General features: G+C 38.1%; 8 protein-coding genes across 15 annotated transcripts in view; 5 read left to right on the top strand and 3 right to left on the bottom strand.

The window, feature by feature from the left end:
• Window positions 1-5,290, top strand: part of LOC135757668 (uncharacterized) — a 5,816-nt gene extending 526 nt beyond the window's left edge. The window contains exons 3-12 of the mRNA XM_065272313.2: window positions 622-750; window positions 898-1,702; window positions 1,784-1,893; window positions 3,197-3,310; window positions 3,386-3,487; window positions 3,573-3,689; window positions 3,802-3,878; window positions 4,298-4,345; window positions 4,444-4,485; window positions 4,897-5,290. Coding sequence (XP_065128385.1) covers window positions 622-750; window positions 898-1,702; window positions 1,784-1,893; window positions 3,197-3,310; window positions 3,386-3,487; window positions 3,573-3,689; window positions 3,802-3,878; window positions 4,298-4,345; window positions 4,444-4,485; window positions 4,897-4,975 — 1,623 coding nt within the window. The 3' untranslated portion in view covers window positions 4,976-5,290. The remainder of the gene's footprint in view (window positions 1-621; window positions 751-897; window positions 1,703-1,783; window positions 1,894-3,196; window positions 3,311-3,385; window positions 3,488-3,572; window positions 3,690-3,801; window positions 3,879-4,297; window positions 4,346-4,443; window positions 4,486-4,896) is intronic.
• Window positions 5,291-6,219: 929 nt separating this feature from the next.
• Window positions 6,220-24,011, bottom strand: LOC135757614 (rho GTPase-activating protein SYDE1). The gene is made up of 8 exons (XM_065272230.1): window positions 23,791-24,011; window positions 15,417-16,145; window positions 12,627-13,457; window positions 12,313-12,542; window positions 12,106-12,232; window positions 11,710-11,873; window positions 9,886-10,162; window positions 6,220-9,525 (listed from the first exon to the last, which is right to left on the bottom strand). The coding sequence occupies exons 1-8, from the start codon at window positions 23,978-23,980 to the stop codon at window positions 9,059-9,061; spliced, it is 3,015 nt and encodes a 1,004-aa protein (XP_065128302.1). The 5' UTR covers window positions 23,981-24,011; the 3' UTR covers window positions 6,220-9,058.
• Window positions 24,012-25,774: 1,763 nt separating this feature from the next.
• Window positions 25,775-34,949, top strand: cyp4f3 (cytochrome P450, family 4, subfamily F, polypeptide 3). Its single transcript, XM_065272802.2, has 13 exons — window positions 25,775-25,956; window positions 26,068-26,228; window positions 29,746-29,890; window positions 30,170-30,223; window positions 30,397-30,524; window positions 32,277-32,398; window positions 32,478-32,760; window positions 32,882-32,948; window positions 33,039-33,168; window positions 33,250-33,383; window positions 33,470-33,534; window positions 33,613-33,695; window positions 34,495-34,949. The coding sequence occupies exons 2-13, from the start codon at window positions 26,082-26,084 to the stop codon at window positions 34,667-34,669; spliced, it is 1,533 nt and encodes a 510-aa protein (XP_065128874.2). The 5' UTR covers window positions 25,775-25,956; window positions 26,068-26,081; the 3' UTR covers window positions 34,670-34,949.
• A 235-nt stretch (window positions 34,950-35,184) lies between these two features.
• On the top strand, window positions 35,185-41,018 carry tex47 (testis expressed 47). The gene is made up of 8 exons (XM_065272169.1): window positions 35,185-35,940; window positions 37,918-37,990; window positions 38,547-38,650; window positions 38,807-38,853; window positions 39,171-39,381; window positions 40,267-40,420; window positions 40,514-40,573; window positions 40,899-41,018. Exons 1-7 carry the CDS (start codon window positions 35,833-35,835, stop codon window positions 40,549-40,551), a joined length of 735 nt encoding a protein of 244 aa, XP_065128241.1. The 5' UTR covers window positions 35,185-35,832; the 3' UTR covers window positions 40,552-40,573; window positions 40,899-41,018.
• Window positions 41,019-44,739: 3,721 nt separating this feature from the next.
• Window positions 44,740-74,258, bottom strand: arhgap44b (Rho GTPase activating protein 44b). 7 transcript variants are annotated; one of them, XM_073814874.1, is made up of 23 exons: window positions 73,984-74,258; window positions 58,844-58,883; window positions 58,636-58,755; window positions 58,184-58,260; window positions 57,520-57,631; window positions 56,776-56,852; window positions 56,238-56,352; window positions 55,919-55,987; window positions 55,738-55,819; window positions 54,631-54,758; window positions 54,075-54,186; window positions 53,911-53,992; window positions 53,749-53,829; window positions 52,691-52,804; window positions 52,428-52,519; window positions 52,164-52,344; window positions 52,027-52,044; window positions 51,223-51,414; window positions 50,438-50,908; window positions 48,215-48,330; window positions 47,492-47,878; window positions 47,130-47,170; window positions 44,767-44,906 (listed from the first exon to the last, which is right to left on the bottom strand). In XM_073814874.1, exons 1-22 carry the CDS (start codon window positions 74,034-74,036, stop codon window positions 47,163-47,165), a joined length of 2,727 nt encoding a protein of 908 aa, XP_073670975.1. In that variant the 5' UTR covers window positions 74,037-74,258; the 3' UTR covers window positions 44,767-44,906; window positions 47,130-47,162. The 7 variants fall into 7 exon arrangements, with proteins under 7 accessions (XP_073670973.1, XP_073670974.1, XP_065128234.1 ...); XM_073814872.1 differs by lacking the exon at window positions 47,130-47,170 and having other exon boundaries at window positions 44,740-44,906; XM_073814873.1 differs by lacking the exons at window positions 47,130-47,170; window positions 52,027-52,044 and having other exon boundaries at window positions 44,740-44,906.
• A 575-nt stretch (window positions 74,259-74,833) lies between these two features.
• On the top strand, window positions 74,834-76,764 carry ndufb8 (NADH:ubiquinone oxidoreductase subunit B8). Its single transcript, XM_065272870.2, has 5 exons — window positions 74,834-74,993; window positions 75,283-75,409; window positions 75,524-75,623; window positions 76,157-76,312; window positions 76,608-76,764. The coding sequence occupies exons 1-5, from the start codon at window positions 74,903-74,905 to the stop codon at window positions 76,698-76,700; spliced, it is 567 nt and encodes a 188-aa protein (XP_065128942.2). The 5' UTR covers window positions 74,834-74,902; the 3' UTR covers window positions 76,701-76,764.
• Window positions 76,765-77,415: 651 nt separating this feature from the next.
• On the top strand, window positions 77,416-92,076 carry sec31b (SEC31 homolog B, COPII coat complex component). 2 transcript variants are annotated; one of them, XM_073814884.1, is made up of 27 exons: window positions 77,416-77,557; window positions 78,072-78,164; window positions 78,250-78,373; window positions 80,826-81,021; window positions 81,100-81,195; window positions 81,503-81,643; window positions 81,793-81,935; window positions 82,011-82,110; window positions 82,335-82,496; window positions 82,615-82,767; window positions 82,853-83,086; window positions 83,601-83,675; window positions 84,208-84,294; window positions 84,382-84,484; window positions 84,567-84,745; window positions 84,857-84,983; window positions 85,145-85,290; window positions 85,376-85,549; window positions 85,864-86,010; window positions 86,440-86,599; window positions 86,699-87,037; window positions 87,189-87,227; window positions 89,273-89,331; window positions 89,680-89,805; window positions 89,904-90,023; window positions 90,836-90,907; window positions 90,987-92,076. In XM_073814884.1, the coding sequence occupies exons 2-27, from the start codon at window positions 78,086-78,088 to the stop codon at window positions 91,164-91,166; spliced, it is 3,561 nt and encodes a 1,186-aa protein (XP_073670985.1). In that variant the 5' UTR covers window positions 77,416-77,557; window positions 78,072-78,085; the 3' UTR covers window positions 91,167-92,076. The 2 variants fall into 2 exon arrangements, with proteins under 2 accessions (XP_073670985.1, XP_065128941.2); XM_065272869.2 differs by lacking the exon at window positions 87,189-87,227.
• A 4,622-nt stretch (window positions 92,077-96,698) lies between these two features.
• scd (stearoyl-CoA desaturase (delta-9-desaturase)) lies at window positions 96,699-105,909 on the bottom strand. Its single transcript, XM_065272364.2, has 6 exons — window positions 105,619-105,909; window positions 103,353-103,562; window positions 102,998-103,128; window positions 100,188-100,393; window positions 99,790-100,022; window positions 96,699-98,205 (listed from the first exon to the last, which is right to left on the bottom strand). Exons 2-6 carry the CDS (start codon window positions 103,558-103,560, stop codon window positions 98,006-98,008), a joined length of 978 nt encoding a protein of 325 aa, XP_065128436.1. The 5' UTR covers window positions 103,561-103,562; window positions 105,619-105,909; the 3' UTR covers window positions 96,699-98,005.
• Between the last annotated feature and the right edge of the window lie 504 nt (window positions 105,910-106,413).

The following is a 106,413-nucleotide window of genomic DNA, read 5'->3' on the forward strand; positions in this document are numbered from 1 at the left end:
TAAACACACTCAGATTTGATGCACTACAGTAAATCTTTAATCTCACAGAATGCGTGTGTGTGTGTGTGTGTGTGTGTGTGTGTGTGTGTGTGTGTGTGTGTGTGTGTGTGTGTGTGTGTGTGTGTGTGTGTGCGCGTTTGTGTGTGTGTTTTAAGTGCATTGTTGTGTGTTGGACATCAGAGTGTCTAGTGGATTTGTTGAATAACAGCACTGTTGCATAGAGACAGATAATCCTGTAGTGAATCAGTAGTAATTGTTAGTCAACACAGTAGTAACTCAGATCAACGTGCTGAAATTCAGGCTCTCGTCAGTAAGACTGTGGGATTCAGATCTACAGTAGGTTAAATATTATCTCTACTTTCTTTTTTCTAGTAATGTACCTGGTAAAAATGATTAGAGTAAATAAGAAATTTCTTGTTTTAAAAGCATCAGATGTTTTGTGTGTGTGTGTCAGAGCTTTAACTATGAGAAACAGTATTCAACTAGGACTTTGTTAACTTCTGTTACTGTCAATGCTAATTGTCTCAGATTGGCCAGTAATGGTCAGATTTACGTTTATAGGACTTGTTAGTGTATCAGTAGTTTAGAGGTTAAGAGTTTAAATGAATTTGCTTTGTGTAGTTGAGTGAGGAGTTACGTGCTCAGATGGCAGAAGAGAGACAGACAGCTATACAGAGAGACAGAAAGAGACAGACACAACAAACAGATGCTCTGCTGGAGCGTGTGCAGGACATCATTAACAACATTCATGTGAGTACACACACACACACACACACATACACACACACACACACACACACACACACACACACACACACACACATGTCTTGGCATTTTTATGTTTAGGATTATATGCTTGATGAAATATCAATCTGTGTTTGTGTCTTTCTTCTAAAGTTACGAAATGTTCAATATGAATCAGTCGGGGCAGTGCCACATACAGCTGAACTTTCTCCAACTCTCCAGTCCAAAATGAGTCCCGATGTCTACATCAGACCCAGTTCAACCCCGGTCCAAAACCAGACCATAAGAACCAGCAGTTCATTGAAGAAAGAGACTCTCAGACTGCTCAACCAGCGGATGGAGAGAGAGAAGAACCACAATGATGATGATGAGTCCAGTGACCGCTTATACCCAGGAGGATCACCTGATTCTGTCCTCAGTGATCTCTCTCTTAGTCTGACGGGCTCCTACGTTCAGTTGCCCAGCCCTCAGCCCAGCCGCAGTCCTCTTACACAGAGAACGAGGAGACCACACATTCTCATCTCCTGTCCGGTCAGTGAGTCCGAACTCGGTTCAAACGGATCTGAATATAAAAATCATCCATCAGGGAGAGCAGAGCAGTCGGCGTTTATTCAACCTGGTGCCCAATGGGACTACAGCTGTTCAGAGTCGAGTGAAAGACAGATGTCAATCACAACCTCCACCCCCAGCACTACCAGTAACCACAAAGAAATCCAGTCCAGTTTAACCCGGTCACAAGATAAACCAGCTCGCCGTTCACCTCCAGCTCCTCTTAATCAATCCTATGATGTGGAGAGCCCATCGCCCTTTCTGATCAGGCCACAGGTGCAGTCCACACCCTCATCATGCTCAGGTGAGCACGGTTTGGACCTGGACGGATTCTCACAATGCCCACTGGAGGACCAGATGAATATCAAACACCCCTGTACAGCTGAAACTCAGCAAAATAATACTGAAGGTCAGTAAGACATTTAACAATGTTGGAGCATAAATGTTTAGTGATTTAACTAAACCCCAAACCCTGTGTGTTAATCTTCAGCAGACGAGCAGGAGATTGAGGCGTTACAGGAGCGTTTGAAGAGAGAACACAGCCAGCAGATCTCTGATAACCTCACAGCACAGGAGAAAGAGACACTAAAGCACCAGCAGGTGTACACCATACACATCACACCTGATGCAACACACACACACACACACACACACACACACACACACACACACATCTAAGTCTTAGGCTGCATCTGAAACCACATACATTAGACACTGAATTAGAAGTATCTACTCATCGATTGTTAAAACAGAAGGGACTATATAGTATAAATATACCATGTTGAAATGTCACATGACATACAGTACGTCGTCATAACAACAGGTTACTCGTTAACTGACATTAAACTCGTGCACTTTAACCACAAGGGACAGCTGTTTAATTTTGTATTTGCATTTGAATAGAGCCACATTAACCCTTTCGGACATTTTTGAATAAAATCTTCTTCTTTATTGGATAACTCCTTTCCCGGGAGCTCACAGGATACTAAAGGGTTCACCCAAGGAACAATTCTGGATCTTGACGGAAGTAGTAGGACATCAGAGTACTTTTCTCCTACTATATATGGAAGTAGGCGGTTTCGGATGTAGCCTTATGCCCCATTCAGACAGACCGCGACCAACAGTAGCAGAGCAACGCGATCTCATTCATTTCAACTTCCGGCTAAAAGAGCGAAAGTGACCATTGGCGACCATTTGGACGTGTCCAGCGACGCGAGAAAGTTAAGAAAAGTTTAACTTTATGCAAATGTTGAGCGAATTTCGGGAGCGACTACCAATGAGAACGAAGCAGTGGAGTTCACGTCGTCCTTCTTTCTTCAGTTACTGAAGTGGACGGTACTCATTTGTTTATGACAAGCAGATTTAGAAATGCCTCATTGAAAGAGACGGGCGACACACAGCGATAATGTCGCTGGCTGTCTGAACGAGGGGTTAAGGTACATTCACATTATAAGCGACTTTGTCGCTGTGTGTCGTTCGTCTCTTTCATTTTTATATCTTGTTCTCATAAACAAATGAGTAACGTCCACTCCAATAACTGACAAGAGACGGATGACGTGAACTCCACTGCTTCGTTCTCATTGGTAGTCGCTTCCAAAAGTTGCTTTAAAATTGGTATAAAGTTAAACATTTCTCAACTTTGTCGCACAACTAGACACACCCCATCCAGTTGCCAACGGTCACTGTTGCTCCTGTCGCTGGAAGTCGCCAAGCTTCCATTGAAATCCATTGAATTCCATTGCTACTGCTAGTCGCAGCTAACGTGAATGCGGCTTTACAGCGCCTTTGTGTTATCTTGTAGTTTCTAATGAAGTTTACAGTTAACAGGTTTTATTTACTTGTAAAAGTAAACGCTGGTAGTTTAGTGTAGGTTTGAGTTGTGCTTCATGTGTGTGTTTGTCAGGTGTCTGAGGAGCACATGAAGGGTTTCTGTCGTTTGAACGCTCTGGTTCGAGGTTTCCTAACACGCAGACTCCTGCAAACGAACAAAATCAAATACCTGCGCAAAACTGTAAAGGTACAAACAGACACAAACACAAAAACACACACATGCACACAAATGTTGCTTTACTAACTCATGAATGTTCTGCAGGACACCAGAGAGTTCATCCAGTCATTCCAGAATGATCCACAGCTGAAGAGAGTCTCCATCTCTTATCAGGATCTGTCTCTACAGCACAGAGTCACAGCACAGGTAAAGAACACACAGAGACACACAACAGTGCTGCATGTACAGTGTGCATCTGTGTTTTATACTCTTTGTCTTTTGTGTGTGACAGCTGCGAGCTGCATTGCATGACATCCATCAGATCTTCTTTGTGTGGCCTATGAAACAAAAACTTCATCTGCTGCAGAAAGACAGAGAGATTCACACAGAGAGAACAATCAGAGAACTGGTACACACACACACACACACACAAAGTGTTATTAATATACTGTAGTTATCTTGAAGAGAGCTAAATGAATATGAATCTCCTGATATTAACATGAATATTTTCACTCTGTCAGGAGAAAGTCAAGGGTTCAGGAATGAGACAGATTCTCTCTTCAGCCACTCAGAAGAGCCTAGAAAGAAATAAACACAGGTGAGAATAATGATCATGTGATGATGATGAAGAGGACAACACACCCATGTTTCTGATGACATAACACACTGCTTTACTTTAGGCCCCGCCCACAAACATCAAGCAGCTTAATTAACAACATTTAGAGTAAATGAAACTCACATGCGTGACAGAAATAAATCAGCTGAGGGGTGAATTTCCTGCCAGATCCTCATCCTTGATCTCATAATGCAGTTGAACTTCTGTAAGAGCTGTTATCGTCTCTGTGAAAGAGGCATTCTGTACTGTACTGTATGTCCACTACAGACCCATCTCACGTCTGGACTTTCTGATTGGACATCAGCAGTGTGGAGCTCATTTAATTGTTCCAGACTGGAGTCTTTGAATAATGACAGACATCTTTTACACATGATAATAATAATCATTTCATCTGTTATCAGGCAAACAAAAAGGACAAAGATGATGGGCAAGGCCTCATCAGGATCCAGGTATGAAATGCAAGATACTGTATATACCCACAATACATCTGTCATTTGATGAACGTCTGCTTTATGATCCTCATTGTTCTCTGTTTGTGGTTCTGTAGGGTTCTGCGGTCCAGTCTCGGTCAGAACGGCGTCAGGCCGCCGTGAGTCTCTTTAATAGATCAAATCTACCTTCAGATCAGTCATATATCAGACATTATTGGTCAGTTTCCCAGACAGAGTTTAGATTAATCCAGAACTAGCCCTTAGTTATATTTGGATGTTTATGGAGTTTTTACAAACAAACCAAACAGAAAACTATAATGATGTGCATCTTAAGGCAAAACGACAGCATTGATATATGTAAAGATATGTCAGTAGAAGGTGTTTTTAAATAAAGGCATCTTAAATTATAGACCTATACACAAATGAACAGAAGCAATCATCAAGTCCAGAAACTCCTGATAGTTCTAACAATGCATTTCATATTGGAGAGTTTTATTTCATCTGTGTGCCAATAATATGAGTGGATCTCTATGACTTCAGATATATGATGATAACCTGTCTGTCTGCAGGAGTGTTGTGAAACAGAGAGAGGAGTGTATGGAGGTGAGACAGCCGGTCGTCCACAGGAAGTGTCTGTCATTGAGATAAACACAACACAAACACATTACAGAGATCTTGAGTTATTTCATATTTCATTACTAGACAATTATCTACACAATAAACTTCTTACTGTTCTTATTTTAGTTTTGTCTCAATGATCAAAAGGCCACACAGCTGTGTGTAAACTGTTTTAAAAGAGCATAGAGCGTCAATCAAGTTGTTTAACCAATGTGACCAATGAACTGCAGTTTACTTTGACTCATTACATGATTAGCTAAAATGAAACATAACTTTATAACTGAGATAACTGGACATTACTTACTGAATTAAACATGCAAAGACCTCAATCATGTGATGTTTGAAAGGTCCATTGATGCATATTGTTTTTTATTTGTTTTCCCATACAGCAAAAAAAAAAAAAAAAATTCAAAATATCCAAAAAAAAGTACTGAAATATATTTTGATATTAAAATATTTTTTGGCCATTTTTTTGTATATGTAAAAATAAATATATATATTAAAGCAAAAGCTTTGTTTGTTACAAACCTGTAAACATAACAGGTTTGAAAAGTTTTAAATTAAATATATTTTCAACTGCAATTTTTTTTATGTTTTATACATATTTATACATTTTATACCAACTTTTATATTTTGGTCAGAAAAATATAATTTTTGCCATATGGGTTGTAAAATTAGAAATTTGTATTTGTTGCCCCGACATACATTTTGTAACATGTCTTAATTTATGAAGGTTAAAACTAAATATATTTTCTAATTTAAAAAATATATTTATTTAAGCTTTAATTTTCTACAAATTGTATATTTAAAACATATTTTGGCCAAAGAAATAAATTTTTTTGCTGTATGGGTTATAATAGTTCAGTAAGAAGTATGAGTGTGACATACTGAATATAATCCATCACCCATCAGACACTAGTAGACCTTCAATAGCACATAAAAGATGTACTGATTCAATCATGTCTTCATAAGTACAGATTGATAAATGATGTGTCATAATTACAGGATATAGTCAGACAACAACAGTGACCATAATGTAATAAATACAGGTCTGAAAGCATCATAAACATGGGTTATCAGACTTGTGTGCTGTGTTTCAGACATTCTCATAAGTCATAAAAATGTACAATTAATTCTGTGTCTCTTGAACCTCATTGGTGCCAGGGTTTATCTTCTTCTGAACACACAGACCTGCAGCAGATTTGATTGAATCTAAACTAAAGACTTGAAGACAGCACACGAGTCGTTTAAAGAGAAAACACAATGACAGAGTCTTTTAGAAACATAACACTGAGCTTTATTAACACTGAATGGTACTGAGTTCATTACTTACACACAGACAGAGATGTGTAAGAGAACAGACACAAGTGCTTCATGTTACAGGTGCAATCATATTAGAATAGAATACCGTTTATACAACTAAACAAAATCAAAATACAAAATGTATAACAGCTTGCATGTGGAGCTCATGGGCTCAGTTATGGCCTTGTATTCCATTCATGGCTTTTAGATTCAAATCACAGTTGAATTTATTTGTACCGCGCTCAGATATAAAAGAAAGAGCTGCTTGTATGGACTGATCTCAGAACAGGTTAAGCAGCAAAGGCACAACGTATAAAAGCTATAAGTGCAATAAAAGCATGAACATTATCTTTGGTATAATCATAAAGACCGTACAGTATGAATGAATACATCCTACACTGTACACGTGTGTGTGTTGCAGGATTTAATCTGCTTCTAGTAAAACAGCAAACAAATCAAATCAACATCATAAAGTGTGCAAATATACTCGAGTGAATAATAACACTGAAATTCTGCAGAGAAAACAGACGTCTGGATTATAACATCTACATGATGTAGTGATATGGTTTCAAAGGAATGCTCTAGTTTCAGTATAGGGTTAATGTGATGTATTTAGAAGCGCTTAAATAACAGCTTAAACTCAACCAGAACTAAACTATGGGTAGCTTAATTTCATCACAAAGTCGATAACACTGCTTTGTCTGAACCGCAGGTCCACCTTAAAACTGAGAAACACACACATCTGATTTAAGATCAACAGCATGTGTCATTTAAACCCTGTATTTAACAAACTTAACTAGTCACAGTAATGCACTTACAATAGAGGGCAACATGATGCATGTTAAAAGACAGGGTCTGGCTGCTAACTTATTTAAGTTAAAGGGATAGTTTACCCTCATGTTGTTCTAAACCTTTATGAGTTTCTCTCTTCTGCTGGACACAAATGAAAAAATGTTGAAACCCATTAGCATAAAAAAGACACCCTTATGTACCTGCTGTGTTGTATCTTAAAAGGGTTTACATCATTCAAATCACAAGAATCTTAGCTTTCCAAAGATATGTGACATGTTTAACTTTTTGTTTTTGAGTTTCTGTCAAAAAATGAAATGTTCTGCCCACAGTACAGATCAGAGGCACCATTCCCTTCATTGTTTTCCTACTATGGAAGTCAATGGTGCCCCAGATCTGTTTGCTTACAAACATTCTTCAAAATATCTTCATTTGTATTCAGCTGAACAAAAACATTTATACAGATTCAGAAAGACTTGAGTAAATGATGACAGGATTTTCATTTTCAATAAACTATTCCTTTAAATCCAATATTTCATGTTGTGGTATTATTTTGACCATTTAGACATCTGTACTGTTCAAATAAAGGATGAATTGCATTAACGAAATTATACTTCATGAAGCGTCTGTCCTCCATTCTCAATACTTTACTGTAACAGCGGTTTTTGTTTAGTTAGTTTGTTAATAACCATTAAGCCAGAAATACTTTAGAGCAGGACTGATATTAAAGCACGAGTGTTTCTTTAACATCTCATATATGATCTCAGGGGAATGTAACTGAAACTCACATTAAACATTAAAAACACAAATCTAACACAAGAAAGGCAAGTTTTTCTTCAGAGTCCTTCACTATTGTAATGTTGATGTCAGCGCCCTTAAGAAACTCTGGCAGTGAATCGTGTTTAACAAAATGTCCTGCTGGAAACTTTGATGAAATCTTGGCCCAGACGCAGACGACTGGGCACAGAGACGGACAGCAGCCTTTCAGAATAAAAGTCGTACACAGAGATTTCAATAAACTTAACACAAAACATAACATAGATCCTTCTGCCTCAGTTCAGAAACACGTCTTACATTGGCCCTCCTCATTCAAACACATTATAACAATAATAATAATAATAATAATAATCTTCACGCCTGTATCTCCCCTTCAACATAACACTGAATATAAGACTGGATATAGATCAGATACTGATAACTCTTGTGCTTTATAAAATAATACAGTAGCTGCTGTGAGGTGTTAGCAGCGCAAAAGGTCATGGGTTTGAACCCAGGGAACACACATACTGATTAAAAACATTTAGAACTTGTAAAGTCACTCTGGATAAAAGCGTCTGCCAAATGCATGAACGTAAATGAGACATTCGAGCGTCTGTGATGCATCAGCTGAGTTTTTGGCATTGGAGGATGAGGACGCAGTCACGCTTTTATAAACAGATCAACGGAGAACAAGCGGATGATACAGAACACGCAGGGTTCTCAAGAAACCCTTTTAAAAGTCAAACGGTTTTTAACACTCTGTATTAAAACTACGAGCGCAAAATTCTGAGAATTTTCAAGGCTGGAAACTTTCCATGGGAATTAATGGAAATACATGGGAAAGAATTGCAGTTGTCTATAAAAGGGAGCTTAAATGTGGTTTTGCAGCATAATTTTGTTTAAAACAAAAAAAAACTTCAGAAGTCATTAATATTAAAATGATTTCTGAAGGATTTTTGATCAAATAAATCCACGGCTTGATAAGTATCAGAATTCTTCAAAATTTGTATTACCTTGCAATGCATGTCTGCTTATGACCAAACTAAATTTTTATTTATGTTTGTATATGATATAGTTTATAGAAATTTACAAATAATTTCCATAAATTCCAACTAAGTTTCCAATTTGGAATATTTCCAAAATTCCCCAGATTAAGTTCCCATGGAAACTGTCCGCCCCTTTGCAACCCTAGTGAGATGTGATGGATGGTTTAAGACGTGGATAATTATTTGTCAAATACTCATTCCCATGCCATGCTTTGTTTTAAAGACAGATGTTGATCTGTTTGGCCAACTCTCTCTCCATATCTGAAATGAGATTATCAAAGTCTTTCAGACTCAGTCGGCACGTGAAGGGGGCGTCAAAGTCATCGAGAGCGAAATCATCCACGTACAAACCGCCAGGTGACGCCCACACGTCTGTTTTCTTCACCTCTTCGATGTCATCATCACTCCCGCTGCCCGCAACCTCGTCGTAATCCGCTTCGTCGTTAGACAGGAAGTCCCGCCCACATACGCTCCAGTCACCAGCGTAACGGTTACAGGGCGGACTCTCCAGTCGACCACGCCCCCTGCGGGAGACCACCACCACATCCTGAGCTGACGGAAGCTCCACGCGAAGCGGCACGCGCTGAGCCCGTCGCAGTGAGGAATTCTGGGATGCGAGAGGAAAGCAGACCTCTGCGGTGAAGTGTGATTGGTCCAAATCCTCCGTCACTCTTCCTTTGGGTACTGTGAAGAGAAGCACACAAAACAATCTCACACACGTGACAGATGCATCGTTACACTAAACTTGCTGAACATCTTTTGGTTGATGTGCCGTGCAAAACCACAACAGCTGTCACATGTTACTGAAATTCCTCTTGTGTGTTGCACACGTGTGTCGTGTCATTAAGATTACACGCACATCTTCTGGCAACTTCACAGCTTGAAGGTGGAGTCACGTGACGCGTGTCAACATGCCCCAATGCTCTTTGATGCAAGCTGGACAGTGATGCGTGATGTCATTATGTGGGCGGTGCCAATCAAACAGAATGAATGACAGATTAGACCGGTGTGTATTTTTGTGTGGTTAAGAGCGAGCACACTCACCGGGCCAGAGCTTCAGAAGGTAATGCAGTGCCTCTATGTGTCGTTTGAAGTCCACGGCGCTGGCGATCTCTTCACTGTGCGCAAAACTCCGTCCTCCTCGACCGGACCCCATCGCTGAGCCCGGGCTGGGTGCCTTTAGCCCGGCCTGCCAAGACTCCTGTGAGGGGGTCAGAAGAACGGGGCCGAAACAAACCGCCAGATTCTGACAGGTCATTCGGTTACAGTCGCTGTAGGACGCCACGAGACTCAGATGATCCAACAAGAAGGACAGAGTCGCCTTTAAAGGATACACAAAACCACAAACATAAATCACAGGAATGCATATAATGATCAAAGATGTTTGTAAAGCTGTGCAAGTTGCTTTGAATGAAAAGATCTGCCAAATAAATAAATGTAAAGATATAGAGAAAGTTAGAGTTATTAAACACATTGGCTTTGTTTTGCTGACAGTGACTAAAGGCTTTATGACTATAATGCTTGTTTGATCGGTCTTAACTGAAAACAGTGTGCAGATAGTGTATCTTTAAATATATCACTGCCATTGTTTTGCACACTAGTAATGTTTTACTAGTAATAATTACTAAAATTTCCTAATCTAACTAATGTATAGTCCTGGCTTAAAGGCGGGGTGCATGATTTTTGAAAAACACTTTGGAAATGGGAGTCGGGCCGAGTACTAAAACACACTTGTAGCCAATCAGCAGTAAGGGGCGTGTCTACTAACCAACATCGTTGCCTGGGTTGCGTATGTGTGGGGCGGGTCTATCAAAAGAAGGTCCAGATTCTATTGGGGTAGGGTCGTGTTTGTTTAGGTGATTTCAAATGTCAAGATTGACTTTCAGAGATCATGCACCCCGCCTTTAATCTAAACCCTGTCTAGGAAATCACTCCAAAAAAAAAAGAGAGTCACTAAAAGCAGTTCATTCTTGTTAGTTTTTAGATTCATTGATGAATGGTTCTCAATAACATCAGGAGGATGTATGATGCAAACAGTCAGATGTTTAAAGAGAGACTCATTTTTCTAAATGAAGAAGAAAAAGAAAAGAAAGAGTATAAATACATGAGAGCAGGAAGAACAGATGGTTCTCACTCTCTATTAGTTTGTTTTGGAACCGACTGGAAACCCTCAGGCTCCTGATACTGATCCTCACATCAGACAAACAACACCACACATACAACAACACACATGGACACAAACTCACACACACAAATGCACACACTTCCTCTCACCCAATTATTTTTAGTTCTTTCACATCCTCATCCTTTTGTACATGTTGACATTCAGACTCATATTCATCTGTGCATTTAAAAACAGAGAACTCCTTATGAAAATCTACTTTTTCTTTGTGTATTGATTACTATTAGCAAAACCATGGTTAATTTCCGTAAGGGACAGACTGCTGAATTATTTAAACTTCTACTTTAATGTTTTACCCATAATTCAACTGTCCAGTTTATTCTTCTGCACATAACACCATCTGAACATACAGATATATCAGAGCTTTCATTCCTAAACTCGGTTAGGCAGGCAGACAGACAGAAAGAAAGATGACAGACAGACAGAGAGAGAGAGAGAGAGAGAGAGAGAGAGAGAGAGAGAGAGAGAGACAAACAGGCAGACAGACAGACAGAGACAGAAAAGCGACAGACAGACAGGCAGAAAGATGACAGACAGAGAGACAGACACAAACATTCATTCAGACAGACAGAGAGACAGACATACAGACACCCACACACAGACAGGCAGTGAGACAGACACAGACATTCAGACAGACAGACAAACATACATAGACAGAGACAGACAGACAGACAGACAGTCTTTACCCTCTCTGGTTCAGGCAGACAGTGTAGAAGTGTTGTGGTCTCTTGTGATTTGTGAGTGTCGCTCCTGTAGGCCGGTCGAATCATCATGGCATCCAGCACAACTTCATAAAGAGTCCTGGTGATGAGAGCTGATGGAAGTTCACGCAGATAATCCTTCAAAATACCTGAAGAGAACAAAACACAACACAACACAACATCTGAATCACAACTGACTGAATCTACAGACATTACTGTGACTGCACTGACAAATAAACTACTGGAGAACCACGGGGGATTAGATCATATAAATATCAAAATACATTAAAATAAATAACACTCAATATTAACAACAATACAGTTACTGTAGTAGTTGTGTAGATATGTTGTGTGTTTAATGAGTTTTGTGTGTCAACTAACCGGTAATGACGTTGACGTCAGGATAAAGTTCATCATTTAATACGACGGCTGCGCTGTCCCTCTCGAACGCATCACGCAATTCCTTCTTCACTGCTGCTGAACCACAGAGACGATACAATCCCACAACCTTTACAAACACACAAACAATCTTTGAAAACCACACATCTATTAGTTTTAGATATTTAATGTCTAACAGCTGTCTCTCACCCTCAGACCTCTGCGTTCAATCTCAGACACACACTTCTGAATGATCAGAGGAACTTTAACTGCAGACGCCTCCTTCTCCACCAGATGGCGCAGCTCCACCCCAAACACAGTGGGGGGAGGAAGGTCACTGAGGCGGGGGAACGGGGTCACGAAATGCTCCAGCAGTGTCAACTTTACATACAGCAAACCACGAGGATCTAATCTCACACACAGCTGCTGAGAGCGAGAAGCTGAGAGAGAGATAAACAGATAGTTAGCACAACACTTTATCAGGTGATCTATCAGGTTTAATCATTTCGTCAGAGTTCTCTAACCTTTGAATAATGAAGGTATGGCCACTTCACCCATACAACACACCCGATTACGAGGCGGAGCGCCGGATGCAGCGGATCCGTCGGTTAGGGTTGGTGTCAAGATGACCAGTTTAAGCAGTCGTGCTCTCTCGAGCTCCAGGTTAAAGGTGTGGTTCAGCGGGAGTCGCGGCCCTCGACAGGTCAGCAGGGAGGTTCGAGCGCGGGTCACCCCGTCCACCTGAATGGCACAGAAAACTTCCTTAGTGGCATCGTTTCGTGCGGAACGCAGCAGCTCGTCGACGCCCAGCAGGTGAACCGTAAGCAGACCGGACAGACGCTGAGCGCAGCGCGGTTGATCCGCCAGTAAGTATAATCGAAACGAATCTGCATCTATGACAGCGGGTGACTCCTGAAGTCCACAGTGAGATGGGGATGTCGTAGGCGACCCTTTGGAAGCCTGACCCGAGCCCTGTTTCGGCAGTAGTTCAGGCGAGTCTCCGTCACTAAGATATCCTCCTTTACTAGCAGAACGCGTTCTGGAGGATCGACGTCTCGGCCTGGCGGGAGCGCTGGAGTCTAGATGGTACTTGCTGATGACGTTAGACGATTCTTTACGTGCGTTCGGTGGCGACGCCTCATCCGGCGCTCCGGCGGCGTTCCCCTGTCCGTGCCGCTGATTACGGGACGAGCGCAGGCTAAGTTTTCGTCTTAGTTCAGGCAGTTTGCGCATCTTCATAGAGAGCCGTCGCACCGTTCCTGGAGACTTGATCTTGTCAATCACACTGCTGCCACTTCCACTTGGCCCTCCAGGACTATCGGAGCGAACACATTCGGACTGTAACACAAGCAGATCTGCACCAAAACAAACCAAGATGTGTTAGATTATTACTATAAATATATCGGAATATGAGCAGGATTTGTTCCTCACTTAAACCTCATAGGAAACCTCATGTCTGAAGTCAAATAGACTCCACATGTGAAGACAAATCCTTGCTTTGTACACAGTATTTGTTGTTGCTCTTAGGGCAAAATGTTAAATGCGCTCTATTGATGCTTTTCCACTGCGTAGTACACCCACGCTCAGATCGTCTCGCTTTACTTTGGCTTGCCTTGTTTTTCCACGGCAGTTGAAGGATTATTCCACTTTTATAAAAAATCCTGATAATTTACGCACCTCCAGGTCATCCAAGATGTTTGTTTTAGTCAAGATGAAATTAAGTTTTATGAGGAAAACATCCCAGGATTTTTCTCCATATAGTAGACTTTTATTGGAGCTCAACAGTGCAGCTTCAATGCAGTAATATAATTTCAGCAACATAGTAATGAAACGCTCTCTATAGATCAGTTTGGACATTTTGGGCTACTGTAGAAACATCACAGCGACTTCCATGTAAGGAGACCCGCGGTGTATGGAAATGAAAACAGCTCATTCTGAGGTAATAAAAACAATACAGTTCATTATGTAAGGTCCTTGTTAAGGGTGTCACGATTTAAAATTGAAATCGATCGAAATTAAGTCACAACCTCGAAATTAAAAAAATGGAATTGTTGATGCTGCCACGCCCCAATGTCCAGTCTGCTTGCCAAGTGGGAAAAAACACAGATGTTGAGTTTTGCGAGTCAACCTCCTCTAACTTCGCTAGCTACAGCTAGTTAAAAGATATCATGCAGATGCAGGAGACACCACACAAGCTGCCTTTTACATCAGAAACTAAAAACAGCAAACGCCTCCCGCCTTCAGCTGACCTCTTATTTCAGTGTCTTAAGAGTTATGAAAGCAGCATTTAAACAAGACTTTTTGGGGTACAGTCTCACAATCACGCCTGACGGTAATAAAAGCACGTTTTTAGGGTTCGTTTTATCAGGTATGTGCGTGTACCATATTTTTCTACTGCCAGGTTCAAGGTCAGATATTATATTTCATAAAAGTCTAGTCTAAATATGGCATAGCAACCTGTTCTTTTAAAAAAAGAACCTTAGAATCGAAAATGTAATCGTATTGAGGATTTGGAGAATCGTGACACCCCTAGTCCTTATACATCACTGATAATATAGTTATGTAGATTATATTGCATTTCTGTCAAGAGATCCTCTTAAAATGTACAAAATGCACCTTTAGGAACTGCTTATAAATTGTTATCGTTTCATCTACTGAAAGAGTCTGGGACCTTTGGCATATGGTGATATCACTTGGTTAATTCGATGGCGCATGAGGATAAGCTAATCGTTTAGTTAACACTTGCACATTTTAGTTATTGATACAGCACACTTGGAACCTCAACCGGGTTGGTACTAAACAAAGTACCAGGTACTACGTACTGAACTTTTAATTTTGCAACCCTCTCTTAGATGAGTATAAACTATTCTGCAACCCACCAACATAATTGTAAATATGAAGAAAACAATTTTTTATCTTATAATTGAGTAGTTTTATTTTATTTTTATTTTATAAATTAAATGTAAGTGTAATTGCAGTATCAAAATCACTGTAGCTGAGCAACCCACCTTACCCCACAGTTCTGAACCACAGTTTGAAAACCCCTGCTGTACACAGTGGAAGACCCCCAAAATGAGCCGTACTATGAAGTGGAAAAGCACCATATGTAGCAACACATTTAAGGCTTATAATGATGTGTGGTCTAGGCAATACTGATCTTTCCCACCACAGATAAACATTTGTATTAAATTTTTTTAATACAAGCAGCATGAAATTTTGCGTCTATACGAGAGATAAAGCAGCATTTCTTACTTTTACCTCATGCAAAACATGTTATCTTAGCATCATAGTTTGTGTCAAACTGGTAATTATACCCGAGCTGTCCGTCCTGCTGGTCTCCGTTTCAGCATCTCCAGGACGAACGAAACCGGCCGATCGTTTTTCCTTCATCGATCCCTCGGTTTCTCTCTTTCTCCACGGGTCTCCATATTTTTCCAGATCTACTGCTCTACCGGCACGCACGTCATCCTCTTCAGGAATGGGGTTGTACCAAATGTTACCATCTCCTTGCGATCCCTGATGCCGCTCTGTGATCCTGGTTGAAGTTTCGTCCGAAGCCTGAGTCTTTCCCGTGGACAACACCCAGGCTCTGCTGCTGCTGTCCAGATGCTGAAGGTAAGCACCCTGACCGGAGATCTTAGCTGCGCTGGGTGAGACGCACGCATCTGCGTAAGCTGTAGAGAGAGAGGTCAACTCCGGTAAACCCGTATCAACCGACTCGTACGGTGTCTTGGAAGATCCAAACTCCAATTCAAGATCGTTCTGCTTTCTCTTCGAGCCGTCTTCAATCAAAGTCCTTTGGCTCCAGGCCTGTTTGGAAACCTGGATGTTTCTTGAGCACAAATCCCTGTCCTGCGGCCCATAGGTTAGACCGGACCCAGCCGGCTCCCTGCACGTAGAAGATTGTTTGGCCCAGTTTTGTTTTTTGGAGACTGTGATCTGTGAGCGTCTGGTGCACTCGTCTGTCAGCTCGGTCTCTGTTGGAGCTGCTGTGGATGTTGATGATGAAGAACTTTGGGTGAGATCCACCTTCCCTGTCACGTCTAAGAAGAAAGGAAACAGCAGTTAGTGCTGGAGTGGATCATTAAAAACTTTAACACCCAGTAGCAGCAAAAAGCGTGAAGGAAAAATTGTGAATTAATCTTTACAGAGTTTGATTTGAGAGAATTCCTCCCTAAATCAACATTTCTGATATGAGTTTCCAGTGACGTATACAGACAGAGAGCAGTGAAGGATTCTGGAAAGACCAAAAACAGTCATGACTGAAGATATTTACAATCTTCCTCTCATCTAAAACATCTGGAAGTTTCTCGAAACTCCCTCCTCTTCTCTTTAAATGATGAACGTGGCTCGTGACACACAGTTAGACAAATATCTTCTCCAGTCTCAGATGAAATAAAAACATCGGTCAGTCTTATCTCTGTACGGCTCATGATGTTTCGTTCTTTTATAAAACCAAACCAATAATACACAACCACAACCACTAACACATTACTGTTACAAACCTCAGAGCGCTTTTAATGTGTGTGTGCCGTAACCAGAGGTGATCTTATACTGTACTGTACCATTAACATGTGGACAGCTTAACTAACTTTAACTAGCAAGATGAACACAACACAGAGGGTCTGTTTCACTTCAGGAAGTGTTACAGTATGATAAGTGGACCAACAGACAACTTCCTGTTTGACTTAAGCAGAGAGAGAGAGATGATGTTACAGATACAGTTGATTATATGTAACACACAGACTGAGATGATATCAATATTATTCAATTTAAAGTTAAAGATGAAAAATAAGGAGAAAGAAAATCAGACACGAGAAGCTGATGATGAAAATCAAGAGAAACACACAGCTGCTTTAGAGGATATCAATGACTACACTGTGTTCAGGGCTCTCCGTCACAGCTGGACACACACACACACACACACACACACACACACACTTAACCCATTCACTATTCATTACAGAACCCAAAAATACACACACACACACACGCGCGCACACATACACACACACACACACACAAACACACTGGACTCACTCAGCCTTCACCTCTGACACAACACCAGTCTCTCTCTCTCTCTCTTTCTCTGTGTGTGTGTGTGTGTGTGTGTGTGTGTGTGTGTGTGTGTGTGTGTGTGTGTGTGTGTGTGTGTGTGTGTGTGCGTGTGTGTGCGTGTTTTGAAATCACATTGATAAATAGCTCTTGCACTGTTTAGTTTATCAGCAGAGAAACTATAAACCCAACAGGACTAAAAATAGCTTCATGTTCTGGAGCTGCGACTCATAAATCCAGATTCAGTTTCTCATTTAACTTTATGAAGGAAAACAGAGACTCAATAACATTGTGTTCATACATAACACACAAATACTGACGGTAAACTGAGTTCATCATTGCATTACATGAACGTAAACATTTCTTAAAACTGAAATCTTAAAATTTGCATGCCTGACTGTGTGTGTGTGTGTGTGTGTTTATTTGTCTTTGTGTGTGTGTGTTTTCGGCATGGCTGACCGTGTGAGTGTGCACAAACGAGTGGAAAAGTTTTCTGAGTGTTTTCACAGTGTAACAGTTAAGAGTTTTCCCAGAATGCATTTGTTAATTTGAGATTTCCTGTTTCTGTACGAGCCTTCGTCTGCCTTTTAAAACAGTCAAGCCAAACTATTAATAATCATGAAAGACTCAAAGCATCTAAAAAATGAGGAGGATTGAACATTCATGTCAAAAAACTGCATTGAGTTATCTAACAGAGCTGCAGTAATACAGCCAAAATAAACAATCAGCACCAATACACACCACTTCACACACACAAAGAGAGAGAGAGAGAGACTGAATACAGAGGGAAATCATCTCTCTCTCTTTCTCTCTCTCTCTCTCTCTCCTGATGAAGATCTTTCCTGTGAGATCTCTAACTGTTGAACATCACAGATCGCTCACATCCTCACATGAGAGGAAATTCACTCATAAACATCAAACTAAACTAAACTATAACTCATGATCACACTAAACAAAACCATCTGCTGAAAAAACATGAATCTGGTCAAAGTTAAAACAAACTCATTCACTACACTTCAATAATAATAGTTTGACTGACCACCCTTTCAAAGTTATTTTCTATCATAAATTAAAACACTTACTTGAATATACAGCACATAGTTTGAACATCCAACTGTGTTGAATATTAGTAAACATATAATGATGCAGCTTTATTTGTAAATAAATCTTTAGTTCTGTATTGTAGTTAAATGAACAGATGTGCGTTTGTTTAGCTCTGATTCTAGAAATGTCTTGTTTTTGTCAGATTGGCGAGTCTTTAGCATGCGATGTTTTCTGTCTGCGCAGAAGATCTGCAGTTGGAAGAGCGTCTGCGCTGTCTGGCTGTAAATCTCTGGGTTTACTGCAGGATTAATAAGGAATTAAACTTCCGCTCCAGACAGACGCTGGATTCACTTTATTTGTATCACCACATCGGTTGACAACAGTAGATTTATTCGAACAAATTTTTGACTTTTAAAACATTCCCTCACACAAATGTCTCTTTATGAAATATTTAGATAAATATAAATATGGTTTAGCAACCAATCAATCATACATCATAATAATCTCAGCTCTCTTTAAACTTTTACTACATTTTAAATCATTTTTCAGTATCTATCGTGGTGTAATAACAGCACTGCAGCACCACACCTTTCTGTTTTTATATTGAAGGACTAAAAGTTGTTTGTTTGATTGAATCTGGCCGGTGATTCCTGACACTTCCGGGAAGAACCTCAGGAAGAGGAAGACATTAAAAAATGATTGCGAATATAAATATTCCTACTTAAAGTGTAAGAAAACAAAGCTGGACACTGCACAGAGTCATATCTACAAACCAGAATATCAGAAAGACCAGCAGAGTAATGTCATGTTTGGTACCTGTAATTATTATTAGTAATTAAAACCAGATGATATCTGACTGCAGGTTACTCAACACTTTACATCTGACTTAACTTTAACCCTTATGTGTTGTTGGGGCCATTTTTGGCCATTTTTGCAATTTTTTTGTCTTAATTTGGCCACAACTTTCTCTGTGTTTCAGCAAATGGAATGATTTTTGGTGACAAATCTTATATTTACACATATTTTAAGAAAATGCTTTGAAATTTTTCAAAAACTTAACAATATACCGTGGGCAAATTTACTACCCTTACGTGTTGTTAGCGGCCAAAAAAGGCCACTAAATTAAACTGCTGTAAAAATTTATCGGATGAAATTTTTTCACATTTTTTTTGCATAAATCTGTTAATCAACCTCAGTACTGATCAAAACTACCAAATGTTTGCAAAAATTCCATGATTTTAACTCTTTCATTGCCAAGTTTATAAGTAGTGTCACTGATTTGGGGAAAAAAAACACACAAAATGACAGATTTTCAATATAAAACGTGACTGTGGACTGGATTTTCTTTTACCTTTTTTACAGTCTTGGGCATGCCAAAGATTGGTAAAAACATTGGCTTTGATGCATTTTTAGTTTTTGTGCAGCATCAGATTACATTTTTTTCTCCCTCATTTATTGTTTGTGGCCATTTTTTCCCCATTGACTTCCATTATAACAACATTTTTTGATTGCTGAGCCATGACACCTTATTACCATGCATTCTTGATTCTTTGTGCCTTTTCCTTTTGCAAAGAGGTAAAATTTGTCATTTTTACTGTTGATCACCATGTGGCACCATTAACCCTTTAGTAGCCTGTGCAAAAAAACAGAGCATAAATTCTGGTCTGTACATTGAGTTATATGGACTATAAAACCATTGTGTGTGTACGAGTGTGTGTGTGTACGAGTGTGTGTGTGTGTGTGTGTGTGTGTGTGTGTGTGTGTGTGTGTGTGTGTGTGTGTGTGTGTGTGTGTGTGTGTGTGTGTAGGGTTAGTATTGAGGAGAGAGCACCTCCCTCGCGCACCAGTTAGTGCTGCACTGGTGAGAGGGATTTAGTCTCCTGTAGCTGTCCCTCTAGACACAAATCCACAGACACCAGCAGGCACCAGCAGCTCAGGAGTGAAGAGGGGAACATGCAAGTGGTGTACAGAACCAAAAAAAGAACAGTCAGCATTTGTATCCGTTGTGGTAGACACACTTGCAGAGAGCACCAAGTAATATGCTGCAAGTCCTGCTAAAAAGACTGAACACACACACGTACACATATACACACCAAAAAATTAGTTTGATTGTTTAGTTCTCCATCCATCCTCTACTCTTGCTTCATTGTTCAGTTTATTTGAAGTTGTTTTTGCATTTTGGTTCATTATAAATGTTGTTAATAAATCTGATGAAGAGAAGATTTTTTACAGATTTTTCCACACAGACGCACACACATGCAAGCACGCACGCACGCACGCACACACACACACACACACACACACACACACACACACACACACACACACACACACACACACACACACACACACACACACACACACACACACACACACACACACACTCTCTCTCTCTCTCTCTCTCTCTCTCTAATATGCTGTTATAGTCCATATAACTCAATGTACAATCCAGAATGCAAGCTCTTTTTTTTGCACAGGCTACTAAAGGGTTAATTGTGCCACATGGTGATCAACAGTAAAAATGACAAATTTTACCTCTTTGCAAAAACTAAAACCACAAAGAATCAAAAATGCATAGTAATAAGGTGTCATGGCTCTGCAATCAAAAAATGTTGTTATAATGGAAGTCAATGGGGAAAAATGGCCACAAACAATAAATGAGGGAGAAAAAAATTTAATCTGATGCTGCACAAAAACTAAAAATGCATCAAAGCCAATGTTTTTACCAATTTTTGGCATGCCCAAGACTGTGAAAAGGGTGAAAAAAAATTCAGTCCACAATCACTTTTTATATTGAAAATCAGTTATTTTGTGTTTTTTTTTTTCTCAAATCAGTGGCATCACTTATGAGCTTGGCAATTAAAGAGTTAAAATCATGAAATTTTTGGAAACATTTGGTAGTTTTGATCAGTACTGAGGTTGATTAAAAGATTTATGCAAAAAAATTTGAAAAAAATATTAATCTGATACATTTTTACAGCCGTTTAATTTAGTGGCCTTTTTTGGCCGCTAACAACACGAAAGGGTAGTGAATTGGAACAAGGCACAAGGGTTAAATGCTTCAGAACCACCAAAACAGAGAGCACTACTATAAACTTATTTAACAAATAAAAACATCAGTGTCGGTCTGTTTACAATCGTAAATCTGTGGAAACATTTTATCCCGAGCTTCAGAATCCTAAACAAAAACATAAAATTAAAACGGACTCCATGAACCCTTCAACCAACAACAGCCTCATTGATTCTTCAATGTAAACATTGGACTGATTTACAGCAGATTCATTCTGAACTACAACAACAAACTGCACAAGTAAAAGCAAATTAGTCAAAGTATTTAATAAACAAACAGACAAAAGGTGTGGGATACATAGATGTTCTTGATCTGCTGATCTACACAGAGACGACTCAAACAGATCGAGATGTTGAAGAGAATGAGGTTTCTGTTTTGGACTCTCATGTGGTCCACAGATGCACAGTAATAAAGAACTCTATTGACCCTGTGCATACAAACACACACAAACACACACACACACACACACACACACACACACAACATGAGTTTGCTCTGAGGCTGAAGAGATCCTCTGGGAAGCAGTGATATGAGTCTCAACAGCCGTGAAGTTGCAGCTGGCATCAGTATTCCCAGGCCGAGGGTTCACATTCCTGATCCGCAATTCTCATTTCTCTCTCTGACTTCTTACATACTTCCAGCTTCAGTTTTGCTCCATCATTCTCACTGGCTTTTTCCCAAACCTATTGAGCTTCCTACATACTGTAGACACCATTTAAAACAGCATGGGTGCTCTCATGACACAAACACTCGACCAAAAGGTACTGAAGGTACCCTCAAAGAAAACTTCTGGAGAAGACAATCCCAGAGGGAATTTTGTAAATATCCAACCAAGATGATGGACAAAGCAAAAGTGTTTTCACATGAATTCATCATAGATTACCTGTTTTTATGTTTATTAGGATTTATACCATTACTTTAAAAACATGTCAAAACTCTTGACTTTCTTGAGCTGTTCCTGTAGGGAGCCCAGACTGAGTCGATGCCTTTGTAGAGCACTGCAGATCAGTCACTAATAAGATTTCATCCTAGTTAGGGTGCTGTCTTAGAAGATAGTCGTCCATACAGACAGCAAGGCAGCTCACAAAGTTTTTAAACAGAGCTCAGTGTTTAACATACAGTCTGTCATTGTCTGTCTCTTATTAAATCATTCTTGTGTCATTCTTTACATAGTCCTGTAATGAGTGTACATCAGCATTACAACACACTGCACTGCTTACACACACACACACACACACACACACACACACACACACACACACACACACACACACACACACACACACACACACACACACACACAGCCAGCAAACTACTTTCCCTATTTTAGACATAGAGAGGAGAGAGAGAAACGGTTCAGTCTTTGCTCCACAAGGTTTAAACCTGAATGACAGCTTTGATATGAATTAAAAAATCATTCACAATTATGGCATATATAACTAAAGCACTATTTAACCATTTAATTTCCATCCCATGATAAAAAACAGGAGGAAAGCAGTAGATGAAAAAAAGGATGAGAATTAACAAACAAAGAGAGTCTTTCTGCAAACGTTTTTCTCATCTGATCTATAAATCATGTGAGTATAAATAAAGACAGTATTCAAGTCACGATCATAACAATCATAATCATTTATTCTTACAGAAAAACAGGCTTGTTTGTGGCACAAAAATTCCCATGGAGCTCTAATAAAAGCAAACAGGGTTTTTACCAAACGACAGTCATACAAATACCATATATTCATATAGCAAAGTATTTAATAATACAGTACTCCAAGTGAACGACACACAACGAGCTGCACAGATGGAGTGACGTCACGGCGGCGGGTTACGTAACTAAGCGGACAACTAGACACTTATTTGCGCTCACTTAACTAAATAAATAAATAAATAAAACGAACACTTATCTCCTTATTACATTAAAACATCTCACGATCTTTATAACAGATTAATTTCTGTGTAAGATGTAACATTAAATGTAAACATGTAAAAATACACAATATTAGTGAAAGATTTAGACACATTTGACTGGAGTGATGTTTCTTATAATCATCAAACTCTTTTGATCTAAAGGCTCATACTGAAGTGTCTTATACATTCATTTTGTAGACAAATGTAAAAGAAAAAGATATAACAAATAACCAATACACATGAGCCGAGTTAGAAATCATCCCAGCTCATGAAGTTTGAGAAAGTAAACAGAGCTGTGATCTACATACAGAGCTTTTAATCACAGTTACACTTATTTACTTTTTTTTTTTTTTCATTTTGATGATTTTGCTCAACACAGTGATGATGTCCAAACTCCAGACTGCTGATGCTTACATCTTTCAATCCACAGAACCCATTTAAGTCTTTTACTCATAAAAACTCGCAGTTTTCCAAGTTCAGATCCACTTCCACAGACGCACATACACTTTTAACCCCATATCTTCATCATCTCTTTTAAGATAACAGATGAGCGCTTTTGCTGCTCAATGATAAAGCACAGACATATAAAGACTTTACTCATATCAACTTACCGGTGAGTTTTGGATCGGTTTTGCGGCGGAATCGCTCTTTTCCTCGCAGTTTGGAGAAAGTTCGTTTGAGCAGCGGCTCCGCCATCACGCGCGCGACGCGACGACAAACCAAGAGCAGAGCAGCGCGTCGACGCGTCCAGATCCTCGAGCCTCTACGCTCATGATGCCAAACACAGGAAACAAATTCCATACATTCCAGAGCAGAGTGTTTTTACACGCCATTACAGTCCACAGGAATCATGGGAAATGTAGTTACACGAGCACTGACAGACGTGTACACGCTTAAACTGTCTGTAAGATTGTAATTAATATACAGTAATTTTGTCACGATAATAACTGTTAAAATATTTATATGTAATGTTATAATAACTATCGATACTTTCTTAATAAAAATTGATAGCCTAATAAACATTAATTATATCGTTAATTTTAAATTATTCTGTATTATGCATTTGCAATAATACCATAAATGTAAATTAAATTTCCATTAACATTAATGATTACATCGAAAGAGATATTAACATAACATAAATATTAACCCTGAACCAATGTCAGCTCTGTCTGATCAAACGAAAGGCAGAGAAGCAAATAACGTGACGACCATGCAGTTCCCCGGTGACAAGGAGTTTAACCGATATATCATTCATTTTAAAACAATACATAAAAATTAAAAGAGAACAAGAAACGAAAGAAAACATATTAGTTCATAAAATGAGATATTATATTATTAAATCCTATTATGTTACACCAGCGCCATCTACCTGTAAAACAATGAAGACTTAAAAACTTTTACTATTTTTTTACTACTTTTACTATTTTACTATTTTTACATTTCATATATTTTTTATTTTGTCAGCACAATTTTTAATGACATTTGAAAACATGTAAACAATTCAACTATCAGAATTATCTATGTAAACAATAAATAATAAGGATATAATAATTAATTTAAAAAACTAAAATAAAAATAAAATAATTTGAGCAAATTGTTTAAAAAAAATATTACTATATTTTCCTGCACTGAAAGTTGCCAGAGTTCCCAATAACGTTATGACAACATAAAAGTGTTCAGTTTATTATTTTTAAGAATGTTTCTTGGTTGTGTGAATGTTAGAGAGGAAGGTTACATTATATTATTTTATACCTGTTATAAAAACATCATTTCTAAAATGATCTGTAGAAATATTGCTTTAGACAACACAATTTCCCTTATTATAAATCAATTTTCTTCCTGTCATGTTCATAATTTCTTATTGAGGTTTGGATGTTGATGTTTTGCTTCATTTAAAGTCCCCATTATGGTAATTGTTTGTTTTAGTTAAACTCTTCTGTCTTCAGCTATTCTAGCTACTCCAAAAATGGTCTATTTGTTTTCATATTTAATGTATTTATAACAGGTATAAAGTAATATAATGTAACCTTTGTCTAACATTCACACAAAGAAACATTAAATGGGACATATTATGAAAATCAGACTTTTTCCATGTTTAGGTGCTATATTTGAGTCCCCAATGCTTCTATCAACCTAGAAAATGTGAAAAAGATCAAGCCAGTAACTTAGTTTTGGTAAAGCATTCTCTGCAAGCATGTGAAAAAATGTGTCATTGAAATTTGGCTCCACTTGTGATGTCAGAATGGGATCTTATTATAATAATACCGCCCCTTAATCTGCACTATCCAACCACAGCACTGCCATTTAGTGCAGAGATCCGCTCATTTGCATTTTAAAGGACACAACCAAAACAACACATTTTTGCTCACACCCACAAAGTGTCAATTTCAACATGTTATAATAAATTATCTCTGGGGTATTTTGAGCTTCATATATGTACTCTGGGGACACCAAAGATTTATTTAACATCTTTAAAGTATTGTGAAATGTCCCCTTTTAAAACATAAAAACTTTCAAGGAATGTAGATTTTGTTTTTGTTAACTGGGAAGTAAATCACAAAGCTCAAGTATGAAACGAAATTTACTAAAAACACAGTCAACTTTTTCTGCATGGCTCAGACAAACAACACTGCTTGTGTAAAACGTCACACATCAGATTGTTTACGTGAATAATGATGTCTGATACATTTACATCAGGACCCGGAACTGCCCGTGGCTACATCTGCTTCATATTTCTGATGTATCTGAAAGACTTTCTGCAGCGCGTCACCGAGGTCGGTCATAGTCGATTGTGCATGGATTTATATCACGCCTTTAAAGTGTGTTTAACTGTAAACAATTTCTAAAGTTAATGTCGGGTATCTGTATTGATTTATCTTGATCAGATTTACATCTCATCATGGCTTTGGGTCTGATCGGTGTCCTCGCGCTCTCCGGTGCGGTGCTTATGTGCGCGCTCGCGGCGTTTCTTTCCTTCAAAAGACGCGCTTTGCGATGCTTCAATCAGCCGCCGCAGAGAAACTGGTTATTGGGACACATGGGATTGGTGAGTTAACCTGTTAATCTGAAACAGATCACAACCAAAGTACTTTAAATTACTATCTAATGTGTATTTGTGTCATGCATTGTCTTTATATTATCATCATTATATTGCGTCTGTGTGTTTTGCGCATGCATTATTGGGCTTGTGATGTATTTTGGCTTTGAGTTTAGTTGTTTTATTGTTGTTGTATTGGGTGTGTTACATTAGTAAAGATCATAATGTCATCACAGGACATTAGGCAACAACATTTCTCAAGATTTTAGTGTAACAGAAAATTCAATTGAGCTTTATTGTCATTCTGCTATGAAGACATACAAAAGAAACACATTTTGTTTCTCATAGATGAAACACATTAACATGAATGTATACAAAGCTACCTTGCTGAAAGACAGAGTCATCTAAAAAAATAAATACTTCAAACATAAAGTATAACTACTACTGTACATCTAAACTTTAACCTAAAAGTTCCCTAAAAACTAAACGTGCCTCTTTATATACTTAAAGTAGACATGTCTGTGGGGGATGACACTTCCTTAAAGTGGGTAAAAGTATTTTGTAAAGCCTTTGTGTTGTCATTCATGTCTTTGTGTCTGTCATTTGGCAGTTAAAGCAGATCAACTGGTTCATATAATACTCAAGCTGAACTGTTTGTTAGTTGTAATAATGTCTGAATTTATCATCTTAAAAGGACAATCACTCAAAAATCTAAATTCTGTCATCATTGACATTTACTCACCCTCAAAATGGTACAAACTAGTATAAATCTCTTGTTCTGCTGAACACAAAGGAAGATATATTAAGCAATGTTACAGTCGGCGTTTAAATGCATTGGTGTGCACGCACCCTTAAGGTTAGTCCTAGACTAAAACACGTTTGAGCTGTCTAAAGTAAGGGATAATGTAGAGGCAGCCGGTAGTTATTGGGAAATAAGCCCCGACAGTCTGATCAGGACCTGACGCGAAGCGGAGGGTCTTGTATCACACTGAAGGGGCTTATTTCCCAATAACTACCGGCTGCCTCTACATTATCCCGCTTATTACACGGCTACTTGCCACATAAGAAAAAAACTGGACATGAATATGAATTTAAAAACATTTTATTGGCATATTTGTTTTAAATTAACATTTTTATCCTTTCGCGAAACTTTGCACAGATGCATAAAATGATCGTAATACCTTATTAAGATCCTCTGCTTCATACTTGTCTGTCTCCATTTTTTTCTCTTTTAGCCAGTCTTTGAGAAGTTTTAATGCCCATTCTGTATTTTTTTGTGTGTTGGCTTCGTAGCTGTCATGCTCTATTTTGTCAAGTTCAGTCTCAGTAAGCTGTCTGTGTCTTGTCGTTGTTCGTTCTTCTATCCACTGTTTAAATGTTTTGTTTTTTTCTGTACATGTTAAAATTAATTTCAAAATGTTGTGGTTGTCCAGTGTTTGTCACAAGATGGCGCCAAACAGTAATCTTTATTGGCGCGGAGCGATTTTAATCGTACAAGTAGTACCGGCTATGCGTTATTACTTTGGAGAGGTTATTATTTGAAAAGAACGAACCTGCAAATGTCTCAACTGACCAATCAGAATCAAGCATTCCAGAGAGCCGTGGAATAACTGAAAATAACTTACACTGACATATCTTTAAACATGCCAGTGCCGTTGATTTGTCTCAAGATACATCAGTAATGTTTTATTATAAGTCATGTGTCATGGTCCTGCCTTCCTGTCATAGTGATTCATAGTTTATGTGACAGGATCGTGGCAGTACCCATGTTTGGTGTGGTAGCTCATGGCCTTTGGTTTAGGTAGTGTGCTCTTTAGGTAGTGTGCTCGGTGTCTTGTCTCTTGTCCCCGTCCCCTCGTTCTCCTGCTTATTGTTAGTCATTAGTTAATTCCCATCACCTGTTCCCTCCTTGTTATCTTGTTTGGTTTCCAGCCTACACGACCAAACCCCTACAGATGATTCAGAACGCAGCGGCAAGAGTGGTCTTCAATGAGCCAAAGAGGGCGCACGTCACTCCTCTCTTTGTCAAGTTACACTGGCTTCCTATAGCAGCCCGCATCAAATTTAAGGCTCTGCTCCTGGCCTTTAAAACCAGCACTGGGTCAGCACCCCCTTACCTTCGCTTGCTTATAGAGCCTTATGTACCCTCTCGATCACTGCGCTCTGCCACCGAGCGACGGCTTGTGGTACCATCTCAAAAAGGGAAGAAAACACTAAGGCGTACCTTCTCAGGAACTGTCCCACAACTGTGGAATGATCTGCCGGTCGTGACACGATCAGCTGACACTGTAGCTGTCTTTAAGACTCGGCTAAAAACCCATCTCTTCCACCATTACCTCACTTCCTAATTACAGATTTACTATCTTTCTTTAGTTACCCTTCTCCTTATCTCTTTCTCTATTTACCTTCCTCTTTATCTATATAAAAAAAATGACTAACATACCCTTGGCTATGTATATTGTGTTGGACTTGATGAGACTATTTCCAGTGCACTTATGTAGTGCTGTTCTTGTGTTGCCATAATCGCTTCTTCTGTTTACCTCACTTGTAAGTCGCTTTGGACAAAAGCGTCTGCTAAATGACTAAATGTCAAATGTAAATGTTTCCTTATTTAATGTAACTGTTTCCTTTGTTCTGTGCAGGATCATTTTGTATCATTTGTGTTTGCCAGTCGTGTTCGTCGAGAAGTCAAGTCTAGTTTATCTGTCTAGTTGTTAGTGAAGTTTGGTGTCTGTTAAGTGTATATCCCCTGTTAATGGGTTTTGCCCCCACGTGGGCTATTGTTTTGTCTTGTGTTGTCACAATTAAAGTCTTTTATTAACCCTTCCATCTCCATCTGCATTTGGGTTCTTCCTGCAATCCTGACATCATGTTAATAAAGGATGCTTAAATATGATCTTTATTTACCAAAGCCTAGTCCTGGCTTTAACTAAGACTTGTCTGTGAAAGCAGGCCCATGAGTGTTATTTTGTATTTTTGCACAGACAGATATGAAAGCAAAGTTCAAAGATATTTTTGTCAGTTATGCTGTGAGCAAAATGATCAAGACAAAGACACTGCTGATTAGAAATCTTATGTTTAAACTAGCACACCACTGTATTATTATTATTGAAGTATAACATCTGTGCTAGTGGAGAATACTTCTACATGTATGCAAACTTTCTTTTTGCATGAAGTATCCAAATGAATCAGACTGGAACAGACCCAATCAGACTAAAAAAGTAACAATCATTAAGTGAATATGTAGCATAGTGCTGATTGAGAAATAGTAGACGGTATACAGTGTGCACTACAGAGTGTGTTAATATTTCATTCCCAACATCATTTAGGGTGAGTTTAGTACAGTATCTTTTTGAGTCAGTGCCAAACAGATGTAATCTAATGTGAAAGGAGATAACATCTAGACGTGTGTGCTAAAGAGCAAAGCAGAAACAGAAGAAGGGGTTTCACAAGATGAACACTTAAACCTCAAGTCAAGTTTTAAAGCCACAACTTCAACTTTAATGCTGATCTGTGTGTGTTTCAGATGGGTCATAATGAAGAAGGACTACAGGCCGTTGATGAATTAATCAAACGTTATGTCCATTCTTGTGCATGGTATCTGGGTCCTTTCTACACTATGGTTCGTCTTTTCCACCCAGACTATGTGAAATCTCTTTTGACAGCCTCTGGTGAGAAACACACAGAATGCCCCACACACACACAAACATGTATTCATGTATTCATTTATTCAGCAGATCCTCACAGCAGGTCACAGTAACACAACAAGTCTCACAAAGTTCAATCTAGAACAGATACAGAGGTGAAAAGATCACAATGAATAAACACTGGAGAATACAGTGTGAAGAGTGCAAAAAACACAAGTTTCAGTATCATATGACAAAACCACCAGCGTGTTAAATGATCGTCTGATTTCTGTACTAACATTAAATATATGTTTTTTCCGACAGCTTCCATTACATTCAAAGACAGGATCTTTTATGGCTTTATGAAGCCCTGGCTGGGTACGTCATGTCCATACACGCTTATACCTGCATCCAAACACTCTGTTTGTCCTAAACAGGAATTAAGATTAAAATTGGGCATGTGCTTACTTTACTGTACATACTGAAGTGCACAGTACAGAGTAAGTGTGTACTGTATGAAGTGGTTAAGGAAGTTTCTCTGTGTACTACAGGTCAATCACTTCTGCTGCAGAACGGTCAGGATTGGTTGCGCCATCGCCGACTTCTGACTTCAGCTTTCCATTTCGACACCCTCAAAAAATATGTGCATATATTCAATCAATCCACAAACAAAATGCACGTATGTCAAACACACGCACGTGCACGTGCACCCACACACACGTGCGCACACACAGTTTACTGCTATCACTTACTGTATGTGACACTGACACAAGCATTGAAGGTTAAAGCTACTGTGTTAATGACTGCTTCCTAACCCACTGCTGCTGATGACAACTATATCTGATAACACTGTCAGCCACACGCACACACACATACACACACACACACACACACACAGTCAAAAAAACACACTTACAAACACCCCACACACACACACACACACAGTCAAAAACACACATTTACAAACACCCCACACGCACACACACATGCACATACACACACACACACAGTCAAAAATACACATTTACAGACACGCACACACACGGACACACACACAGTCAAAAACAAACAGACACACAGATATCTGCTGACCCAGCAAAATAAATAATTGTATAACACGCAGTATTCAGTAAATGTCAGAGGACTTTTTTTGAGCAGTATTTAGATTCGTTTTGAATGAGTAATCTCTAAGATCTGGTAGAAGTGGACTTAAGGGGTCTCCAACCTTTGTGTGAGTAAGGGCTACCACAATGGATAAAATAATCTAGAGAGACACTTTTTTAATATAATCTACTCAAAACTTTTTTATTTTACTTGTTGACTTTATTTAATGTTCATCATCATTTATTTAATGATTATTGTTTAAAATGTTAACATACATAAAAGAAGCCAAGCTTTTATAAAAATATGTCATAAATAAATACTAAAATTGAGGCTATTACAGTTTTTTACAGATGCTAGGACACATTTCTCAATACGCAATACTTTTGCAAAACTCTTCACACAGTTTTCCTAACCAACTTTCAGCTTGGCAAAGCAGTTCATTTCACATTCAAAACTCTACCCAAACTACCAAAAAACACTTTACTGAGGTCTCAAATCAACTCATTCTTCCAGAACACTAGCAAAGGTTGACAGCCGACAAACACACTTTGTCACCCACAAAACAATGACCTAAAAACACTAACAACATATTGCATTATACAATGTTTTCTCTGTTTATAATTCACTGCAATATATGTTACTGGAATGAAACATGATGCAGAATTCTTTAATATTTTATGTAGTTTATTTTTAGTTTTTTGCACTTCAAGTAATTCCAAAATACAAGAATTTGTATACACACACCATCCACTGATACAGATACAACAGTAATGCTAATCTACTCGGTCTTCTCCATTTAGCCAATTGTTTTTATAGCATTTATTTTTAAGATTTAAAATGTATTTAATTTAAATAATATTGCTGGAGAAATGTAGCAAATTGCTGTCTTATTCACTTTTGTATTATGTTATTGTTTTGAAACATAAGTTAAACAGTCTTGAAAACAGTATGTAAGCACGCATGCAAATTGGCCTGTATGTATAAAGAGTTTTGGCAGTAAGAAAAGAATTCATGAAATTTGAGAGATGTAGTAATTGAATTGCAAAAGTGACCTAAGTATTGAGAAATGTGTCCTAGCGTCTTTAAAAAACTGTAATAGAATGCACTTTGGCAGGCAAATCACCGACTCCGTGGGCAACATGTTGGGTTAAACTTTATTAAGCTCAACTTATCTCAGGTACTAGAGAAAGAAACTGTGTTTGTGTATTCATCCTGTTTACATGAGAGCCATCTACAGTCATCACAACAGCATTAGTTTAGAGACTGAAACACATGTGTGCGTGTTTGTTGTCAAGTAGTTAGTTAGTCACGTGTCTTGTGTCTTCAGGATAAATGGCGACATCTGCTGGCCGCTGGACAGAACGACATTGACATGTTTGAGCACATGAGCTCAATGACTCTGGACAGTTTGCTGAAATGCATCTTCAGCTGTGACAGTCAGAGTTCAGGGTGAGGACTTCTCTTTACTCTCCGTAATAAAACACAAATGTCTCACCTCTGCCCGTCTCTCTCTCTTTCTCTTTGTCAGAAAACCTAGTGAATACATCACAGCTATTTTAGAGCTCTCCACACTGGTGGTTAAGAGGCAACATTATCTCCCCTACCACTGGGACTGGTTATACTGGCGCTCCGAACAGGGACGGTGTTTCCGCAGGGCTTGTGACATTGTACACGGCTTTACTGCTAATATTGTGAGAGAAAGACGACTCCAACTTGACCAGCAGGGACACGGGAAGTCGGAAAACCTTGAATACACCGGAGGGTACAAGAAAAAAGATACAGATTTTATAGACTTACTGCTGTTGTCAAAGGCAAGTGACAGATTTGACTATATAAATTGATATATAGTTAACTTAGACCAGTTAACCTGAAACAGAAAGGTTAGTGATTGACAGGTGTGATGAATGATAATCATAATGTTATTACGCACAGGACGAGAATGGTGATGGACTCACAAATGAAGAGATTCAGGCACACGCTGATATGTTCATGTTTGCAGGTGAGTGAAGATCCTCCATGTGTTGTGTTGTGTTGATTTGTGTGTGTTTGAATGATGTTGTGTAACATCACTGCTGTCTGGACACCACAGGTCACGACACCACAGCCAGCGCTCTCTCCTGGATCTTCTACAACCTGGCCATGAATCAGGAGTATCAGGAACGCTGTCGTGCTGAAGTCACATCGCTGCTGGAGGACAGAGACACAGATGACATCACCTGGTCAGACACCATCATCTCTTTGAAATGACTTGAACAGATTTTGTTGTTTGAGTGTATGTTAATGGCTATGAATGGTTGTAGGGATGACCTCAGTCAGCTTAAATTCATCACCATGTGCATTAAGGAGAGTTTAAGGCTTCACCCACCTGTTCTGGCACTGACCCGATACTTCTCACAGGACATGAAGATGCCAGAAGACCGGCTCATTCCACAGGGTATTCATAAACATGAGTCGTGTAACACGGTAAAGTATGTCTGGGGTGAATTAAATGTTTATACTGTGGTATTTTTCCATCTGCAGGATGTCTGTGCTTGATAAGTATTTATGGTATTCATCATAACCCTGTTGTCTGGAGCGATCCTGAGGTAAGACTCACTACTGTTCTGATCCACACTGAATCACATGAGAACGTCACGTATGATCTCTGTTCTGTCTCTCTTCAGGTCTTTGACCCGATGCGGTTCGATCTACAGAAGCCAAAGGAAAGATCACCTCATGCTTTTATACCATTCTCTGCAGGACCCAGGTACATATTACTCCATAATTAATACAAACTCTTTATTACTAAAGATCAAAAGAGGTAACAGATGATGTGTGTTAAAGGTGCCATAGAATGTGAAACTGTTTTTACCTCAGCATAGATGAATCATAAGAGTCCTGTACATGGTAATGAGATATCATGAGCCTCAAACACGATTGTTTCTTCCTTCTTATGTAAACCTTGTGCATGCAAAATATATTTTGCTATATGCTAGTTAATGCTATATGCTAGTATTTAGGCTGAAGTTCTACTATTGATGTTACAGTTACGTTTTGCAGGTCCATACTGAAAAAAACACAAACTTACCGCTCAGAAACGTTCATTAACAATCTCCAAATAATTGATTATTCCTCAAAATCTGATCCAGACTTAAACATAAGATCTGTTTACACACACACAGAGCTACTGAAGGAGAAACAGCCAATCAGAGCAGAGCTCAGCATTATTATTCATGACCCTTTCAAATAAGATAATAATAGACCATTTCATTATAAAGACAAATCCTAGGGTTGTAAATGGACATGAAAAACTGACTTTGGATCATTTTTGTTCTTAATAAAGACACAAACCTTCTGTGAGGATATCAGAGAACAATTTACAGATTATTAACATGCATTCTGTGGCACCTTTAATGTCAGATGTAAATGGAGATCTGTCTTGTCTTATCCTGACACTTGATGAACTTTTAAAGAGTCATCTTGGTTTTACTCACCTATCAGATCCTTTCTCTTCTCTCACATCTGACCAATCACAGACAGTGTTTCTCTTCTGTGTGTTTTGTTAGGAACTGCATCGGTCAGAACTTTGCTATGTCAGAAATGAAGGTGGTGGTCGCTAAGACTCTGATAAGGTTCAGTATTCTGCCTGGACCCAAACCGGTTCGGCGTCTCTACAGACTGGTGATGAGAGCAGAAGGAGGGCTGATTTTACATTTCAAACCTCTGTCCCAGGATCAGTAACCACCACCATGATATGGGAAAGAGGACTGTTCACTTTACTGTGATTTATGACCGGAGTTTTTATAAAAGCGTTAAATGATGTTTGCATACAAAAATATAATATTAGCTTGTGTGTTGATAAAGTAACTGTGTGTTCATGGAAATAAAACATTTCACAATATGACATAATAACTCTACAGGTGATGAGCACAGTACCTGTAAAGTCCAAATAATCTGTGCTTGTCATTTCATTTCATTTCTGGATTAATCTGTAAAAAATTAAAAAGAGTGAGAAAAACAATGTGCAGTTGTGTGTGAGACAAACCTGAGAAATGAAGTTTCATGATGTACAGACAATTTGGGTGGCAGGTGGTTAAGCGAGAAAATAGGGCACCAAATCCTAATTTTGTAAAAAAAAAACACTTTAACTTTGCCAGATCAGTGTTTAAATATTAATAAAAAATCTTTACAGGAACGGCTTGTAGTCAAAATGTAGGAAATAATCATAATATAAAGCAGGGTTCCTCAAATCTTACCCTGGAGGTCCAGAGCACTACAGAGTTTAGCTCCAACCCTAATCAAACTTACCCACCTGTGATTTCCTAGTGATCATGAAGACCTTGATTAGCTTGCTCAGGTGTGTTTGATCAGGGTTAGAGCTAAACTATGAAGTGCTCCGGACCTCCAGGGTAAGATTTGAAGAAGGGGGATATAAAGGATATATATTTTTCTGGGTTTTTATTATCAGACTGGTTTTATTTTAATAAGCAGACGTCCAGGAATGCAGTAACTGCAATATTAGTAGAGCAAAAACCAGCATATAACCGACAGAAATACTAATAAACTATCAAACTACTTTGGTGGATCGAACAGCGAACGTTTCTCAATCCGAAGGCTGCATCCTCCGCAGGTCGCATATGTAGGCTGCATACGTCTTAATTCAGAATATTAACAAATATAAATTTGACTATTATTATTAGTTAATCGTAAATTGTTGTAATGCGCTTATGATTTGTGAATGTAATGCTCAGTTAACTTAAATAAACCAGACTTGACTTGGTGACTGCCTGCTTATGCGACCTCAGCAGGATGCAGCCTTCCGATTGAGAAACGGCCCCATTCACGCCGCCTCTCGCCACTGATGTTGCTTAGCAACCATCACACACACAGGAAGTACATTAACGATGGCTTCTCGATCAGTGGACTCGTCCGAGTTTAACAGCTTATTATTGGATGACAGAGTTTCTCTGTTCACCCGACGACTCATGGAGAACCACACGAGTGTCAGAAAGGTTTGTGTGATTGTGTTATTTTATCTCTGTCAACACAACTATATCATATTTCTGATTATAAACGGTTGCTGGGAAACATCAAACTCAACAACATCAAACTCCATTCATTTGTTCAACATCTCACAATCTGTATTCTTCTTACATACAAAATCCATTTAAAACATGACAATATAAGCAAAGAGAAATACATTTCATATTATTTAGACAATCAACAAGATTAAAGTGAATCAAAAGTGCACTTGGTTACCCAGGGGAGTGAGTAAATAGCATGCTTGATGTACAAATTGGACAAAAATCAGAGGACTTTAACAAACAAACCAAGGACCCTTTAGAGAGAAGAATCAGGAACCCCTAGTACATTAAGACTATTTATTATTATAACACATACTTTTTTACAATGGTTATGTTACAAAGATATTCAAATAATATTTTTTGTAATACAATACTACATTGAAATGTAATTTAATGATGAAAAGTTTATTGTGGGAAGTTTATTTTTTATTATTAACCTATTAATGCATAATTACATTTTTCAAAAAAAGAGGACCCCCACTAATACCACAACGGACCCCCAAGGGTCCCGTGACCCCTGTTGAAGACCCATACTGTACATCATTTAAGATTGAGATATGAATGTTTGGTGAAGCATGTATATATACAGTATCACAGTCAAACTAAATAAACTACTGAGATTGTGCAAAGTGTGGGAGTTTATTTTAAAACACTTTACAGATCACTAACAGGCTTTTATATTTTTTATAAAACATTTCTTATTTGGGCAGTTAAAGGTGCAAACTGTTGTCATGGTGACTCAATCTGTCATATACAGCAGAGTAAAGAACATGATCCGGGATCAGGGCAAGAGGGATTTAAGTTCTGTCAGACTTTGTTGGGTTCTCCTTTGCATGGATCAGATCAGATCACCGTTAACCTGGTTTTAAGGGCAGACAGCTACTCCTCTATGATATATGGAGATATGTAGTAAACAGAAGAGAAGGATTAGTTAGTAAAATGAGAAGATGGAGAAAGACGTTCAGAGCTCCAGTAAAGACGTTTCTGGAGAAGATGAGACTGCCAACAGTTTGTTTCACCAGCGGCTTGCACACAGGAATCAACAGCGGTCGAATGATGAGATGGTCAGTGAAGGGGAGAGATGTGAAATGAGATTTGATCTAAATTAACTTTTCTGTTCTCTATGATGATCAAGAGAAATTTTTAGACCTTTAATGTATTTTATAATCTATTTATTAATTTTTGTCTTTATGCTATAATGTTATGTGAAGTATTACATTTGCTAGAGAATTTCTCTTTTGTTTTTGCTCCCTACCCTGATTTCTACCATAAAATTAATTTAAAAGTGCAAATAAAAGCTATGGAATTACAGATGACATGTTTTAAATAGTTGTCATTACTGATCCTATCTAACAGACCTTTACTGAGAAATATTTAAATCAAAAACTGTGCTGTCCTTTAAAATGACATCTGCTTTTCTATTTCAAAATAGAAAAATCATCAAGTTATCACCATCATTTTTAATATCTATAATCATTAAAGGCTTAGTTCACAATTCTCAGGTCGACTGCCACCAGTCTCATGTGTGAACCATATACGGCCCTGAAGTGACCCACATCTTGTGACAGCATCTTCTTTCCTCCAGCGCAGAATTGTGATGTCTGTCGCATTGACCTAAAAGTCGAATGAAAATCAACATGGCCGCTGTTCAGACTGAAGTCATATTGCAATATATCAGATATTTACTGTACCCAGTGGCCTGGGTCTGATTTGAAAAAAAATATGTCACATTAGGACAAAAAAGTCGGATTTGGGCCACTTTTGCCTGCAGTGTGAACGTAACAGAAGAGTCCAATAGTAAACACATAATCTCTCTCTCTGTAACCAGTCAACAACAAATAGTTTCTCTTATTCTTTATGACCAAGAGTCACTCAACAGGTTTTTCATCTCTCTCTCTCTCACAGAAGTTTCTGTTACACCGGCTTTATGTGGTCGGTTGTCTCCCTTCTGGACTCACAGACAGACGGACTGTAGTAGGTAAGATGCTTTAACAGGTTTAAAGGTGCAGTGTGTAATTTTGCAAAATAATATACAAAACTATATTATCAGGGGTGTATAAAGACCTTTCATAATGAACCATTATGTGTTTATTAACTTAGAATGAGATGTTTTTATCAACATACACCGAGGGTCCCCTAACATGGAAGTCGCCATTTTGTGCTGCCATTTTTCTACAGAAGCCCTTAACGGACAATTTTTTTTACTAAGTTGTCTCTGACGATGACATGTTTGTCCGGTGCCGGCTACCATAGCTTCTCTATGTGTTTCAAAAGCGAGGGGTAAGCAGTGTACTAAGCCGTTGGTTGCAATTCGCAACCTCACCACTAGATGCCGCTAAAATTTACACACTGCACCTTTAAGAGTTTACTGGTATCTGTTTACATCAACTCACTGCTCCTGGTTTCTTTTAAGCACAGTGTTTGTGATAAAAGCTTCATGGTGACATTATGAACTAGTGACAACACACAGCAGACATCTCTCTGTCATAAAACAAACCTGCATATAAATGTTTGATTCTTCTGTTCTGTGTCAGCTCACTATGAGAGATTCATCTTCAGCCAGCAGAGACTCAGACCAGGTGAAGGTCTCACAGGACTTCTGTTGATTTATCCTGAACACGCGCTGCACATCATCGAGGTAACTCACCTGAAAAACCTATATGACTTTACTCTGCTTCTGTAAAATAAATACAATTGTTATATGTCAGATTCCTGAACCTAAATATGTACAGAAAAGCTCCTCTCTTCATCAAAACAGAAAGCGTGACACTTAAATAAATCAATTCTTTCCTAGTGTTCAACTGAAGTTCTGCTGTCTGTCATCCAAGACCTGGCACACAGGTGAGATCATTACTGAACATCAGCTTGATAATATCTTCAGTCTTTACTCTGGTGTACCATTGAACAAGGTAACTATAGAGACAATTCACTTTCATTTATCCAAACCTGATCACTTTAAACACCTTCACGTGGGTGCCATTTGCACGTTTTAACTCATCAAAATTGATGTAATTTTTTAAACACTTAATTTAATAACACACGTTTTATTTTTTTAAATGATTTTTGCTCAATCTAAGTTTATTTTTAACATGATTTCTTAATGGCCCACATAGCTCCACTGGTCCTCCAGATGTTTAAAGTTCTTCTGTGATCCGCAGTGCTGTGATCCTGAAGTCCAGAGTTGTGTTGGTATCTCACGACATCTCCAGCAGACTCTTCCAGCAGTGGAGCTTCACGCTGTTTAAAGAGTTTGACAGCAGAGTCACCATAAACTCAGAGGAGCAGAACTCTGAAGAACTCCTGATCCAAACACTTCATCAACTCCTCCAGCTCGCCTCACACCTCCTCAATACAGGAGACGATATCACGGTATACAAACATTAAACAACCTGGAGCATAAACACACCACAAAACTTACCACAATAAACTTACTCGTGTAAACCTTCACACTTACAACACACACATTAAAAGTTATATTAATATTTCATCTAATAATAATATCATTAAAGTCATTTACTCACCATCATATCAATCTGAGAATTTGAAGTTTCTTCACAATTGTGAAAATAATCTTTAGAGAATCTTAAAGAGAATCTTTAGAGAATCTTAAAGATATTTTTAAGAGAGTCTTAAAGAGAATCTTAAAGAGAATCTTAAAGAGAATCTTAAAGAAAATCGTTAGAGAATCTTTAGATAATCTTTATAGAATCTTAAAGAGAATCTTAAAGATAATCTTTAGAGAATCTTAAAGAGAGTCGTTAGATAATCTTAAATAGAATCTTAAAGAGAATCTTTAGCAACGACCGTTGAGCGGTGAGTGGCATGAATGTCATACAAAAATTGTTGTTGTCTCCTGAAGAACCGCTTTGTTTTGTTCCCCGTTTTGAAATAAAGCGTCTAATAAAAGATTAAACGTAAATGTAAGTTAAAAAATGACGAGTGTTAACGTTACTTCTGGAAAAGCGTTCATATTGTTCTTATGTTATTATAAATATTTAATAATTCAGATAAAAAAAATATTTTGTGGTTACATATACATATGTATGTTCTCTTGAAGAGATTTTAATGTTTCACAAACATGATCATTTATGTGCACCATGGGTGCTTCTTCAGCTCATGACCCAGTCCTAAAACACTGCCAGCTTGTGGGGAGGAGGCTTTTAGCAGTCATTTATCTGCTCTAATTGGAGATTTTATATGAAAAGCATCATAATGTATATATTATTAATAAATGTGAACTGTGTGTTTGATCAGGAATGTAAAGAGATTTCAGAGGAGGTACTAAAGGAGTCACAGCTGATTCCTCCACTGTCTGCAGTGCGTCATCTCATCCAGATGGAGGTGCTGTTGAGCCCGGTGCAGTATCTGAATATATATCACTCACCACTACACCATCAGCTGGACTCTGGTAACACATCATCACTTTACACAACACTTTCAGATAGCATCTACATAAATCTATTATTTATAAAGCATGCTGTTTTGTGTCTGTTTTTTGAAGGTCATGTATTTGGGAGTCTTCAACCAAACACAGTATAGAGTTTTGGCTTTTGGGCCACAGGTATGACATGATGTTTTAACTTCTGTACTGCATGCAACTATGAGATCTCAACAGTGTTTTCAACAGAGATATATCACAGCTGGGCTGTGCTGTGTTGTTCATTAGTCCTATACAGACTCATTTGTTTCTCTGTCTCACGTCCGTTATCATCATAGTAGATTCTTCAAATATAACTCTGAGCTATAAAAGAGAAACATATTTTCTGCTTTATTCAACTCATCATCACTAGCTTTCCTCGCAGTTTTTTAATGTTCTCCTTTAATAGACAGAATCATGTGTTTGCTTGCTAAAGATTCATTCTGATCTTTGTTTTTTATTCTGACAGAATCTAGAAAATCTTCATATTCTCTGAACGACTGAACACAGAACGCTGGCTCTTTGTCGACAACTAATTCTCAGACAAAGATATTAAGTTCCCCTATATATATATTTAGATAAATATGACGTGATTCTACCCAGATACAATTCACACTGCAGGAGTAAAATAAGCAAATGCCTTTTCACGTTGAGTGATGATAACTCTGAATAAATGACACGCACAAATATTCATAAATAATTCGTTTTTTTTTATTTCAGCTCACATTCTGATTCAGATGATGTTCTTGAAGCTGCATGAGACTTTGATGGTCTCAGATTATTCCAGTTATCCATTTATAACACATTTTAACACACAGAACCTCCTCATGAAAACAACAAAACATAGAAAATTATTCTCTGAGTAAAAGTCTGCATTTTTTAATTGGCCCCGATTTGTTCAAGTGTAAAACTAAACGGACAGAACAGAAGTGCATGACAATGAAAGAGCATGCATGAGTTAACATCCCACCACACTAATATACACACAGAGATATGCGGTGGAAAAATCTTCATTAAATATTTCACTATGAGACACTGCTGTCATATATGCACGAGACGCTGACATGAATCAAACTTATTTAAGAGTTGGAGAGCTTCCTGTGGTGGTACTGACTTCAATCCAATATAAATTGAATTCTTTAGGGCTGTTTACACTGACAGTGATGTTTTATGTTTTCAGTGATGGCTGTCAGCGATGTTTAAGATGTCGTGTGTTTGTACTGCATATTTTGTCTTTGCACACTCACAGCAATACACAAACTGATGCATGATGATCTGTGTCGTGCACGATGTGTTATGTATGTCCTCCTCCAGAATAAAATCACTGTCAGCGTGAACAGAGAATCAGGATGATGTCGCATGCAGTCGGCTGTATATTGTTATTCTGTTTCTAAGATTTGACAGTACAGGAAACATAAGCAGTAGGTTACTTTGATAGCAGCGGATATTTTGTGTTGCTTGTGTATATTTGTTTTTATCTGTTTGACAAACAAGCTACAACAGCATTTATAAAGAGTGACTGGAGTTGATATACATTGTAAGGAATGAAAGCAAAGCATGCAGCAGGTTTACAGAGATCAGATCCACATTACAATTACAATCCACATTACATCTCTCTCTTTATCTCTCAGAAACTACAGTTACATCTTCTTCTCCTTTAATATGTCTGTTTCTGTTTTCAGCTGTCCATAAATGTGAAGTATGTTTCTTACATCTATTCTGCAGGTTTCCTTTAAAATCAGCTGAGAAAATTATAAAAGAAATCTGCCGATTCTGTCAGGCCCTGATTTTGCTGGAAATCTCCATCTTTAATACACTTTTAAAAGGCAGCTTCTCCTCTTTTACATGCTTGTGCTGATAAAACTCTAATTTAGTTATAAAGGATCAGATTGAGCTTTAAACAATAAACATAAAAAAACAGCACAGCAAAATGTGTGTAGAGAAAACACAACAACATTCAGATCCACAAACATGATTACCAGCATCACATCAAATAATCTGCTGTCATCATGAAAGATCTGCTCTGATGGATTAGCAAAATAAAACCTGGAAAATACTTCAAGTAAAAAATGAAAGATGGAGTTTTGAGACTCTTTTGCATTTTGGTTCTGCACCGTTTACACAGTTACCCTGATCGATCAAACCAATACATTACCAAAACAAATGTGTCACCTGAACTCATACAGGTGTGATTTATATCCGACAGTCATACAAGAGTTATACAACTCATTCAAACACACACACACAAACACACACACAAAATCTGTTCATTAAAGTCAAGATGAAACGAAGAAAGATTCATTGGTGGAAAATACTTGACTGTCTGTGAAATGACTTTGATTTACAGCCAACATCACCACAGCATCACATTTCTCTCATGTAGAGAAAGACTTTTCAATGCTTAATGGATGATTTATTTTGAATAAATATCATCTTTATATTGCTAAATCATCCGAGGGTTATGAGCAGTGTTTCATGTTGACTTTAAAGAATGAACAAACAGAATCATACAAATGGTGTTTGATCTGAATCTACATGAAAACATCGCATCACCACAACCAGCACAACATTCAGATCATAAGAGGTAAACTTGTGACTTTTTCATTGTTTAATCTCTGTCGCAATTCTGTTCTCTGAATCCAACACAAAGATTCATCAACAAACCTCCAGGAGAACCGCAGCATATTCATATATTAGTATATTATGTACTGTACAAGTATTGTGTCTGAAGCAAAAATAATATCTGTCTGTATACAGAGAGAGAGAGAATTCGTAAATAAATGCCTTTAGAAATCTTTGATCTTGTTTGTCTATAGAGTATATACACAGGTCTGTCAGCAACATTTGGCCTTGCTAATACTTCACACATAAACACATCAGAGGACAAACCTTCATCTGCTCAGAAACACACAGCGTTCATAAAACATCAGGAGATATCATTTCACTTTAACCCTCTCATGCATGATGTACCTTACAGTACAAAACATTCATACAATACATCATTAATGTCAGCATTCAGTCTCTTCTAGTGTGTGTGTGCATCTCTCATATACAGTACTGTATTATTTACTAGTGTTGAAGTGATAAACATTGTGTTTTTGTGAATGAATAATTCAGGTGTCAAAAGCTTAAATATTTGATTGAAGAGTCAAGGAAATAGCACATAAATGTTTTTGTAGTTATGTTTAGCAGTGAAATATATCATCAAATAGAAATGAGTTTTTCATGCGTATCATCTATTTTAAATAAAAAAATTATCCAATAATCCCAAATGACTGGAAAGGTCACTGTGGTCAAACTCCAGAACACATTCAACATCTGCTCAGTCAACACTTCAGGTCAGTATAATATCCTTCACTTTCTTCTTTATATTCTTTCATATTTTCTATTCTATCTTTTATTTATCAACTTTTGATATTACTACAAATAGTCCAGGATTCAGTGCAACAGTAAACCTCTTCAGTTTACTATAGTAACTGTTACAGTACTATAGTACAGCATCTGTCACTGACCATTATTACTCTTCATCAGACCGGTAAGAGCTCATAATATGTTCTTGTGTTCAAAGACAACTGGATGTAATGAAACATAACCATGAGATGTTTTATGACTATTTTAGACATGATGGGGTGGTTTCCCAGACAGGGTTTAGATTAAGCCAGGACTAGGCCTTAGTTATATTATATTACAAACATTCCTTGCAAAAAAACATTACAGGAGTGCATCTTGAGTCAAAATAATGGCGCTGTTATATGTGAAGATATTGCAGTGCAAGCTGATTTTATTTGCCAAGCATTTTTCTCTTTGATGAGACTTAAGCACTGTCTGCGAATCAACCCCATAGACCTTAAAAATAAAACCTTTGTGCAATGAGACACTGAAAACTGAATAATCGTATCAGAGACGTCCATCATGATGAATGTGTATAACAAACTCCTGCACTTTCACAATCTGAACACAAACTCAATCTATTGTCCCTTCTTCTGACACAGACAACACAACAGCACAAATCTCTTAAGATGTGAGTCTTGAAGCTTCAGACTTTCTACCTTCTGTTGTGAGCCCAAACAAATGTTAGGAGAAGTTCAAGGCAAAAAGTGCAAAACTTAAATAAGGCAAATAAAGAAAAAAAAAACAAGACAGGACCACACCAGTAATGTTTTTTTGTACAGTAGTATGACCTGTTTTTGTAGTCTCTCGTGATTTTTCCAGTCGCTGCAGCGGGAATATTTTCTGGGATTAACATGGAAATGCATCAGTAGCATCGTACAACTGAATGTCATTTGTGCGTTGAAGGCCGGGAGCAATGGATTGTGGGTAAAGAGGTGTCATAGGGCCGTGCTTTCTGACTCTTCTTCTGATTCCACTCTGCTGCTGCTGGACTCCAACAGAACCTCAGAGTTCCAGCAAGATCCTTCATCCAGGATTTCACCCAGATCCACGTTTATCACAGGAATATCCAGATCACACAACGAGTCTAGACGTGAGAGAAAATCAACCTTAAGTACATTTCTCAAGCACTTATACAGACAATACATTACATTACAACACTGACATGTAGCGTGGATCATTTTTTGTTAAAACACGAGAAACTCCTCAGATATGAATCTAATTGATGAACTTTCAACTAAATGAAATTCTGTCATTATTGAATCACCTTCATAACTTTATGTTTTTGTGATTTTCACCATAAAACACAAGAGAAGGAAATTCTCTTTCACATTGCTAAATACAACAACGGTTCAGACATCGGTCAAGCCTTAAAAAACACAAAAGCTTTAAAACATCTGTGCACTGCAAAAAAATTCAGTAGCGCCTCACTGCAGAACACGTCATCCAGGGGGCGGGGTTGGATTTAGATCCAGGGGCGGAGCTGGATCCCGATCCAGAGATCCCATTGGTCGGCAGTTTTACCACAAGACACGTTACAAGTGTTGCTGCGTTACCATTTCCGCATTAAGTCGTAACTAAATTAAGTTATTATTTTGACATAAAAACTAACTTTACTTATGACTACAATAAAAGTAGTGCCTTTAGGGTGAAATGTAAGTTTTTTGCTATAATGTTTTGGAGTAAAACATTTCGGGTAAGCCTACTATGAGTAATCTTACCACATGCAGTTTAAGACCTATCTTGTATGGACTTTGAACTTGTTTTAACGCGTCTTTGCTTACAGCCATTAGGAAACAGTTTTCCCTCGTAGATGGTTTATTTTTTTTTTAAATTTGCTAATAAAAGATATCAAATAATTTTGTTTTTATATTTACTCGTATAGGAATAGCTGTGTAATAAGTGGGATAATGTACAAATAAATCCCTTCAGTGATATCAAACTGTCGGGAACGTGTCCTTACCTCCCCTTACACCTAACTGTGATACTTTCTAAATTATGAATCTTTCTCAACTATATTATTAATCAAACGTACACTTAAATTGATAAGAGCAAACGTTGGCGACCACAGGTTGCAACTAATTGCGGGCTGCAACAACGCAAATATACCGGTTCATTTGGCGGAACAAAGTATATAAAGTGGGAGGAGTTGGATCTAGATCCAACCCCGCCCCCTGGATGTTGTGTTCCGCAGTGAGGACCATCTCAAAAAATTATTTTTAAGAAAAAACATTCTTAGTATTTTTGTCTTGTTTTCAGTAAAAATATCTAAAAATTCTTAAATTAAGATGCTTTTTCTTGATGAGCAAAACGACCCAAGAAAATAAGTCTAGTTTTTAGACCAAAAGATTTTGTGCATCAAACAAGCAAAAAAATCTGCCAATGGAGTAAGCAAAAAATCTTGAACATTTTTCTTATACACTAAATTCAAGAAAAAAATGCTTACTCCATTGGCAGATTTTTTTGCTTGTTTTATGCAGAAAATCTTTTGGTCTAGAAACTAGACTTATTTTCTTGGGTCGTTTTGCTCATCAAGAAAAAGCATCTTAATTTAAGAATTTTTAGATATTTTTACTGAAAACAAGACAATATTTTTCTTGAAAATCATTTTTTGCAGTGTACTTAGTATTTTTGTATTGCTTTCAGTACAATTATCTACAAAATACTTAAATCAAGATGCATTCTCTTGATGAGTAAAATATAAGTCTAGTTTATAGACAAAACATATCAAATTTAAGTGAATTTGTGCTTAAAAAAGCAAAAAAAAACTATTTTCTTGAATTTTTTGGAATTAAGCGCTTAAGAAAAAAAAAAGTAAACTTATTTCTGGATTTTTTTCTGACCCCATTGGCAGATTTTTTTGCTTGTCTTATGCACAAATTCACTTAAATTTGATATATTTGGTCTATAAAGAAAATGCATCTAGATTTAAGATTGTGTACTGAAAACAAGACCAAAATACTAAGCGAGTCATTTTGCAGTGTGTGCAACCTCAGAAGGTCACGATCAACTCATTTTGCGTTCCACTAAAGAAGAAAACTGAGGTTACAGGTTTGTAAACACATGAAGGCAAGTATATGATGACAGAATTGTCATTTGTATCTCTTGAAGTCTTTTCATGTAAAGTGTAGTCGGGTGCAGGGCAGTGGATGAGGAGGAGTATCAGGATCTGAGCCATGCAGACAGCAGTGTTAATAACACAGCCAGAAGCACAAGGCAAAAACAGCAGGAACCATGTGGTGTATGTACAGCACAGCCAGGCGGAGGCATGACGCCGGGTGAAATATAAAACACACGCTGCTTCTCTTACCCATCTGAGTTAAAGCCCACCGACACCCTGAGCTCAAACCGCTGCAAAATAACAACAGCGAGAGCAGACAGGAGAGAAAATCCATTGAGCTGTACAGCGTTTCATATCTATCACATACATACATGTGTGCACATCTGCTGTCCATTATATTTATCATATTAATATGAATATTTAAAAATAATGTGCTGGCATGGAGCTCACAGCTGATTGGTCTGTGTTCAGCAGATGTGGAGACTCTCATACAATAAGGAGAAGTATGTTTTAGTCTGGTCAACATCACATTAACACCTTCACAGTAACATCCATACTGAAAACTAACTTGTGCGGAGCCGTTATCTGACAGCGTGACGGGCGGGTTTTACCTGTCGACATACTCTCAGGTGACAATCCATCCAACAGGCCCGTCGGGTGCTCCAGAGGCTGCGGGCTCAGACCCGACGTACCCGGAGGCCGCGGAGGGGGCAGGTTGGGTCTCTGACGAGGCGGTTTAGGAGTGGGCCGTGATTTGGGAAGGGTGCCTGTGAGCGAAGGGGGTGAGGAGAGAGACGGAGTGCTGGGCGTCTGACTGTGGGCGTGACCCGGGGAGGTGAGGGTGGAGCCGCCCTGCGGGTAACTGAAGCCGTACGATGAGGGAGTGCTGGGAGGGGTCGGGGACAGGCTGACGGGAGAGGGACCGGGAGACAGGTCCGACACGCCGGCGGGTGGAGAAAACGGACCCTTGGGAGGGATGGGGGACAATTTTTTCGAAACTGAGAGATGGAAAGAGATCAACAGAATCATCTCCGGTAGATGAGACATAATGTCCACATTTCATAGAAGATTACGTTAGACTGACAAAAGATTAACTGCAGGTGAGATATCACGTGATCTCACGTGTAATGTTTCTTTTCCCATATTTATATTTATAGTTTATATTTCAGTCAAAGTGATTTTCTATACGGATATTTTACTAAACGAAAGAGTCATAGGTATTCTTTTTCTGTATTCCTGTATGTTTATAAAGTAGATTTTCTCAAAGTTAATTGTGTCGTCTTTTAGGATTACTCTAGCATATCAGACGTATACACATAATCCATCATCTTTACCTTTGCGCAGTGTGTGAGGACTCTGGTCTGATAACTGTATCTGTCCACCAGAGGGAGCTGTAGGTGAAATTCCTCTTTGACCAATCACAGGCGACGGCTCTCTGGTCTTAGGAGAACTGACAACACAAATAAACACAAACATCTGATTACTGCACTGAAGACAAACCATTCAAACTAACACGACAGTGAATGAAAGAATCTTGAGTTTATTTGAATCGGTTTTCAGTCATGTATACAGTAAAGTGTAAAAGTCTTAGGCCACCATTAGATTTGTTGTTTTTGCAATGTTCACATATAGTGATCATATATTACTACTTAGTCTCTTTATTAGAATACAACCAGAAAATACAGGAAATTTATATGTTGTATTTAAGGGGACATATCATAAAAATCTGACTTCATGTTTAAGTGTTATAATTGGGTCCCCAGTGCTTCTATCAACCTAGAAAATGTGAAAAAGATCAACCCAGTAACTTAGTTTTGGTAAACCATTCTCTACAAGCATGTGGAAAAAATAGATCATTGAAATTTGTCTCCCCTTGTGATGTCAGAATGGGATCTTATTATAATAATACCGCCCCTTAATCTGCACTATCCAACCACAGCACTGCCATTAAGTACAGAGATCAGCTCATTTGCAATTTAAAGGACACACACATAAACGGTTCATTTTGCTCACATCTACAAAGTAGCAATTTTAACATGTTATTATAAATTATCTGAGGGATTTTTTGAGCTATAACTTCACATATGTACTCTGGAGACACCAAAGATTTATTTTACATCTTAAACAAGTCTGGTGAAATGTCCCCTTTAAAAACAGTATAAAAGTATAAGCTGAAGTGTCAAGTATTTAGGGTAAACTCCTCTTCCTCTTGAGCAATAGCAGGCAGCTGCAGGATCTCTTAAATCTAAATGAAATTAAATCCTAATTTCTAATTCTAATTGAATGACTTCAGGACTTCAGTCTCCTCAAAAAGCTCAAGATGTGTTTCGTGCCAAGAGAGGTCTCACTGAATACTGACTGATGCCTGAAGAAGACATTTAGTTCTGGAATTTGATTTATTTTTTATTTTGTGTACATATTTCCTCTATTTTCTGTTTGTATCTTAAAAAAGAGTGAAAAATAAATATGAAAGGACATTAAAACTTTGCTAAAACAACAAAGCTGCTGGTGGTGGCTGAAGACTTTTGCACAGTATTGTATGTGTTGTATGTGTTGTGAATTGTATGTTAGTATGGCAGCCATTCAAAGCAAAGAGAAAAATCCCTTCAGTGAAGAGTTGGGTGTTTTGATTCATTGATTTGGATAAAAGCAGTAAAGGGAACTTGATAGAGAATCATTAGTTTTGATTTTATACAGTTTTAGTCTGAAGATCAGGACTGATGTGTATTATATATTTGTATCGGTTTTAATGAGGAGGTTTTTCAATTTCTCTAAAAACTTTAAAGGTGCCAAAGAATACATGTTAATCATCTGTACAATTATTCGCTGATATCTACACAGAAAGTTTGTGGCTTTATTAAGTGCAACAATTATACAGCGTCAGTTTGTCCAACCTCAGGATTTGTCTTTTTAATGAAATGGTCCATTATTACCTTAAGGGTCATGAATAATAATGTTGAGCTCTGCTCTGATTGGCTGTTTCTCCTTCAGTAGCTCTGTGTGTGTGTAAACAGATCTTATGTTTGAGTCTGGATCAGATTTTGAGGAATAATCAATTGTTTGGAGATTGATAATGGATGTTTCTGAGCCTAAATGTTAGCATATATCATTAATTAGCATATAGCATTAACTAGCTGCTATGTTGTGATTGGTCTGTTTTCCAGCGGTCTTTTGCATGCACGAGGTTTACATAAGAAGGAGGAAACAATCGTGTTTGAGGCTCATGATATCTCATTACCATGAACACAACTTTATTCATGCCTACATAAATACAGTTTTACATTCTATGGCACCTTTAACAGAGATGTTGCATGGATATTTAAACTACAAAATACTGTATTGACATCTAAGATATCAGTGTGGTTAATGGAATGTGTATATTGCTTCTATGTCTATTGTGTGTTTTATATTCCTGTTAATTCTTTGAAATGTTATACTGACTGTACATCACTTTGGTCTGCTTTATCAGTTTTTAAATGTGCTATAGAATTAATTAGAAAAATTTCTCTCTCTACCTCCTGATGGTTCTGTTCAAGTAAAGGATTATGGGTAATTACCTAGCGACTCTGAGTCCCCTCTCTCGTACACCGGCGGCCCATGGTGGAGAAGCAGCGTGAGGGGTAAAGTTAGGGTGAGGGGCGTCATGTCGGGGCAGCACAAGCGGGGGTTTGATGTATACGGGCGGGGGGGTAGAATCAACGTGCGGCGCATGCGGGGGGTCGGCGGGCACCGAGCCCTGTTTGGACAGGTGCAGGAAACTGGGTTTAGGGTTGGAGTTGATATCTAGAGAGTTGGAGGACGTAAGGACGGGAGGAGGGGTGTAAACGGACCAGCGGGCGGACAGTGGAGGAGGAGACGGGCCGGGTTCGGGAAAGACCGGACGCGCGCAGGGCTCCGGTCGAGGGTTGGGCGAGGGGTGAGAAAACGAAAAGGAGGAAGAGAACGGGTACGGAGGGGGAGGCCTTTCCTCCTCAGGGGAGGGGCAGGCGTAACAGGAATCCGACCAATAGGGCGGGGTGTCATCAGAGCTGAAAAGATTATGAAGATTGAGACATAAAGAGGAAGAAACGCACGGCATCAGATGACGAAATACCGTTATCTGACAGGGAAACATTGGCATGAATCTGATTCATTCTGAACTACTTTCACTTAGGGCTGCAAAAAGATTAATCGCGATTAATCGGTTTGCAGCCCTACTTTCATAATATGCAAATGTAATAATATGATATAAAGATTCATGATGACTTAAGTTGTCTGCATTGAAATAAGCAGCAGTCACGTGATCAGCTCAATAGCAGCGGTGTTTCAATGAATGTCACTTCTATCGGTTCCCTCTTTTTACCTTGTTCTGTCACTACTAATCGGGGGCGGAGTCTGTGAGGGGGAGGTGGAGAGATCGCCCAGTTGCTCAGGGTTCAGCGAATCAGTGGGCGGCACGGGCGGCTGTACGCCGGGTGGGGTCGACGAACTCTTACGTGACGACGAGGAACCTCTCCGAGATACCCAGGAGGTGTCCATCACTCGCACTCCCATACTGCAAGGGGGCAGACACACTGCCAATCAGATTCCATACGACAAACAGCATGGGTGCTTCTCAATTCTTATTTCTGCATCCTCGCTTACTTTGCAAGGACGGAGGAGACGAAGCATTAAGTAAAATGGCATATCCTCATTCTTCACTCTCTGTTTAACGTTCATTCTCTATTATCAAGTTCATTAAAAACCCAAATATTTAACAAGAAAAATAAAGTTAAATACATAGAGTTCATAGTGTAACTACATTAAAATAAAGACATTCTTTAAAGTGCTGTAAAATATAAGTAAATATAAATAATGTCTATAGCTTTGATCACTTAGGAAGATAAGTGGTTTATACATTGCTCATGACTCCTCAGGAAACCTCCTAACATCTCAAGTATTGAGATGTCCTACATGATGGTGAAGGAACTTAGGAACGAGGAAGCATATTGAGAAGCACCCCAAATTACATTGGAAACAACATGCAGCCAATCAGATCCCTCAAATTTGAATATGGTTCTTCACTATAATGCATAATCCTATCACAGAACAGCATCTGGTCTCAGATCCTTTTATAAATCATAGGGAAAATCAGGAAAGAGTAGATCAGACAGAAAGGTTTCCATACCTCTGAATTTTCCTGATGCTGCAATAGCGGAATAAAAGCAGAAGCATTTAAAAGTAGAAGACAGAAGATTTAAACCCAAAGCATCTCTTATCTCGTCTGATGATGTTTATTGTTACGTTCTGCAGTTTTTCTCATACCCATCTTTCTTGTAGAACTCCAGCATCATGTTGTCCGTGGCAACACTGAGAGGTCGTCTGTTCTGGTCCTGCACCTTGCGATCCGATTGGTCCAAGTCAGGAGACGGCATGGAGCTGTAGTTGGCGTTGTGATTGGTGTGGACGGGGCTGCCGTAGTTACCCGTAACATTAAATTCAACCTCTGTGAGAGGAAGTAACACAAGTGTTCAGCATTTGTGAATGTGTCGAGTCAGGGCTTCTCATTGGTCAAACTGTATGCCTCACCTCCAGGGAAGAACCAATCAGCATGCTGAATAACTGGCTCAATGATCCCCACGATCTGTAGTGACACTGTGGTCATGATCTCTGTAATATTTCTGGGAAAAATAACAGCGAAATGAAAGAGTATTAGTGTTAGTGTAGAGCGAGCTCGAAAGGTCATGGGTTGGATTCCCAGGGAGCACACATACCGATAAATGCACTATAAGTAACTTATTTGGGAAAAAAAGGGTCTCTCAAATGAATAAATGTAAAGTGTGATCGCTTACCCCTCAGTGTTCGCCCACAGCAGGTTTGGCCCCAGGACTATTGCAATGTTTCCTGCTGTCATCTTATTATAATCCTGATACTCATTCAGCTTGGCAAGAAATTTAATCAAATACCTGACGGAAAAATCAATCAAGAAACAATACTAAAAACATCTTAACATTCTGCTAAGTCTTTTAATCTATTACACTTGTTTATATTAACTAAGAATAAATGGGTCAAACATGTGTACACACAGTTTTGTGCGTAAGATGTGCGTATGGATGTTTTTACAAACAAATCATGATTCAACAAAAACTTTCGTATCAAAATTTCTTCTAAATGTACGCAAAAATTCAAGAAAACCTAAAACCACTCGTACGCTATAATCAAATACTAGGCTATAATTATAAAGTTTATAATAATGTTGATATATAACATTTACATGATTATATTTTATATTATATTATACAACAGTTCTTTCTGGTTCTTGAATCTGATTGGCTAAGATCTCTTCCCAGGCGTGCGATATTGTACAGATAACATAACAGTAACCGCTTCACTGTTTGTATCATTCCAACACCTACTGGTCATTTTAGTATTAGTGAGGGAGGCTTCTTTAAACACGTGAGTCATTTGCTCTTCTCTGACTGAAAGGCTGCTAACAGAGCATGCGCACACACACACGGACACACGCACTGTTTTTAAACACTTTCCGTGTGTCTCAAGCTCGTAAATCAGTCTGTGAATCCCAATCGGAAATGATTATCCCTATGCCTGTCGAAGATCAGCTCTCTTGGATATAAACTTGCAATGATGTCACATCGTGTGGATGATTAACATACACTTGGAATAAAGCAATGAAAACAATCACTTTCTCTGGAGCGATCTCTCTCCTCCCATTAAAAAGACGCAAAAACACTGTTTGGAACTGCAGGTAAGAATAAAGATTTATTTTCGCATGACGTGACATATTTTTTTACACCGCGGTTACACTCCTGAAACGTTACAGTGTACATGGAGACATTATGTGTCAATATGCTGATGTTGATTTTAGTAATCGTTGAATATCTGGACTCACTTGAAGTTTTCACTGTTGGCTTTCGGCAGCTTCTCACAGGTGGTTAATAAGGCCTGCAGACGTTTGTCCTGATCTCCAATACTGAAAACAAACACAAACTCCTGAATAACTACACACAAGCACACAACAAACAAACTGACATAAACAAACACACTCGCTCACATTGAGGCTTGTATCCACTCTTCATACAGGTCAAAGGTCAGCAGAGGTTCAGGCAGCTCACGCAGGTATGACTTCAGAGCACCTGTAGAGCACAAACACTGATCTGAGATCAGGTGAAACTGTGTGCTGCTAATTAAAACCATGAGAGAGACACCTGATCTCACCTGCGATGGCGTGAGGATCGGCTGAATACTCCTGAAAGTCCAGAACGCCACAATCTAATGACGCCTTTAATTTCTTCAGCTTAGAGGCAGATGGAGCGACTCTAAACAAACCCTGATCAAAAAAAAAACCAGAGGAATAAATCTATCTACTCTTCCTCTGGAAAATCATTTCATTACAGCATAGCCCTTTTCACACAGAGATGCACAGAAAATACACAGGTAATGTGTGAGGGATTTGTCCCAGGATCATTTGATTTTGTTTCAGTCACACCTATGATCGTCTGGAATCTGTGCGTGCGTTCACACACATCCCGTATAGATCTTGTAGAGACACGTGATGTGTAATGTAAATGCAACACGTTCCAGAACTGATCCCAGCAATGTGACTACATCCCCATCCCAAGATCAGTATGAATTTTATATGATCTTATAGGACCAATTTTATAGGATCAACACGCTGTGTGAAAGGGTTTCATGAAAAGGTTTGCAGAAATGCACAGTTGAGTTTCAAGGTGTTTTAGTCTTGGTGTAAAGAGGTGTGAAGAGATGTGTTCACCTCCTCCTGTAGGCCACAGTCCAGCAGCATTGTCACACACGCTTCAATGGGAAATGCAATTTCTCTGCCGCTCAGACACAGATGTTCCTCCAGTGGTTTCCCATAACACGGCTTCTCCACCCATGACTCTGAAATACACACACACAATATAAAACAACAATCAAGATAAACTCCAAGAATAATGTGAGTGATGATCTTTATGGAGAATCAGGCTGTTCAGTGTTGTCTACAGTTAAGCCTGGAGTATATTCTGTTTTTAACACGGTCGAATGCACAACCTTGCAAAGTATACACGTGTAAACAAACATTCGACGCATGCACATTGCAACAAAATGCAATGCATCTCGTGGGCAACATAATACGTTCTCCTGTAGGTGAATGTGTGAGATTGTGTGGGATATATTGTACCCGACTTGCTCCCTGGCCCGCATTTTTTTAAAAGTAGTAATTGTTTAAAATAGTTTATTGGCATCTTCATTTCAAAAGGCCCGACCAACCGTGACCAGAATACCATTAAACATATTTTTGGATGACTCGTAACCGCGAGTGACCGCAGGTATCCGCTAATTTCGGATCAACCCGCGCATCACTGGTTGGCAGTGTGTGAACACAACCACCCTACAATGAAAAAAATCCACCTCCATTTTTTAATCCTCATTAAAATCAAAGCAGTGTCATTAGACATGCTGTTTTGATTTTCTTATCAATGTGATGTCACATTGATAAAGCCCCACCCACTTAAAGTCCTGAATTACCATAGTTTCCACCCTCAGTGAGTTGTACTTTGTCCACAATATCTCAATAGACTATATTAATCACAACTGTATGTTTGTAAGGGAGTGAGGACCTGTAGCTCATTTGCATTTAAAGGTACAGACATTAAAACAGCACATTTAATGGTCATTTTGGACATGATATAATAAATAATCTGTGGGGTATTCACAGACACATTCTGGGCACACATCTGAGACTTATATTGCATCTTGTAAAAGACCATAATAGTATAAATAATAATACTAATAATAATATTTCTTCAGTTTCTGGTTTATGTTTATCACCTGCATGCAAGTATGAATTTAACTTTTATTCGGTTTAAATGAGTCTCACCCTGTTGAGCTTTAATCTGTGGCAGGATGTTCTGGAGCAGCTCTAAAGATTTCCTGTGGTATTCTGCCTGGACTTCTATCAACTACACAAACAAACACAGAAGAAGAGGAAGAAGAGAGATAATTATTGGTCTGTATGGTGATGAAGGCAGAACTCTGGTTTGTTTCAGTAACACACTCACTGTTTGAAAGTAGTTTGCGTGGTCAATTTCTTTGGCCATGAAACTATACATGTCTGCCGAAAGCTGATCCTGAAAAATAACACGTTCATCATGAATGATGCATACTTCTGAGACATTAAATAAACAGTGGAACAGAGCGCTTATGTTGACGTAACAGTACGCAATCTTCTATTTACAAAAATGCCTGAATACATTATTTGTAAAAATATTTATTATTACACACACTTCAAAATGCAATGTAATGAATTATGTTAATGATTGCATGCTCCATACTTTATAAAGAGTATATGGCTGCACAATAAAAATAAGCCCCACCCACCCTACAGATCTCCATGCGATTTGCTGCCTCCTCCATCTCCTCCCTGAGGGCGTCGGCTTTGGCCCCCGTTGATGTTTCTTTATTGGACAGAGTAGATTTGGATGATTGATGCCACCTATAGGTCAGAGGAGAGAATGACATCTGTTAGCATTCATATTACAGCTGCTCGGCCCAGACGTACATAAACTGACACCTGTCATCTATTGAACAGAGCACAACACTATTATATTGGACACTTTCTGTATGTCTCCTTTATCAACCCTTTAATAGTAAATGCAGACTCTTATTTCTGAAGATCGGATATCACACAAACATAAAACTTAAAAAATGAACCAAATTAAAGATGTTTTTGTGACCCCTAACACTAATAATAGTACATTTTGTTAAATTTAGATAACAGATTGCAATATGACACTGGAAATTGCAGGGTTTGTGTTATGGTTAGTTTGTGATTTGACATCAAAACATTAAATTATTGTCCTCATTTTGTTATTCAGATAAAAACAAATCTCTGTGTTTGTGTGTGAATGTTTCTCACCTCGCGCGAGCAGAATCCATGTCCAATACCAGTTTGGCTAAATGTTTTCTTTGCTTTTGAATGTTGGGAATTTCGATCTTTGAAGAACCAGAAGAAAAATAAGCAAATAAAGTTCAAGATTTCTTTCATGAAACACTTTACATTCATGTATTTGGCAGACACTTTTATCCAAAATCAGAGGCGGACACTACTTGAGTATTTTAAGTACATTTAATTGAAAAAATTGACTTTACTAAAAAATCTTCACTTAATTCTAAAGCATAGAATCATACTGTGTATTGCTTTTGTATTGCATATTAAAATAGATTTAAACCCTAACCCTAATTACATTTCTTGAGTAAAAGTACGAAAAAAAAATACTAGGTGTTTAATGTACTTAAATATTAAATATAAACCAAAAACTTCAAATGATGAAATGTAAAAATTATGATAATATGCTTTGGAATGTATGTTTTCCAAAGAAAAACACATAATTTTTTTTTACTTTTATGTAGAAAGTAAAAATTCTTAAGTAGTGTCCGCCTCTGTCAAAAGTGACTTACAGTGCATTATAAGCTATACATTTTTATCAGTATGTGTGTCAAACTCATGACCTTTTGTGCTGCTAACGCAATGCTCCATCACTGACTAAATAATACAAATATTATGCAATGTTTCATTACAACATTAATTTGTGGCATCTGTCCACTAGAAGTCATGGATAAGTATGGATGATTTTATTTACATGACAGAATGAACACAAACCTCAGCAAGAGTATAGAGCGGATCGATGACATCTTGCTCGGTTTGGAGTTCAAACAGCAGAAGTTCTTGAGCGAGTTTGTCCTGTGTCTCTCCACAGATCTTCAGCATCTTACTGCACATACATGAACCACATGTTTAGATCAGGAATGATTTTAGTTTATTATATTATATTTATCATATTTCACACATAGCCCAGTGCCGAGCGCAAATGAACTTACACTGTCGTCAGTTTTAATTTATTTACATTCTTATGGACGTATTTAGTTTTTCTATGCCGTGATGAAGACAGAAATATTACGACAGTGTTTGTAATGGTTTTGTGTTATTTGAGCTGTTTCTGGGTGAAGGCAGACTGAGTCGTGTTGACAGAGTTCAGGGAAAACTTCTTAATGTCAAGTTTAAAATGAATTCGCTCACGGTGCGTAACTAAAACACACAAACACTTCAGTTAGTGCGGTATAGATGCGAGTAAAGTGTTTACATGGATGAATACTGTGATTAAAAACGTTGTACGTCACCTGTTTTAATACGATTATACTTACTGCCATTATGAGCTTTATTTTATTGAAGTATTGTGCTTACATGAGTATAATCGCAAAATCCTATTATAAATTATGAGGGTGCATGTAAACGTGATCATTGTGTGTTTGAATGTCATTCTTACCCCAATAGAGAATCATCGCCCAATATAGCTGCACCATCCACCAAACATTGAGCCAGTGATGTTAGAGGAAGTTTCTTCTGCTCAAACACACAAAAACACAAACGTTTGACCCAATATACAGTACAGTACAATACATTAACAGTAATTTATATTATAGACAGCATTTAGTCCTTTGTGAATGATGAGAAATGTTGGGATGTATCTTTGGCTTTTCATTCCAAGTTTAAGTATTAGTCATATATTGTCAAATCTATGCAGCTTAAGATGTTAAGAACTTCAATGGCATCTCACAGAAACAAATGTCTCAATTTTATCTTAATTTAATTTCTTTCCCGTCTATAATAATCAATACAGATCTCATCTGTGATTTGTCTCTGTAATTTTTATGATCTTCTGCAGTGATGTGGATGATAAAGCGCACGAGAAAGAGAGAGAGACGTCACATGACTTACTGAAGGTGACCTGACGGACTTCTTGTCCACATCTACACCCTGCTGACCCTGCAGACATGCGGTCAGCTTCTTATGTGTGCTGTGGGTAACCTGCTTAACTAGTTCCAGACGTTTCTCCGCCTGCAGACACCGCACACATGCAGAATCTCAGACATAAACTATTCACACATAAACACAAATAACATTGACATACAGTGACATCACTCACCTGGAGTAGATCTTCATTCAGAACTTCTGTTTTCTCAGCCCTGTGACAGACAGCAAACATTCATTAGCATTCAGGAAAACAAACCATCATGGGAAACAGCACAGTAAACTTACAGTGCATGACGAATCTCTCGCTTCAGTAACAATGAATGAAAACTAACATTTACACAGTGAAGAGAGAGAGACAGAGAGAGAGAGACAGAAAGAGGAATCGAAAAATGCACAAAGATAACACAGAAACATGACAGCAGTAAATGTGAATGCATGGTGATGTGCATATGAAAATGATCACAACACAATCAATGTTTGTGTTCCTGAAAATAGACATCTTTGAGTAAAATACAACAGGATTTACAAATGAATCATTCAGATAAAGAAACAACACCACCTATCTGATCTGACCCAAACACAACTCAACCAGTAACTGGACACAATCCAGATAAAGCACACAAACATATATGAACACACATAGGGTGTCCAGATCAGATCAGACACCTTACAAACGCAGATCTGATGACAGAATAAGTCAGTATTATATCAGACAAACGTCAGTCTCTTACTCAGAATGGGCTTTGCGTTTTCGTCGGGTGGAGATCTGAAGCTTTCTCTTCCACAGAGCCATGATGACTGAATCATCTTCAGTTAGAGGAAATCATCCAAGGTATGAGACCTGACCGTCAGGTATGACAACTATCCATTGTTTCCCTTTTGATAACACACATCTGTCTGTGGTTTATAACTAATGACTGACTGACATTCATAACAACAACTAGTTTACAGACAGTGAATTTTATAAATGGGGTGGTGGCCAAGGCTACGTTAGGGGTCCATTTAGTTAATGAAAGAAACGTTGTGTAACCCTGTATCACAAACACATGAATGAATCTCATGATTGCTAATTACTTCACATTACACATTAGATATTCCTACTGCACTGCATGCATTACTAGCACAGATGTCAAAATCATTTAAGAATAATAAACACAGCATTTAGTTTTGTTTTAAAAACAATGCAAACAGAAAAAGATTATTATAAAAGCAGTCCACAAAAATACTACACACTATGATGAAATCATTACGTAGTATTTGTAATGTATGTTAATATTCTTTTAATATTTGTTTATAACAATGTGCTCCACTACCGCATGTCAAAGTGATTTATTGGAGGGAGTGAAACTAGCGTATTAAATTTGTTGTGGCACACAGGGTGGTCAGTCAGATGTCAGGGGGATCCAGTGCCACCCCAGACACCTCTCAGGCTCCGCAACCGTTTAAAGAACAAAAAATGACACAATTTTATGAAATTTGTATGCAGTATAAAAAAACACAAAAAAAAAAATCAGAAAAGACTTGCTCAAAAACTAAAAAATAAATATGGATGGTCATTCAAACTTTGGTAAAACTACAAAGCTGGTAGTGACCTAGGATATGAACACAGTACTGTATATATCACCACATATCTGTGCATTATTATTATAGATGTGACCAGGGCTTGACATTAACACTCGCCAAATGCAGGTAGATTTCCGCTGTGGTGGGTAAGACAGACAATAACACTTAATCAATATTTAAAGTGTTTGTTTAGGGTTTTTGTCTTTATCTTTTCACAAAGTCACGTTTAATCCAGCCTAATCTCACGAGAAATTGTACATATTTTACGAGTTGGCTACTTCGTATCAATTCATACAAAGTTAATTGTGCAAAATGAATTATCAAGAAAACAACAACAAAAACAAAACCGAACCCCTAACCCTGCACCTAACCCTAATGTCACAGGGGTCAAGGCAAATCGTACCAAATCTTACAAATGTGGTCGTATGAATTAATATGAATTACTCAACTCGTAAAACAAATTCTTGTGAGATAGCATTGGTTTAATCATATAAAATGTATTTTATCAACAACAAAATTGTGGCCAGTGAAAATGCTGAGTGGGTTGTAACTTTGGAAAACAATTAGCCACTTTTGCTGGTGAGAAAAAAGTTAATGTCAAGGCCTGGATATTATAAAATAACACAGATCACATCCAGATCAAGCCTGTAGATGGCACAATACTTTGTCCTAGCCATCAAGTGAGCAGATCAAAAACATAATGAGGTACACAGGTAACACACAGATGTTATTGTTGTTGTGAGATTGACTTTTTTCCAGTTTTGAGCTAATGTTATTCTCTAACATTAACAGATTTGTCTGTATGTTACTCATAAACATGGGATATTAATTTATTAACCTGCTTTATTGTTTTTGTATGTTCCTGTAGCGCAGTAGGTGGAGCGTTACAATAACAGCACAAAAGGTTTGATTCATACTGAAACAACAAACACACACTGCCAAATGCATAAATCTAAATGTGTGTACATACACAGTGTTTGTTTCTGTGTGTGCGTGTGTGTATATATACTAGGGCTGGGTTTCGGTTTCCAGATCGATTCGATTTCGATTCACAAGCTATCAAATCGATTTGATTTCGATTCTCGGTTAAATTTTCTATTCCGATTCTCGGGCCGGTTTTTATACTCGATTCCCGATTCAACTCAATGGATATAGATTTAATACAAATACTATATTAACTTCTTACACCCTGAAGCTATTTTGGGGATTTTCGCCTGGATTTGGCCTACCCAATTTCAAAAGCATCCCATACCCACATGCAGAGGTTTACATACAAAAGTTTGGTATCATTTTACAGGTAACCCTTTGAAATTACATAAGACACTGTTAAAAGTGCTCAACATGGTTGTATGTGATGTCAGGCCTCTAATAAACACAAAAATAAATAGGCGCTTTTTAATGTTTTTTTCTAAAGTTTTTATTTAAAAGTGTATAACTCTGGCCCTGGGTATCTCAGGTCCCTGAAGACAGTTTTGTTTGATTCCAACAATTGTCAGCTTACAGAGGAAAAAGGAATTTTTTCTCTATCATAATCTATGCAAAAGTTATTTTACTCCAACTAAAGGGAGGAATAATACCCTTTTTGTATACAATTTCTGCCTAAGAACATTTGAAGTGTCCCCATAACCACATACAGTGGAATAAATGCAATTTCTTTATATCATTTTAAAGAAAACCCTTTGAAGTTACATAAAAAGCTGCTGTTTGTGACAAATTTTGTTATTTATGTTGTTTTTCATATGATGAAACACCAAATTTTCTTTTTTATGTTGTAAATACTGTCTTTGATAGTGTATAACTCTGGTTCTGGGTGCTCTAGCAGACTGCAGACAGTTCTGGTTGTTAGCAGCAGCAGACAGTAAACACCCAAAAAAAGAATGAACTCTTTAGCATGTCGCATTCAAAAGTTATTCTCATTTTACTAAAGGGTGTGAAAATACATTTTTCATATAAATATTAATTTTTTGTTTTGCACATATAATAAATAGCAAGGGATTATATATGCACACAACCAAAGAAAATGCTGTGAATGGACTCATTGTTTAGAGTAGGACCTAAGATAAAAGATGGTGTATCATTTGTGGCTATATGTGCTATCTGAGGCAGTCCACACTCAAGTTTCACATATGTTTACAAAAGACCATTTTTTACCTTATTATTCATTCGATGATTGTTGGATATGTGTTAAAAATAGAGCAAAAATAACACTGTAGCCTTATTCCTGAGAATGAGAGCTTTCATTTGATATATGACTTGCCCATGTTTGTCATTTTTGAAAAATATGAAATATGTAAATATTAAATGATATAATAAAATATTGGGGGGGTGATAGTGTAAATTAAGTGTAAATTACTTTCTTACAGTAAAAGATGTGTCAAAGTGATGCATATCTGCAGAAAGTAGAGACTCTAAGCTTTCAAACAGTATCTCATATGTGTTACTGGGGTCCATGACGGAGCATCAAAGATTAAAAGAATCTTTTATATTAAGTCAAAATACGAAATTCTGGACCCGGGACAGGGTCCTCAGGGTTGAAGAGGTTAATAAAAAAGAACAGTGAACAACACTTTACAAGTGGGTAATTAATAAAAAGAAATTAAAAGCCACAACACTATCGTCGTCGTCTTTCTTGCGAAATCTAAAATGCTTCCATACCTCTGACTTTTTATGTGAATTTTTATGTGAATGTGGCATCAAAGTCGATAAACACCTGAAACCGCCATTTTAAGCACTGAATGAATGAAAGGCCTTTTGCTCCTTGGTAACATTGCGCAAGTCAAAAATGAGAGTAACATCTAGTGAAGAAGACTAGCAATTAGATTAATGTTAATCTTACTTTAATGTTTGCGGAAATAAATATGAAAAAAAAAAATCAATTCTGCTTTGAGAATCATTTTTGAATCGACCAATTAAAAAAAAAAAATTAATCGAAAAATTGAATTCATGTTGTGAATGTGTAGACACTCTGGATTGTCAGAGTAATTGAGGTGAAACTAAAGCAGATTAAACCCTCAACAAGTCAAAAGTACTCAAAACAACATTTTCATGTAAACCATCCACTGAGAAAAAGCCACATCAAACACATTTCATGATGAATAACTGAGATGAAATATCAAGAGATCAAGAGTCAATGAATAAATGAAGAAATGAACGGTTTCCGGTCATGTAAAAAACTGATAAGAAACATTTCTAATAAAAGCACAGACTGAGAAATTGGTTGAGATATCTTGTGAAACTCTACAAAAGAAACATGTGAGATGATTGAGGTGTAATACATCCATACTGAGACATGAGGGGTTGATTTACAGTGACTCACAACACAGTTATGATGATAAAACATCTAACCCTAACACACACCAGTGCATACAACATCATTAGATAAACACACATTACATTAACGTTCAGTCACACACATACAGAATGAAACACTAATCCAGACAGCCTTAAACAACTCTTCAATCCCTATAGACCAGGGGTGGCGAACGTCGGTCCTGGAGAGCCGCAGTCCTGCAGAGTTTAGCTCCAGCTCTAATCAAACACACCTGAAAAGGTAATCAAGGTCTAAAGAGTTACTAGAAACCTTCAGACAGGTGAGGTTTAATCAGGGTTGGAGCTAAAAACTGCAGGGCTGCGGCTCTCCAGGACCGACGTTCGCCACCCCTGCTATAGACGGTGAAAGTGTCCTCTCAGGGGAATAGTGTGTCTCCTATCCATTCATCTTCAGTATTTCTTGCAAGAACAATCTTCTGCATCTAAAAGCACATCATCATTTCTGTATATATTTGACAGCACGATGTTGACTGTTGTGCCTATACTTAAAACATAAGGAATAATTGACGACGGGCTGTTGAATTATAAGGAAATAATGCCCACCCAACCCAAGGTGGTTAGGCAGCATGACGCGAAGTGGATGTGCATTATTTTCAAATAATTCAAACGACCAGAGTCAATTATTCCTCTTATACCATGGTTACCACAAACATTGCTCTGGTGTCTATATGACATTTAAAATGTTATGTGTGCGGTTTACAGAAAAATAATCAACACCCATGGAACATTTCTCAGCCAATCAGAATAAAGCACAAATCAAATTAATTAACATCTAGAATGAATCTACTGCTTCCTCTCAAGAAGTGTCTCTATTAAACACAAACATGAAGATGTAGATCTCTATAACACAGAATTATACATCTTGAGATGAGACTTTACACAACTGGGTGGAGTAAACTAACAAAACCAGATCAGATGACGTAGCAGACCAAACAATACTGTACGAGCACGAGGTTTACACACCATTCCTGTCAAACCACACTGAGAGGGGTTTGTATATAAAGAAAAATGACGTCACAATTACACTTTGTTTAAAGGTGAGCATTCACCGGTGTTATACTGCTGTGCTGTGTGTAAAATATTCGCACTGTGAGAGACAGGTGTGCTTTTATAATACACAAACACACAATATGTGTCTTCCTACAGAGTCTCACGGGTCTAATAGGGACCTGACATCGACTCGTGAAGAGAATTTTAGGACATCGGTGAGAAACTGCAGCGATGCTCACTGACATTCATCAATCCTGTGAATGATATACGCTTGACCAGAGAGAAAGAAAGCCAATACACACACACACACACACACACACACACACACACACACACACACACACACACACACACACACACACACACACACACAGTCCTCTGAGAATACACAAATGTACATACATGCACACATACACACAGATTCAGTTTATAAAGGTTATACTGAGATTGACAGACAGTGAGGTCAATTCTGATCTGAATACATTTTCCATTCATTTATTTAGGTATTTAATCTAAATTAAAATCCAACAGCAGTACAGTGCATATGTTTCTGAGAGAAATGTAAACACACAAACACACACGCATGCATGCACACACACACACACACACACACACACACACGCACACACACACACACACACACACACACACACACACACACACACACACACACACACACACACGGTCCAATAGAGAGCGAAAGGAAACACATGCTGGTGGGACTCTGCCAACCCTGCATGAAACATATGTCACACACACACAAACTAACACACATACACACTGTTTGTGAGATGACACAGATGCACAGTATTTATTTATATACTTCTGTTTCATTCGGTCCTGTTCACACAGTTGAGTTATTTACAGAAGTCACAAATGAACTCACATTAAATCACTGCAGTGTGAACAGAAAGCAGAAACACAACACAACTTTCTGCTGAAGATGAGCAGAGCGGAGGAGCAAAAATCTAATTACCAAAGAAACTCACTTAACAAACTGGGTCACATCTCACACCTATACACTAAAATAACCAGGGGAAAAAATATTCCCTTACACTGTACGAGGAATCGGAAAATGCAGAAAGACAACGGAGCATGACAGCAGGGTTCTCATTTTAAGGACAATGAAGCGCACGCCGACGTCCCCCAACATTTTACTGGATTGTTACGCAAACACAAACCTCATTTCTATAATGTGAAGAGATGATGTTCTGTACTGTGGTGTACTCTTAAACACTCAGATCTCAAACATACACACTGTGAAATTTTACATCCTCTTCTTATTTATTCATTAGTTACACATTAGTTATCACAACTCATCTGGCTGATGTTGGTGTGTTTCAACAAAATTATTTTAAAACTGCTTATTTTAGTAAAGAAATGCTTTACTAAAGAAGAATTTTAATTGGTATAATGAACATTAACTAATTCTAATAAAAATCAATTCAGTAACATATGAACAAAATAATATGAATCCTCATTGTTTAAGTGATTAATATTATTTGTGTAGGCTAAGGTGAAGAAATAAACATTGTGGTTATCTTTTGTTATTTTATATTGCCTTTAGGTTACATCATGACAAAACAAGTTGTGTTCAGCAGTGGCTAGAACAAGAAATTGGTGAAACGAGTAACTTGTCATGTTTCCGAAGGGGAACTCATTTAGGAGGAGCATCTGTAACCTTAACAGCTCAACTGTTTGGTGTTTAATTCACCGCGGGGAGAAGTAGATTCACTAATCCAGCATCTATGAAACAACCGATGTGGACTCTATGAAAGAAAAGGAGGTTGGGCCCCTAAAAACACAAGTTTTGCACCAAAAATACAAGCCAACCTAGCTATCTAAAACCTTTGTCTGCATTACAAACCTATTACTTTTGTACACTATTATCATTCTTAAGTCAGAGACCTACCATGTCTGTAGCTATAAGATGATTTATTGTGCAAATGTAAATAAAACAGTAATCAAATATTCAGAGAAAATGCAACATTCTTAAACAAACAACATTACACTAGTTAATATACTAAATAATTTTGACCCTGCTTGTGAGAACCCACCTGAAATAGTTATTTGTGCTTTACTTTATAAAATCATCAACTGTGATGCTCTTTATCCAACACTTTGATTTAAGACTTTAGTTTGGTTTTTACAGGTAGGGTCTCGCATGTGTAGAAGTCCAGTAGTAGTTAGCAAAAAAGTCTGCTAGCATACTCTGCTGAAAACAACTATAAAACCATTACAGAAAATTCTAATGGTTTCCATTAAAATAGCAATAGGAACCATTAGCTTTTACCATTAAAACCACTACACTGTAGTGTGTTTTGGGCCATATTCCATTAGAACCAATACAAAGAACCAATAAAGCCATTAGAATTTCTGTGATGGTGTCTATTGTATTTTTTTAGCAGTGTAGTTTGCTAAAAAACAGGAGAATGCTGACAATTTCAGGATCTATATCTGGACAAAAATAACATCATTCTCATTTTCAGCGTGATAAACATAAACTATTAAATTGTCCATTAGGTAACTGTTAGTGGTTGGCTATAACTATTACGGTTCCTAATAAAAATGATCTCTGGAGGGCCAAAAAGTGTGTGAGCCCTTAAAATCGTATTAACTCCCTTAGTGGCGCCCTTGCTGGAAAGCATTTAAAAGCTGTAAAAATCTCCATCTTTAAAAGAGATATCAGATATTTCCCTGCTGTATAAATTATTGAGCAAGCAGATAATGTTTATGTGATGGAGATTTTCTCTCAGCTCTTAATGATATCTGATCTAAAAGAGCGTGATGGCTCATCAGAAATACATTAGGACACATGGGCGGGGCGTTGCGGGGTGAGGAGGGGTGGGGGTGCCAATAACACTCACATTACCTGTCTGCACACCTGTCCTCTCAGGGGAATGTCCTCCGATGTGTGCTAATAATACTACAGCTTCAATCAAATACACCTGCATTACTGTCGCAGCAGGTTTCCTCGAGCTGCTCCCACAGGCCACAACAATACCATGTTTTTACAACACACACAACAGGATAACAAGACAAACTGGATGATTGAATACACGCATGCATCTGTTTGGATAATATCAGAGTTGTACAACCGATCATAAGACGTAAACAGACAGATTTAAACAGAGGTCTATTTCACACTAACATAAAAAATAAGTTACTGTTGTAATGCTGTGTACACACCAAACACGAAACATCACGTTCCTCGCACTAGATTACTCGCAAGATTCAACTTCGTATCATGTGAAATTTTCGCTTGAGTTGAATATTTTCAACTTGCATAAAGGTGCGTTTGAGGTGAATAGTGCTTGTTTTCGCGACAATCGCCCACATTGAGTCATTAACATCACATCGAATTCGTGTCTATTCGTGATTGCATTGACTTTTATGTAATCTACCCAAACAAAACATTGAATTAATGTTTGTGTGTAGGCCCTATAACACATCTAATATCATGAAACATTTGAGATTTATATTGTGAAAATCTACAACTTTCATGAGACCTTTCATTGTCATTCAGTTTATTTCAATATAAGTCTATAGCGCATTTGTTTTGTAGCAAAGCAGCTTTAAAGTAAAGTACAGGAATATATAAAAAGATGCAGAATACACTGCATTCTTGCAAATGCGCTTTTACATTTTAGCAATACTAATGACAAAAATAATCTGACTGTAGGATTGTAAGGTTAATTTCATGACACTATTAAGCAGATATGGAAGAGATGTTTTCTCAGTTCATACTGCTCAACGTCTGTGTCTGCCGGGAAGAGACATTAAAACAGATGATAGATGAGTGTTTGTGCACTCATCCCACGCTGCATGGCGTCTAACTGCATTAACTGGTGTGAAGAGCGTTAGCATCAGCCGCCATCAGACCGTATCGCTTAACAGATGGAGCGAATGTGTCTAAGAGTCAGATCAGCCCTGCTGTGGTCAGATGATGAAGACGTCTCAGCTTCTTCACCATGTTTCAAAGTGAAGGCCATCAGAACCCATGTGCTCTAATGTACAGTAATCCATCACGATACTAATAACAGTTATGAGACAACATCGATATCAATGTAAACTTAAACCATGGAGCTAATGGAAGTGTTTTCTAAATATATCTCTTCATGCTCCCGGTCCAGAAGATGCTCATGATGAGAGTGAATGATGAAATTTACATCTGAATCTGAAGATCTAGAGGAGACCATTCAACTTCATGATTTACACAAGACGAATTAAAGGGGCCATAATAACAAACGAAAAGCAGAAAATAAGACTTTAATGAGTTTCAGGTCTACACCTTAGATCTCATTAGTTCATCTCTACGCTGGTTGTGTGCGAGGACTAGTCTATCTTAAAGAGCACCTGTGGTCCAATTCACGGTTTTACATTTCCTTTGGTGTGCAAGTGTGTATTAGTTTATGTTGATGATATGCAAAAAGTACAAACCCCAAAGTAAACGATGACACGAGTTATCATCTCTAATGTAAATCTCTTTTCTTGGACTACAACAAATCCCGCTTCAGATTCACAGCCTGTAAGTTAACTCCTGTTAGCATTGCATTGTGAGCGAATCTTTCAAACATGGTAAGAAGCGTCACATTTTCTGCTGACGTCAGAGGTATTCAGGCCAATCACAACGTACAGATTAGCTGGCCAATTAGGGACAGAACACTTTTCAGGTCGATGAGTTTTGTACAAAATCGGTGCATTTCAGGAAGACAGGGATATCTGGAGCTACAAAAATGTACGGTATGTGGAAAATAATCTGTTTTTTAACCATAAGCCATGTGAACACATTGTATTATACCAAATACACAAACATTTTAGCAATGAAATGGGTGCACTTTAATAAACTCACAAGGTCATTTGTGCTGGATGTCAACTGGTCAATAAAGCATGTTAGTGGTGCTAAAATACATCATATAGGAACAGACATTTATAACGTGCTGCAGAGCATAACAGACACCGCCTGTTAAAGGTATTGTATCTTATTTGATTCAGAAACATTTTTAGTTATACTGGTCAAAAGTCTCCTCACATCCTGATAGCAATCACTATGTTAAGTTGTTTAAATGTATTTTTATAAATATATGTCATCTGTGAAAGGCGTAGGACCCAAAAATGTTCAACAAATCATTGAACTCAGACTGAAGACAATTTTTGCCCCTCTTCTGTGAAGGGTTTTGCATGCCACTGCGCAACCTGTTCACGCAGACACCATACGTCTGGATCAGCAAAGAGCTAAAACACAAATTAACATCGGTAACTTTACTGCTTTACCACGAGATGCAAAGGTGCAGGAGACAAATGGTATTCTGTTTGAAATATAATTAGAGAGCACCTTTGTGATAACTCATCCCATATTTCAAAACTGCAATACTAATTTGTGTGTGTGTGTGGGGGGGGGAGTGGGTTGTGTGTACGTGTGTGTGTGTATGTATATACTGTGTTCAGTAACACTAAACAGGTAACTGACAGCGCACACATCCTGACCCCAGACCTGCACACATGCAGTTTCCTCTGAGCTCACTCATCATATATAAAGAACACAACACACTATACTGCAGACATCAGGAGGAGAAATGAACGTCTCGTCCACCTCAGGCTGAGATAAATGTGATGCCATTACAGAGGGTTATGAAGGCTAATGTCAGGTACTAAAATAACCTGGACGAGCAACACAACAGCAGCATGGTATTTCCATACTTCAGTGAATGTGGTTTACAGTAATTAGTGTTGTCAATAACAAACAAACAAAACACAAATAAACACCCTGCGTTAAGGAGCTCAGATAATGACTGGAGCTCAAACTGAACTGTAAATACACTGGTAAACGTCTATTACATATGAAGATGAGGTCACTGAACAATTCAATTCAATTCAATTTCAATTTCAAGTTTATTGTCCACAAAAAGTGGAAATTTGTCTTTGGCTCCACAGGTGGTTTTTTAAAACACATACCCAATGAATAGACAATAAATACAACAGGCAAACATCACAGTAACCCTTACAAACAACACTAAATAACACCTTCGTCACACACCAATAGATATCATGGACTATTGTGAGTTCAGTAATAATATAGCGCTCGGTATAAATGACTTTTTGTAAATATTTTTTGTTGCTAATGCAGCTGTGTACCTCCTTCCTGATGGTAATTTCCTAAATTCTGTGAACAGAGGATGCACTGGGTCAGACACAATGTGGTGGGCCTTACGTCTCATATGTGTAGTATATAAATCTGCCAATTGTCCCTGTCCTTTACCAACAATTTTACTGCCCAGCTTAACAATTCTGGATAATTCCCAATCACACTACATTATATCACATATAGATGTTGTCAAACCACTGAGGAACTTTCTAACATTAAACTATTTTAACTGCACTATATATTGATTTGTCTTAAGCAGTCGTTTCGTTTTACAATGCATTGACACAATAAATAAATACTCATGTTTGTATCCAAACATTTAAACAATCTCAGACATCAGTGACTCTGATGTGTTTGTAATGCAGGTCACAGTTGTAAAATACTGTATGCTAATGATGAGATAACACTTACAAGTGTCAGATGAACATAATTCACATACCATAGTATTTATTTACATGATGAATACTGACCAAGCAACCCACCGGGATGAAGTTTTGTTTTCTTGGATCTGAAGACACACTCATGGCAATGTGAGAGATAAACATTGTACTCAAAGACAAAATATCCTCTCGTTTCAAACCGCATTTGACTTAATACAACTAAAAAAGATGTTAAACACTGCCACACCTTAATGAACTATGATATAAAAGAAATAATACTGTGCCAAAACCAATCATGGCTTGCAGTAAATACAGTACATACAGACACTATGCTGATAAAAAGATCATATGTTTATTACTATATAAGTGTACTACTATCCCAGTAATAACCAGCTCTAAAGGTGACTAAATGATTCAGCTCATCTGACTATTAACATGTGTTTAAACTGCTATTTTGTTAACACATAAAACTCAAACAGCGTTTCCAGTCTCACACAGGAGCACACACATGTATATCTATAGCATAGCCCTACACATTAGCCTTAAAGTCTGTCACATGCTCCTGTCTGACATTTCAAGACACTGTATATGGAGTCTGAATGTTATTTATTACAACACATTAACACAGTATAACCCATAATATTCGGCAGTCGTAGCCTAGTGATCAGAGAGTCGGGCGAGAGCTGCCGGTTACAGTCTGATGGCTGGCAGGTTGTGAATGAGGTGTCCTTGAGCAATAACCCCAGTTGCTCCCCGGGCACAGCAGTGATAGCTGCCCACAGCTATGGGCGCACGCGTGTGTATGTGTGTATGACTACTCACTGGTATGGGTTAAACGCAGAAGTCACATTTCGAGTATACGTTCCATATACTTGACAAACATGTCACTTGTTTCATTTTCACTTATCAGCCTATTGATAGACAGTCAAGACAGTGACAAGCATCTTCAATAGACATTTCTCTATTCAGTAAATCTAAAAACGTAAAGTAACACATTTACGTAAACAATCTTAATGCCCTTTATTCTTCAGCCCCTCCACTTTTAGCACCTTTTATCATCATTTTATCAATTTACCATGAATAAAATCATCTCCATCCAAGATTAAGTCATGATATGAAGGTAAAATAGACTGAAGAGTTTATATTTTAAAGTGCTGAAGTATGTTGCCATCGACAGAAAACAGCAGGTGATCATTAAAACGATCAAGCATGATGCACCTAGATTGACTGTTCACCAATAACCATCTCTATAATCAATAACACTTCTTCAGGAACTGATCCAATCAACTTTTACTGCTGATACACAATAAATCGATCAACCACAATTTAACACAGTTTCTTTCATCAGTTCTTCTGTGTGAAACCCTCGATTACTCAACTGTGACTATTAGACTGTAATAAATATTTAAACAGAGCTGTCTGTTATTTAGCTATAGAGATTACTGCACATGAATGCTATAATAAAGTACAAAATATCTGAAGTCCAGCAACAAAACTAAACAATATAAGAAATATTGATATAAAAATTATGCATTGCATCACCTGGAAAATCTATTAGTGGCCTTGCACATATTGTCAAATATTTTATTTTTGTATAAATATTTTTACAAATAAGTCCAGCAATATATTTTTATTATTTTTTGCAATCATTAAACTGTATTTTACATCATTTATCATTCATTTGCCACCCTGCTCTTAGTTTTTTCTACTGCAGCATTAAAACGTCATATTAGAAAATGTATCAGAGAAATTTTGGCTGCTATATTATATTATACATATTGAATTATGTGGGTGTGGGTGTATGGAAGGGTGGGGATATATGAATGAGTTTGTAATGTTCATTCGCAAAGCCAAAACGCGTCTGTGCAATGAATATACGTTTTATATCCAAAGTGCGGCCCTTTTCTTCTTTTTTGAAATTACTTATATGTCTGGTCAAGCATTCTTATAAAATATATATATTTTTGAGTGAAGCCTGCTCCCACGACACATATTGAATTATAGACATGCATTGCATATAAACATGTAAAGTAAAACGTCCAGCAAGACCGAATAATATTGGTTTAGGACATGTTTAGAAAAAATGTGTCCGTTCATTTGCTTCCAGTATTGACTGTAAAGTGTCTCGGCGAGAGAAATGTCTGTATGATGTCCACTTCAGGTCTCAGACATTAGTCACTGATCTCCAAAGTCTCCTGCAACCATCACCTCCCTTCAACCCCTATTTATGATACAATAACATCACTTCCTGTTACCATAGTAACCAAGACCCACACTTCCATAAAAAAGAACTGGGATGCAAAAATAAAAAAAAATGCAAGATTCTTGCATTAAGACTTAGCCTAATACAAAAAATGTGAAGTGAAATGTGAAAGCCAAACTGAAAACCATTTGTCAAAGGCAACATAATTAATGTGACTGATGTTGTTGCCAAACTAGGTATACAAACAAGTCAAATCAAATGCAATTTAATCCTCATCCAGAAGATTTATATTATTCACACCAACAAAGACATTCTTTTATAGCTGTTTTGCATTGCTGTAATGCAGATACACGACTGATATAGTTGGAATGGTAGACAGAGAGGTAGACAGACAGTACTGGAGATGATGGGTTTGGGGGTCAGGACAGGTAAAAGAATGAGCTGGAGGCCCCACATCAGGACCGCCCCACATATCACATCATCACAAGACCCCTATAACCTAATAATAGCATCATACATTCAAAATAAACCAAATAAATCCGAACACCAGATGATCGCATTTCATTGCATCACATATTCAGATTTAATTAAATATATATATAAAAATCAATAACTTGAAGCTGTTCGTATATTTATGGCACATTGATTCAGTATTTTGAAGGTATTATAAGCTGTAAATCAGATAGATGAAGGTGTTTTACCTGCCCACTGTCTGGTTAGCGAGCTGTCGCATTCGGTTGAATTGCTTCTTCATCTTCCTGCAATTTGTGCGTTAATCCCGATGGATGAAAAACCAGCTGACATTGCTCACTTAAAGGACAACATTCGGGAAATATTCCAATGCGCGGATCATACTGAAGAAATCCTCTCGGGTGTGCGACCATCACCTACAGAGAATTAAAAAGGCAAAAATCATCGTTTGAGGATCGCTGCTCGTCGCTCTGATACGGGATGCTCCGGTGAGCGCTGCTGAACGCTGCTGACGAGACGCCGACATGCGCGATGCATCATGGGAAGTGTAGTTCTGACACAAAGACTGGACTACAATCAGGGGCTGCGAGTAGCGTCTCTTTTGGCTTTACAGCCAGGCGATTATAAACTGAAGTTTAAAACTTTCAAAACATTACCAAAATGTCCAGTAAAATCCACTAACAAGTAAAATAAGCCTAATACTCCGAATTTTTAAATAAAACAAGTAAATATTTGTATATTTGTAAAAAAAAATGTTTTTGCAAAAAAGCTACTTTTGACTTTAAAAACAAATTACATTATTCTCTGGATTTAATTGTAAATATAATATCTAAATATTTTCTTCATATTGGTTTTCTGAACAGTCTTGCCATCGTGTGGATGTCGTCAGTAAGTTCAGCGTCGGCGGAAAAACAACCTTCACACACTGTCCAGAATCACACATAAATATTGTGTGGGGATTTTTTTCTTGCAGACAGGCCGCTGAGATTGATTAATTTTTGACCGCTGAGATTAATTAATTTTTTTCCTCATATCTTCATTATCCTCGGGTGTGTATCTTGTGCAGTGTCATTCATTGGAGCTTGTCCATTGCGCTGGTTGATTGACAGCACTCTGCGCTTGCGCGTTGCGGAGTGTCATCGAGGCAACATGGCGGCGCTCAGAAAGGGTCTGTTGACCCGAGCGCTATCTAGAGGAATAAAACCAGGAATTTGTACGAATATAATTGGGGCAAGGGCAGGTGTGTTTTTATACCTCCATTTATTCTTATCATTTGAATATGCATTATTAAAGCAGTGTTTTGTGAGTTAATATACGATAACCTTCATGTCAAGATCAGTAAGCTAATAGACTACGCTAACCTCCGATGTGTTTCTGAACAGAATTATTATAACTGCTTATTGCTTCGTTTATAAATTTGTTACATCTTATAGTGTTAAAAAAATAGATGTTAAGTTTTTCCATGATACTGTGTGTGTCTAAAAGCATCAGATGTTTGTTATGATGATATATCGTTGTGTGTGTTGCAGCCTCTGGTGCTCCTCAGGGCATGTTACCCGGCCCATACCCCAAAACCCCAGAGGAGAGGGCGGCAGCAGCCAAGAAATACAACATGACTCTGGAAGATTACCGTCCTCATCCTGATGATGGCTGTGGGTAAGGATGTCTCTAGACTTTACCTTAACACACTTCTGATTGAATGTGTACTGCTCCAAGACTTACAACTAAACCGCAGTTAATGTGTGTGCATATATTTGTGTTGTTTTGCAGGTATGGTGACTACCCCATGCTGCCAGATAAATCACAGCATGAGAGAGACCCATGGTATCAGTGGGACCATCCGGATCTGAGGAGGAACTGGGGAGAACCTGTAAGAAACTTCCACTGCTATTACTCACAACTCTTGAGTGATGATGTGAATTAAAAGGGGACATTTCACAAGACTTTTTTAAGATGCCAAATAAATCATTGGTGTCCTCAAAGTATGTATGTGAAGTTCTAGCTCAAAATATCATAGAGATAATTGAGATAAAAATTTGCTGTTTTTGGGTGTGTCCCTTAAAATGCAAATGAGTTGATATCTGTACTAAATGACAGTGCCGTGGTTGGATAGTGCAGATTAAGGGGTTGTATAATCCCCTTCTGACATCACAAGGGGAGCCACTTTTCAATGAGCTATTTTTACATGCTTGCAGAGAATGGTTTGCCCAAACTAAGTTACTGGGTTAATCTTTTTCACATTTTCTAGGTTGATAGAAGGACTGGGGACCCAATTATAAAACTTAAACATAGAAAAAGTCAGATTTTCATGATATGTCTCCTTTAATTTTGTAACTTGAAATTGTGAAGTAGATGTTTGGATGTGGTTGTTCAGTGATACGACATATCGTGTTGGTGTTTCAGATTCACTGGGACTTTGACATGTACATCAGGAACAGAGTGGACACATCTCCAAGTCCGGTGGACTGGAGGACAATGTGCAAACATCTTTTTGGTTTCTTTGGCTTCATGATGCTGATGTTTGGACTGGGTGAGATGTATCCTTCTTACCAACCTGTGGTAAGTCCTGGAATATTCAACAATAACTCATGCTGTAGGAAAAATGGACAACTAATAATTTTCAATTTTGAAAAAAGATTTATAATGGAATGCTAGAAAGAATATTACAGGAAATTATTAAATAAAGAGCCAATGAATTTGACTTCAGTGTGATTTCTGAATAAAGTAGAATGTCAGGCTAAAATGTAAGCCAACACTTGATCATTTAATAATTAATGTTTCACTTAAGTTTATATTTTGTGTCCACTTTGTTGTTTGTTTCTGTGGTCTAAACCATTGATCTTTCTTTTCTCAGGCACCCAAACAGTATCCCTACAATGACCTGTATCTGGAGAGAGGTGGAGACCCTGATAAAGAACCAGAACCTCCCAAACATTATGAAATCTAATCCCTCTCTGTTCTGTAACATGTGTATATTTCTCTCTAATAAAGTTATTAAACATAAAGATAAATGGTCATCTTTTACAACACTTAACAGCTCATTAAAATAAGACTAGTTAGATCATGTCAGAATGGCTTTCAGCAGTTCAGTTACTGCCCAACACAGTCTACATCTGTAATAAAGAAGTATCAGGCTGTCACACCATTAATCGTTTGTCTAAGCTCCTTTAACACCACACTGTAAAAAATTTCTTGTTGCACTAAATTGTTTAAGTTTAAACATCTTAAATGTATAAGTCATGTCAACATTTTTGACTAGTTAGAAAAGTTTCTATAAATTATAAAAATAAAGTTAAAATGACTTGTTATTTCAAGTTGTTTAAACTTTTAAGTGCAACAAGGATTTTTTAACAGTGCACTAAACTCGGAAAACACCAACATTTCTTTATTTCCACTATACAAGTACTGCAAAATAATAAATGATCAATTTGACGCTGGTAATAAATAGAATTCCTTGTATCTTATATTATATAGTATTTTGGGTTTGGTATTATTTTTGTTACTCAGACATCACACAAAAAAACAACAATGAGAGTATGGTGATCAGTCTCAGCTATGTTAAAAAAAGTTTGCAAAAATTTTATTCATCATAAAATATATAAAAAAAAATGTATTAATGCATTTCCTTTTTTGATCTTGCATTAGCAGTCAGACGGTTTAGCGTTTTAGTATAAGGCATCCGTCTCGGCCGCCGTACTGGACTACACTTCCGCCTTGACTACATTTCCCATGAATGACGCAAGCAGAGCGTCTAGGTCTAAACTCTCACCAACACACACACGAGACGAATTATAACACACAACCGTAAGTAGACACACATCACTGACTATATTTTGGCGTTTTGATGATTAACTCTACACTGTGATGTTTTATTGTGTGCGTCTGTGGTCTGTTTGTGTGTGTTTAAAGTCCAGACACTGAGCATAAGGCTAATGCTAACGGTAACAGTAGCTGATCAGGAAATCAAAACTATGATTATAAAACATTCACCGCTGTTTAACACTACATTTATTACACATACAGACGGGTTTATAAAGACATTAATGTGAGAGATCAGATCGTGAGAGTCAGTGACAGCACACATACGGGAGTTTAGTGCTTCATTTCTCAAGTGTGTGAACATTACTGATCTTATATCTCCAGTTCAGTGATATAACCTTTGATATTAGGTGCTTGAGGTTATTCTGGGATGGCATGACATTGACATGGTTATTTGTTACTAGAGAGGATTTGAAGTTTCAGCACAGCAGCTGCATATTAATTGACGTGTAAATCACCTGTTGTGTAAACCATCTGAAGGCTGTTCTTGTCTTTTAAGAGGCTTGGAGGAAGATGAGGATAAAGGAGATACTAAGGACAGCGACCCAAGCATGGAGTCCTGCAAGCCAACATCCTGCACACCTGGCTCTGGGTAAATGTGGGCCTTAATCTCCAATACTCTTGTAGACATGTTCTGTAATGATGACGTTTGATTTACTCTTCCTGACGGTGTACAGGTACGGCTGCCCAGCAGCTGGACGCTTCCTTCAACACCAGCTCTGCGCTGGAGATCTTCGAGATGGATTTTGCTGATACATCCATGGACATGAAGCTCAGAGGATCTCTGCCCACATCCAGCAGGTGAGTTATTCTCATATAGGTGAAATTGTGGAAGTGAACCACAGCAAAAGCATTTATGAAGATGTGAAAATCAACATGAAATATCTGTGATGATGAGGGATTTATGAATGCTGTTCTTTGATAATGGATCGCTGTATGTACTTATCTGTGTCTCTCACTGTACTGACCTTTACATAAGACACACACACTTAGTGTTGACATATGATAAAGGATTTACAAGAGTTAAGACAAATATTTCTTTATTTAAATATCATTGAACCTTTAACCTGGAAATACAGGTTTATCAACAGCAAGAATGAATATACAATATAGATGTTTTGTATGTGTATGTGTCTGTTCGTACCAGCCATAATCAACACTTTTAAATCCAATGCTTTGTTACTGACAAGTAGGCATGGGCCGGTTACCGGTTTCCAGGTATACAGAGGTTTTAAACAGTCAAGGTTTCAAAACCACTAAAATGCTCTGTGATATCATCTCTAAGGTATGAGCTGTGTGTTTATACAAAATGTATTAAATCGTTAAGTCATGTGATTGATTTGATGTTTACATTTAATATACATCATGAAAAATTATATATTTTTTGAAAGCATATTATAATTTAAAAGCTTTATTTTTACCTGGCATTTCAGTGTTGCAATGGCAATACCGCAAAACTGTGAAACAGTGGGATTTTTGCTAAAGGTTATCATACCGCCAGAATCTTATACCGGCCTGTGCCTACTGACATGTACGGGTGGGCGATATACCCGTATGAAAGTGATTGACGGTATTGTGTTGCTTCATGATATGGATTTTACAATAATGTTGATATTGTTACATATTCATGACTTCAATTTTTGCATTTATATAGTTTGTTCAATTTGATATTGTTTACAACTTTAACGCTAACAGGGTTCATACAAACCACTCTCATCCATCTCCTGTACAGCTTAACTGAGTGCACATGAAACAATTGATGTGTCGTGCAAATGAGAGGTCAAACCCGCACACGGCTGTATTTGCTTTCTTATTTACGGGTGCCCTGTGCCGACCCCCAAAAAATGCTGCCCATAGAAAATAATTTATATGATTGGAAATCTTTCAGTAATTTAGCTGAGTGAGAATATGATGGACTAAAAGTAATGTCAAGAAGTAGAATGTTTGCCTCAATTGTCTTTGTTTAAAACCCCTTAGACGTCACCCCACCCTATTGAATTAAATCTACACTCTTGGGGTCTTATTTATAAAGTGTGCGTAAATTTAGTGGGCTTGCAGGGTGGGATATGAGGATGATTCATGTACGCACACTTGCAGGTGATCTGTGATTTATAAAGGAAACATTGCTTTGTTTTATAAGTCTTAATATTTTTTGGTGTATGCCATTTTTGGCTTTTGTGCGTACGTGGAGTTTTAGTAAAGATCCTTTGCACAGTTTTATAAATGAGACCCCTGGAGCTTTCAAACGATATGCAGTTTGTCATGATTAGATAAGAATTCACATGCAAAACATTGAAGTAAACGTGGGCATCCTGCTGGTGTGACAGTGACATTTATCAATGTTTTAAGACACACTTTCTTCATTAATTAATCAATTACACTCCTTACATATTTTTTTAATAAGACACTGTTGAAATGTCTATTCTAGAGGCTTAGACCTTTTCAAAGTTATATAGTTTGTAATGATTAAACTATATTGATGTCAACTTAGGTGTCCCGACGGTGACGCTTAACAGTTTAAAGCTGTTGTCAAAATAAATTCAAAGGCATTTTTGTAAAGGCATCACTTATATTCTGTATGAGTTTGTGTTGAATTATCAAAAAATACAGTGTTTGTTCAATTTCATTAAAAAGTAGTCGTTTTAGAGACACAGGGTTTCAATTCAACAGTGACAATATGCATATATTCATAACAAGATGAGTTCCCCATCCATGCATGCAGTAGCACTTTTTGAGAATTAAAAAATAATAATAATAATGGTTATGTCCAATGCCTTACTTTTTTATTTATATAAGCTTAAAACATATACATATTTTGTCAGTCACTTAATTAAAGGTATTGTGGAGGATTTTCTTTTTCCGGGTGGATCATCAAAACTATTGGTCCTCCTAGTTGTCAATCAGGAGTGTTTGCGCAATTGCATTTTTTTTTAAAGTGGAGAAGTCGGTTCTTTTCTAAAATTTGAGAAAATCCTCCGCTATACCTTTAAGGTTTACTACAATGTGATTCCGAAATGTTTTTTTCTCATATGGCAATATAATACCAATATACCAGTTGGAAATTGGAAAATTAATTTTAGCTGATATGTTCATTTGTTTAGCATGTTGGTAAAATTGCATATTTTACCCCAGGTTATTTGTTTGTTTTTGCAATTATTTGTTTATTTCAAGTGCATGAAGTGTTCAAACATCAGTGTCAGATTTAAGTGTAGATATATTCCTGTCAGGTTAATGTTAGTGTGTCTGTGTACAGGTTTCACAGTTTGATTTGGACAGCGTTTGATACGGAGGGTAAACATTTATCTGGGTGCCTGATAGGAGGCAGCGAGAACGGAAGCGTGACCGTCTACAGTCCGGACGCTATTCTGAGCGCAGGAGACGACGCCGTGATCGGACAGTCCAACAAACACACGGGTCCTGTGCGAGCGCTCGACTACAACCGCTTCCAGGTAATGTTCAGCGTGAAGCTTGTGTCAATCAGATCTTTCTGATGATGATCATTTACTGAATGTGACTCTGCGTTTCAGAGTAATCTCATCGCCTCAGGAGCCAACGATTCTGAAATATACATCTGGGACTTAAACAGTTTTAGTAATCCAATGACACCAGGAGCAAAATCACAGGTAGAATTGTAAAATTTTTCAAACATGTGTGATGTCATTACATTTATAATGTCATTTGACGGAAAGTGAAAACATTTTTCTTTGTTCCTTTAGCTCGGTGAGGTAAGATGAAGTTTTGGTGAGAGCGGGTGTGTGTGTGTGTGGTGTCTGTTGGTTTGATTTTGGTTTGGGTTCAAATATTTGAATTAACTTCTTCACTAACATCTCATTTTTTTTGGAGAATGACATTTTTTGTAAATGCATTGCTGAAGGTTTGTGCTAAACAAATGTAAGCGTGTCTGACGCTGTGTGTTGTGTGTGTTTGCAGCCAGCAGAGGACGTCAGCGTGGTAGCGTGGAACAGTCAGGTGCAGCACATCCTGGCATCCGCCAACCCCAGCGGAAAAGCTGTTGTGTGGGATCTGAGGAAGAACGAACCTATCATTAAAATCAGTGACCACAGCAACAGGGTACGAGAGCCATGTACATCAGATTAAAGCGTGTGTACTGTTTAGACTGGGTCACATTTCACCCCAAAATCCAAAAAAGATAAATGAAGTGTGTTTGGAAAGACAGTCATGCATAATTTCTCATCAAAGGCATATGATTTGTTGGTTAGATTCACTGTTCTGGGATGTTGTGGCATCCGGACGTGGCCACTCAACTGGTTTTGGCATCAGAGGATGACAGACTTCCTGTGATACAGATGTGGGACCTTCGGTTTGCAACCTCACCACTCAAAGTTCTGGAGAACCACACCAGGTAGAGATCCCTTAAAACCCAGGGGTGTGATTGCTTCAGTATACACTGATTCACCAGATCTATTTGATCTTTCAGAGGGATTCTTTCAATCTCGTGGAGTCAGGCCGACCCTGAGCTGCTGCTGAGCAGTGGGAAAGACAATCGCATCTTGTGCTGGAACCCAAACACTGCGGAGGTCAGTCCTACCTGCGTCCTCACAAGATTTTTATTTATTGTTTTTTATCTTTGAATAAACAAAACAAGAACTGACATCACATTTCAAATATATTTTACAACAACTACTTGCATCCAATACATCTACTGGAAAGTAGAAATTAACATAACAACTATACTTATTATATTAGCTAAAAACTTCACAGCATCACAATAGACCGTCCTCATGTTCTGTCTTTACTGCAGGTGATTTATGAACTGCCGACAGCCAATCAGTGGTGTTTTGACGTGCAGTGGTGTCCTCGTAACCCCGCCCTCCTATCAGCTGCATCATTTGATGGGCGGATCTGTGTGTACTCTATTATGGGAGGGCGTCTTCAACAGCATCAACACAGTACAGTGGATCAGGTATCATCACAATAGTTAGCGTTTTAGGGCTTGCAAAGATAAACTCTGACTCTGTTCATGTGCTTCATGAGTCTTGTCATATTTGACAAATGTTTTACTTCAATTATTTGATCTCTAGATCTCAGCGTCATTCGACACCAACGACCCATTTGGAACGGGTCAGACTCTTCCACCTCTACAGGTTCCTCAGCCCACAGTAGAGACCACCATCATCCCTCCTCTGACGAAGCCGCCTAAGTGGGTACGGAGACCCGTAGGCGCTTCATTCGCTGTGAGTATCTCCATGTTTCACATGTCCTCCTCCTTATGTTTTCAGTGTTGTGTGAGATCTTTTAACTCACTTCTTTTTTTTATAGTTCGGTGGGAAACTGATAACGTTTGAGAATCCTCAGCAGCAGCAGCAGCAGCAGTCGACCCAGCCGATCCCTCATCAAGTGCACGTCAGTCAGGTGACCACAGAGACAGAGTTTCTGGAGCGCTCGACTGAGCTGCAGTCGGCCCTGCAGTCCGGATCTTTCTCCAGCTACTGTCAGAAGAAGATGAAGAGCGCGCCCTCCGATGCCGAGCAGGATATATGGAAATTCCTCATGGTATACGATTGTGTTCATAATAAGATATCAAAAATATATCAGGTTACACACTGCAAAAAATGATTTTTCTTGTTTTCAGAATTTTTTTTAAAGTTCTTAAATTAAGATGCTTTTGAGCAAAATAAGTCCAGTTTTTAGACCAAAAGTATCAAATATAAGTGGTGATGTTCATAAAACAAGCAAAAAAATTCTGCCAATGGGGTAATAAGCGACAAAATCTTGAACATTTTTCTTAAACACTAAATTCAAATGCTTACCCCATTGAGAGATTTTTTTGGTTGTTTTATGCACAAAATCACTTAAATTAAAAAATTTTTGTCCAAAAAGTAGACTTATTTTCTTGGGTCATTTTGCTCATAAAGAAAAAGCATCTTAATTTAAGAATGTTTAGATATTTTTAATGAAAACAAGACAAAAATACCAACACAATTTCATTCTTGAAAATCATTTTTTTGCAGTGCATGCTTAATGATCTGTAGAAAGTGTTTGTAATAGTGCTGGTTGTTTTTAACAGGTGAATTTTGAAGATGAAGCTCGTGTGAAGTTCTTGAAGCTGTTGGGATTTAGTAAAGATGAGCTGCAGAAGAAGGTCCAGCATCTTTCTGAGTGTCATTCTCCTTATGTAGTTCACATGACATGTCCTCTTTGTAATGAGACCAAATTTAAATCATTACTCACACTGCAAAAAATGACTTTCTTACTTAGTATGTTTGTCTTGTTTTCAGGACAAATATCTAAAAATTCTTAAATCAAGATGGATTTTCTTGATGAGAAAAATTACCTAAGAAAATAAGTCTAGTTTTTAGACAAAAAGATGTCAAATTGAAGTAAATTTGTTCATAAAACAAGCAAAAAAATCGGGTGAGAAATCACTAAAACACTTTCTTACCCCATTGGCAGATTTGTTTGTTGCTTGTTTTATGCACAAATTCACAAATGTTTTTTTTTTTTGTCTAAAAACTAGATTTATTTTTTAGGTCATTTTGCTCATCGAGAAAATGCATCTTGATTAAAGAATTTTTCAATATTTTACTGAAAACAAGACACAAATGCTAAGTAAGAAAGTTGTTTTTTTGCTGTGCATTTTTGCGTGATTTATTCCATTGATTAATTTTCTTCAGATCTCTGCATGTTTGGGAAGGAGCCTGCAGCCCAATGGTTTAGATGTGAATGCTTTGGCTGAAAAGATGCAGACGCTGTCTGATCAGGTCAGTTCTTACGGCACACATGCTTCACTCGGTACAATTTGCTGCCTGTGCTCAGAGATGACGTCTTTGGCTTTCTCATCCAATCAGATGGCAGATGAATCGGGCGTCGCTGGTGGTGATTCCCATGCAGATTTCTTTACTCGGCTCCCTAGGAAAGAGAAAGAATCGTACCGCATCCCTGTGTCCTCAGGTGAGCTTCTTGCTAACAGATACTTAACTTTAAGTTATTTATCCACACCTAACGCTGCTGTAATACGATGTGTTGTGTGTAGACACGGATGGATTGATCAGTCAGGCCCTGCTGGTCGGTAACTTCGAGGGAGCCGTGGATCTGTGTTTAAATGACGGACGTTTCGCAGAAGCCATCCTCCTGTCGATCAGCGGAGGGGAGGAGCTACTGAAGAAGACCCAGCAGCGGTACCTCAAGCAACAAACCAACAGCGTATCCATGGTAACGGCGATCATCCTACTGTAATGTCAGAAGTGTCACTGTCTGTGCCACGTAGATTTTATTATTATTGTTGGAGGCTGTCCTTACCGATGTGTCTTGTGTTATTCTCAGTTAATCTCATCAGTTGTGACACAGAACTGGCGTGATATCGTTCAGAGCTGTCAGCTGGATAACTGGAAGGAAGCGTTAGCCGCCCTGCTCACGTATGCCAACCCAGAAGAGTTTGCACCTCTGTGCGGTGAGATGCTTGAAGTCTTATCCAAAACTGGTTATAGTCGCAGAGTAATTTTCACGTTGCTGAATGACTTTGTGACACAGCTCATGATCTGATATGATTCAAGAGTCAGAAGTCTCTTTGTATCTGCTGTTATTGACATGTATGTGTTTATGTGTACGCAGATACTCTCGGCTCTCGTCTGGAGGCTGAAGCGACAGAGAAACGAAGTCTACAGGCGTGTCTGTGTTATATCTGCTCTGGAAACATCGAGCGTCTGGTGGAGTGTTGGACGTTTCAGAGAGATTGTTCTTCTCCTCTTACACTGGAGGTCACTGTCGCACACACATCAGTACATTGACTCATCTTCACATCAGGACATTACAGATATTAATATTTGTATTTTTTGTGTGCAGGATCTGGTGGAGAAGGTGATGATTCTGCGTAAATCAATCGAGCGTTTGCGCAGCGGTGAGGTTTGTGTTCGGAGCTCGGCGCTGACAGAAAAACTCATCCAATATTCCAGCATTCTGGCATCACAGGGAAGTCTGAGTGCTGCGCTCAGCTACCTGCCTGAAAACTCTGACCAGGTATATCACACAAAATCATCTTAGATCACACAGATAACTGTTTTAGTGATGCTTGCTGTAATGGCTAAGAATAAAACTTTACTGTCTCACACTGATCAAGATGCAAACGTGAATGAAGCTTAAATCATGCAGCATACAGCGGAGATGTGATGCTACTTTTCCTTACGTAGTTATGATTCAGCGTACCCTAGTGACTGCATAAAAATGCCTTAACCCTCGCCAACAACACCATACACTCCAAACTCGTGTTTGGTTACATTTACACATCTAGTTGTCATAAGTGAATTGATTTCTTTTGTTTGTTTGTGATGTAGCCAGGTGTTAGGATGTTAAGAGAGAGGCTGTCTCATGCGAAGGGTGAGATACTGCAGAGACAACAACCATCAGGACCAGCAGGAGGAGCCAAACCATCAAGCATTACAAACACACGCGCACCATCGGCAGCCACAACACACACACAGGTGAGACTCACCCAACAGTGAGGTGATGATGTCACATGTTCATGTGCACGACTGTCCTCCAGGGTTTTGTGTACTGAGCAGGGACTTTGATATAAATCTGTGATTATATGATCATGTTGACAGTCATGAACGGTTGTTTGCTTTCTGATGGCCTTGTGGAGTCTTATTGTGTAAGATGGCTGGTGTACAATGTGACTGCGGTTTATGCAGGGTCATTACACTGTGAACGGTTGAGCTGTCAGATTATTTTACAGTGTGCAAAAATACTGTAATATTCACAAGACATTGTTGTTTCTTTAGAAGATTTGATTCATCAGTGTATATTATTTTAAAAAGTCATGTTTGCCTTCATGGTGATATGATAAAGTCTGTATTTTAATTTAATGTTGAACTCGTGAATGTGTCACATTTCTGTGTCATTTTGTCCAGGGGCAGTACCCACCTTCAGTGCCTTCTCAGATGCCCCTGCCAGGGCAACAGCCAATGCCACGTCTCTTTACCCCTCAGCAGGTTCCTGATTCTGGCCCTGCTGGAGTTCCACGCTCGGGTTTGAGACCGGCATACCCACAACACCCGGCCACAGCGCCAGGTAATGGTCAATGAATCAAATATTTTGACTCGGCCAATAAACAACCCTCCTTTAAGCGGTCTTGTTCATAGCTTTGTATTTCTAATCTTGGACTTCCAGGTTTCCCCCCCTCTCAGCCGTTCACATCGCAGTCAGGACCTCTGGGTGCACCGGTTGGTTTTATGTCTGGTCCACAGATGCCCCCCTCCAGCCTGTCAGGCCCCTCATCTCCACCAGGACCCCTGATGCCAGGTAACGTCCAGAGAATGGGTGCCCCACCTGCGCCAGGATTCATTTCACCCACCTCCATGCCAGGAGGAGCACCTGTATTTCCAACAGCACAGCACGCTCATGGCCCTGCGCCGTATCCACCTTTAGGCTCGGGGTATCCACAGGGGGGTCCGGGAGCTCCGGGGGCCAAAAGTTTCAGTTCTGCTGGTGTCCATCCTCCACCTACAGGTAAAGTACAGAGAGATTTAATGTACACCTGTCTGTGTAAAATATCAATTCATTACTTTATCTCTGTAAGAGTGAGCGGTACAGGTGCTTTTCATCACAAATGTTGTAATTGGTGTAATTTGAAGTGGGGTTTTTATAATTTGATTTGCAGGAGTCATGCCATGGCTGAGATATTACAGAGATGGGGAAGGTGATGGGGATTGTGTGTGTGTGTGTGTTTGTGTGTGTCTCAGTGGTGGCTCGTGACTGCTCTTCCGAGGATGCGCTAATTCAAAATAAGTGTTCAGATTGTCACGTGTGTGGTTCCCTTTTCCAAAATATGTGTCCTGCGTGTGGAGAGATCCTGTGTGCATCACGTGTTTTGTCAAAATAAGTGCCTGCTGCACACGCGTCAAAACTGTTATTGATTAAAGAGACGCTCATGTTCACCAAATACACGCTAGACACTCCCTTAACACTAAACTCTGATTACGCATGAGATTATGAGAGTATCTGGTAAATGCGAGCGTAAACCCTTTAGACACGTCTACAGCAGGCACTTATTTTGACATGACACGTGATGCACACCCAATCTCTCAAAGCGCAGAACACATATTTTGAAATTTCGAACCACACACACATGACAAGCTACATACATGTTGTGATGAACTTCACATTGTGCACTTCAAAAAAAGAAGTCACCGGCCGCCACTGGTGTGTCTGGTTTTATGAGGACTTTCCTTTGTTTTTTTTTTATTGAGTCTAGTGATCATTTCTATTGCATAAGAGCTTTTTTTTGCCTCTTTAATAAAACACAATTGATTGTTTTCCCTCATACAGATCCTCATAAATAAACTATGTTTTCATTATAATGTGTGTGTGTGTGTGTGTGTGTGTGTGTGTGTGTGTGTGTGTGTGTTATAAGCTTCAGTACTAGTGTGTGTGTTTAATTCTTGAGAAGAGCAACACTTTCTATATTTCTCTTTGTAATATTTGATGGTTGAATGTAAGCGCTCAAATGATTCCTTTGGAAGACTGTGTGCTCTCAGAGAGGATCATGGGTAATAATCTCTTAACTGCTCAGTGCTGGGTGGATTTATTCAAAGGTGTTAAGTACTCAAATATTTTTACTTTACTCTATTAAATGTTCTATACAGGGTTCCCATGCATCCTTGAAATCCTGTGAATCTGGGGGGGATAAATTCAAGGCCCTGGGAAGTTTTTGAAAATATACATACATAGATACAGGTCATTGAAAGTACTTGAATCTATTTATGCAGGAAGTTTTCTGAGGAAAAAAATCCATATTATTCCCTGTGTAGTGTAGGATAATATCATAAAAATTCTAGACTTTTTAAGCACACGTGCTAAACTGTTCTCTTTAAATGCTTATATCTTCTGTATGTGAATGTTGATTCATACCAAAATGTTTTTTGCATAGTTTTGTTTGAAAACGTCTCGGGTTACGTATGTATCTGTTGTTCCCTGAGAAGGGAACGAGACGCTGCGTCTCCCTTGCCATACTTCCTGCGTCCCTGTAACGCCGTCTTTGGCAATATTTCAGATAGCGATATACTTCCAGGCTCCTTTGTCACCCTGTCTTTGTCATTAATCTGGAAAGTTCTTGAAAGGTCCTTGAATTTAAGGTTAACTAAGGTCTGGGAACCCTGTTTATATATGTGTACTTTATCAGACTGTTTATCTTTGGCAAATGTTTACTTCCCTACATTCTGAGGAATAAAACTTTTCTTTTTACTGGACTATCAAGATGTTTTTTGCCTTTAATACTTAAATACATTAAAATCTAATGTATACTTTTACTTGAGTTCAGATTTTGAAAAGTATCAGATTTGTTTATGTAATTAAGTATTAAAAGATATTTCTTGTGAAATGTAGTGGAATAAAACGTTTGATTATTATGCTTTCAAATATTAAAGTTAAAGAAAAACACCCTGATGAAGTACAGATACATAAAAAATGTCCTTTAATAAAGTAAATACTTAAGTACTTTGCACCTCTGTATGTTATTTAATAATCTCTCCAATATTTAACTCACGCTAAAGAGACAAACTGTCACACTTACAAATGTCATTAGATGAAATATCAAAGTTAAATGTGTAAACTTTCATTTTTAAGTGTGACTTAAACCTCTTCATTTGTAAGGGATGACTTGCATTCAGCCGGTCATTATTGTAAAATAAACACAGAGCTGGTATTTTAGGATTAGGTCTTGTATCATCTGTCTCTCTCTCTCAGGTGTTCAGGACGGGTGGAACGACCCTCCAGCTTTACGTGCAGCTTCACGGAACCGGAAGGTGACGTATTCAATATACAATCATTATTTTATAGCTCTTCACTATATACAGCCACAGAAAACCACTCCTTTTTGTCCTTTAATCATCATTTTACGTGATTTGTGACCATTTCAGTCCAGTGTCTGTTAAATTGTAACAAAAGTAAACCTCAGGAGTGACACAAAGTCACCCAACAGCAGTGTAATAGACCGAGAGCATGACATGACCCATGAGAGATGAGAGGCTTTTTCCATCAAATGTTCAACTTTGAACTGTTCCAAGATTACGTGTAAAAGACTTAGTCATTATAAATGTAATCGGTATTAATGAGTGTCTCTAAATGTACTGAAGTGTGTGTGTGTTGTACAGTTATCAGAGAACTACACCCCTCCCACCCCCATCACTGCCCCTGTGATGGGTTTTCCTGTAGAAGCCCCTGTGTCTCAGGACAGAGCTCAGGTGCCGCCCGGTGCCCCTCAGGAGCCCAGCACACGGGTGATTAAACGACACACACACACACAACTCTCTTCCTGTCATGTGATCTCATGTGTTTATGATTTCATTGAGCGTATATGATTGTGTTTGTGTTGTAGTCTTTGCGTCAGCTTCCTGTGGAGTGTGTGGAACAGAAAGAGATTCCTGCTGAACACATGATACTGAAGACCACCTTCAGCAGCCTGGTGCAGCGCTGTCAACTGACCGCCGCAGATCCGGTAAATCTCTCACCTGAAACACGCGTGACCTTTACAGCCATCAGACAATCATCACTTCTTACACACCAACATCAATGAATCATTATAAGGAAACATTGATACGACAAGAAACTCTGATGCTTTGAAAATCTTCACAACGTGTGCAGGTTCACTAGGGGGACCATAGTTGACATTTTTCCTGGATTTATTTTTTCGGGTGTGTCCTCCAGAATGGCACTGGACGACCGCATACATCATCGACATTTAATATTTAAGAAAAACAACCTTAATAAAACTACAATGATTGTTTGTCTTAAGAGAAATAAATCTGAATTGTATAATGTTTTAAACTGAAATGATGTATGCGGTTGACAAATGCCACTTCCGGGGAACTTCCGGGGACGTGTCTGGGAAAAGGGTCTCCCTAGGGTCCACAGTAAGAACACATGGCCGTATTTACCTTAAAACATTGAACTGATCTTAAAATGTCAAAGGTTTTATGTAATTTTAGATAAAAGCTGTGTTCACTGAAACCTCATTGGCATCACACAGCCGGTCTTGCTTCACGTTGCATAAAACTGGCAGGCTGTTTTTAGATCTGGCAAGCTGTAATCTGATTGGCTGGCTTTAGTCTATGTTAATACACTTGATGCAATATAGACCTTATCTCTGGATTAGGCAAACATTGACACATTCGTGGCACCAAAACTTTAAAAGATATTCAGAAGTCAAAGGTTACAAGACACATGATCGATACAAATGCACATAGTGCTTATCTTTAGTAAGTGCGATTCACATTGACATTCGTTTACAAACATTATCTTCTCCTGCAGCAAACGAAGAGAAAACTAGACGATGCCTCGAAACGCCTGGAGAGTCTTTATGACAAACTGAGAGATCAGACGGTAAGTTTGAGTTTAATTTCACGTGTTTACGCAATAATTGGGTGAATAACATCCCATAACGTTTCTTTCCGTTCGTCAGCTGTCACCCAGCATCCTCGCCGGCCTGCACGAGATCAGCCGCTGCATCGCCGCACGCCACTATCAGCGCGGTCTGGAGGTCCACACGCAGGTGGTGAGCAGCAGTAACTTCAGCGAGATCTCAGCGTTCATGCCCGTTCTCAAAGTTCTCATGACCATCGCCAATAAACTGGCCGTCTGAACCCAGCGCCCTCATCGCTCCTGTCTTAAACACAAGCGTTTTCATTTCTTGCTGTTTATCTCTTGTAAGAATGAATACACCATTAATCTCTGACTGTATTGCCGCTTCTGATGTGTTTGCTGCTTTCTCGCACACATTGACCCTCGCTTGTTCATGGACAAAAATAGAACAAATTTCATAAAATTGCCCTTCTGAGGCAAATTGCTGACTGAAGTGCAGTTTACAAAATTGTCTGAGGGATTTGGCCAAATGTTTTTGTGTTGCAGAATATTGTCTTGTCTGCTGTCTACGGTTAGGGTTAGGTCATAGGTCTGTGTTAGTGGACGATGGTCATCTTTAAGTGACTGATAAAAGATAAGATGGTTGATGTTCCGGTTATTCTTGAATTGCTTTAGTGGGTTTGATCTCAAAACACTCCACATGCTTTTCAGCAAACTCGCATATCTTCAAGAGTTTCTTCATGTTTATGGAAGCGCAGATGATTCAATGTTTTTCTGTTTGAATGTAAGTGAATCTTGTTGAATGTGAGCCGCTTAGTTTTTCACTCCAAAATCAAAGAAAAAAGAAATGCATTTTGCTTTGTGTAAAGATAATGAAGCTTATTTTCAAAGCCGTTATGATTTATCTTTTGATTTCTTTAAATCCTCCACCATCACTCATTACTGCATTCACCTGTTTTACTCTTTCATTGTTCTCAATGATGAGCAAAAAATATGAATTGAGTTAAAATGACATCTTTATAAAGGCAGTGCAACAGATGCCGGTTCTGTAAATACTTTCAATTTCAATATTTATTTGTTCTGCCTTACTGTAATCAAGTGTAGTCATCAATGTCACAATGCAAAACGATATTAAAGCTTCTAGAAATAGGACTGGTTTTCATAATAAATATGCATCATGTTTGATTTGACATGACCACGCTAACAGTAAAAGACTGAATGTTTAGCTTGATTACTTCTATAAATTCATGTTCTGCTTCTATCAATCAAACGGTCGTTTGTGTTCTTAAGCATCATAAATCTGGTTCATCTTAAGTGAAGGTGAAATTAAATTGAGTTCAGATCGGCCGTTTAATTCAGTTTTGTTTATTAAGGGGCCATGAATGAAAACTAGGGCTGTCACAGATCAATACAGGTTCGGTACAAAAGGAAAAAGCAACCAATTTTAAATGCTGCTACTGCTACGTTTCTTTTATTTTGTACAGATAGTCGTGCAAATGACCCATGAATCTTGACCCATGAATCTTTTAAAAGCCCCTAACTTAATCCTAAATCAAACAATCTGTCAATTCCTCCAGAAAACAGCGTGAGGCGCACTTGAGAGTTCACATATATTTCAACCAGAAATCATTTGGATTAGTTTATTGTGAAATTTGGGTAAATAATGGACAATATTGCTTTGTAGCAGTGTGGCACGAGAATTTATGAAGTATTTTAATAAAAACAAGGTGACCCCCTAATGAATATTTTTGTGCTTTAAATGGGGTTCCTCAATGCTTATAAGGGGTGCGGGACCACCTCAGCCCCCCTCAATTTGAACACTGGTACAACCTCCCTAAGCCTAAGAGAATACATGCTTGCATAGGACCTTTATTTTATGCCTGTACACTTATGTGTGTCACTATGATCCATCTATACAAAACTAAATAAACGCATATGCTTTTTATGCTCTCTCATGTGTAAGTCGCTTTGGATACAGTCGTCTGCTAAAATAACGCTAAATGTAAATCCAGTACTTTTAAAGCATGGTAAGTTTAATAGTTAAACTGAAAATTCATTTACATATGATTTAAAAACTACTGGACATTGTAAGAAAAAATGATGAGGATGTTTAAGATCTTGATGAAGAAGGTTATCGTAGTAGCAGTGACAAAACCCATGAAGTACTCTGAAAGTCAAATTAAACACACTTCATTCAAACCAGTTTTCTTACCTCTAATGAGATATCTCACAATAACCACTTACCATTCCTACACAAAACGTGTGCTTAACCACATGATAGGGGTCATATAATGTCACATATCCCTTTATTCTATGTTAGTTCTTGAAGTCTGACTGCTGCTTCGGTACTATAATTATTTTGATATCACTTTACTTTTCTCTTTGCAGTGGAGACAAAGGCAGATTTACAGAGGCAGTCCATAAATTCTTAACACTATTTTCTTTTACATGAAGAATAAAACAAATGAAATAATAAAATGTAAATGTTTAATAAGGTAAATGAAGAGATAACTAAGGAATAATTGACGGCGGGCCATTGAATTATAAGAAAATAATGCACACCCAAGGTGCAATGCCGGTGTGCATTATTTTCAAATATTCAAAGGACCGGAGTCAATTATTCCTCTTATACCACGGTTACCACAACATTGCTCGGGTGCCTATTTTTAAGACATCTGACAAGTTAGGTGTGCGCACTGAATTTCTATAATAATAATAAGAAATGAATCCAGGCTCTGTATGACAGGTGTTTAGATGGGTTACACAGGAAAGATAAATGACATCAGCTGAAAGGTCATTTCAGAGTTAAAAGCAAGTCATTTTTAAATTTGATTGCTAATCTACATTGATGAATTGTTCACATTAAGACACATGAATGTGTAGTATAAAAGTCAATTTAGAGTTCATGTTGACTAAAAGTCTCTGCTATGCAAACAGACCCTTGAAGTACAACAGGATTCAGATACGTCCTGATTCTGACCCCGGCAGTGGAAGTGCAAATAGATATAGATACTATTTACACTAAGTAAAAATAACATTTTCTTAGTAATAGATGTTATTAACATTAAGTAAAAATGTGTATTTTCTATAAGTGAGCTATCTCTATATGCTATTAACAGTATGTGAAAGTTTTATTTAATAATCAAAAAATACATTTGCAATAAGTGTAAATAGTAATTTAATGCTATCTATAGACGGTTTCCTCAGACGCACGTGCGGTGACGCCATACGCATCTGGTCCAAACTTTACTTCCGGTTTCAGTTTTTTTAATGGTCTGACTACTTGCTAAACTGAACTCTTTAACAAATGCTTCGTCGAAAATAACAAATGTTTTGGTTTCCTATGTAATCTACGTGTTGTTTATTTTGCTTGTAAATAAACTACGTTTAAAGTACTTTGTTGTTATTTATTCTTAGCTGAGTTTACCAGAGGTTACGTGTGGACCACAAAAACCGCTTGTTTATGTTGTTACTGCTGAAACCGTCTATATTGGCAGACACTTGCACCTCAGTATTTTTGTATATATTATCAGGATTCAATAATTCACAAAGAGTGTAAATGATTATATATATTACATGCTGTATTATTGGGTGAATAAAAGCCGTCCCTACACCGACCCCTAACCCTTCCCAATAAACACTCGTTATAGGCAAAATGAATTTGCGATGTGATAGGAAAAGGGCGAGGTCGGCAAAAGGTGTATTCGAAGCAGAGACATCATGTCAAAAGCCAGTTTTACAAGCCATAAGACAATGCTGACCCCTGACCTTCTGAATGTTCTTCCCTCAGGTCAAAGGTCAGAATGAAACCTCAGAATGTGACCTCTAATGCCTCGTTTTCACCTGCTGGCCCTACAGTAGTGTCTGTAAATAAGAAACAAATCAGATGTTCATGTATATTCACACAGATGCAGTTTGTAGTGAAATCTCGTATTTTCAATGAAACAGAAATCAGATACGTACGTTTATTATTCCTGAATAAATCATTTTAGTCGATGAGTTTATCATCTAGAGGGCGACATTCTCTGTTCACATCTTCCACAATAAACATTTATCTTTGAATTTAACAGGATTCTATTAAAATATTAGTCATAAAATGTATTTATATATTTATTTATACGGCACCTTTATACAATGTTGAATTTTTTCAAAGCAGCTTTACATTAGAAACATTAAACATTTTGTAATATATGGACTATGTCATATTGTTGCAATTGTTGTCCTCATAAATGGAGTATAATCTTAAAAACGGCACATAATATCGTTCAATTAATATAGTGAATAACTTAAACCAATGCCTTTCCATTTTACATGAAAATACGCATTAGCGAGAGTTCAGGTAGAAAAATGTGTGTTTAATAACACAAACCTGTTACCTGTTGAGTGTTTGTGAGAAAGCTAACATGTTTAAATATTCCGTGAAAATTATTTATATAATTTTACTTTTGTTATGAATCATTTAGCGACACACATATGATAGCTGTGTTGAGGATGCGACAGAAGACACGTATATATATATAATCTTTCATAAACATAAATGTGAAACCGCACATAGTGAGTTTGTTTCTGCAGTTGAGAGCAGCTTGCTGATTGGTCCATGGGAGTCATACGGCGCTGCTGATTGGCTCACGTTGATCTCCTGTTGAAATTCCCGGGATGCCGTGAACTTTTTTGACCTCATGAGAGTGCGACGTAACACTGAAGTACACGCTGCTGGTGTGTGGTCTAAAAATCGAGTCATTGCCAAATTGTATGAGGTAAGATCAACTGACAGTGTTATTATAGTTCATGTTATGATTCTATCATTTAAATCTTATATCAGCGTTCCCCTTTTTACCATAAATTCAGGAAACATTTCCCAATTTAGCAGTTAGCACACAAGTTCACTTTTAACCTTACTGTAAAAAAAAATACTGTAATGTACAGTCAAGAGTCACATCTGATAGATTATTGCTTTATTATTGTTTATTTCTTTATTTGTTAAGTGGGTTTGTATTGGATTTTGTACTGAAAATAACTCTTTTTAATTTTAAAGGTGCCAAAGAATGCATTATAATAATCTGTAAAATTGTTCTCTGATAGAAGGTTTGTGGCTTTATTAAGAGCAAAAATGATCCAGAGTCAGTTTTACATGTCCTAGGATTTGTCTTTATAATGAAATGGTCTATTATTATCTTATTTGAAAGGGTCATGAATAATAATGTTGAGCTCTGCTCTGATTGGCTGTTTCTCCTTCAGTAGCTCTGTGTGTGTGTAAACAGATCTTATGTTTGAGTCTGGATCAGATTTTGAGGAATAATCAATTGTTTGGAGATTGTTAATGGACGTTTCTGAGTGGTAAGTTTGTGGTTTTTTTCAGTATGGACCTGCAAAACGTAACCGTAACGTCCATCGTAGAACTTCAGGCTAAACGCTAGCATATAGCATTAACTAGCATATAACCCTAACTCAGCAGTCACAACTTTGTTTTTATCATTGTAACAACATTGTAATTAATTGAATGTATAATTTAATGTTGTGGTGTACATCACGACTGTAACGTCACAGTTGGTGTTAAGTTGTGGTTGGTCTGTTTTCCAGCGGTCTTTTGAGGTTTAAATAAGGAGGAGGAAACAATCATGTTTGCGGCTCATGATATGTTATTACCATCTACACAACTCTTATTATTCATCTAGGATTAAATGAATACAGTTTAGCATTCAACAGCACCTTTATACTCAACCAGATGTTTTTTTCTCATCCTTAGATACACACCACCTCTTAAATGAGATGCTTATTTTAGCAGTCATAAACTCACACTTGTGTCAGAAAGTTTAAAGGCTCTGTTTGTCACTTTATTTTCAATTATGAAACAAGGGTCTATTTACTAATACAGGCTGTTATCACAAACAGAAACATCACATCGGTTTAAGAAGTACAAGCTTCAGTAATCAGATTCATCAAACCTCCTACAGCATGAAAAAATATCACAAATGTCTCTGAATCAGAAGTGTCAAAGTGAAAATAAGGCCATCACACATCAGTGCGAGAGGAACAGGGTCATATCGAGTCAAATGCTCTGTATTTACAAATGCTTTAACCTATTACAATCCAAAGAGATTTCAAATGCTAAACTATTGAAATACAAGCAGCACCTGTCAAATGAATCTGCAAAGGATCAATGTCTTTAAAAATACATGATGTTTGAGGAAACACAAAAGGTGAACAGCTGTCACGGGCTATGCATGCAAAACAATCGGTTTTGGCATCGTAACGCACCATACTATTTTCAATACTGTAAACCATCTATTGGACAGACAGACACGTCTTCTGTCTTTATTATCGGCATTAGAAAGGAGTTTTCTGATCATTCAGCATGTGCTGAAGTCCAGACATATAAGATGTAAGTGCTCAAAATTAAGTATTTTGTTGTACAATCAAATACAACACAAAACCAAGCGATACATTTTACAGTATTAAACACTGAAGAGTCAACATCCTTACAGGATCTGTCATTATCAATACGCATTTAACTTCTCTTTATGAACTCACGGTGATTTTCAGCACCTAAAACGACATTATGGTAGTAAATAAATTATAACAGGTCAGTTTGTCATTAAATTCAAACCTATCCTAGTATCAAAGAGAATTACAGGCAGATTTCATGTCTGCCTGTGATCCAGCTGTGCATCGCAACCATCAATCGCTCCAGATTCATTCACACGGACTTCAAATATTATAAATAAATATTAGGACACTTTGAAAAAAGGGCAGCGTTTGCTCTGCTTTAGAGCAAATACAGTAAGGTGCATCGAGTAAATGTGAATTATCTTGCTTTAATTTCTCCATTATTGCACTATTCAATTTGGTAGGATATTAACAGAGACGCACAGAAAAACCCGGAGGCTGTCGGTCTGTGAGAGTCCTGAAACGTCAGGGACTCGGAGCTCAAAACAACAAAAAGATGTAGAAATGCGGTCGAAAGGAAGCTAAGAACAGAGACTGGAAAAACATTTGGCATCCGACATTGGAATGGGAACCTGGCAGAGGATTCGTCGTCGCGGTCAAATCCCATCACGGGACCGACTGAACGTCCCTCTGTCTTCGGGATGGCAGTTTTTCAGGATTAAGTGGCGACGTTTAGCCGCTTCTGTGACTGCCGTCTCCGGTGCGCTGAACCCGTGCGAGCACCAGCTCTTTGGGCACACGCTTACGGTGACTGGCCAGACCCAACAAACACATCAAGTCAATGAAGCAGGTGGTCAGGTTGACCTTCCAGCCGTACTCGCTGGTGGCGTAGTCGTATGGAAATGTGTGGTGGTAATTATGGTAGCCCTCACCTGAGAAAAAAAAACAACCTACTGTAAGAGCAGCCTAAAATTACTTTATATTTAGCAGGAAAACAGACTTTTTTGCATTGTTAAAATACTTTCATGACAATATTTCCCTCTATGAATTCTTAACGCTGTAAAACTTGGACATTTACTTTAGGGTTTTTAAAGGGCTCATTAAAATTGTGCAGAGGTCCTATAGCGTAGCCGCGACCGCGCGACGGCGTAAGTTCCGCATCGGTTTTCATTTATACTTTTGCGTCGTTGTCTGCGTCGACGTGCAAACACACGCGATGACCGCTGGTAGGCAGTATCCACGAGTTAACCACAATAGCAGTGTGACTGTCAATGAAGAAGCAGCTTGGCAAGTTAACCCACAAACGTAGAAGAAACAGCAACTTGTTGTGTATGACTTGAGAAGACCAGCAATAATGAAAGTAAATAAACAGCGACTTTTGTTGCAGTTTGAAGTAAATCACTCCTCAACTTGGCCCATCCTTGTTTTCACCGTTGCAAACGGAAATACCTATGACGCAGTTTTTTACCTGATGGGGGGGGTTTGCTAATTTTCCGTCGCATTCTCATGGATTGGTTACTCAACTGCTTTTTACTATTTTCAAACCATTGTCGTTTAGGGTTAGATTTGGCGTTTGGGTTAGTATGTCACTTTAAGTATTGGTTTATACAAAGTTTTTTTGATTTATTCTTTTATATTTTCTAAACTCTAAACAATTGTCGCCTGGCATTGGGGTTAGAGTTGGGTTTGGGTAGGGATGTCATTTTATGTAAATCTTACCCTAAACCGAAGCGACAATGGGAAGTAAATAAGACAAAACAGTTGAGTAACCAATCCGTGAGAATGCCACAGAGAAGAAAGAAAAAATTCGCAAACAATTCTGTGACTATGCCACGGAAATTCGTAAGATCAGGTTGTATTTGAAAGGGTCATGAATAATAATGTTGAGCTCTGCTCTGATTGGCTGTTTCTCCTTCAGTAGCTCTGTGTGTGTGTAAACAGATCTTATGTTTGAGTCTGGATCAGATTTTGAGGAATAATCAGTTGTTTGGAGATTGTTAATGGACGTTTCTGAGTAGTAAGTTCGTTGTGTTTTCAGTATGGACCTGCAAACGTAACTGTAACGTCAATACCTTTAGCCTAAACGCTAGCAAATAGCTTTAACTAGCATGTAGCTTAACTGGCATATAGCGCTAACTCAGCAGTCACAACTTTGTTTTTAACATTGTAACAACACTGTAATAAATTTTGGGGTGTACATCACGACTGTATTGTCACAGTTGGTGTTATGTTTTCCAGCGGTCTTTTGCATGCACGAGGTTTCCATAAGAAGGAGGAAACAATTGTGTTTGAGGCTCATGATATGTCATTACCATGTACACAACTCTTATTATTCATCTATTCCTACTAGTTTTAAATTCTACTTCACCTTTCATGTTGATTTTTTACTGTAAAATAAAGTTCTTTGTATTTCGAATAAAGCTCAGAGGCCATTTTTGATTTGTTAGTCGCTTTAAATGAAAGCATCACCTGAATGAATGAATGTAAATGTAAGCTCATGTGTAGATCAATGGTACCTATTGCACTGAAGGTGACGAATCGGTTCTCTCTGGGGTTGATGTTGCTGTCGTACGGTCGGTTCCCCCACATGTGTGCAGCGCTGTTCACCAGCCACGTGGCATTTAACACTAGCGTGTATCGGAGGATTGCAGGGATGTAAAACGCCACCAACATCGACTCACCCCACAGGTAACACGGTACAATTGTGGGGAAAATAAAACACATAAACAGCACCACAGGTTTGTAGTACCTGAGACAGAGAGAGAGAGAGAGAGAGAGAGAGAGAGAGAGACAGAGAGAGAGAGAGAAAAATCAACACATGTAGATTTAGTTAAAAAAAGCAGATAACAGAGGTCCATTTAGACCAGTTCACCCCCTCCATCCATTAGTCCTGTATCGTGCACGTTAAGCTCACCTCCTCTGAAACATCACAACTTTATCTGCCATCAGGTCGGTGAGCTCCAGCTTTCTTCCCTTCTCAATGACGTCAGGATGTTTTCGAACCAACAGCCAGCCGATGTGAGAGAAGAAAAAGCCCCTGACAGCATTGTGAGGGTCCGCATCAGTCTCTGAGAATTTGTGATGAACACGATGATCACGAGCCCATTCGTAAATGTCGTTCTACAGGAGGAGATGAGTGCAAACAGAAACTGGTTAAGCATGACGCTTGCAACACAAAGACAATGAGTTCACAAACAGATTGTTTCATCCATAATTGACACCCTGGGACTTTATCCATTGAGCTTCATGTAGATTATTATTTAAATAGATGATTGTTCAGAAAAAAAAAAATGTGGTAGTCTTTTATTTAATGAAATTTGGGTTTAGAGTTAAAGGTGCAGTGTGTAACTTTTAAAAGGATCTCCTGACAGAAATGTAATATAATCTACATAACTATAAAGACCTTACATAATGAACTGTATTGTTATTTCTACCTTCCGATTTTAATCTACATACACTGATAACCCCTTACGTGGAAGTTGCCATTTTTTCCCGCCATGTTTCTACAGTAGCCCTAAACGGACAAACTGCTTTACAGAGAGTGTTTTGTCACCACTGTATTTTGTCTTAGACAACATCATGATTGTCTGTGGTGGCTACCATAGATTTTCTATGCGTTTCGCTGAATGATGGACTGAGCCATTGGTCGCAATTCACAATCTCACTGCTAGATGCCGTGAAAATCTACACACTGCACCTTTAACAACAGTGCAAATGGTTGAGTCTGTGCCCCTGGAAAAATGTGTCATCTTGTCATTTGCTGTAAGTTGATTTGGATACAAGCCATCCCAGGTGAAAAAGTAGTACACTTAATGTACTAAAAAAATTACATTAAATACATAATGCATGTAAAGTGCTTTATTGTCATGCACTAATTTGTACTTAATATACAAAAGATTTAGTATTTATTATTTAGTACCTTTTAAGATGTTTTTAAGATTATTTAAGTGTATTTATTTGTGCGATTTTAAGACACAATGAATATGAACTAAAATGCGCTTTTAACATACTATCTCTGAATTAAAAAAAAATATATATATATATATATATATATACACAAAGGTTTCATACAAAGATAAGTTTACTACTAGTGGTACCTAAATGCAATTAAAAAAAAAGAAGAAGTTATTTTTGGCCCATTTTTGCCTATATTTGATAGACAGTAGTTAAGAAGAGAACAGGACAGTAAAGGGTGGAGAGATGGGTATAGCACCGGCAAAGGACCTCAAGCCGGAATTCGAGCTCAAGTCGCCGGAAGTGCATCTGCACCATATGTCGGGGCACTGTACACTTCACCAGAGCTTTTTAAACTGTAGATCGGGACCACTTGTGGGTCGCACAGTGGGATAAGGGGAGTCATGAAAAGTCGCTTGGCTACAAAGATTTTGAAATGATGTTACATAAGTTATTTAGATGCAATAAAATATATTATGTTGGTGGATCCCGTTATAGATTATTCCGATATAAGTGGGTCGCAAAATGAAAAGTTTGTGAATCTGTGCACTACACAAACAGTGTGGTGATTTGGTTTGACAAACTCTGTGTTTGATTAAGTTGGTGTGTGTGAACTGTTTTGTTTGATTGCTCATGCCTGATAAGATTGAGAGTTTGGTCTCTTGGTGTTTTATTAAATACATACAGTGTACAATTACATGACATCACCGCTTGCCATGCCAGCCAGCAAGAACACAACATGCCATACTAGAAGTGGTAGGGCAGTAATCTGGCCAACTAGATTTAATGATTATGTTATGAACATGTAATCTTAAAAAAAATCAGATTGAATGTAAGTTACATTCTTAAGTTTTGCTAATAAAGGAGGATGTGGTGGATTTGGTTGGACACTCTGTGTTTGATTAAGTTGATTTGTGTGTCGATTGTTTTTGTTGATCGCTCATGCCTGACAGATTGAGAGTTAGTAAAGAAGCTCACGTCACAGAAGCTCGGTCTCTTGGTGTTTTATTAAATACATACAGTGTACAATTACATTTAAATATCACCGCTCGCCATGACAGCAAGAACAGAATGACACATTTTAGTTTTATATTCATGGTGTCTCTAAATAACACAGATAAGTACACTTAGATGTTTTTAATCTTATCTTAATTACTTCAAACTATTTTTTGTAAATCAAGTAGAAAATAGTGTGCGAAAATAGAGCACAATTAAATTTCACTATGAAGTGTACTTCTTTTTCACCTGGGATAGATCATCCATCTTTAACAATCACGTTACCACAAAATGTTGCCAAGAGACTAAACTAATCTAAAGGCCTGTACTTGCAAAACTCAAGAGTATTTTACAGTTTACTTTCCTCTTCAAAGCTTCACGAAACACTTATCAACATTTTTTATAGATGTTAACATAGTTAGTTGTGTTGCACATCAGAAAGACAATGTTAGCGTCTGTTAATTTTAACAGTAAGAGAAAACTAGTTAATTTAGAGCTTTTGTGATATTTTGTCTTTGAGTTTAAACTGCATATTGTGTGAACATAAAGTACAACGTGTCTCATTATTATTTATGAACTTGCGTGTTCTTATCCAATGAGAAGACGTTTTGCGTGTGTTCAGGCCAGAAGGGAGTTGGGGATTGTGCAAAACTATAGTGAGTTAGACTGGAGCTGAAACAGCAGGGTTTCATGACCCTTTAATGTTTCTCAATACAAATCAAGACGTTATCTAATAGTTTTGATGATGGTCTTTATTTAGAGAGGTCAGTGTACCTGAAAGGCCATGGAGTTGCAGGTCGCCAGAAAGATCCGGAGAGGCAAAGTTGCTTTGTATGATCTGTGACTCCAGAGTCTGTGTGCACCGGCAGTGACGCCCAGAGCGCTCAACACAAAACACAAAAACGCTGGAGAAAACAAACACACGGGATTAGTGGATGTGACCGCGGTAAATCATCCTCAGTTTACTCTGCAGTGTGTGGGTCAGAGCATACAGTACAGGCACTTTTATATTCTGGGGGACATTCAATTCAAGTCCATTATTTATCATTTACTATATGAAAACTGTAAAGTTGTGACACAGTTTGACTTTGTAAGTCAAGGTAAAAACAGTGAAATGTTTAATATTTACCCCAGAGTAATGTAAGTGGTCGTGCAGATGGAATGAAGAAGAGTCCGTACACAGCTCCAGCGTGCAGTAAACTCATGAGAATGACGTTTCTCCACACTATAGACATGGCCGGCTTCGGGCCAGATTTCTCCTTATACGAGTGATCAAACTCATCCTCCACACGCTCAACTCGAGGTGATGATGATGAAAGGACATCTGTATCTGACATGACTGACAACAAGCAGACACAAACACCTGTTATTTCTCTAACACAATCATCAGGTTATGTTACGCACTTATAGGGTTGCAAAGAGGCAGAACGTAAATTGCCAGAAACTTTCCATGGGAACTTAATCTGAGGAATTTTGGAAATATTCCAAATTGGAAACTTAATGGGAATTTATGGGAATTATTTGGATATGTATTTTAACTATATCATAAACAAACATAAATAAACATTTTGTTTGGTCATAAGCAGACATGCACCCAAGGTTATACACATTTTAATTGTAAGTAGATTCTTTCATTGAGTAAACTTCAGGATTTTTCCTATCCTATAAGATCTTTACTTTATCGATATGGAGCATTTTACACGTGGGTATGACAAGTATGTAGACTGTACAATGACATCATAGGTTGTCAGGGGCGTTGCACAAGATCTCGGGCCCTATGCAAAGGCAGTCCTGATGGGCCCCCATGCCCCACCCCATAATATATTGCAGACGTTTTAAGGGCCCTCTCTTCCTTTAGGGCCCTGGTAATTAGTACTGGTTTTACCCCCAGTCCGACACCCCTGTAGGTTGTGACACCTGTGATACACGCTAGCGCAACGTCCTTAACATGTGCTACTGGTAAACAAATACTAGTACGCAGGTCATAGAAGCAAACACGCTGTGCGTTGATCATGCTAAATTTTTGACACTGTCAGAAAACCATCGTAGGCTATCCTTAGTGACAAGACCGAGAAAACGTCCGTCTTTGAAACTCTCAAGGTATGACATAGTACGACCGATGAAGAGTCATGATCACAGAAATCGCGGCGATTGTTCTACTATGGCAAACTTTCGTCTAGGACAGCCACCAATCGTGCAGTGTATCCCGGGCTTTACACAAAAGCATTAAAAACTACAGGTAGACCGATTAAATCTGTTTTGCCGATAATCCGCACCGATAGATCATTGGTGACACAATCGGCTATCGGCAAAACATCCATGCCAATAGTTTTACAGAGTTGCTCCATATCATTATGAAAAAATTATTCTGCTGACTAGATGCTGCATTAGCCAAAGTTTGTCGTCAAGGACAATAATATTAGTGGTACCCCAAACTGTTCCACAAAAAAAACACACAGATAAATCCAACCCAAATGTTTAATTTCATGATTATTACCAACCATTTGCATTAGTTTATCCAGTATCCATCTTAAAAACTATTGGTCGATTACTCGATTATGGCAAATACAGACCAAATCCACTATCAGTTGACTTCTATTATAAGAATTATTATAGTTATAATATAAGTGCTAGCTTACATTTAGATATCTAACTTACTAGCTATCCACTGTTAACACATTTTGCAATTTGCTAGTTAAACTGTTAAAAATGTCACTTAGGCATGCAAAGATAGACATTATTTGGTGTGCAAGAAATGATCCGAGTATGTTCTGGAAGAATGCAAGTACATGCAGGGGGTGTGGCCTCAATGTCCCTTCATTAACCAATGTGCTGTGTGCATGTGACTGAGGGATGTGCAGGGTAGAAATTGAACTGAAATTTCATTCACTTTTGTTGTTTATTCCTATTAATTCACATATATTCCCATGGAAAGTTTTTCCAGCCATTAAAATTCCCAGAATTGTGCAACTTTACCCAGCAAGCAATAGCCATCACTTCATTGTCTAGGTTAACTATAGACCACAATATGAGTGACTCACTTCTAGCCAAAGTAAACAGAATTTGGTTACACAATATTTGCCAAATAACTTGAAATATGCATAATTAATATTTATGTATAATTACTATACTATCATGTAAGCAAAGTCAACAGTGATGACAGTGTTTGCTTTCATTCATTCATTCATTTTATTTCATTTATTTTTGGGTAAAATTTTCACTGACAGCACAGATTTTACCTTATTTTAGCCTAGTCGTCTTGGCTTTGTTTAAACGGCTAATAGACGTCTTTTAAACGCAAAATTGCTTGCCGTGTAGATGTACGCACTCAGATGTCACAGCAGCACCATCAGTGTGCGCGTCACCACGCGCTTGACGAATATAAAATCACTCACCTGCTGTTTCTTCACCTGTGGACGAATGGATGAGAATCGGTGATGCCGTTCAAACGCAATGAAATATCGCGCTTCGGTTCAACTCTGAGAGATCCAAACGTGTTGAAGAGCACGCACTCGTAACTGCGTGCAAACCGATGTTGTTGATGCGCTCTTGAACTGCTGAAATACTGCGCTGTGATTGGTCCGAGAGTTCGATGCCACCTTAGTTCAGATCTTTCATTGGCTAATGTTCGTCTGATGTTCGCGTTCACGCCCGCAGCATCCCGAATCTCACCGAACCTCACCGGAGCTCTCTGCTTCATTTATACCGTAACCGCTCACCCCACCGGCGAGGAGGATCAGCTGTCCAACCAATCACGAGCTCTGTTTCCTCATCTCATAACTATTGCAGTCAACACACACTGTATACCCTTTATTCCAAATAGATTGTCAATTTTTTCTGATGGTTATATATTTAAAATGATGTCATGTCCTCGTCGTAGTTTATTAGTTTGTTATGTCACTTAATGAGGACATGACTGAACATGCGTCCTCAACACAACACTTTTTTTTACGTTGTACTAGAATCTTCCACCAGTTAAACAGGAAGAAATCTCTTGCCACATTTATATCAGGTTCATGAGAAATGCCTTACATGTCTTAGATGGAAACATCCTAAAGCAGTTATAAAGTTGTACATAAAAAAATATTTTAATTTTATTTAAATCTTGTACGTTGGACTTTAATTCTGTTTATGCATTTCCAGTTTCATTTTTTACAGTAAGTCATCTACAGGACACAGATGCTTTATGA

This window comes from Paramisgurnus dabryanus, chromosome 1 (assembly GCF_030506205.2).
Source record: "Paramisgurnus dabryanus chromosome 1, PD_genome_1.1, whole genome shotgun sequence".
NCBI classification, from domain to species: domain Eukaryota; kingdom Metazoa; phylum Chordata; class Actinopteri; order Cypriniformes; family Cobitidae; genus Paramisgurnus; species Paramisgurnus dabryanus.

Excerpts from the sequence above, each read along its gene's own strand:
- tex47 (XM_065272169.1), top strand. The coding sequence starts at position 35,833 with ATGGCTTCTCGATCAGTGGACTCGTCCGAGTTTAACAGCTTATTATTG. Across the intron at positions 35,941-37,917 it reads ACCACACGAGTGTCAGAAAG|AAGTTTCTGTTACACCGGCT; the intron begins GTTTGTGTGATT and ends TCTCTCTCACAG. Across the intron at positions 38,651-38,806 it reads ACGCGCTGCACATCATCGAG|TGTTCAACTGAAGTTCTGCT; the intron begins GTAACTCACCTG and ends ATTCTTTCCTAG.
- ndufb8 (XM_065272870.2), top strand. The coding sequence starts at position 74,903 with ATGGCGGCGCTCAGAAAGGGTCTGTTGACCCGAGCGCTATCTAGAGGA. Across the intron at positions 75,624-76,156 it reads GGAGGAACTGGGGAGAACCT|ATTCACTGGGACTTTGACAT; the intron begins GTAAGAAACTTC and ends TTGGTGTTTCAG. Across the intron at positions 76,313-76,607 it reads ATCCTTCTTACCAACCTGTG|GCACCCAAACAGTATCCCTA; the intron begins GTAAGTCCTGGA and ends TTCTTTTCTCAG.
- arhgap44b (XM_073814872.1), bottom strand. The coding sequence starts at position 74,036 with ATGAAGAAGCAATTCAACCGAATGCGACAGCTCGCTAACCAGACAGTG. Across the intron at positions 48,331-50,437 it reads AGGGGACTCAGAGTCGCTAG|TTCTCCTAAGACCAGAGAGC; the intron begins GTAATTACCCAT and ends TTGTGTTGTCAG. Across the intron at positions 47,879-48,214 it reads TCCTCACACACTGCGCAAAG|TTTCGAAAAAATTGTCCCCC; the intron begins GTAAAGATGATG and ends TCCATCTCTCAG.
- scd (XM_065272364.2), bottom strand. The coding sequence starts at position 103,560 with ATGTCAGATACAGATGTCCTTTCATCATCATCACCTCGAGTTGAGCGT. Across the intron at positions 100,023-100,187 it reads GTTGTGATGTTTCAGAGGAG|GTACTACAAACCTGTGGTGC; the intron begins GTGAGCTTAACG and ends TCTCTGTCTCAG. Across the intron at positions 98,206-99,789 it reads CGTCACCTTCAGTGCAATAG|GTGAGGGCTACCATAATTAC; the intron begins GTACCATTGATC and ends TTTTTTTCTCAG.
- LOC135757614 (XM_065272230.1), bottom strand. The coding sequence starts at position 23,980 with ATGGAATTTGTTTCCTGTGTTTGGCATCATGAGCGTAGAGGCTCGAGG. Across the intron at positions 12,543-12,626 it reads CATACCTTCATTATTCAAAG|CTTCTCGCTCTCAGCAGCTG; the intron begins GTTAGAGAACTC and ends TCTCTCTCTCAG. Across the intron at positions 11,874-12,105 it reads TGACGTCAACGTCATTACCG|GTATTTTGAAGGATTATCTG; the intron begins GTTAGTTGACAC and ends TGTTCTCTTCAG.
- sec31b (XM_073814884.1), top strand. The coding sequence starts at position 78,086 with ATGAGGATAAAGGAGATACTAAGGACAGCGACCCAAGCATGGAGTCCT. Across the intron at positions 87,038-87,188 it reads TGTCCATCCTCCACCTACAG|GAGTCATGCCATGGCTGAGA; the intron begins GTAAAGTACAGA and ends TTTGATTTGCAG. Across the intron at positions 90,908-90,986 it reads ACAAACTGAGAGATCAGACG|CTGTCACCCAGCATCCTCGC; the intron begins GTAAGTTTGAGT and ends TCCGTTCGTCAG.
- cyp4f3 (XM_065272802.2), top strand. The coding sequence starts at position 26,082 with ATGGCTTTGGGTCTGATCGGTGTCCTCGCGCTCTCCGGTGCGGTGCTT. Across the intron at positions 32,399-32,477 it reads TGTGACAGTCAGAGTTCAGG|AAAACCTAGTGAATACATCA; the intron begins GTGAGGACTTCT and ends TCTCTTTGTCAG. Across the intron at positions 33,696-34,494 it reads CCATTCTCTGCAGGACCCAG|GAACTGCATCGGTCAGAACT; the intron begins GTACATATTACT and ends GTGTTTTGTTAG.